At 41.9% G+C, this 144,179-nt stretch overlaps 2 protein-coding genes across 2 annotated transcripts in view; both read left to right on the top strand.

Moving 5' to 3' along the window:
* The window catches only part of LOC145402253 (uncharacterized), a 31,088-nt gene extending 19,367 nt beyond the window's left edge, over positions 1-11,721 (top strand). Inside the window, exons 9-16 of the mRNA XM_080274377.1 lie at positions 812-995; positions 1,871-2,012; positions 2,470-2,604; positions 4,914-5,004; positions 5,235-5,434; positions 8,152-8,327; positions 8,965-9,019; positions 11,368-11,721. Coding sequence (XP_080130503.1) covers positions 812-995; positions 1,871-2,012; positions 2,470-2,604; positions 4,914-5,004; positions 5,235-5,434; positions 8,152-8,327; positions 8,965-9,019; positions 11,368-11,721 — 1,337 coding nt within the window. The remainder of the gene's footprint in view (positions 1-811; positions 996-1,870; positions 2,013-2,469; positions 2,605-4,913; positions 5,005-5,234; positions 5,435-8,151; positions 8,328-8,964; positions 9,020-11,367) is intronic.
* A 17,350-nt stretch (positions 11,722-29,071) lies between these two features.
* On the top strand, positions 29,072-138,704 carry SMC2 (structural maintenance of chromosomes 2). Its single transcript, XM_080274174.1, has 23 exons — positions 29,072-29,261; positions 33,508-33,657; positions 36,070-36,231; positions 44,668-44,778; positions 46,321-46,458; positions 47,346-47,486; positions 56,986-57,135; positions 60,365-60,554; positions 73,345-73,520; positions 87,110-87,228; positions 90,393-90,531; positions 99,187-99,333; positions 99,680-99,884; positions 108,519-108,640; positions 113,804-113,942; positions 120,464-120,657; positions 123,401-123,544; positions 124,238-124,432; positions 129,352-129,552; positions 131,930-132,046; positions 134,034-134,132; positions 135,809-136,018; positions 138,514-138,704. The coding sequence occupies exons 1-23, from the start codon at positions 29,094-29,096 to the stop codon at positions 138,643-138,645; spliced, it is 3,549 nt and encodes a 1,182-aa protein (XP_080130300.1). The 5' UTR covers positions 29,072-29,093; the 3' UTR covers positions 138,646-138,704.
* The last annotated feature ends 5,475 nt before the right edge of the window (positions 138,705-144,179 follow it).

Raw genomic sequence — 144,179 nt, 5'->3', positions numbered from 1 at the left:
GCCTAAAGTTTCTCTCGCAATCTCAAATGCTCTAAATGTTGCAGTGATTGATTAATGGCGGAATGATCTCACGAAGAGGAAAGTATGTAAAGATGCATTTTATTCGTCACTGAGCTACGTGAAATTAGCCGCAAAAGCACAAAATTTATGCGAAGTTAGAATGAAAGTACTATAGTAACCCTTAGTCCACCCGGGATTTCCTCAAGTGTTTAAGTACTGAAAAGATTAATGAAACAATTGATCTGGTCGTTCTTTGCTGACGGATCTTTCATAGTAAAGTACGGATGGTGGTTTAGAATCGGTTTTTCCGGAAAGTCTTACCAAGAAGTTAGTTCTGAGAATAAATGGAAGGACGCCAATCTTGCCTGTTACTGCCTGTCGCATGGTGTGGATGTATAGCAAAGTTAAGTTTCAAGAAATTAATTATATTCCCTGTGTCTGTTCTGCAGTAGGTATGAGGCCGCACCACAGGGTTTCTGATACAAAGCCTGTTTTTGTATTTAGCACGCAGTTGGGGAAAACATTAGTGAGAGGTAGGATAGCTTCTGCGTGGCGCTTAGCCGCAATGCTCATATATTTTAAATTAGGTTTATGTGCCTGTGTCTGGCTGACTATATCAAAGAAGACAGGGCACCACTACTAGAGTGAGAGCTCACTTTCATAACTAAATCACCCTACTAGGTGACATAAACCCCAGTCGTCTATTTCATTTAAACCCACGTAGACCACATCAGGATGGACTGTATTAACCCACTTATCACCAAGCACCTAGTTGGTTGTAGGGTTACAACCCAATTTTCTCTAATTGCAGGTAAACGAATGGAATATTACAACGAGACCTTCTGGGCGGCGGGTCAACCAGACAAGAGAGGTGGCATTGACTCTTACAGCTGCGTGGCTTACGAGCGCACCGACCGCAACGCTTATGCCTGGCACCTCGTACCGTACAAGTACTGCTCGGGGGACTACAGTGTCAACGTCTGTGAACTACCAATGTCAGTACTTAAATCATACTCGTAGGTTTATCCCTCCAGCCTTGGGACATAGACTCGATTCTTAGTGCAGCCAGACTGTTTAACAGTTTAGTTCCAAGAGCCATACAGTAGTAATCCAGTCAGAAAAGAATGGTGAATGAAAATCTAGAAATAATAAGTCTCGAAGTGGAGACCCTAAAACTTGTATCTCGGAACAAAACTGATTTTCTTTTTCCCTGAAGTACGATCCTTCGGCACACAACTGCTCACAGATTCGCCAAACACTAATAAAAAGTGATTTTGAAATGCTAGGGATCTTTAAAGAGATATAATGATAGCGTGAGGAAGGCCTTAAAATTGTCTAAACTTGGATTAGAGCAGGGATGGTTGTCATATTTTTTTTTTTTTTTTAATAAACTACCTTCGATGTCTTCCATTCTGTATTTGGTTAATGGTAAGATGATGAAAAGTCTACTCCGTTCACCTAAGCACACTTGAAAATTGCTGTCGTCATCAGTGCTGAGTCGTAATATTTACACTAAAGGTGCTGGTTAGAGTAAGGGAAAATATGTAGAACTGTGTTGCAATTCAGCTGAGCCATAGGAACCTGTGGAAAAGGACAAATTTTATAAAGGAATTTAATCCCCGAGCTAGGCAACTATGGCCATATAGCCCCGCTAGGTTACAGGAGCGCGCTACAACTCCCGGCACGGGAGTCCCGGGCGAGGCTCGAACTCTCAATCCCCCAATCACGACTCCGACGCTCTACCACTGAGCCACCATGCCCCACCAAATTTTATAAAGCGAACATATTATTGGTATCAGGAACCGGAAAGTGGGGGGAGGTATTTTTAATGAATGGTACACAGATTAATATCATTAATCCGATGGTACAGCCGGTCTACAAACATCCTACCGACGGCAAAACGGGTGGAGTGTGGTCAGCGGCTGGAGAGAGGGGCGCTGGCCAGGAGCTACTACGGTCAAGGGCCAGACTTTGATGACGAGGAAGCGCAGTACGGAGAGTTCCCTTGGCATGTTAGTAATGCTTTGTTGCAGTTTTCCATTGCATTGGTGGGCTATAGTTGGATTTTTTTTTTTCTTCTTCCCACAGCGCCCATGTGCTTACTTTCACTCTTTCGTCGAACTTGATGCGTGTAGTCGTGATACTTAATACTGAACAGTAGGCCTACTAATTTTGTATGAAAGATTTCCAGATTTCTCAACCTTTGTTAGTTTTCAGTGAATGAACTCATTTAATTGGTGAAAAGTCAGATTAATAATTTTTCAAGTGATATCATAATTTAAACTTTAACATGAATAGTCTTTAGTGGCAGGGAAGATTAATGAAGATAAATATTTTAAATTTTGAGGGAATTTGATTAAGTTGAGTGGGCATGTCACGGCACTGGTAAATTTAAATATGATGTTCTTCAATGAGTAGCAATGAATGTAAAACAAGAGAGTATGAACTAATTGCCCCTAACTTGTGTAGGTGGCTGTGCTGAGGCCAAGCAACTACCTGGACGGTGTGGTCATGGTGTTTGCTTGCTCCGGTGCTCTCATCCATCGCCAGTACGTCCTCACTTCAGCTCACTGCGTCGTATACTCCGGCAATGCTGATTATGCGGTTAGTACTGAATTTTGCCTGTTTAGTCGGAATATCTGAATTTTGTGTACATTATGGAAGGGTGGAGGAAGCATTCGAAAATCTCTAGTAACTTCACGTGAATATGCATGCCTGTTTTATTAACACTCTCACTGACTGTTTAATCAGATACAACTCGGTGGTCAACGTTGCTGACTGAAGCTGCTTGTCCGTTGGCGGTAGTGTTCGAACTCTGATGCGGACAGCTGGCGTCACTGGACTCGTGTCTATCCATCCTCTGTGGGTTAATAGGTAAAATGAGTAGCTAGGGTAACGACTAGTAAAGGCAACTATGGTAACAAAGACGATGCAATGGCCTTGTATCCTAAGACAGCGAGTGGGAAAAAAAAAAAAAAAAACACACACACATGCTCAGATCAAAGATGAGCATCTCTGCTAAGAGCTTCATGACGTCTGCCTTCGCCTTTACTTTTATCTTTATCATAAATTATAAACTTCATGAAAAACTGTTTGGGGATACTATCTATCTATCTATCTATTGCCAGACGCCTCAATCCCGTTTGGGGTGGCCACAAACAAATCGCCTCCAAGTCGCCCTGTCCCCCGCCATTTCACTACCCTGCTCCCAACTCACACACCCCTCTCTCATATACCTCTCCACCCCATCCCTCCATCTCATCCTCGGTCTCCCCCTCCCTCTTCCACCCTCCACCTCACTCGCATACACTCTCTTCGTCAGTCTTTCACCCTCCATCCTCTCCACATGGCCAAACCACCTCAGTGTGTTCCTCACAACGCTTCCTATCACATCCACATCAACACCACAACGCTCCTTTATATCCTCATTCGTCAGCCTGTCTCTCCACGTGACTCCACAAGCTCCTCTTAAATAACTCATTTCCACTGCTCTCACTCTTGACTTGTGTCCTTCCAACAACGTCCAAGCTTCACTTCCGTACGTTAGAGTTGGTATCACAATACTGTCATGTAGTAACTTTTTTACTTCCATGCTCACTTCCCTGTTTCTTATCACTGCTTTCAAGGAACCAGCAACCTTTCTTCCCTGCTGTACCCTTTCAAGCACTTCACCCTCCAAACCTCCATCCTTACTCATCACACTACCCAAATACTTAAACGTACTCACATTTTCCAATTCCTCACCATCCAACCTCGCTATGCATTCACTGACTTCACCTCTCTCAAAGACCATCACTTTACTCTTCCCTACATTCACCTTTAGGTTCCGTTTCTTACACACTCTCTCAAACTCATCCACCAAGCCTTGCAGCTCCCCTTCATCTTCACTCAACAACACAGTATCATCTGCAAACAACAGTACAGGGAGTTTCCAAACACTATCCTCTCTCACCAGGGCCACTCCAACATCCACTACCCTACCTTGTACCTCTTTTATTACCCCATCCATGTACAGATTGAACAACCATGGAGACATGACACATCCCTGTTTCAAACCAACTTTCAAAGAGAAAAATTCACTTAGTTCACCATCCACACGCACTGCAGCCTTAGCACAGGAAAAACGCTAGCAGCAAGAAACATCGTGAAACTACAGTATCTATCTAGCTGAAGATAAGTTATTTTGGTGTCGATAGCTCATTCTCATGAGATACGAAAAGGGTTGGATGAAAAGAATGAATGGAATTGTGTAATATGGTACTACCACCGTCAATGAGCAGTGAAAATTTACTGGCAATTATATCCAGATAAAGATGAGCAAAGTTCTGCTTGACTGTATAGGCATCCAGCGTTGCATTCGATAAAAAAAAAAAAAAATCCTGTATCAGGAGTCTATATTAAATGAGGATCTCTGGTCTGCATAAGAGCAGTAACTAGCTATAGATGAATAGCTTTTTCAAGCAGAGGCTCTGTGTTAAGGCAAAAATTTCACAATTATTAATCGGTTCCTTTGCACAGTAAATCCCGGCCATTGTCCAACCTTCAGGGGGAGTGAAGAAGGTTCCAGAAAGTAAGGAAAAGAAAATAAGGCTGGGGCAGAACTAACCAGCAGCATGCTCAATGAAAAGTACCAAATTCATTAACCATTCAAGTTCACTAATTTTCATTCGGTATTTCACTATTAATGGAAGGACCCTTTTCCGAGTATGATGGCTGTGAGAGGTTTAGCAGGTGGCTTGCGATAGGTCTCTAAAGCTAAACAAATAATGTCAGGGACTAGAAAGTCTAACTTCAGACATTAATTTAACATTCAAAATGGCAGTCTAATCTTACTCGCCGCAGGACACTTCCCCCTCCCCCCCAAGGATTTAAGGTAACTTAATTTCAGGAATTACTAGTGAATATTGTTGCAGGTGTCGCTGGGTGAGTGGGATCTATCTGAAGACGCAGTTCATGTGCTGGATACAATGTTGGTCACAGTGGCTGACGTCATCATACACCCAGGTCTGTCTATGATATAATACTAGCCTTTTGCTTAGTTTAAGCCCCCGTAACTAGTTTACACTGTTGTACATTAGGTTTAGAGTAGAAACTGCTAAGGCATATAAACAGGAAATTGCTAAGGAATTTAACAGCAAAGAAAGAACGTGAAGGGCTGAAGTGAAATATCAGACGGAACTTTTTTAAAGTGGCTACATACTGTGAACTTTTATGGACTGTTTCTCATCATACAGGTTATAAAGCCACGGGATCGAACCTAGACGACGTGGCTCTGCTACAGTTAGAGGACTCTGTGGACGTGGACTCCTACCCCCACGTGGGCCTTGGCTGCCTCCCGTTCCATCGCCTGTTCTACCAGCAGTCCTACGCCTGGGAGTGCTTCACCGTGGGATGGCCAGACCTCAACAACTACAAACACAAATACAAGAAACAGGTGGGGGTTCGGGTAGACTTTAGGAAGTAGGAAGATCGTGCTTGTGATGGAATATGTAGCTGTACCAGTATGCAGGTTTAACACCTTAAGTACGTTAACTTTATCTCCAGCCTATTGTTCATTTGGGGTGACAAGCACTGCAAGGATGCTTATAAAATTAACTGTTACGTAGCCGGTGTAACATCTATATACGAGTACGAAAAAGTTGCCTAATCTATTTAAGCGCTTTCCTTGAGCCCCATTTCTTTTTAGGACTTATTTTATGGTTACTATATTTGAAACCCTCCCTACCCCCAGAATATCCCCCAGTATCCTTGCTTGTCGTATGAGGAGACTTAAAGGGTTGGTGGTTGGTTAGTGCCCCACTCCGTAAAAAGAACTAACTAAACAAGCGAACAAAGCTCCTCGGACCAGGACGGACCATACGTTGACGACACAAGGAACGGACAAAGGACATTCTAAGAATGGGAACGTGGAATGTGAGGGGAGTGAATGATGAAGTGAGAGAGTGTGTGTGTTCAAGTGCTTGAGGATGCAAGAGTGGATGTATGTGGATTGACTGAAACAAAATGGAAAGGTGAAAGGGTGAGAGAATGGGAGTATGGTTTAGGAATATGTGCGGGAGTTAATGAGAATGAGAGGGCAAGAGAGGAAGTATGTCTGATAAGCAAGAAGCGGAAGGAGAATATAAGAGAGTATGTAATAGTGGGTGCAAGGATTGTATGGGTGAGGATGAAAGTAGTTATACAAGCCTGGGCGATTGTACTGTATGTGTGTATGCGCCGACAGAGGACCGAGTGGCAAGGGTGAAAGGTGAGCTTTGGGCGAGCGTAGAAGCATGTATGGATGAGATTGAGATTGAGATTGAGAGAGATTGGAGACATGAATGGCAGAGGTGGGAATGTAAGAGTGGATGGAACGGTTGGTCAGTGGGGTGTCGCAGCTGAAGTAGATGGGAATGGTAGTGCTCTAGTGGACATCTGTGCTATTAAGAGGTTAGCAATAGCCAACACCTTCTTCCGGCATAAGATGATCCACAGGAATACATGGAGAGTCATAAGGAGGATGGATGGTGAACTTGTTGAACGAAAGGCAATAATAGATTACGTGTGTTCTTACCTAATTGTATCTTTACAGGAATGAGTCAAGCACGTACTGTCCCGTGTCTTAAACCATAGTTATCGTACATATCCTTAAATTTGTGAATTGTTTTGGCACACACTATTTCATTCGGTAGTGCATTCCACTGATCAATTGCTCTGTTTGGGAAACTGAATTTCCTTACGTCTTTATCACCTCTCTTCTTATGCAGTTTTTTGCAGTGTCCTCTTGCTGACGCATCCCCATATGTTAAGTAATCATTTGTCTATTTTCTCCTTCCCTGATATGCATTTTTATAGCATTATCATGTCACTTCTTTTCCTTCTCTCCTGTAGTGTTGGTAGATTCAGTTTTAGTCTTTCTTCGTAGCTTAGGTCCCTTAAGCTTGGTATCCATCTTGTAGCGGCCCTTTGAACTTTTTCAATCTTGTCTGTGTTTCTTGAGATGAGGACTCCAGACTACTGATGCATACTCCAGGGTTGGTCTGATGAATGATGTTATTATCCTTCTTAGCATGTCTTCATTTATGTATGTGAATGCTATTCTCATATTTGCAAGCAGCGTATACATGTTCCGTACCTTCTCACTGATGTGGTCAGCCGGAGATAGTCTGTTATTGATGATCACACCTAGGTCCTTCTCTCTTTCTGAGGTGTAGGGTTTTATTTCCTAACGTATAATCCCAATCAGGTCTTTTTCCACTTTTACCAAACTTGATTACATGACACTTGTCCACACTGAATTCCATTTGCCATGTATTACTCCATTCATGAAGTTTAATTCTTCTTGTAGCTCTTTACAAGAGTCTGTTAGTAATTCTTTGTATTTTTTTAATCATCTGCAAACATATTTAGATAGCTTTCATTTCCAGTGTTTCTGTTTATATCATTTATATACACTAAAAACATGATTGGTGCCAGCACTGAACCCTGTGGTACTCCATTAGTCACTTCTTTCCATGATGAGTAGTTTCCCCTTAGTACTGTTCTCATTTCACTTTTTATGAGAAAATCTTGCATCCAACAAAAGTTTGCCTCGAATTCCTCCTTGGTGGTACAGTCTTCATAAAAGTCTTTGGTGTGGTACTGTGTCAAATGCTTTCTTGAACTCTAAATAGATACTGTCCACCCATCCTTCTCTTTCCTGTATTGTGTCTGTTACTCTACAGTCATAGTAGCTCAACAGATTAGTAACACATGATTTTCCTTTTCTGAAACCAAACTGTCTGTCTGTTATATTGTGTTCTTCTAGATGATTTACCCAAGCTTTTCTTATAAGCTTTTCTAATACCTTGCTTACAACACTGGTCAGTGATACTGGTCGGTAGTTGAGAGGATTTTGTCTATTTCCTTTCTTGAATAAGGGGACTATATTTGCTTTTTTCCAAGTATCAGGTAGTTTACCTTGTCTCAAGGATTTCTTGAAAATTCAAGATAATGGTTTACTTAACTCCTTTGCACATTCATGTAGCACCCAACATGAAATTTATTATGTTTCTGTTTCTGGTCCTCTTCATAAAGGTTCATATTCCTGCTTACTCCAACAATTGAAGTAGCAATAACAATGAGTGATGTAGTTATGCCCTAAAGAAAATGTCTGTATCCCTGCCCCCACAGTCAGACGACAAGCAGGTCCTGCAGCGGATAGAGTCCGACTTCTTGGATCGGCGTCAGTGTCGGCGGTGGACGCGCAATTACCTGGAAGCGGCAGACTCATACCGGTCCGAGCGTCCAGGCTACGATAAGAAATACGGCATCCACCACCTCGCTTACGAACAGCACCTCTATTTCGAGTTAGTTTGGTTGTTTAGAATTTCCATTATGCTTCCACAAATAACTGTCAGGAGCACGGAGTACGCCCTTGAGGCACAGGTTCTGCTTGCCTCTCCCTACTTCTGGCCGGAGGGAAATCCTAACCAATGTTCACATCTTAGACCTGTTGCACAGTGTTCAGGTAGTAATTTGCAGCCGTTCCGTTACACTGCATGATGAACGGTTTGCGATGACAATGATACAGCACTTGTTCAGCAAACAGGTTTCGACAGGTCTTAGATCGATGTGAAACTGTTAGGAGACAGTTTGAATTGGGGTAAAGGGTGAATAGTGTACCTAACATGTTACTGTTTTAACCAGAACGTCAAAGTATTTTTCTGTAACTAAATTTGTTTGGCTTTCTCTTTACTTATCATTGCTGGAGAAAGTAACCGTAATTTGCTTGTAACTATAGATAGTATGATTAGCTAGATTAATTAAACCTAGATTGGTATTGCATAGCTCAGGATACTATGCATTTGATAAGCAGTAAGACGTTTCTGTAATCATAGACTAAAAGCTATCAAAATTTAAAAGCTATTAATATCGGGCATGAGAGGAAAAAACAAACTTTGTCCTTCTTCAAACAAGTAATTCTCATATATATATTTTTCCCAGGGATAATAAACCAGAGCTGCTGTGTACGGAGCCCTTCGAATCGAACGTCTGCCTGGTAAGTGAACAATTATTAATGCAGTTTTAGTCCTTCAGCCCGAGGACTTAATTTGTATTCCTGCTACCTCCAGACTTTTAATAAAATTATGTACTGGAAAGGTAGATCCATCACTAGCCTCGGTACCAAAAAGTAGGCCTGATGGGGTCCCTTCTGTTGTCCTCAAGAACTGTGCTTCTGTCCTTACACCCTGCCTGGGTAAGCTCTTTCGCCTTTGTCTATCAACTTGTACCTTTCCTTCTTGCTGGAAGTTTCTCATTCAGCCAGTCCCAAAGAAGGGTGACCGTTCCCAACCCTCTGACTAGCGTTCAATTGCCTTAACATCCTGGGACTCAAAAGTTTTCGAGTCGATTCTTAACAAAAAAAAATTTAAAGCATCTTTCCTATCACAACCTTCTTTCTGATCGTCAGTATGGGACGCTCCACTGGCGATCTTCTCGCCTACCTTTCAGACTCCTGGTCATGCTGCTTTCGGGACTTTGGCGAAAGCTTTGCTATCGCACTTGACATCTCAAAGGCTTTCGATCGAGTCTGGCATAAATCTTTAATTTCCAAACTGCCCTCTTACGGTTTCTATCCTTATATCTGTGCCTTCATCCCTAGCTTCCTTTCTGGCCGTTCCATGGCCGCTGTTGTAGACTGCCATCGTTCTTCTAGATCTATCAATAGGGGTGTTCCTCAGGGCTCTGTCTTATCACCAACTCTCTTCCTTTTATTCATCAATGATCTTCTAAGCTGTACATCTAACCCTATCCATTCGTACGCCGATGATTCCATCCTTCACCTTTCCATTCGGTTCCTGCAACGTCCATCCCAGCAGTCACTTCAACAAACAAGGGATGAGGCAATGGGACACCTAATGTCTGACTTGGTTCGTATCTCTGACTGGGGTAAAAATAACCTTGTTTTTAATGCATCAAAGAGTTTTTACACCTATCTACCCGTCAGAATCTTCCACAGGAGTACCCACTAATGTTATATCCAGCTCAACCCTGCATCATCCTTGAATATGCTTGGGGTTTCATTCACTCGGGATTAATCTTGGAAAGATCATATTACATCTCTTGTAAAATCAGCTTCCAAGAGATTAGGTGTGCTTAGCCGACTCTGTTCCTTCTTTACTCCTGCACAGTTGTTGACTTCATACACGGGTTTTATTCGCCCCAGGTTAGAGTACAACTCTCATGTGTGGGAAGGCTCCCCACATACAGCTCTTCTCAATAGGGTGGAGTCAAAGGCTTTTCGTCTTATTAACTCTCCTCCTGTTACTGGCTCCCTTCAACCTCTGTTCTTCGCAGCACTGTTGCTTCTTTATCTTTTCTATCGCTACTTCCATGGTCACTGCTCCTCTGAACTGTCTGCTTGCATCCCTCCACCTCTACGGCGGGCGCGTAGCACCCGTCTAGCAACAAACTCTCATCCCTTTTCTGTCCCAACTCTCTAATGTAAGAGAACCGTTACCCCCAGTCCTTCATTTATGCAACGGGTCAACTCTGGAACTGGCTTTGTCTGTATTTCCTACTTCCTATGATCTCCAGTCTTTCAAACTCAGTGTGTCCAGGCATCTCGAAATGAACAGATCTTGAGTCTGGCTCACTTTTGTATTTTTTTTTTTTTTTTGGAAGTGTTTGCGGGCTACTAGCCTTTGGTTCCTTCTTAATCGCATAAAAAAACATCCATACGGTACATTCGAAAAGTCTAAATGAATTGGGCCTATTACGAAAGTGACAATCTAAACATGAGTGAAGTGGGTAAGTGCCTGGTAACAGACAATAGTTAACCAGGACTTCTGGTGGGCAGGGGATGACTGTGGGTTTGTCGCCTATCAGTAACTAAAGACCCATGTTGTTTTTAAGGAATACCGGTACCTATTTGAGTGCAGACATTTATGCGCCGTACTTAAATTCTTCAGCCAAGAGGACATACTTTTTCTAGTGTTTCTTACTGTTCAGTTTATAATACTCTCAATATTAGTTTTCATTTTTATTCGTACGAGACAAGACTTAAATTGTCATAGGGTGGCAAGGAAACTAATAAAAGTCGAGGGCCTAAGTCTGTTGTCCCCAATGCACCCTACTTAACGTGGACTATGCTGACGTCCTTCTGTTCTTGCGGTTTTCGAGCTGTTTTAGTCTGCTTAGCACAAAATTCGAGCTGCAGGTGTTAGAGCCCTTACTAACCTCTTAAGACATGGTAAGTTAATTTGTTGCATGTATGAGCATTAAAGCAATAAAATGATTAAAGTAGCCGTACCTATACTGATTCAAATTATGTACATCCTGAATTCATACAGACTATTATTTTTGCACCCTATGTAGCAGAGTATTCTAGTCCTTAAATTCTCCCAGGATGACCCAACCCCACTTCTGGTGTGTCGTAAGGCAAGTTACTACACTGACGATCCCTTTGACCTGGGGAGCTATGGTCAGGGCTACGGTCGTGCCGCCTACGACTACAACAGCGACCACCAAACAGACAATCACATTTACTTCTCCAACTCAAAGATCCTCAACGCTTACGGGGAGGATAGATTCGACAGCGACCAATGGTATGTTATGGGTATTGGACACACGCTCAACTGCAAGCAACAGGGGCAAGGACGGCCGGGTGTCCAGGTGTTTACTCCCGTTCATGAGTACTTGTCTTTCATCCACTCCCACCTGGATTTACAGAACAGCGAGGACGACCACCCTTATTACTAACTCACCTACCCACAAAAAACTGTAAATACATTGAAAAAATAGGTCACATAATGCCTTTTCATCCATTCCCTGAAAGAACAGGTCAGTCTGGACTGTAAAATTCCTGCTGAAATTTGGATAGTGAGGTTTAAGGGTAAAATGGCCGTGTAATTTTGTTATTCCTGCTGCACAGTTGCCCACTGTTGCTTCTGACCTGTCAATATGGATGAAGTGAGGAAATTGTAAATAGTTTTAGAAAGGCTGTCTTGTATTTAATATATAAATAAATTAGATTAATATACTAAAATTGGTTTGAATATCCAGTTGAGACAATTAGTTCATCAAAACATTAGTACAAATGGGAATTAAATTTTGATAAAACGATCCTAAAGTCTAGGTGTTTAAATGTTACATGACAGGTATCATATTAACTTGAGTCTAGGCCATCTTAAAATAGAAATTGTCGGTGAACTTGATACACGCTGGGTTGTGGTAGACAAGGAGGAATGAAGAGTGGGCATCCGAAGGAAAGGTAGGTCATTGTGCCATCACAAGCAAAATTTCTCTAACCTGCCAGCATTGTCCATTCGGATATCTCTCCCCCCTTAGAAGTCAGAGTATATTTTTCATCCTCTTTAGTTTAATGTTGTTATCGCAAATATTCCATACATTTAAACATTCGCCACACCCGGCTGGAAACTGACCGCGAACTTACGGTGGAGGGCTCAAGTGCTGAGCCTGTGTCTTAAAAAGGGGACTAATCTGGTGGAGGGGAGGGGGAAATGAAAATAAAACTTAAATGCGGAACTGCATAGTTCTGACTTGATAGAAGATATGAATTTTAGAGGCACCATTTGGTAATGAGGGAACATAGGAAAACCAGTTATATAACTCTTAGACTGACGCTGGGTTATCTTACTGTGTGCCTACCCGCACTAAGTGATTTCGTGCTGGAGGTTCACTTTGCACTGTGCATCGTTAGATGTGATCGGTCTACATCCTACATAAGTAGGAAACAGCGATAAAAAATATCAGACATGCCATGCTTAAGAATTGTACGGCCTTATGTGAATGATAAATTTCTGTTAGATGACTTTCACCTGTTATTCGCCTAGGTTAGCCCTACAGCACAGAGGTCAGTGGTTGATGTGATTAGCCCTTTAATTTAGAAAAATAAAAAGTAAATGAAAAAGCCTAGAGAAAGCAAGAAAACTGGAAAATTCACTGGACTTAATCTATCTGCAATTGTGTGCATTATACCTAGAGAACGAATGAGATGCATTACTGGACTATGGAATCCCACCCCTTCAGTGTAACGAAGACTAAATTTTTTTTATACGATGTAAACTTTTATGATCAGGTCGGCTCATTGGCCCATTTCAACTAAAGCCATACTTTGGAAATGTATGGACCAAGGCCCTTTTCATCTTCGCAAAACAGTGTAGGATACTTTAATGCTAGGTGAAAAAGGCCCGACTTCTCGGTCCTAAAGCACCTAACGTGTAGCGGGGTCCTCTTTCGAGACCGGAATTTAGTGCAATGAAAGAGAGGCAGGACACAAAAACTTCAGGCAATAATCTTTACGCGTATATTACCACAGTCAGACACAGGACAAAAACAGCAGATATTACAACACAATAAGTGACACAGAAATAAAACCTTAACTAGGATATTAGTATCTCGCAGGATACTGACTTAACCAATACGGTTGCCAATACAGAAAGTCTAGTGAACAGGTGTACAGGGAACACGGGCGCGCGTGGGAGCGCGGGAAGAGGGAGTTCACACGGGGGGGGGGGAGAACTTGTGACGAGTCGGAACAGAGTTATGGTAATATTGAGAAAGGATAAGTATTATTAACTCGTTCTTAGTATCCCCTGATAGCAAAGAGGTTTTGACATTTGATTCTCTCTCTCAATTACGTTACGTTAGCTGTGGGGAGGAGATTTGTAGGAAGCGAAGGAGTAGAGGGACACTAGATATTCACTGTTTACGGTAATATAAAGGGGAGGATATTACTCTCACTTCTCTATTGTTTTCTATTAACAAGGGACATAGGTATATTTTCACTACAGAGAGTTTCTCAGGGGAAGTCTTACTGGTTTCTTATAAGGGCGTCACTTATGAGTCAGATTCCTCAGAACTCACTGTACTCGTTCTTACTCATTCGCCCGTGATTTCATTCACCTCGACATTTGACACACATTAAGTCACTATATCACTGTAACCTGTTTTCTAAGGCAACGTCACACTTAACATAATTTCCTTCACTAGTAATGGGGCAATACCACACTTGACATAATTCACTCGTGTCGTGGGGGCGGCGGGGGGACACGCCGGCGTCTATTCTGCCGGACTAGGGGCACCGCCAAGGAAGGGTGTGCCGAGAGGGCACGGGACGGCTCGCAGGGGCGTCTTCTCACGTCCAGGGCTGTACGTGGCACAAGGGCCCGTAGTCTCCGGGCTAGGGTTAGGGGTGTGGCCCTCAGGGCTGGGGCCAAACAGGTCCATAAGTCTCTGGCTCCGGCTTCGGCCGGAGGTGGAGGTCTTTCGCCGTCTCTTGGGCGTGGAGAGGTTGCGACCGGGGGTCCTGGGGAGGGCCCAGAGAGGCTGAGGGCTGCGGTCCCCAGAATCGAGGGGCACCGTCAGGTGGAGGCTGCGGCACCGTCCTGCACTAAGGCCCGACAGGTGAGTCTTCTCTAGGGCCAGGCGTAGAGACCGGAGGCCAGGGGAAGCCGTTAGGCCTCGCGGGGTCTCTCTGGTGCCAGGGAGCCGGGCGCCTGTCTCACACAGGGGCGATGTCGACACCACCACCTGGCCGTGGGGCTCGGCAATAGGCCGTGGCTGTGTGGGGGTCAGCGCACCTCTTGTCACCTCTCAAGCGACCATTGGCCTGTATCTTCTGCAGGAGGGGGGAGTGGCAGTAGGCCGTCTCAGGGGCAATGCCTTTGGAGCGGCAATCGGCCGTCTCCTTCGGCAGGAGGGAAGAGCGGCAATTGGGCGTCTCAGGGGCAGCACCTTCAGAGCGGCAATAGGCTGTCTCCTTCGGCAGGAGGGAGGAGCGGCAATCGGCCGTCTCCTTCGGCAGGAGGGAAGAGCGGTAACTGGTCGTCTCAGGGGCAGCACCTTCAGAGCGGCAATAGGCCGTCTCCTTTGGCAGGAGGGAGGAGCGGCAATCGGCCGTCTCGGGGGCAGCGCCTTCAGAGCGGCAATAGGCTGTCTCCTTCGGCAGGAGGGAGGAGCGGCAATCGGCCGTCTCGGGGGCAGCGCCTTCAGAGCGGCAATAGGCTGTCTCCTTCGGCAGGAGGGAGGAGCGGCAATCGGCCGTCTCGGGGGCAGCGCCTTCAGAGCGGCAATAGGCTGTCTCCTTCGGCAGGAGGGAGGAGCGGCAATCGGCCGTCTCGGGGGCAGCACCTCCAGAGCAGCAATAGGCCGTCTCCTTCGGCAGGAGGGAGGAGCGGAAATAGGCCGTCTCAGGGGCAGCACCTTCAGAGCGGCAATAGGCCATCTCCTTCGGCAGGAGGGGTGAACGGCAATAGGCCATCTCAGGGGCAGCGCTTCCAGAGTGGCAATAGGCCGTCTCCTTCGGCAGGAGGGAGGAGCGGCAATCGGCCGTCTCCTGGGGCAGAGATGAGCGGCAATAGGTCGTCTCGGAGGAAACACCTTCAGTGCGATGCTTGGCCGACTGACGAAGGCGGAAGCGGCAATTGGCCGTCTCCAAAGGGGCGCTGTCAGGAACTGAGATATCAGTTCCACCCCGTTCTGATCTGGCAGTCCCACTCCCCGAAGGTAGTGTCCTCCTCCTGCTATGGTGGCGGTGCGACGGTTGGGTGTTATAAGGGCGCACGGCCCGGGCTGGCTTATGCCGATGTCGTATTGGGTCCCCTAGTGTGGGTGTGGCTACTCCGTGGGGTCCAGGTAGGGGTGTCGGTGTGTTTCTGGGGGCACTGCGCTGTTCCTCTCTCACTGCGGTTCTGGGGGCACTACACTGTTTCTCTCTCACCGTGTTTCTGGGGGCACTACGCTGTTCTTCCCTCACCTCGTTTCCGGGGCACTGTCTTGCAAGCCACGCATTTCAGATACATAGTTTAATGCTATGAAAACACTATTTCCATCGTGGAGAGTAAGATTTGGAAAATATGCTGACAGTAAAGCCCCGTCCACACGAGCATACAGTGTCTGGCAGACTTTGTACGTCACCAAAGTCTGGGGACACGGTTGTAATGTTGTCCACACGGCGCTATCCAGCCAGTCATGGTCGCTGGAGCAGAGTGAGGGTTTGGCTGACTGCGTACTCATGTGTGGTAGCGGTACGATAACTCCAGCATGGTGCGTCGCAAGAAAGATAGGAAGGTATGTACTACAGCATACTGATATCCCTGTGCGTGAAAAAGATGAGAACAAAACCACATAGAACACCACAGTGCAAAGAGTGGGTAATGAAAAGGAAAGAGTTGGGAAGTCATGTGATTATACTGTGTGTACTGCAGGAGGGGAATAAGAAAGACTTCACCAATTACCTGAGAATGGACCCCAATACTTTCCATACTCTCCTTGCCAAAATAAACCCATACATCATCAAGCAGGACACCAATGTGAGAGCTAGCATACCTCCAGAAGGTCGGCTTAAGGCGACCCTGATATTTCTTTCCAGTGGATGCAGTATCAAACTGACCCTGTGTTACGAAGACGAGACTTGTGCATGCATACACGGAAATCAACCCAATCATGGATTAATGTTACAATGATATGATTTAACGCTGAGGCTAATATATGAACATACATCACCCTGCCCAACCCCTACTCCCTGCATCCCCTCCTCTCTCTCAAATTGTTTTATAATGTATTGTTTATGTATGTAGGTTTAGCAGTATCTATTAAAATTGCAGTCTTTTTTCATATATATACTCTATTTCCCTGTAATATATTTTCTAATTCATTAGCACTTGGCAGCACTCTTGTTTACAATCGTGTGTCTGGCAGCAGCGTCACTCCACTGGCCACAGACAGTCTTGTGTTTTCGCTGAGACCGGATTACGAACATTATTCTGGTCTGTCAGCAGACAAATGCGGTGAGTCTGTCATCGAACAAAATTCTCGCTTGTGTCTACAGGCACTGTATGTTCGTGTGGACGGGGCTTAAGAATGTAATAAGGTTGAAGTGATCTTTGTATGTACTTATAATTCAACTCGCTGAAAGGCTTCTGGCGTTAGGTGGAATTGAATACTAAGGTCCCCTCCACACGAGCGGGCAATGCCCGACGGGCACAGGCCGCCTTATATAAATATACCTAGATGCCGCCTCGCCCACACACACACCGCAACTCAGCCAGGAGACAGGGCGTGTGTGCTGGGCATTCCCCAGGCCCTGTCTTCCCCCTTACCTCTACTCAAGACAACCACCAGCAACCGGGCTACAGCAAGGCCCGGTCTCCTCGAATTGAGGAGAGAATCATCAACAACAACAAGCCTCGCCCATTCTTCAGTACAGCGCCGATGCGTCTGCACGGCCGCCATCTTCGAACGGTCCAGCGTGTAATGGTGGCGCTTATTTTAGAGTGAATTCAGACTATGAAAATTAATGTAACTTTGCCATTTGTTGTCCGATTTTAAACTTAGGCTTAAAGAAGAGAAAAATAAAGATTGTACATAATCGGATGTTCATCCATCCATCCATCATCCAATCCTACGTTGCCCCATGAGAAGCGTAGGAGCCCGGGGCTAGGCACTGGTCCTGACATTTAAGATGAGAGTGACCAGCCTCTTATCCCTGAGTAGCATTACGTGAGCAATAAGCCCCAATCACCCCTTGGATGTAAACCTTCACCGGCTCAATCCGATTGGAGCACAATAATTACCCACTAAAGCACCAGGCGCAATCGGATGTTCACAATAAAGAATATATTATAGCCGTATAGTTAGTGTTTAGAATACCAAATAGATCTAAGCCTCTGCAGGGATATTATTTGTCATAAAAGAATAACTGAAGAATTATGTTCTGCACTTGACCATGTGTATATTCTAAGTTTTCCTATCTTTAAAACTTAAAACCATTAGGACCTAGCTGGTTGCTGATAAAAACTACACACATGTTGAGCTAACCTTATATCGCTTAGGTAAACTTTCACAAGTATACAAGAACCTATTTGGCTTGTCATTCAGTGTAGAGTCACCCGTGCACAGAAAGAAGAGGAAGGAAAAATGGAAGGAGGGCTTACAAGTCAGGCTATAACAAATATACATTTTAAGTTGTTGCACTGTCACAATGCACAAGGGGAAAAAACAATTCCACATGAAGAGAAAATACAATACAAAAAGGGGAAAAAAAATACACATTTAATTACACATCAATAGAAAACAATGCATAAGGCAAAATAATTACACACAGGATTACACATCAATAGAAACTACAATGCATAAGGCAAAATAATTACACACAGAATTACACATGCATAGAAAATACAGTGCATAAGGCAAAAAAAATTACACAGAACTGCGCATGCATAGAATATATATACAATGCATAAGGCTAAATAAATTAAACAGAAATACACATGCATAGAAAATACAATGCTGTTTTCCAAAGTTTTATCAGCTCAGGATCTCTAGGAAACCTATTTAGATAAAAGGTAAGAAAAATTTGCATTATGTTTAACTGCATACATTTTCTGCAGTTGGTTTTTGTGGTAAAAGTATTACTCTGTTAGAATCTACTTCATGGGGGTAAATTTTTACAAATTGCCAATATACCCCCAGGGTTGTGCAGTATATTTTTCTGGACTTAATCTAACCTAACCTAACCTGCTGCAGCGGAATGCTTTCCTTAGAGTTAGGTATCACTCTGTGCGTTTGTGGTGGTAATATCCCTGAACCATTTATTGGCAACTTGTAAAATAATACCTTCATGGGGATAAATGAAACAGAATCATTGTGCTTGGCCTTGAATACATATTATAATATTAATACGGACACTGTGACAGCTGCACCACAATACATTTTGACAATATATCGGGGTCATTTCTTGGAATGGACAGCCTCCAAACTCTTGACTTTCAAGTGCTTATGCAGCTTTTTTCCCCCCAACCTTCCATGATACTTTATGCAGACGAAAATCAAGAAAGCAAATAATTTTGCATCAGGTTTAAGATTGTAAAGTAATAATTGCACCTGCCTCCGGCCCTAGTACAGCAGACACATGGATATCACTGACGTTGTCACCCAAGATGCATTGCAAGCTGACATAAAAAAAATGGGAGAAATGGAGTTCCCCGAGCTAAGCCCTGTATTGGACTATATAGCCCCGCTAGGGTTACAGGAGGGAGCTACCTCTCCCGGCACGGCAGCCCGGGCGAGGTTCGAACTTGTAATCCCCCGATCACAAGTCCAGCGCGCTACCACTGTGCTACCGCGCCTCCTAAGCTGCCATCAAACTATCACACAAAAACTAGACTTTAAATGAACTTACTTGTGGAAAGTTATTCCCTGTTGTCTTGTTTCTATATTTCGACGGTTTTTACACCCAAAATCAGCACAGTGTTGCGGCATTTCTAGGTAAACAGTGGTCAACTTTGTGTCTGGTACACAACATCGCCTGCCTCGACCGTTCTAAGATGGCGGCCGCGTAGACGTATCTAAAGTAGTGTCATGCGGCATCTAGGTATATTTATATCTATGGTAATATCAAAGTGGTGGAGTGAGTAAAAGTGACAGTGCAACCGTGAACGCGGCCACGCAGTGAGATAGGGGTCTATTATAGTGAATACGCTACCATCTGATAACACTTCCTAATGCTAAAACCGTACACAGACCCCAGTGCTAAAATAACATTTATCAGCAGTGAAACAGTACCAGCTTCTCCACGAATATACTGTATAAAACTTAGACTTTCTATAACTAATAATACAGAAACCTCTGCCCCAAGTGCTATTCATTTTGACCCGAGCAGTATCCTGCGTGATACTGATAACCCATATCTAGACGTAAGAGTTGTAATTGTCCAGTGTATCTGTATGCGTGACATCTACCCGTTCCACTGTTCATCTTAGTAATACACGTGTAAAGGCGCGATTCCACCGGGGCAACACAGGCAACATGTAGCATGCAACTTGCCTGGCTTTCAACATGTATGTTGAATGCGGCCTTCAACCATGATACATGTTGACTGCGACAAGTCAACATTGTTGTTTCATGTAGCATGCTACATGCTAATGTTTATGTTGAATGCCACAAAACCATTTCCACCGGTTCAACAAAAAACTGAGCCAGTTGTCAACACGATGTAGCAGACAGACCAAAGGTGGCTGTTGTGTATACATACGCAACGACTTATCTTGCTCTCGTGTTCCTGAACTTGATTCTTCTGAATTCTCCACACTCTGGCTTCGGCTTTCCTGTCATTCTCTGACTAAATATATCTGTGCTGTTTACTTATCCCCTAATTCTACTGACTATCAAAAATTCTTCGACTATCTTACTTCTACGATGGAACACATTCTGTCCATTTCTCCTTTCTCTGAAATCTCCATTCTTGGAGATTTCAATGTTCACCACCACCTTTGGCTCTCCTCTCCTTTCACGGATCCACCTGGTGAACAAGCCTACATCTTTTCTATCCTTAATGACCTAGAGCAGCTTGTACAGCACCCTACCCGTATCCCTGACCGCCTTGGAGAGAGCTTCAACATACTTGACCTCTTCCTCACAACTAATCCTTCTGCTTACTCTGTTAATCTTTTCTCTCCGTTGGGCTCCTCCGATCACAACCTTATTACCTTAACCTGTCGTATCACTCCGGTACGGCCTGTGGACCCGCCAGGGAAACGTCGTCTGTGGCATTTTGGAGCCGCGAACTGGGAGGCCCTCAGGCAGTACTTCTTTGATTTTCCCTGGAATGATTATTGCTTCCATGGCCGTGAGCCATCTGAGTGTGCCTTGCGCATTACGGAGGTTATTCACTCGGGCATGGAAGCATACATTCCCTTCTCATATCCTTTGACTAACGCAAGAAAGCCTTGGTTTAATCACGCTTGTTCTAATGCTGTCCGCAACTAGGAGAAGGCCTACAAAAGGTACCGGAGCCAACCCACCCCTGAATCACATCATCTTTACGTTTCTGCCCGGAATCGTGCTAAGTCTGTTCTTCGCTCTACTAAAAATAATTTCATCCATACTAAATGCTCTCAACTCTCCAACTCGAATTCTTCCCGCTCCTTCTGGCACCTTGCCAAAAATCTTTCTAACAACTTTACCTCATCATCCTTCCCTCCTCTTTTCTACTCTGATGGTTCTGTAGCTATTTCTTCTACTGATAAAGCAGATCTCTTCGCACAGACTTTCTCCTCCAATTCCACCTTAGACGATTCCGGTGCTGTTCCTCCATCACTTCTCCCCTCTGACTTCCTCATGGCTGACATTAAAATTTCTTCAGTTGATGTATTTTCTGCCATCACTGGCCTCAGTACTAACAAGGCATATGGGCCTGATGGGGTCCCTCCTGTTGTTCTCAAGAACTGTGCTTCTGTGCTTACACCCTGCCTAGGCAAACTCTTTCGCCTTTGTCTGTCAACTTGTACCTTTCCTTCTTGCTGGAAGTTTGCTCTCATTCAGCCAGTCCCAAAGAAGGGTGACCACTCCCAACCCTCCAACTATCGTCCAATTGCTTTAACGTCCTGTATTTCAAAAGTTTTCGAGTCAATTCTTAATAGAAAAATTTTAAGGCATCTTTCCTATCACAACCTTCTTTCCGATCGTCAGTATGGGTTCCGTCAGGGACGCTCCACTGGCGATCTTCTCACCTACCTTTCAGACTCCTGGTCATCCTCCTTTCGGGACTTTGGCGAAAGCTTTGCCATTGCACTTGACATCTCAAAGGCTTTCGATCGAGTCTGGCATAAATCTTTAATTTCCAAACTGCCCTCCTACGGTTTCTATCCTTCTATCTGTGCCTTCATCGCTAGCTTCCTTTCTGGTCGTTCTATAGCCGCTGTTGTAGACGGCCATCGTTCTTCTCCTAGATCTATCAACAGTGGTGTTCCTCAGGGCTCTGTCCTATCACCAACTCTCTTCCTTTTATTCATCAATGATCTTCTAAGCTGTACATCTAACCCTATCCACTCATACGCTGATGACTCCACCCTTCACCTTTCCATTCGGTTCCCGCAACGCCCATCTCAACAGTTACTTCAAGAAACAAGGGATGAGGCTATGGCACACCTAATGTCTGACTTGGCTCGTATCGCTGACTGGGGTAAAAATAATATGGTTGTCTTTAATGCATCTAAGACTCAGTTCTTACACCTATCAACCCGACAAAATCTTCCACAGGTATACCCATTAATGTTTAATAATATTCAGCTTAATCCTGCATCATCCTTGAACATGCTTGGGGTTTCATTTACTCAGGACTTATCTTGGAAAGACCATATTGCATCTCTTGTAAAATCTGCTTCCAAGAGATTGGGTGTGCTAAGCCGACTCCGCTCTTTCTTTACCCCTGCACAATTGTTGACTCTATACAGAGGTTTTATCCGCCCCTGTGTGGAGTACAACTCTCATGTGTGGGGAGGCTCCCCACATACAGCTCTTCTCAATAGGGTGGAGTCAAAGGCTTTTCGTCTCATTAACTCTCCTCCTCTTACTGACTGTCTTCAACCTCTGTCTCTTCGCCGCACTGTTGCATCTTTATCTCTTTTCTATCGCTACTTTAATGGTCACTGCTCCTCTGAACTGTCTGCTTGCATTCCTCCACCTCTACGACGGGCGCGTGGCACCCGTCTGGCAGCAAACTCTCATCCCTTTTCTGTCCAGCTCTCTAATGCAAGAGTTAACCGTTACTCCCAGTCTTTCATTTATGCAACAGGTCAGCTCTGGAACTGTCTCCCTCTATCTGTATTTCCTGCTGCCTATGATCTCCAGTCTTTCAAACGCAGTGTGTCCAGGCATCTCCAAATGATCGGATCTTGAATTTGGCTCTCTATTGTATTTTGTTTTTCTCTTGGAGGGAACTGTTACTGCGGGCCATGGCCTTTGGTTCCTTCTTCCTCGCATAAAAAAAAAAAAAAAACAGATATGTAGATAGACAGAGCTTAACAAAAAATCATGCAAGTAGATACCGTGTAAAACACACACACACACACACACACACACACACACACACTTTCGAATAACTTATAAAAAGGTTTGAATGTATAGAAAGACGAGTGCTGAGTGCCCGCCGTCAAGAAGGCACGAATGCAAAAATTTTCTGAAGTACCGTATCTTAGCTTAACAAGAGGCAGGATAGAGAGAATAATGTAACAGATGAAAGATTTTCTAGTGTTGGCACAGTATTAGGACTGGCGAAGAGAGAGAGAGAGAGAGAGAGAGAGAGTGGTGTGTGTGTTCTTGGCTAATCCCCGCAATGCATCTAGTTTAGCCTGTATTCCTGTATTGTTTCAAGCGTATATCCCATAGAACAACAAGCAACACTAGGCAACAGGCTAGATCTTGTCGCATGCGTCACGTTCTACGGGCAACTTGTTGCCGTCTGTTGCATGCCACCCAGTCATATGCAACATGTTGCCTTGTGTTGAACTGGTTGGAACACACTTGGCCTATGCGACAATGTAGCATGCCATATGTCGCCGAAATGTTGCCTCGGTGGATTTGCGCCTTAAGGTTGTTGCCTTGAGTTTTTGTGTCCTGCCTCTCGCCTAGTTGTTAAGCTCCGGTCTAGAGAGCCCAGCTACACACTAGGCGTTTAAGGAACGGGAAGCCGACCCTTAAAACACCTAGCATTACAATTACCACCCAGTATAGCAAATCGTTTTCTGGGTAACCGGAAACAAGAAATTAATTTGGCTGGCAGCAAGTGAATGATGCCTGCGTTCGGATTTGGGAGGGATGTGTGCATAAAAGGATTATAGTAATACAGATACAGGAGGGAAAATGATAGAGAATTTAAGAAAATTCATATAGATCTGACAAACTTTTCTTATGTTCCTGAGCAAAAGAAACCTCAACAGTTTAGATAAGTTACCCCTGTATAATTTTCCTTCTGTTTATTTACTTCTTCCAGGCATTCGGTGTCATATGAAAACCTAAAATCCGCGCAATACTTATAACAGATTATCACACCTTCTGAGACTTTTTCTTTCGCTAAAGTATAGTGATTTGTAAATTTTTAATTTTTCCTCCAACTGAACGATTACTGGGGAAAATTTGCCATTGAGTACTGCCTAAAAGTTTTTGAGTACATTTACAACAAGATTCGCGCGCTGTGTGTGCCGTTGTTGTTTGAAATGTAAAATCTGTGTATGATATTTTTTGTGGTCAGAGGTAAGAAATCATGATTATTACAAATAGAAATTACATAGTTTCCTATCCTATTCTTATCTGACGTTTAGTCACCGAAAACTTTGGGTATAACGTACAATGGTGCTGCATCCGGCAGTTGAATCTTTAACGTTAAAGGAAGGTCGTTAAAATGTCCTTTAGAATGTACTCTACATGTAAGAATTTTTTAGATTCGTGTTTGTTCGTCTTAAGAGTAGCGCTGACGTCCATGTTTTGATGAAATTGACGCATACCGAAGTGAATAATTCCAGCAGTACTTGAGTACTGACAATGGAAACCTGTAATCCCCAGTTTGTGCTTAGGACTATTATAGTCCCTATGAATGACAGAGAGGAGATATGAACTCTTCCATGGTGGAGTATGTTAATGTGTCATGCTGGAAAGCAAGGTTAAAGGGCTAAGTCCCGTCAGTGGTTGCATTGGATATTTGTCAGTGGCTAACATAGTAAGCTCTCATCTTTGCAAACACCTCTTCTTGTTTGACACTTCCATTGAAAATCAATTGAAAATCAGTAGTAATAGAGATATACTATTACTTAATATACTGCTCCTCCATCAGGTGCTGCCTTTATCAGTAGACGGCCAGAAGCTGCTCTGAACCATTTGTTGTCAGAATCAAGAGTTGCATCGTTTACTTAGCCAAACACTGGCCAAGTTTTTTTTTTATTAATGTGTCTGACTCTGGGCATAGGCTTCACAGCCTGCACTCAAGGCCCAGTAGTCCTCCTACATATATACACCTCTACTTGTCACCACTTCGGCGCTAACACCCACCGTCCATACTGAATACATGCTAGGGCTGTCTCATACAGGACTGGTGTATTGGTATTAGTGGGGGTATTTTTACAACATGTCGGCGGGTCTTCTGGTAGATCGGTAAAGTCTGATTTAATGAAATTCAAATCCACAAACTGTTCCCTTCCCCAGTTGGGATTTGAACCTGGGTCCGGTAGGACTGCAGGCCACCTCCCTACCAATTGAGCCACCGCCTTCCCCAGTTGCTGCCTGACAACTTAGTTTTGTCAGGGCCTCTGTGAAAGTAACATGTTTTCCCATTCTTTTTTTTTTTTTTTTTTTTTTTTAACAGGAATGTAAGGCCAGTAACTAAGATAATGTTGGGATTTGTTTTGGTTAGGACTGAATTACTTGGAGTTTATCTTACTTTATCATACCTTAGTAGAAGTCCCTCAGCATGGACACAGCTAACATGAGCATCTGCTCTCCCCAAGCAATTTCTCCCTTTATTGCGAACAGATGGCTGGAGAGGATTGGTAATGAACCTGGTGTACCCTGGTGTTGGAGGCTGGTCAGGAGCTGTAGCCAATCACTTATCTAAGTTACTTCATTCTTGAAGTTGTCTGGTGCTATGCCTATGAGGTTCCTTATCTGTTGAGGTACAGTACTGAGTTGAAAAAGAAATGTTCCTTAGTAAGTTAAGTGAAGCTGTGGTGGACTCTGGTCATCACCCTCTGGGACACACCTTCAGTTCCCTTCACATAGCACAGCCCACCCCATCAAGGATGATTATTAACTTGTGGGCCCATGTTCAGAACTGGAAGTTCAAGAATTTTCTAAATGTAGATGATGGTGTACCTCCCTTGTCATTTATGGAGAGAGTACAGCCCTAACTCTTGTAGCCTTTCTCAGTAGTTGAGATGTTGCAGTCCTTCTCTCTTGCTGGTTAGCGTCCTCTGGACTGTTTCCAGCTTGGTAATGTCTCCCACAGTATATGGAAACCACAGCTGGGAGCATTATTCTAATTTTGGAAGCACCAGAGATTTCCAGAGTCTGCATATGATTTTCGTCTGGTCTGGAATGTTCAGAGTAATCTAGCCTGTGAGATGTCGGGCATTTTTTGTGATTTCCGTGAAGTTGTTGCACACGTGCACCCCCAGGTTCTAAACTTGAACGTTGGCTGCTATATGTTGATGGTCACTTGTTATGGTGGTGAAATGTTCGTTCTGTAGAAGCCCATATCACATTAATTCTAACTTATCTCCATTGATTGAGATGTTATTTTCTGCCCATGCTATGACTACTTGGGTCTTCTTGTAGCCAAGTTACGTCCTCTTTTGCTATGGTGCACAAATTTGGTAACGGTACTGTGTGGCTTTTTTCACCAAGAACACAGCTGTGTGCAGATTTTATTCTACATCAAGGGGTAAATTCATTGTGCTTGCAGGATTGCTACTCTGAATTTCAGACTGTTTTGATGGTTATCTGTGATGATAGCACTATATATATATATATATATATATATATATATATATATATATATAAGCTAGGCAAATTTGAATCCTGAAGTGTTTTCTATGAGTGTAGGATTCAAATCCCTTCCTGTCCTTTTTGAGAATGCTTAAGATATGGCTTGCCATGACTGGAATTGTTAATAGAATATAAGTAGGCCAATGTGTTTGTTTTACAGTAATTAGTACAGTACGGTAGGTGTTAGTTACAGTAGGTGTTCTGGAAAGAGGTGAAGAGAGTAAGACAGGGTGGAAGTGAAGTTAGCAGGGGAGTGAAAGATAAAAATGGTAGATTACTAGTGGAGAAAGGAGAAAAAGTGAGCAGATGGAGAGAATACTTTAAGGAATTGTTGAACATAGAGGATGGAAGTGATGCGAGTATAAGTGGCTGGGGAATGGCTGGGAGAAGGAGGGAAGTGAGAAGACAGGAAGAAATCAGTGGGATAGAAGTTGTGGAAGCAATGAAGAAAGTTAAATTGGGGAAAGACCCAGGAATTGATGGAATGTGTGGTGAAATGTTGAAGCATGGGGGAGAGATAGTAGTAGAATGGATGTGGAAGATGTGCAGATTGGCCTGGGAGGAAGGTAGAGTTCCGGAGGATTGGAAGTCAGGTATAATTATTCCCTTGTACAAAGGAAAAGGGAAAAAAGAAGTGTGTGGTAATCATAGGGGCATTTGTCTTCTTAGTATAATAGGAAAAGTGTATGGTAGGATACTTATTGACAGAGTTAGGGAAAGAACAGAGGAATTAGTTGGAGAAGAGCAGGGAGGCTTCAGGAAGGGAAGAGGTTGTGTAGATCAGATATTCATTCTTAGATCTTTAGTGAAAAGTTTCTAGAGAAGGAAAAGAAGTTGTATGCGGCTTTCATGGATTTGGAGAAAGCATATGACAGGGTGGATAGACAAAGATTGTGGAAAGTATTAAGAATATATGGAGTAGATGGGAAGTTGTTGAATGCTGTGAAGAGTACCGTATGTATGATGGTGCTAAGGCTGCAGTGCATGTGGATGGTGAACTGAGTGAATTTTTCTCTTTGAATGTTGGGTTGAAACAGGGATGTGTCATGTCTTCATGGTTGTTCAATCTGTACATGGATGGGGTAATAAAAGAGGTACAAGGTAGGGTAGTGGATGTTGGAGTGGTCCTGGTAAGAGGGGGTAGTGTTTGGAAACTCCCTGTACCGTTGTTTGCAGATGATACTGTGTTGTTGAGTGAAGACGAAGGGGAGCTGCAAGGCTTGGTGAATGAGTTTGGGAGAGTGTGTAAGAAATGGAATCTGAAGGTGAATGTAGGGAAGAGTAAAGTGATGGTCCTTGAGAGAGGTGAAGTCAGTGAATGTACAGCGAGGTTGGATGGTGAGGAATTGGAAAATGTGAGTATGTTTAAGTACTTGGGTAGTGTGATGAGTAAGGATGGAGGTTTGGAGGGTGAAGTGCTTGAAAGGGTACAGCAGGGAAGAAAGGTTGCAGGTTCCTTGAAAGCAGTGATAAGAAACAGGGAAGTGAGCATGGAAGTGAAAAAGTTACTACATGACAGTATTGTGATACCAACTCTAACGCATGGAAGTGAAGCTTAGACGTTGATCGAAGGACACAAGTCAAGAGTGAGAGCAGTGGAAATGAGTTATTTAAGAGGAGCCTGTGGAGTTACATGGAGAGACAGGCTGACAAATGAGGATATAAATGAGCGTTGTGGTGTGGATGTGGATGTTATAGGAAGCGTTAGGAGGAATACACTGAGGTGGTTTGGCCATGTGGAGAGGATGGAGGGTGAAAGATTGATGAAGAGAGTGTATGTGAGTGAGGTGGAGGGGGGGAGAGGGAGGGGGAGGCTGAGGATGAGATGGAGGGATGGGGTGGAGAGGTATATGAGAGAGAGAGGAGAGGGGGGTGTGAGTTGGGAGTAGGGCAGTGAAATGGCGGGGGACAGGGCGACGTGAAGGCGATTTGTTTGTGGCCACCCCGAACAGGATTGAGGCATCTGGCAACAGAGATAATTACCGTAGGTGTTAGTTTTGTGTGGTTAGCGTTACTTGTGGCAGACTGTCTATTTACGTTGCTTTGTCACTGAATCTGTGTTACTTCATCCTAGTTATTTTTTCCTTAAGATGGAAAGGAAATATGTTGTACATAGAATAAGGTAAGGTAAGGTGGGGGTAGACACCATGAGGCACTTTGCTGCAGTGCTTATCTCTTAGGCTTTTTAGCATGTGGAAGGTTTTTCACCCATTATCCTGGGATACAAGGCCACTGCAGCATCCAGGTCACCTCAGCTACCTTTGTCAGGTATTACCCTAGATACACAGATTACCCATCGACCCATTAAGGGTGGATAGACACCTGAGTAGAATGACATCAGCTGATTGCACCAGGATTTGATTGCTGGTACTAACGGGCCGGCAGCTTTGCAATCAGTGATGCTGATCACTGAGCCAGTACATCTCAAGACCTGAGTAAAATTGATGCTCTGCCAGTTAAGACTTCTCCTTGTTATCGTTGAAGAAGCTGAAGTAAAACTTGCATAATATCTAATGAACTTGGGTCCTTTCCCTGATAATGGTGAAATGGCTAAACTTAGGTCCTATTGCTTTGTGTGTGTGTGTGTGTGTGTGTGTGTGTGTGTTTTTTCACCCCTTCAGACTTAGGCCTATATTCAGTGCTGTTTCCTCATCAATTTAGGTGAGAGGTGGCTTCACTCTTCAGGTACTATGAAGTGTAATTTTTATCAGTGGTACTCCATGCAGTATCCCGTTAAGTCAGTTCCTCATTCTCTTGCTTCTTCCATAAGGTTGAGTAGCAGACTATCATTCAAGATGTATGTAAAATCAATGGTGATTGATGGATTCAAGAGCTATGGGCAGCGAACGGAGATCAACGGTTTTGATCCACTCTTCAATGCCATCACAGGACTGAATGGCTCTGGGAAGTCCAATATTCTTGATGCCATTTGCTTCCTTCTAGGTATCTCAAACCTTAGCCAGGTAAGTATGTCACATGTTTTGGTATTTATTCCTTTCTTTTTCTTCATAATTATATACTGTTTGTGTGGTCATGTGTGTGTGTGTGTGTGTGAATATATATATATATACAGTATACTGTGTATATATACATATAAAAGAGAAGTGGAGGAGCAATTTGGTAAATACGTATTGGAGCAGATGGGGGATGTGGAAGGTGTCCGCAAGATATTCACAGAAGTCTGTGCAGCATGTGATGTGGTGTATATATATATATATATATATATATATATATATATATATATATATATATATATATATATATATATATATATATATATATATATATATATATATATATATATATATATATATATATATATATATATATATATATATATATATACTGTATATATACTGTATATATATATATATATATATATATGTACACAGTATATATACTGTATATATATACAGTAAACCCTTGACATAAGGAACCAACTGGGGGGAGGTTTGGGTTGCTATATCCGAAAGTTCGTTATATACGAGGGGTTGATGTTTCTGAGGGATTACCGAACTCAGTTTGCTATATGAGCGGAGTCATTCTGTTCTGCGTGCTCAGACATGACCTAAAGTAACTCTGTGAAGTTTTACATGGAGAATTCAGTGGTTTATGAAGTTGTACATGTAAATACAATACTGTATGAAGTTGTACATATAAATATAATACGTATAATAAGAATACAGTACAGGCATACCCTGGTTTAACGATCTAATTGGTTAGGTTAAACCCCATCATTAGGCAGTGTATCGTATACTGTATCGGGGTACTTTTAACATGTATTTCAATGTGGACCGTTTACCAGCCTTGGGTTTCCCCCCAAACCAAGTCCAAAACCCACCCAGATGAGACCAAAAACAGGTTTAATGGCAATCTAAATGGCCTAAGAGCTGTAAAGGAAGCTAACCTAAGCCTAACACCTGTAAATAACTCACTAAAACCAACAGATCAGATCTGAATATCATCAAATATAAGTCTGGAAAAAATCAAGCTTAGTAAACTGTACCCCAAAATGACAATGTACACCTCCACCTGTGGCTAAAACACATTAATCTAAGTCTAAAAACAGTTTATAAATCAACCTAAACACAATTTTTGTCTAAAATATCATTAAAATTGGCAAGAAAATTCAAAACCCATCGTTAAAGCGGGGTTTGGCCATCGTTAGGTGCGGTATGGTGCAATTTCCACCCCCATCATTAAGCCAGGGCATTGTATATCAAGGTATTACTGTACAATGTTGTACTGTTACAATACACTTACTGTGCCAGGAAGGGCTGCTGTTGAAGTACACTTACTGTGTCAGGAAGGGCTGCTGTTGAAGTACACTTACTGTGCCAGGAAGGGCTGCTGTTGAAGTACACTTACTGTGCCAGGAAGGGCTGCTGTTGAAGTACACTTACTGTGCCAGGAAGGGCTGCTGTTGTCACCATGGGCTGATTCCCGAACTTCCCCCTCATTTAGCGACCTTTGTTCACAAAATCCGGGGGAAGTTCAGTTGCAATTTGGCCATTCGTTATATATGAAATTCACAATACTGGAATTTGTTATATCGAGGGTTTACTGTATATTTATATATATACAGTATATGTATGTTACAGGGAATTTGTGTACCACAAAATCCCCAATGAATTCGTGAAGTGAGTTTACGTTAGGATGAGTTAATTAAAGTTAGCTTAATTTAGGCTGTGGTTAGGTTCAACTGGAATAATCTAGGTTAAGTTTAGGTTAGTTAAGTTAGGATATAAGTTATGTTAAGCATTCATCTAAATTAACCTAACCTAAACTTAACCTAGATTATCCCAGCCTAACCTAATCACAGCCTAAATTAACCTAACCTTAATTAACCCATCCTAATTTAAACTCATTTCATGAATTTGCTAGGGATTTCATGAAATCACTAGTTAAACAAACTCCATGTAACATGTATACAGTATATTAGTTGATTAAAAATTTGTAGGTGCAAGATAGTGACCTAACAATTTATTTTGACTTTGAACCTCAAAAAATGAAACTGATGTTGAAAACAATGATCTGAAATATACAGTATTGTACAGTAGTTTAGTATAACATTTAAGCGTTGTTAAATAAGATGTTGATAACTATCAGCTGAAATATACAGCACAGAGAAGTAGTTTATTTGATCATTTAAGCTTTATTAAATAAGCTATTTGAGAGCATATTGAGAGGAGTTGTGGAGTCAGTGATAATATTTCCCGACTCTGACTCTAGAAATTTTTCAAGTGTGACTCCGACTCTGACTTAAGTATATACTATACTAATAGTATGGCACATGGACATGATGCAGGTATATGAATAATATTCATGAATTTGGTAGATGCAGTTCTTAAATCTTACTTTAAATTCTCTACTTATAATGCTTGCCTAATAAATAAACTGTTATACATGGTTGTAAAATAAACTAAATAAATTATTGAAAAGATACAATTGATACCATTTCAGAACCAAAATGCTGAAAATCGGAGTTGTGGGAATTTTCCCTACTCCGACTCCAACCAAAATCAGACGACTCCAACTCAGAGTCTGACTCCACAACCCTGATGTTAAATTTTGTGGAGTGACAGACAAGTGAAGAAGTTAAGGGGCATTGCACTGTTGATGTAGATGTGTTAGAAGATGTTGGAAAAGTATCTTGAGATGGTTTGGCTGTGAGGGATTGACTTGGAGAGTGTTGTGAGTGAAGTGAAAGGGGAGGATGAGATAGAGGGATTGGGTGGAGAGTTATATGAGTGAAGGTGATGTGAGTTGGAGAGAGGGCAACCTGATGGTGGAGGACAGGATGATGTGGAGATGATTTATTTGTGGCCAACCCTTCCAGGAGTGAGGTACAGTCAAGTTGCCCATGGCACAGACTTCTATGGCACAGTTTTCTGACACGGCAAGGTGCCAGACTCCTCAAAAATGAACCACACATATAAACTAGCTATGGCACGGGAGCGGCAAGGTTTGAAACGCATGGGCAAATTCCCCTGGCGGCATGCTTCCCTGTTTGTAAACAAAGAAGATGGTGACCACTTGAGCTCCATACTACAAGTGCTCCAACTGTGGACTTTTTTCTTTCTTATGAGGAGGTTAAACTTCACCAAATTCATTGTGTTAAGTAATGAAACATTAAAGATTCTTTGGGTATTGTGACTAGTTTATAGATTTGTTCGTAAAACTGCTATGAACATGTTAGTGACAAAGCACCTATCTCTGAGCTAAGTCGAAATATAATGCCTCCCATCATCATCATCACGTATATAAGAATGATTATTAATGTGTTAAGTGTGAGTTTTGTTGACATTTGAGCATACAAACTTTATCAAACAAACTTCTTCAGTCAGTGTTTGACCAGGCAGCCTCCGCCATCTTTAATGTTTTGGTCAGTCATCTGATCTGTGTCTGCATGGCCGAGCTTGTTTCCACTCAATCTGCAGCGTGTGGTATTCCCCAAGTAGACACAAGGCTGATCACCCTCCCATTTTTTGTGCCTATTGTTATGTGTAATACATGCATTGAGTGATTGCCTGATTGTGTGCGTGTGTAAAGTGGGGAAAAGTGGGGCGAAAAGGGGGACTTTGGGCGAACATGCAGAACCAAATTCCATTTTTCCCATAGGTTTAGTCATTTGTATGGCATGGGCTCAGTCCAGAACCAATTAGCCGCGCCTTAGGCAACTTGACCATATTTGTGTCTGGTGCAAAACCCTTAAATTGTCTTACATCATACAGTGCATTTGTGACAAACAGTAAGCTCTTGTTTTTGCACATACTGTCCCCTGTCATTCTTAGGTTTTCTGTTCTGAATAATTTTATTTTCTGCAGACAATTCTACAATTGTGTTTCATTTTTCATGCATTCTGTGTATCTAGACCACTTGTGTACATTCCGTGCACTGCATATTAGCTTTTAACACTTTCTGGAATGCAGATGCTTTTAAGACATTCTGGAATGGATTTTTTTTTTTTTCCCCCAATAGTCAGAAAGTAACTTTACATTGATGGACACAGTGCATTTGTGTGGAAACTGCATCACTGATACAGCACAGAGAAGTAGTTTGGTTGAAGTTTTTAGTGTGTATTTTAGCCTCCCAATCCTGCTCAAAGGTGACTGCTAAACATTGATGGAAGTTTGGAGTTTTTTAAGTCTGTTGCTTCTTAAAATCATAATTTTTATTTATTTATTTATTTATTTATTTTCTTTTAAGGTTCGAGCAACCAACCTACAAGAATTGGTGTATAAAAATGGCCAAGCTGGTGTCACAAAAGCAACCGTCACCATAACATTTGACAACACTGACAAGAAGCAGAGTCCTATTGGCTATGACCATTATAATGAAATCACCATCACCAGACAGGTAGGTCTAGTACTAAAACATGTGATATCAACATACATTATTTTAATGTGTGGCTGTAGGGTCAGTAAGAAAATACAGTAGCTACTGTATTTCATTACACAGTGTTGTAATGTACAGTAACTGTTAGTCTATCTATCTATCTATCTATTGCCAGACGCCTCAGTCCCGTTTGGGGTGGCCACAAACAAATCGCCTGTTAGTATATATACATTATCTGTCTCCCATAGGTACAGTATTTTTACTGTTACTGTTATATTGATTTATGATTATATTGATTAAGTGTTCTGGTAGGTGGGGGTGATCACCATGCATTCACTTGATGTAGTGCTGTTCTCAGGTGGCTGCCCTTTCATTTCTTCCTTCTTTTCTTCCTTCCTCCCTTCCTTCCTCTTATGCCCTTCTTTCCATCTTTCTCTCCTCTTCCTTCAGTCTATGGGTGACTCAGCACTTGAGTGAGAAGCCAAATGGTTTCCTGTACATCAGGAAACCATTCACTATGCTGGGTGGTGACCAGATAACCAGTTAATGGCACTTGGTGGTTTAGTGGGTAATTAACCCGTTAACTGCGCATGGCGGTTTTTTTGGAGGTGTCCGTGGTGCGCAGACACAGGAGTAAAAATGAAATTTCCCAAAGGCCAAATTTTGTCTTAGGAATTGAGAGAACACATGCCAAAGTATATAGTAACGAAATATTAGCTCAATATTTACCTTTGTAAAGCCATGGATGAACATCAAAGTGTCTGATTCCCTATTGGAATGTATGGTTTTCATTTTCATTTTTGGTTTCGGTTTCGGTTTCTGTTTTGAAGGCTCAAACATGCTTGCATGGGTCGGCCTTGGTCACCATGGCACTATATTCGAAATTCACCTGCACAGCCAGGGCTGTATTGAGCAGTCGCACTCGGAACAACGCAGGCTGCATAGAGCAGTTAACGGATTAAGGTGCTCCAACCAGATTGAGCCTGTGTTGGTTTATATCTAAGGGATGGTTGGGGTTTAGTTGCCCACACGTTGCCATTCAGGGATGAGTGAGGCTGGTCACTCTCGCCTTAAGTGTCAGGACCAACTTGCCCAGCCCAATGTTTCTGTGCTCCTCGTGGGGCAGCACAGGATTAGATGATGTATGTAATGCTTTTTCACAAAAGTTGGAAAAATTTGGTTAATATTGGTCAGACACTGAAGAACTTCAGAGTTTTCAGCCAAGATCAGCCTGTGTAACTTGGTTTGGAAACTGTGCAGCTTGTTTTAGGGTCAAGGTCTGGCTGCCATGTAACAGAATTATGTTTCTTCTTACCGTGTAACTTGACGACCACTGCAGTTTACATTGATTTTGTCACTATTGACAGTCATTGCCAGCTTGTTATGCTCACTTGTATAAAAACAGTTGTATCCAGCACTGTACCCTTTTTGTGTCATCCATTATTGTGTGATGTACAATGTAGCCTCCAGAATACTGGAGTGGAACTTCAATGCAGGTTCAATAGCTACCTTCATTTAATCTCTCTTTGATCCTCAATAATTGTTCTTTAATTTAAGATGATAATTTGGAGGATCAGTGGCAGAATTTGGTATTAGAATGTCAGAATGTATTAGCTATTCTTAGCATGTATATATATATTTTTATCATCATCATCATCATCTTCATCATTATTCAGACCTTTCCCACCCTAGGACAGGGTGAGGAGTAGCAACGTCCAGACAGCCAAAGTTTGCCCAGTCCAGTGGGCCATGCTTCCATTCACTCATCATTCAAGCCCCCAGAATCCTAGCTCTGTCTGATACCGGTACACCAGAAACCTTCACCACATTGTGTAGCTTCGCATAAATGTATCCGATAGAGTCAGTCCGAATGCTCTCATGTTAAAAGGGGTGCCAAATCTCTGATCATGTACTTCTCACAACATTCATCCAGCCATCACGATCTCTTGTCAGTTCCCTAGCCTCACCGACTTCCATACCTCTCTTCCTTACACATTCATCCACCATATTCCTCCACCTTCTCCTTGGCGCACTGCGCCTCCTCCCTCCTGTAAATTCACTCAGCTATACCTTTTTCACCACTCTATTGTTATCCATTCTCTCCATATGATCATACCATCTCAGTACACAGTCTTCAATTCTGGTGTCCACAGACTTTCTCGCTCTGCATCTTTTACGATTTACTTTATTTTGTATCCTATCCACTCTCTGTACTCCATATACATTCCTTAGCAGTCCCATCTCCACTGCTGTCACTCATGATTTTTCATTTTCATGCCACTCCATAGTCTCACATCATTTTGTTAAAGTTGGCACTAACTCTCCTTCATATATGTCTTACATAATTCTAATATCGATTTTTGTGCATTTTTTTGCTGATATCTTCTTTTATGTATAAACTTAAGCTAATATTTTCCTTACTCTCCTCCTCAGGTTGTGATTGGAGGGCGTAATAAGTACATGATCAATGGAACAAATGTGCAGAATAACAGAGTCCAGGATTTGTTTCGATCTGTCCAGCTCAATGTCAACAACCCGCACTTTCTCATCATGCAGGGTCGTATCACGAAGGTCCTCAACATGAAACCTCCAGAGGTATGGTGCTTGTCTCCCATGATGTTTTGTTATCCAAGGGGTATATTCTTGCAGTCAAGGAAACTTCCATAACTTCTTTGCCCTAAGGACCTCTTTTTCATTTTGTTCAAGCTAATATCAGAATATTTAATTTAGCCTGGGAGAACCCCTGATAAGAAAAGGGTTGTTGAAGACTGTACTTAACCTCTTCAGTTCATAAGGTTTCTCTAAGCATAAATAAAGTCATGTGAAGACAAGAATATAAAGACATCATCATAGTTTAGAGGGTGAAGTGCTTGAAAGTGTACAACAGGGAAGCAAACATGGAAGTAAAAAAATCGCTGCATGACAGTATCGTGATACCAACTCTAACGTATGGAAGTGAAGCTTAGACCTTGTTGGAAGGACACAGTCAAGAGTGAAAGCAATGAAAATGAGTTAATTGAGAGGATCATGCGGTGTTATATGGAGAGACAGACTGACAAATGAGAAAGTGAAGGAGCGTTGTGGTGTGGATGTGATAGGAAGCATCAGGAGTAATACATTGGGGTGTTTTGGCTGTGTGGAGAGGATAGAGGATGAGAGACTACTGAGGAGAGTGTGTGCAAGTGAGGTGGAGGTGGGGAGAGGGAAGAGAAGGCTGAGGATGACATGGAGGGATGGAGTGGAGAGGTATATGAGAGAGGGAGGGTGTGAGCTGGGAGCAGGGCAGTGAAATGGTGTTGGACAGGGTGTCTTGGAGGCCATTTGTTTGTGGCCACCCCTTATGGGATTGGTTAATCTGTCAATAGATAGATAGTGAAGTTGAAAATACAAATGTATTTCTTCATATTCTTTAACCCCTTAACCGCGGGGCGTCACTTTCGTGACGCTTGGGAGCAAGGGATCATACCGCGGGGCGACACTTTTGTGATTCTGTGTTATTTTGAATTCGCCCGGGCTTTGAAGTGGTGGCTTGTATCATCTATCAGTACTGCCAATGTCCAACACTAGTCAGCACTCCTAATCTCATCTGTACTCCCATCCATTGTTGACAATTTAGCCATTTCTCCCCGTTCTTGACTCCCCTCCCTACCTCCCCTCCATTACCCTACCCTCTCGCCTGCCCGGCCGTGCTACGCTAAGTAAATCTTCCCTGGAATTTTTCACTGATTTCATCCATTGAAATAAGCCCTATGCCCTATTCTTATACCAAACAATATATACAAGAAAGAAATAAGGTAAGAGAGTGCCATACACCTAGAATTGGCTAATTATCACCTGACAACACCTCACGTGCACTCGTTCGCTAATTTTCGCTGTTTATTTCCACTTGAAATATGCTGTATAATCAATTTTCGTAATAAAAATATATATAAGAAAGGAAGGGAGAAGCCTAAGTGATAGTTACATTCACCTGGAACTACCTAATTATTGCAGGCCACCACACTGTATTCTATGCTAAGTAAATCTTCCCTGGAATTTTCCACTGATTTCATCCATTGAAATAAGCCCTATGCCCTATTCTTATACCGAATAATATATACAAAAAAGAAATAAGGTAAGAGATAGTGCCATACACCTGGAATTGGCTAATTATCACCTGACAACACCTCACGTGCACTCGTTCGCTAATTTTCGCTGTTTATTTCCCCTTGAAATGTGCCGTATAATCTATTCTCACACTAAAAATATATGTAAGGAGGGAAGGGAGAAGCATAAGTGATATTTACATTCACCTGGAACTGCTTAATTTATAATGTATTGTCTAGATTTCCTGCCAGTCATTTCACTTCCAGTTGACAGGGACACCATATCTGGCTCCATTTCACCCTGTAATTTGGTTACATGGCTGCCACTGAGCATAATAAATGGTCCATTAGGCTTGTCACTCAATGTAGAGCCACCTGAAATGGAAAGAAGAAGAATTAAAAGTGACAACCCACTGAGTGCCGGAGCTGTACATGTAATTCAGTGCCTACGTCTGAGGAGTACCAGAGCTGTACATGTACGGTCTGCATTTGCAACTGGCGTAAACATGCGAATGACATGTACGGTCTGCATTTGCAACCGGCGTAAACATGCGAATTTTCAAATTTGGTGGGAGATGACTGACATGGACACGGACACAACCTTCCCGCAACTGTAGACACTTCCTATATCATCTTTATACCCAGCAAGAGCGTCCTTGGCTCGAATAGCATAGTTACTGATGAAGAAAAGAATTTCTACCTCAACTTAACGGGTGTTGGGGGCAGCTGATAAAGTCTGTGGACGTTACTCTGAAGTTTTCAGCTGCCTGCTCAAGGACAGTCAACCTCAAAATCGGCCTAAATGGCTTCTGTGAGTACTTTTATGGTTGCTTTCCATGTTTTCTCATCATTTCTAACCTATCTAGATTAAAAAAAAAAAAAAGGTCGAAAATTGGCCGGCACCACGGCTCCATGAGTGTCCAAAGTCTGCTGGCACATGGCGGGTTAAAGGAAAGGGAGAAGTAAGAAGAGTGGAGGGTAGACAAAGATGGAATGAGAAAGGGAAAGGAAGAAGTGGGCAGCACTATATTGTGGATGATGGTTGTCACCACCTATCTTCTCCCATAGTAGTGAAGAGGTTAATAAAGACTTTATCTAACCCCTGTAGTTTGAGAAGTTTATGCTGTGCTAAATAAAATAATCAGACAAGAGTAAAATAAAAAGTATATTCTCAGGTTGAAGGGTTTAAGATGGTTCTCACATGGAGTGAGGAGCTTGGAGAGAGAGAGAGAGAGATATATACACAGTATATACACTATACTGTATACTTTTATATACTTGACAGTAATCCCCCGATTATCCAGACTCTCCTTATCTGGACGTTAGGCCTAGGTTCTCTTATTTCCATATTCAGATTCCTTTGTCCGTATTTAAACATGAAAGTTCCAACATCAGCGGCGGGGCGGCCTACAAATGTTAAAAATCGGTTGGGTGGCCGGCCAGCCTCTCTGGCCATGCACGAGTAGTAGACCGAGTCCACAAGCTGAGCATAAATGGTTGTCCAGTTCCCTGCTAAATAGTCAAAGTCCCTCGGCTGCCCCCATCAGTCGGAAAGTTCTGCCAACGTGTGCATAATACCTGCCTGTAGCCCACAAGTTGAGCAAAATGGCTGTCCAGCTCCCTACTGAATGGTCAGATTCCCCCTAGCGTCCATTTCCAATGGAAAGTTCCGCCAGCGCTAATTGTTATAGGCCTGTAACCTACATGCTGAGTAAAATAGCTGTCCGGCTCGTTACCAAATGGTCAAAGTCCCCTGGCCGCCCTCGCTTCTCACCCCCCTGGCCCTCCTGCATCCCCCTCCATGCTCAGTGCTGCCAGGTGTCTCTCTCTCTCTAGCACTCCATTCACCTACTCCTGTTTAGTGCACTGCCTCTCCCACCATCCTGCATTGCCACCAGTGAGTTTTTTAGTGTATGGCAATTTAATCAAAAACTATATTTTGGTCATATCGAAATTCTGAAAACACCATGGGAAAACTTATGATGCATCTAGACATATGCTTAGCTCTTGCACAGTGTGGGCAAAATTTTGCGCTAGGATGTTGGGAAGTTATTTGAAGCAATTTTTATTCCTGAACAGTTTTATTCTCACTGCATTTCTGTACTTTTATTCATCAGTGTTGTGTGTTTATATTAGCTGAAATTATCATCATCATCATCCGGACCTCCTTTCCCACCCCAGGGCAGGGTGAGGAGTAGCAATGTCCAGACAGCCCCAAATTGCCCAATCCAGTTGGCCACGCTTCCATTCACTCATCATTCAATCCCCCGGAATCCTGGCTCTATTGGATACGCCAAAATCATTCACCACGTTGTGTAGCTTCACATATTCGTATCTGACAGAGTCAATCTAGACGCTGCCACATTAAAAAGGGGTGCCAAAATCCCTGATCATGCACTACTCATGAAATTTATCCAGCCAGCTCAATCTCCTGTCAGTTCCCTAGCCTCACTGACTTCCACACCTCTCTTCCTCACACATTCATCCACCATATCTCTCCACCTTCTCCTTGGCCTACCTCGCCTCCTCCCTCCTTCGAATTCGCTCAGATATACCTTCTTCACCACTCTGTTGTTATCCATTCTCTCCACATGACCATACCATCTCAGTACACACTCTTCAATTCTGTAATACATTAATATAAACACCAGCAAAGATGATGGTATACAATTTATACCAATATAACCAGTTTCCTAGGGCAGATTTGGCTGTGGAAATGTTTTACCTTGTGCCGAGGAAGCAACCACAGCTGGGTTCTCCACACTCTTGGTGTCCCAGAAACTTACTGAAAACTTACGGTTCCCAATAGGGTTAAAAATTTTTTGCAACCGTTGTCATCATTGAGTTTTTTTTCATGGATTTTTGTTTTTTATGCTTTGTTTTCTTAGTGTCAAGCTTATTATATTGGCTATTCCCATGTGTGTTGTGATGTCTACTTATCAGAAAGACTGAAGAAGACTGCCACAGTTAGGAGGGATACTGTACATATAGGTAGGGTATTTGTGGATTTTTGTAGTTTATACATTGTTTTCTCAGTGTCTAGCATTACGTTGGATATTCCTATGTATGTTTTGTTGTTTAAATACAGCTGAAAGATTGGAGAACATTGCCAAAATTAGAAGGGGTTCTGTAAATTGTAGGTAGGGTTTGTGTGGATTTTTGTTGTTTATGCAGTGTTTTCTTAGTGTCTAGCATTACTTTGAATATTCCCATGTGTGTTTTGATCTCCAAATACAGCTGAAAGACCAGAGAACACCACCAAAATTAGGAGGGGTATTGTACGTATAGGTAGAGTATGGGTATAGAGGATTTTGCCCGTATCAAGACGTACCTTTGGCTGTGTTATGTCGGATAACACTGGTTTACAAAACAAACAAACAAACAAAAATCTGAGGCAAGCTTGTGAATAGGTGTTTTTTACTAATTTTGTTATGCTTAATTCAAATTTCTAAACAGTTTTGCTCTATTACCTCTAGTTTTTTATGCTTTCACATATCCCGTTTTTTTATTTTAATGCATATATTTGTAATGTAATGAGTTTATTTCATGTATTAAAATGGCACATTACAGAACGAAACAAAACAGACACAGAACACTGACGGGTATTGTACGTATAGGTAGAGTATGGGTATAGAGGTTTTTGCCCGTATCAAGACGTACCTTTGGCTGTGTTATGTCGGATAATACTGGTTTACAAAACAAACAAACAAACAAAAATCTGAGGCAAGCTTGTGAATAGGTGTTTTTTACTAATTTTGTTATGCTTAATTCAAATTTCTAAACAGTTTTGCTCTATTACCTCTAGTTTTTTATGCTTTCACATATCCCGTTTTTTTATTTTAATGCATATATTTGTAATGTAATGAGTTTATTTCATGTATTAAAATGGCACATTACAGAACGAAACAAAACAGACACAGAACACTGACTGAACTAAATATTACCAGTAGTTGGATATAAGCATATATACAGACGGTCAGAAGTGAGTTTTTTTGGACGATCTGGTGTACTTTGCCTCCGGGATGTCACGCAGGAGCATCCAGCAAAGTCCCCCATCATGCTGGGGTTCCACTTGCCTTGGTAGTTGCTCTCCATCTTAGTAAAATCTTGGTGGAACCTTTCCCCATGTTTGTCACTTACTGCTCCGAGGTTCTGGGGGAAGAAGTTGAGGTGGGAGTGGAGAAAGTGAATCTTGAGAGACATTCGGCACTCCATATCCTGATGAGCCTGCAACTACTTCTCGACACGATCTTGGTAATCTAGTGCCCGTGTGTTACCAAGGAAGCCATGGCAGACTGACTTAAATGCTTCTCATGCTCTCAGTTCCTTCAAGGTGAGCTTCTCTTCAAATACCTCATCCTTCAGCACCTCGGATCTGAGGTCCGATGAAGATGCCCTCCTTGAGCTTAGCAGAACTGAGAACTGGGAACAGAGTGCACAGGTGTTGGAAGGCAGCGCCATCCTTGTCCATGGCCTTCACGAATTTCTCCATAAGGCCAAGCTTGATATGAAGAGGGGGAAGAAGACCTTGTTCATGTTCACCAGAGGACTTTCTTGGACACTGTGTTTCCCAGGCACGATAGTGCTCATAGACCCCCAGTAAGCTACTGGCGTTCCCAGCCACACAATGCACATGTTTGACCTTATTGTGGCGCGCGTTTTAAACCAAGTTCCAAGAAAAAAAAGACGGTAAATGGATTTTTGGCGAATATTTTGGGTCATGGCCCATATGTATACATGTACGTACATGTGTACATGTATTTCTCAAAAATTAGATGTGATGAATGAAAACGGATTTCGAATCCGAAATCAGCACCCCAAAATTAGGTTAGAACACCTAATTTCATGCTTGCCTCAAATTTTTTGTAAACCAGTGTAATCGAGGGATTGTTGTATATATAATTTAATTGGAAACAAATAAAGGAAAAGGAAGCCCTCAGGCCTAATGTCCGATTGTTTGCCATAATTTTTTGTAAAGCAGGTACAGAGTGATGGGGTTGCAAAATCCATACACCAGTACAAGGAAGATTAGTTTTCAACTTCCCCCACTCCCTTTCCTTTCATTTTGCTCTTTATAACACACGAAATTTATGGGTACTGGTAGTATTCTGTCACCCGTATCCTCAGGGATAATTGTAGAGTTACATAGGATTAGATGATGGTTGGATGGATGGATGGATAATGTATTTTCAGCCATCCATCCATCCATCGTCTAATCCTACATTGCCCCATGAGAAGCGTAGGAGCCCGGGGCTAGGCAGTTGGTCTCAACATTTAGGATGAGAGTGACCAGCCTCACTCATCCCTGAGTGGCATTACATGAGCAGTCAACCCCAACCATCCCTTGGATATATACCTTCACCGGCTCAATCCGACTGGAGTGCAATAAATACCCACTAAACCACCAGGTGCCAAAATTTGGCTATATGGTTACCACCCAGCATAGTAAATGGTTTCCTGGTGTACAGGAAACCATTTGGCTTGTCTCTCAGTGTAGAGTCACCTACAGACAGAAGGAAAAGGAAAGAATGAAGGAAAGAAAGACAGAAGAGGGAGTGTAAAGTCACCCGTAGGCAGAAGGACAAGGAAAGAATGAAGGAAAGAAAGACAGAAGAGGATGGAAGGAAAGAAGGATGGAAGAGAGGAAAGGGCAGATACACGAGAGCAGCATTACATTGAGTGAGTGGATGGTGAGCGCCCCCACCTACCACATAAAGTCTTACTAAAAACCTTTCAGTTTTGACATATTGTAAAACACAAATAGGAATATCCAGTGTAATGCTAGACATGTAAGAAAACAATGCATAAACAACAAGAATCCACAAATACCCTACCTATATGTACAGAACTGACAAAAGATCGAGCTGGCTGGATGAATGCTGTGAGGAAAAGTGCATGATCAGGGATTTGGCACCCCTTTTTAACGCAGCAGCGTCCGGTTTGACTATTGGATGCATTTATGTGAGGCTAGGTGGGGGCGCTCACCATCTACTCACTCGATGTAGTGCTGCTATCGGGTGTCTGCCCTTTCCTCTCCATCCTTCTTTCCTTCCATCCTCTTCTATTTTTTCCTTCATTCTTTCCTTGTCCTTCTGCCTATGGGTGACTTTACACTCCCTCTTCTGTCTTTCTTTCCTTCATTCTTTCCTTTTCCTTCTGCCTGTGGGTGACTACACTGAGTGACAAGCCAAATGGTTTCCTGTACACCAGGAAACCATTTATTATACAGTACTGGGTGGTAACCATATAGCCAAATTTTGGCACCTGGTGGTTTAGTGGGTAATTATTGCACTCCAGTCGGATTGAGCTGGTGAATGTTTATATCCAAGGGGTGGTTGAGGTTGATTGCTCATGTAATGCCACTCAGGGATGAGTGAGGCTGGTCACTCTCATCTTAAATGTCGAGACCAACTGCCTAGCTCCGGGCTTCCACGCTCCTCATGGGGCAATGTACAGTAGGATTGGATGATGGATGGATACAGAACATGGTGAATGTTTTTGGTGTATCTGATAGAGCCAGGATTCCGGGGGCTTGAATGATGAGTGAATGGAAGCGTGATCCATTGGATTGGGCAAATTTGGACTGTCTGGACATTGCTACTACTCATCCTGCCCTGGGGTGGGAAGGGAGGTCCGGATGATGATCTATATATCTATCTATTGCCAGACGCCTCAATCCCGTTCGGGATGGCCACAAACAAATCGCCACCACGTCGCCCTGTCCCCCGCCATTTCACTGCCCTGCTCCCAACTCACATACCTCTCCACCCCATCCCTCCATCTCATCCTCGGATAATGATGATGATGATGTAAAATCGGGTGAATCTGTAATGATACTTTAAATCCATGGGCACATTTCTCATTTTTGTTTTAATTGTGAATAGATGGCCAGGACAAACAGCATAGATCATTACAGCAGTTTTGATAAAGCCTTCATTATTTTCAGATTCTGGCAATGATTGAGGAGGCTGCTGGGACCCGCATGTACGAGTCCAAGAAGCAGCAGGCTCAGAAGACAATAGAAAAAAAAGATGCCAAACTGAAAGAGATCAATGATGTAAGTTGGTGAACAAAAATTGTATCTTGCTATATAGTATTGATTTCAATGTTTTCCATACTGTACTCTTATTATGGCCTCACAGAATTCTGGTATGAATGGTAGGTGGGGGCGTTCATCATCCACTCACTCGATGTAGTGCTGCTCTAAGGTGCCTGCCCTTTCCTCTCTTCCTCCCTTCTTTCCTTACTTCCTCTTCTGTCTGTCTTTCTTTTATTCTTTCCTCGTCCCTCTGTCTGACGCAACTCTACACTCAGTGACAAGCCAGATGGTTTCCTGCACATCAGGAAACCATTTACTGCGCTGGGTGGTAACCATATAACCAAATTTTGGTGCCTGGTGGTTTAGTGGGTAATTAAGGCGCTCCAGTCGGATTGAGCCGGTGCAGGTTTATATCATAGGGGTGGTTGGGGTTTACTGCTCATGTAATGCCAATCATGGATGAGTGAGGCTGGTCACTCTCATCTTAAATGTCAGGACCAGCTTGCCTAGCCCCAGGCTTCTACGTTGCTCATGAGGCAATGCTGAATTAGGTGATGAATGAATGAATACATTGTTCAGCCCATTGCTACTATCCATCCATCATCCAATCCTACATTGCCCCATGAGGAGCGTAGGAGCCCGGGGCTAGGCAGTTGGTCTCAACATTTAAGATGAGAGTGACCAGCCTCACTCATCCCTGAGTGGCATTACATGAGCAATCAACCCCAACCATCCCTTGGATATATACCTTCACCGGCTCAATCCGACTGGAGTGCAATAAATACCCACTAAACCACCAGGTGCCAAAATTTGGCTATATGGTTACCTCCCAGCATAGTAGATGGTTTCCTGGTGTACAGGAAACCATTTGGCTTGTCACTCAGTGTAGAGTCACCCACAGGCAGAAGGAAAAGGAAAGAATGAAGGAAATAAAGACAGAAGAGGGAGTGTAAAGTCACCCGCAGGCAGAAGAAAGAGGAAAGAAAGAAGGAAAGAAAGACAGAAGAGGATGGAAGGAAAGAAGAATGGAAGAGAGGAAAAGGAAGACACCCGAGAGCAACACAACATCGAGTGAGTGGATGGTGAGTGCCCCCACCTACCATTGCTGCTCCAGAATTAAATTATACCTTTGAGTTTATTATTCTTTTCATTATTTCATTTAGACATAAGCCTGGTGATGATGATTAGAAGATTATGTCTACTGTATGTGATTTAAAGTAGTGTAAGTTACAGTACCTTGTTTGAAATGTAGATTCTGAGCCAGGAACATTCAAGGACATGACTGACCTGCACCGCTAGCGGCTTTACATTATCAAATTACCTCCAGCCCCATTTTGGGAAATGAAATTAGCATATGACATTCGCCTGACTAGGATTGATAATCCACCAGACTGGCAGACCTTTTCTGAACCCTTCCACTACAGTGACATTTTATCTTGTGTCCTCCAGCCAAGGGATTATTTTTACTAACTCTTGGGAACAGTTTGCAAAAATAATATCTGTGAAAAGGATATATCCAATGTCAGGGTGTTAATTGCTTCTGTGGCATCATGTATACAGATCCTGGAGGAAGAGATAACCCCAACCCTGAGCCGACTGAAGGAGGAGCGCACCACATACCTGGAGTTCCAGAAGGTTCAGAGGGAGCTGGAGCACCTGACCAAGCTCTACATTGCTTACAAGTTCCTCTCAGCTCAGGCAAGTCATAGCTTATTAATTTTATATTTTTCTGGATTGCCACTCCTTCCTGCATTTAGTTAAATAATCCCTTTAAATTACTATTCATTGTTCTCATTAGGACATGACCCTGTGAATTATAGGTAACCAGCCAATTCTGTTGGGCATTCCTGAGATCATTTGTTGAAGTTATGGTGAAGGATCATCTGTGTTGTGAAAGATTGGTGCCTGAGTTGTATGGAGTGCTGCATTACAGTGAAAACAGTGGATTATTTTTTAGCTGTGTTTATGTTGTACTAGGGAAGGTTGATTGCTAAACAGGAAGGACAGTCTGAGAGGTGAATATCTGGTGGTGGTTCATGAAGATTGCTGTTTGGTTGGATGTGGTGGCTGTGTGCCTTTGAGGTGCAGCCATGATTGCTGGGGCTTAGCCTAAATGTTGTGTAAATGAGTGTCTGTCCCATTTCACAAGGGGGAGGCGGTGGCTCAGTCGGTAGAGATGTGGCCTGCAGTCCTAATGGACCCGGGTTCAAATCCCACTGGGGCAGGGAACGATTTAAGGATTTGAATTTCGTAAAAATCAGACTTTACTGATCTACCAGAAGACCCGCCGACATGTCGTAAAAGTACCCCCGCTAGTACCAATACACCAGTCCTGTATGAGACAGCCCTAGCATGTATTCAATATGGATGGTGGGTGTTAGCGCCGAAGTGGTGACATGTAGAGGTGTGTGGTACGTAGGAGGACTACTGAGCCTTGAAAGCAGGCTGTGAAGCCTATGCCCAGAGTCGGGGGAGGGGGGGGATAGTTCACCCTCTTTCATACTTTTTCATTTTTTCTAGATCCTGCTCCACACCATCCATAAGTTGAAAAATTATAATGAAGATTACAACCACCTCATTTGCAGGAAAACAGTGAGAAAGCCCGAGAGGAACATCAGGGGGTGAAGGCTCAGATCAATGAGCTGCAACAACAGATCGCTAATGGGACCAGAGAAATAAAGGAACTTGACAACCAGATCGTACAGCTCCAGCAGATTAGAGATAATGTGCGTACCAAGTCATTATAAGTCACCTTTTTGGATATTCATTTTTGTTATGTCCATAGCTGATTACAGAAAGATTGCCCATTAAATTTACATTTTTACGTGCAAACTGTTTTGTCAGTTCCCCCAGTTTATTTCACCAGTTGTATGGAAAATGTAACATTTAGGACCACATCCCTCTACTAGTATTACATTTTATTTAATCATCATTATTCTAAACCTGTTTCCCACCAGTAAATGACAAATTAAGCTTAAATCCCCTGAGTCTCATATTTACTAAGTGGAAACAAAGAATTTAGCTTTAGCTAACCGTAGTATAATGTATAAATCTCTTTAGCTTTTAGAATCTTGCATATCTCTTTATACCACGAAAGGTCATTGAGTGGTAAGATATTAGGTGTTTATCCCCTTCCGTATGATGATTAATTATTTTATATTTTTTTGGTACCTTCTGCTGATATATTCAGCATGAGTATCAAACCAAAGGACTTACAACCTTCAGTTGAGAGTTATTTTCTTTGATGAATAAAATTGTCTGGAGGTATGAAGAATAAACAAAAAAATATGTCATTGTATTAAATGAGTCATTCTAATAATAGACAGATGATTTCCAGTTTTACTTGTTCAGTGTGACACATTTGTATTTTATTCATACTTCTGGATGAATTTATGTAAGTTTAGAGATTACTTGAGCTGAAGGGATTATATCCTGCCTTACAATGGCCAAACTCCAGAGTAATTTTTTTTTTTTTTTTTTTTTTTTAACCAATTTTGTGCTTAGGTTGATTTATAAGCTGTTTTTAGACTTATTGTGTTTTAGTCATAGGTGGGGTGAAGATTGTCATTTTGGGGTACAGTTTACTAAGTTTGATTTTTTCCAGACTTACTGTATATTTGACAATTTTCAGATTTTATTTTTGGGTCTGGGTGAGTTATAAAGTGCTTTTAGGCTTAGTTTAGCTTGTTTTAAAGCTATTTTTGGGTTTAGGTGAGCTAGAAACTTGATTTTTTGGACTTATTTGGGTGGATTTGGGACTTGGTTGGGGGGGAACCCAAGGCTCAGGAACGCATCCTTATACTTTACATGTTAAATCTACCCTGATACTTGATACTCTGCCTTATGACAGGTTTTTTGCTTAACCAATTGCATTGTTAAATTGAGGTATACCTGTACCTTTAATCTCTCCAGTGCATGAGGCATTTCCCAAGCTGAATAAAATCATCATTGAATTGAAGGAGTTGACAGAAGAGAATGCCAGAAAATCAGTTCAAAGCCATCCGTAATCCCAGTATTGGTTGCTGATCTGCTAGAATTTTATTTTGGAGAGGTGGCTGTAGTGTTAAGAAGTGAGGTGTTGTGTTTTTGTATATGACAATATGTATGATAATATTGCACTCTGATTATTGTTCCATGGCACCAGTGTTTGGCATTAGATCAGCCCATTTAATGTGATTTTTTTTTTTTCTCTCCAGACAGTTGTATTCTAGATCGGAGGGTTCTCTAATTTTGAAGGGCTCAGTAAATGCTCTGTTAAATCCCTTCTGTTTGAATAATAGAATCTTCTGGAGATAACAGGGATTGAATTAATGTATTGTTGGATTGAAAGGGTTTACTCTTGATGTAGTGATGTCTTGTTTTCCCTTTAGTTGTGGTTGTTGCTGATGGATATTTTATTTAACACCTTAAAGTTCTATTTTGTTGAGAAAAATTATAGCTGTTTAAAGGCTTCAAAAACTGAAACCCTTGCACTGCTGTTGGTACATCTAGGATTTTATATGGTTGAACAAGATAATTTATGTTCACTCTTGAAAATCTTAATCCACTGTGTGCCACAGCCATAATATTATGGTCTGCCATGTGTGTGCAGAAACTGCCACAGCCATAATAATATGGCCTGCAATTGAAAAAAATCGCCAAAATGTGAAAATTCAAATTTGGCAGGAGATTTTTGATAGGCATAGTCCCACACCTCTGTAGGACTGTTATCAACTCTGTGACTCACCCATGCCTCCCCCAGGCTGTGTGGATAGCCGCATCCTCAGTCTTACTTTGAATGTGTCTTATGTCTTGTACCTTATATGTTCAAGAAAAGACACACATAGCAAGTACAGTGTGCTAGAAAAATTCAAAATGTATGTGCATTGTACAGAAAAAGATGCAAATGTAAAATATACATGTGTGTGCAAATATATTTTTACATGTGTAAAATACTAACTCCAAAATAACGAACATTACCTAACAAATGCCACTCACTCCCATGTTGTAATGTGCCCCTGCACATCGTTATGCATGGATACAGTTCCCACATCATCTACGTACAGTCTTTCCTCATACTTCGACAGAAGTACGTTCCACCAAAACCGCACGAAGTGTGAAACGTCGAAGTATGAAGTTAATTCATCCATTATCCAATCCTACATTGCCCCATGAGGAGCGTAGGAGCCCGGGGCTAGGCAGTTGGTCCCGACATTTAAGATGAGAGTTAATTATGTAAAAAATTAAAAGTGTTGTGGAGGGACAGCTAGGTTATCATCTGTGTACAGTCTTTCCTCATGCTTCGACGGAGGTGTGTTCCGCCAAAACTGCATGAAGTGTGAAACGTTAAAATATGAAGTTAATTGTTTATATGAAAAATTAAAAGTGTTCCAGAGGGACAGCTAGTTAGCTACCTAACCTTTCTTAAAAAAAATCCTCAGACACAAGAAATACCTAACAAAATGAACTGAAGAATATTTTTAGGTTACATTACATTGTAATTAGGGTCAAACTGGATGATAATAACCGGTAAAAATTAAAAATGTACGTACAAGTACACAATTTATTGAAAAATTGACAAAAAAAGAAAAATGCAAGGGTTAGGTGAGGATGTTCTTGTAGGACATGTGAAGTTCTGTACAGAGTGGATGGGGGATTGTAACTAGGTGTGTGTGTGTGTGTGTGTGTGTGTGTGTGTGTGAAGGGCATGTGAATTTCTGTACAGGGTGGATGGGGCTAGTGACTAGGTGACATGGGCCTTTCTGGGGAAGACCTGTTACCATCACCTGGGCTGGATCCTTCGAAGCTGAACTCTGGTTCCAGTTCATCTGCCTCTTCTCTGTCCATTTCTCCATCCTCCTCATCCCTAGTACCAGACACATCCAAGTTTCTAATAATATCTGCTACATTTGTTCTTTCCCTTTTTTTTTTTTTTTTTTTTTTTTAAATGCAAGGAAGAAGGAACCAAAGGCATGAGCCCGCAGTAACAGTTCCCTCCAAGAGAAAAACAAAATACAATAGAGAGCCAAATTCAAGATCCGATCATTTTGAGATGCCTGGACACACTACGTTTGAAAGACTGGAGATCATAGGCAGAAGGAAATACAGACAGAGGGAGACAGTTCCAGAGCTGACCTGTTGCATAAATGAAAGACTGGGAGTAACGGTTAACTCTTGCATTAGAGAGTTGGACAGAAAAGGGATGAGAGTTTGCTGCCAGACGGGTGCTACGCGCCCGTCGTAGAGGTGGAGGAATGCAAGCAGACAGTTCAGAGGAGCAGTGACCATTAAAGTAGCGATAGAAAAGAGATAAAGATGCAACAGTGCAGCGAAGAGACAAAGGTTGAAGGGAGTCAGTAAGAGGAGGAGAGTTAATGAGACGAAAAGCCTTTGACTCCACCCTATTGAGAAGAGCTGTATGTGGGGAGCCTCCCCACACATGAGAGTTGTACTCCACACAGGGGCGGATAAAACTCCTGTATAGAGTCAACAATTGTGCAGGGGTAAAGAAAGAGCGGAGTCGGCTTAGCACACCCAATCTCTTGGAAGCAAATTTTACAAGAGCCAGCAGATCCTGGAGCCAGCAGATCCAGTGTCTGGCCCTTGGCCTTTGATTGATACTGCTACTGTGAGTGAGGCAATAGGCAGGATGAGGGTGGGGAAGGCAGCAGGTGTGTCTGGGTTGACTGCCGAAATGTTGAAGGCCTCAGGCGATATAGGGGTGAGTTTAGTCACTGACCTGATAAATAGGATTATTTATGAGTGTGTTGTCCCAGATGATTGGCTGAAGAGTGTAATTGTAAATGTGTATAAAGGGAAGGGTGATGCCCTGGAAAGAGGGAATTATAGAGGTATAAAGCTTTTAGATCAGATAATGAAGGTAATGGAGAGAGTTTTAGAAGGTATGATTAGAGAAAGAGTGAATATTGATGAGATGCAGTTTGGGTTTATGCCAGGTAGGGGGACCACTGATGCCATATTCATTGTTCGACAGCTTCAGGAAAAATATATTGGTAAGAGAAGGGATCTTTATTTTGTTTTTGTTGATTTGGAAAAGGCCTTTGACAGAGTCCCTAGAGAGGTGGTGAAGTGGGCAATGAGAAAGCTTGGCTTGGAGGAGTGGCTGGTTAGGGTGGTTATGGCCATGTATGTGGGTGCTCACACCCAGGTGAGAGTGAATGGAGATTTGAGTGATGAGTTTTCCGTGAATGTTGGTGTGCATCAGGGGTCAGTCTTGAGTCCCATGTTGTTTATCATGGTACTTGAAGCCCTTTCACGTGACTTTAGAAACGGAATACAGTGGGAGTTGTTGTATGCTGATGATTTGGTGTTGATTGCAGAGAATGAAAGGGAGGCGGAGGAAAGGTTTAGGAGTGGAGAGATGGTATGGGGCAAAAGGGTTTAAGGGTAAATGCAGATAAAACAAAAGTGATGATATCTAGGGTTGGTGGCGGTACTGTCAAAGACGAGGGAGAGTGGCCATGTGCAGTTTGCCACAAGGGCGTGGGAAGTAATTCCATCTTGTGCGGTGTGTGTGATAAATGGGTGCATAAGAGATGTAGTGGTATCAGAGGTAGACTGCGAGATAATGCTGATTTTATGTGTACGGCGTGCCGGGGTGAGCAGGTGGAGATCGTCAGACGTGAAAGAATTGAACTTGCTGGTGAATCTCTTGAGTGTGTGGAAGAGTTTTGTAATTTAGGAGACATGTTGTGTGCTGGAGGTGGGGCTGGAGCTAGCTCTGTGGCTAGGGTGAGAAGTGGTTGGAAGAATTTCAGGGAGCTCTTGCCTCTCCTGACATTGAGGGGGCTCTCCCTACGTGCTAAGGGGTCTTTGTATGCAGCGTGTGTTAGGAGTGTAATGCTGTATGGCAGTGAGACCTGGGCAGTGAAGGAGGAAGACATTCGCCGGCACAAACGTACAGAAATGACAATGATTAGGTGGATGTGCAGTGCGTCCCTGCGTCCAAGGCCTGGAGGGGCTGGGTTTACAATGGAAGAGTTGAGAGGTAGGATGGGACTGGAGTGTATTGGTGTTGTGATGAGGAGAGGTAGATTGAGGTGGTTTGGACATGTGGAGAGGATGGGGGATGATAGTTGGGTGAGGAAGGTGAGAAGTGTTAATATTGGGGGTGGGGTTATGAGGGGTAGACCGAGAAAGACATGGGACGAGGTCATTAAGTGTGACCTTAGGGTTAAGGGACTGAACAGGGAGGCTGCAATGGATCGTGCAGCATGGAGAGCCGCCATTAGGTGACCAAGGCCGACACATGCAAGCATGTTGGAGCCTTTAAAAACGAACGAACGAACGATGTAATATGATCTTTCCAAGATAAGTCCCGAGTAAATGAAACCCCAAGCATGTTCAAGGATGATGCAGGATTAATCTGAATATTATTAAACATTAGTAGGTATACCTGTGGAAGATTTTGTCGGGTTGATAGGTGTAAGAACTGAGTCTTAGATGCATTAAAGACAACCATATTATTTTTACCCCAGTCAGAGATATGAGCCAAGTCAGACATTAGGTGTGCCATAGCCTCATCCCTTGTTTCTTGAAGTAACTGTTGAGATGGGCGTTGCGGGAACCGAATGGAAAGGTGAAGGGTGGAGTCATCAGCGTATGAGTGGATAGGGTTAGATGTACAGCTTAGAAGATCATTGATGAATAAAAGGAAGAGAGTTGGTGATAGGACAGAGCCCTGAGGAACACCACTGTTAATAGATCTAGGAGAAGAACGATGGCCGTCTACGACAGCAGCTATAGAACGACCAGAAAGGAAGCTAGCGATGAAGGCACAGATAGAAGGATAGAAACCGTAGGAGGGCAGTTCGGAAATTAAAGATTTATGCCAGACTCGATCGAAAGCCTTTGAGATGTCAAGTGCAATGGCAAAGCTTTCGCCAAAGTCCCGAAAGGAGGATGACCAGGAGTCTGAAAGGTAGGTGAGAAGATCGCCAGTGGAGCGTCCCTGACGGAACCCATACTGACGATCGGAAAGAAGGTTGTGATAGGAAAGATGCCTTAAAATTTTTCTATTAAGAATTGACTCGAAAACTTTTGAAATACAGGACGTTAAAGCAATTGGACGATAGTTGGAGGGTTGGGAGTGGTCACCCTTCTTTGGGACTGGCTGAATGAGAGCAAACTTCCAGCAAGAAGGAAAGGTACAAGTTGACAGACAAAGGCGAAATAGTTTGCCTAGGCAGGGTGTAAGCACAGAAGCACAGTTTTTGAGAACAACAGGAGGGACCCCATCAGGCCCATATGCCTTGTTAGTACTGAGGCCAGTAATGGCAGAAAATACATCAACTGAAGAAATTTTAATGTCAGCCATGAGGAAGTCAGAGGGGGGAAGTGATGGAGGAACAGCACCGGAATCGTCTAAGGTGGAATTGGAGGAGAAAGTCTGTGCGAAGAGATCTGCTTTATCAGTAGAAGAAATAGCTACAGAACCATCAGAGTAGAAAAGAGGAGGGAAGGATGATGAGGTAAAGTTGTTAGAAAGATTTTTGGCAAGGTGCCAGAAGGAGCGGGAAGAATTTGAGTTGGAGAGTTGAGAGCATTTAGTATGGATGAAATTATTTTTAGTAGAGCGAAGAACAGACTTAGCACGATTCCGGGCAGAAACGTAAAGATTATGTGATTCAGGGGTGGGTTGGCTTCGGTACCTTTTGTAGGCCTTCTCCTTGTTGCGGACAGCATTAGAACAAGCGTGATTAAACCAAGGCTTTCTTGCGTTAGTCAAAGGATATGAGAAAGGAATGTATGCTTCCATGCCCGAGAGAATAACCTCCGTAATGCGCAAGGCACACTCAGATGGCTCACGGCCATGGAAGCAATAATCATTCCAGGGAAAATCAAAGAAGTACTGCCTGAGGGCCTCCCAGTCCGCGGCTCCAAAATGCCAGAGACGACGTTTCCCTGGAGGGTCCGCAGGCCGTACTGGAGCGATAGGAAATGTCTTGTTATTTTTGTTTGATTATACTCCCTAATCCTGTTATTGTACACTTCCAACAGTTTAGACTTTGTAGCATTTAAGCTGGACAGGATTTCAGGTACCTTCGGCACGGTCCTGGTGTATGCCCCGATGGTGGTTACCAGCTCTTGTTACGGTGGACAGGCAGTGGGATAATTTCTGCATGTTCATCTTCCCCCTCCTTGGCAACTCTGGGGTTTCAGTCTCTTCCTCACTATTCATCTTTTCCTGGGATGCATCCCCCATTTATATGTATATTTCAATGGGGAAAATCGTTCCGATATACGAAATTTCGAATTACGAAAGTTTTTTTTTTGGTCCCTATCCCTTTCGTATATCAAGGACTCACTGTAGAAGGAAATTATTATAATTGACGCAAGAATTGAGTACAGAAAATGAAAGAGCTCTCCTTTTCCCACGCACTTATGGGGCATAGTGGCACTGTGGAACGGGCGGAAAACGCTGTGGGGAGCCACATGAACAGGATGATGACTCATCCTTATGATGGTGAGTAAGGAAAGTCAAAGAATGAGTGGAAAATTCCCGAAGGCCGGGCAGTGTTAAAATCACCATGCTGGTCAGTGTTGCTGACGCTAGCCAGCGAGTCCAAGGTCACTGGCAGTGGTGCGCATACGGATAAGCCCGCCAAAACATGGAAAACCAGTCATCTTTAACCTATCCTTACTCATCAACGGGACCACCTGGAGATGTGGGGATACTTTCATTTGAAAGAGGAAGAGTTGGTGAGTCTTTCGTTTCTTTATTTTTTCTCTAGCTATTATAGTTTGGCAGACATTAGGGTTTGATGTAGGGTATTTTTTCCAAAATCACAGAAATTCCCCTTAGGAGGAGTGGGCGACATCAGAAAACCCCTGGGGGGTGGGGATTAATATATTCTGTTCTTAAGTCAGTTGAACCCCAGTCATGTAACCACTCTAGCTACATCTTCCTCTTTTCCTCCACTGCTCGTTTAACCTCTTCATCCCACCATGCCGTACCTTTCTTCTTTGTTGTTACTCTTGCCCCACGACGCACCACTTTAGCATTCCTAACTAAGCAGTCCCTATATGCATTCCACAGGCGGTCCAGATCTATTTCATTCCAGTTCACTGATTCTAACTCCTCCCCTACTTTGGTCCTGTATTCATGTACCATTTCTTTGGTATTCAGCTTCTTGACTTTCAGTCTTTCTCCATGACTGCCTCTCTCCTGGTCCACCTCACTCCTCTCAGCTTGATCTTGCATACCTCAATCATATGATCTGACAGACCTCCACATTGTCCTCTCACAGCCCTTGTATCAGCAACCATTCCCAGCCTTGAGCTCTCTGCTAGCACATAATCAATCAGGCTTCTTTCAACACGATCCCCGTTCCCTCTATACCACGTATATTTATGTGCATCTTTATGTTTGAAATACGAGTTACAAATGCACAACCTCATTTCCTGACTCATATCCTTTAGTCGCTTCCCATTATCACTTTCTCCTGGCACTCCATTACAACCCATTATGTCATCCTCAGGACCAGTGCCTACTCTCCCATTCGTATCACCCTTTATGATCACGTTATAGCTCCTGGGCATTTCTCCCACTGCTTCATCCAGCTTATCCCCAAACCTGTCATTCTCACTCTCACTCCTGTCATTACACAGTGCGTACGCTACAATCACAGCCAATTTCACCTTCTTGAACTTGACATACATACATCTTGAGCTGACACATTTATAATCTCTCATTCCACTCTGCCACACCTCATTCATCAACAAAGCAACTCCTTCCTTGCATCTTCTTCGCCCATTCATGCCTTACCTCACACACTTTGCACCCTCCCACTGCTCCGCTTCACACCCTTTCATCTTTGTTTCACACTGTGTTATCATGGCATATCTCACACCCTTGAATACATTCACCACTTCCACCCTCTTGTGCTCCTCATTCACACCTCTAACATTCCACATGGCCATGTGAGTCTGTCCCAAAATGGTCAATAATTGGCTGGCACCACGACTCTGTGAGGTGTCCCAAGTTGTCCGGCACATGGCGGGTTTAATAGTCAAAGGGTCAGCATTCTTGCTACCACCAGGTGATTACTTTCAGTTTCATGTAACTTTTCTCATTGAATCAGTCAGAAACAGCCTTCATTAATTCTTTCATTATTGTGTCTTGTTTTATTAATTTCTTGTTATCTCCTAACTGTGAAGTATTTTGTTCATCTCAGGAGAGATTTCTCATATTGACTGATTAAAACTTGATTTTGTTTTGAACAGGAAACTGGTGGGCGCTTGCAAGAGTTGGAGAAGGCCTTGAAGGAGAAAGAAAAGGCTGAAGTAAAGCTCACTGCATCCCTCAAGAACTTAAAAGAAACCTTGAAAGCAGAGGAAAAGAAGAAGAAACAACTAGAGAAATCCTTAGCTGATGTGAGTACTGTATTTGTGTAAACAATTTAATGACCTTGATCCTGGGAGGTACCATAATGAGTGCAATGTGGCAACAAGCTTTGTAACTAGCCACAGAGTCATCAGTTTTAGATAAGAAACAGCCATAATTAAACAAAGTCTAGGTTGGGACTATCACATTGTTATACATCCCATGACACATTTGATATTCCTTTTTTCTTGGCAACTGTTAGAAAGAACTTAGCTGGTTATAACTATTGGTTTAGCTTCCAGTCCAAAGAAACATCATTTGTACCAATGCCAACCTCAGTATGGGATTATTTGGCATTGATACAAATGGTATTATTTGGCTTGTGTAGCGTGGCATCACTTGAATTTATTTTATATTATTTTTTGTGGCTTTGATGACATACAAAGCTTGATGTACATTCAACAAAAATTGTACTGTATGTTGCCCCAGGAGTCAGATGGATATGGAATTGAATTGATTTCTCAGATGCATATGCATTTTGTAAACTGTTAGCTCAGATTATATAATATCCTGTACCATGCTATTTTAAGGATTAAAAACAGACCAAGGGTAATTTTCATATCCAAATAAGAAAGTGTCCTATACATCATAATGCTTCAACTGTTTCAGAATGTCAAATGCTGCAAGTGGCATAGTACTCTATATATTGAGTGTACCTCTTATGAGGTGTAGAGTTTATAAATTCCTGTTGATGTTGTACTACTAATATCATCATCCAGACCTCCATTTATACCCTAGAGTGGGATGAGGTAGGTTCCAGAGGTTCAGAAAAAAGCTAATACATGTACCTTAACCCCTACATGCCGGGGGGTTTCTGATGTTGCATGCTCCTCCCTACGGGGGATGTCCATGATGGAAAAAAATACCCTTACTTTAAACCCTAATATCTGCCAGACTATAACAGCTAGAGAAAAAATTGAAGAGATATAAGAATCATTAACTCTTCCTCTTTCAAATGAAAGTATCCTCACGTCTCCAGGTGGTCCCATCGATGAGTAAGGATAAGTTAAACTCAAAGGGTGATGGGAAGATGCTTGAGGTTATACACATCAACCGGCGTTGCTCCGTGCCCCAAATCGTGACTGCAATACACGTCAGCCAGCGGTTAGGGGTTAAAATATTATGTGAAGACTGAAAACTGTCATCTTAATAGTTCATCAACTTCAGTTGTATCCTTGTGTCCGTTGTTACAGTGGTATGGATGATAGACACATCATCATTAATTATAAGCATCATTGTCATCAATCATGATCATAATAATCATCAGTTGTGATCATGATCATCATCATCATCAGTCATCATCATCATCAATCATCATCATCATCATCATCATCATCATCATCATCATCATCATCACCATCATCATCCAGGCCTCTTTTCTCACTCAAAGGTAGGGTAAGGAAGGGTTCGGTTATACCTATAAAGTAGTGTCAGGATATTGGGGATTTGAATGGTGCATAAGTGTATGGCCCATTTCCTTGGCACGGTGTTAGTTAGACCTCCCTGTATCATGTTTTTTCTTGTTTTCTGGACTCTTAGGCACTTAACAACTTTTGTTGTTAAATTTGTGAAGAACTGAATATTCCGAAGTGAGTGATGTAGAACCACATTCTCTTGGTCTTTGGAGGTTTTCTGCCTCTTAACCATTTGTTTTGCATAATACTCATTAACATTGTCCAGTAATATGTTTTTGATATTGATGGCTTCCTTGAAAACCAGTACAATAATATACTCTTGACTATCAGTGTCCCATGTGCAGAAATAAAATGGTATGGAGGAAGTGTTAGGGTGTTTTCGAAGGTGATGAGAGTGCCCATCATCCACTCAATGTAAAGATGCCATTATGATCCCTACACTGAGTGACATGCCAAATGGTTTCCTGTACCCAGGAAACCATTTACTATGCTGGGTGGTGACCATATAACCAGGGTTTTTGGCAGGAGTTATATGAGAGGAACATGTGGGGTTACGTAGAGAGACAAACTGACAAAAGAGGAAGTGAAGGAGCGTAGTGGTGTGGATGTGGATTTAAAAGAAAGCTTAAGGAGAAACATATTGAGGTGGTTTGACCATGTGGAGAGGATGGAGAATGAGAGACTAATGAGGAGAGTTTATGTGGGTGAGATAGAGGGGAGGGAGGGAGGGGGGAGGCCGAGGATGAGATGGAGGGATGGAGTGGAGAGGTATGTGAGAGAAGAGGGTGTGAGCTCAGAGCAGGGCAGGAAAATGGTGGGAGACAGGATGACAGGGAGGCAATTTGTTTGTGGCCACCCCTTGTGGGATTGAGATGTCTGGCAATAGATAGATAGATAGATCATCATCATCATTGTCATTATCATCACCATCATGAGCCTACTTGACATGGTAAATTGAAGTGAGTAGTCTCAAGAAATAGAAATGCAATGCATAAAAAGTAGGAAAGCGTGTATTGTTGGGACTGTACATGTGGGGATCAGCTGGAAGATCATAGATGGATCCAATAGTGTTGCCTATGGTGCCTGGGCAACACCCCTGGTTTATCACTACTTAACCCTGAGATTGCGAGTCACGGCTCAGGCTGGGAAGTGCCGCATTGTGTACCACAGCTCAGGCTGTGCTAACTTTCCAGTGGCCATGCACTCACTATACCCCTACGTAAACTTACACATGGCACTATGCGAAGAGAGAGAGAGGGAGATTTTTTTTTTTTTTTTCCTCCCCCCCCCCACCAGATGATGCGCTGGATGTTTATATTCATGTTTATAATAAACAAAAACCATTTTTTTTTATTTTTTTATTATTACTCCACCCCTATGCAAACTTACGCATGGCACTGCGCAAAGGCAAAGAGTTTTTTTTTTTTTTTTTTTTTTTTTTTTTTTTTTTTATGTTGCCTTGGATGTTTATCTTCAAGTTCATATTAAACAAAAACTATTTTATTTTTATTTATTTATTTATTTTTTGTTTCATTTTTTGTGCTCCACAGGGTGGGATAAAAAAAGTTAATTGTGCAGTCCACGAGTTAACATAATATGGGCTTCATATATTACTGACTAATGTTAATTCTCCTTGACAGATATGTTACAAACCATACTTCATTGACAATTGTTATTAAGCTGGCAAAGAGAAAGAGGTTATCAAACCTTCTTTACCCCTGAATGTGATAGGAGTAACTCCCAGAAAATATTTCTGGGTCCATCCCAAAAGATTGTGGTAGCAGATAATTCATATCATTTTCAGGACATTAAAACTGTGGAGAACAAGAAGAAGGAGGGAGAGAAGCTTCAAGGGATGTTTGATACCATGCGCGCCCAGGACCAGGCAGATGCAGATGCTTTGGCAGCTGCAGAGAAAAGACTGCAAGCTATCAGCTCAGGAATGTACTCCACCGGGGATGGGGAGGAGGCCACACTTCAGGAGCAGTTAATAAGTAAGTATAATATTGCACTTTCCCCTGTTTCAGTATATGAGGCCTTTATTTACATGAATAAAATCATGTCATAGGAGCATTGTTGAAACAAAAACAAAATGAAAGTAAAGCATTTGGGAGCCGAATGCTAATGGCCTGCTAGAATATGCTGTTGGCCAAGTCCAAGATTTTGGCCATATCTTTAAACCCTGAAGGTGTGGTGTTGATAGCTCAAGCCATTAATGAGATACAATTTTTTTTTTTTTTAATGAATGGAGGAAGGAAAAACAAAAGGAAAAAAAAAAAAATTCCATGTGCCTAAAGGCATCTTCCATTCATAAAATATTTATAACAACTGGATTTAAATTGAAGTGGATTAAATGTTTGTGGGAAGCAACTCCCAGGAAGTAAATCCAGAGAGTAGTAGTTCTGGGGATAAATGAATTTTGATAAGCAGAGGTTCTGCATTGTGGGGGAGAGAGTGTGGGTTCACGGGCGCTCCCAGCTGCCCGATTATTTCGGGAGAAAATGTGAAGGGGAGGCGCAATTGAAGCCAGTTCATCAGAGCACTTACGGTAAAAATATCGATAAAATAATGCTAAAGAAGCAACATCTCTATGTACTGATAATGGAGGAAGGTCCTGCGTAATGGCAGGATTATTGTGTAATCTGATGGCTTTATTTTGAATTTTGTCCAACTGCCTCAATGCAACCGCTCCACATCCACTCCACAGTGGTGAAAAGTATTCGATATGAGAACACACTTGACTTTTGTATATTGTGGCCATCTGCTCGTCTGTGAAGAACTCACGAAATCTGTACATAAGTCCCAACTTTTTAGAAGCATTTTTAACAAGGGATTTAACATAAGCTGTCTAGCTTAGGTTGGGATTTAGAGTAACACCTAGGATATCAATTGTAATGGATATGGGAATACTGACATCATTTAAAATTATGTGAAAGTCTGAAGGATTATTTCTGTTGGAGAAATCAATGTATTTAGTTTTCTGAGCATTAAATGAGACCAGATTTGTTTGTCCCCAATAATTAGTTTTTGAAAGGTCCTGGTTCAGAGAAATTTCTGTGTTTATTTGGGAATTTATAATATCAAATTGCATAAAGGAGGTACTAAGTGTGAAAGAACCATGAATGGTCGAGTCATCAGCATAAGAATGTATTAGGTTGTGAGTGACAGATTTGAGGTCATTTATATGAATGAGAAAGAGGGTTGGCACCAAAACTGATCCCTGAGGTACGCCAGCATTTATGGAACGAAACTGAGGATAAATTCCATCTATCATGACCCGTATTTTTGTATTATGTAGGTAAGAAGAAATTAGAGGAACCAGTGATGCAAGGCCTTAGTGTGACATCTTAGACAATAAGGCCCGGTGCCATACTGTGTCAAATGCTTTTGAAATACCTAGTGCTATTGTGTGTGTTTCACTGTGTTGGTTTTTTGTTTTGTTAATCTGATGGGTAAGGAGGCAAAGAATATGTACAGTTGAACGTTCTTGTCTAAATCCATACTGCCGATCATTGATTAATGTATTGATTTCTAGATGCCTGACTATATGTTTGTTAATTAGTGTCTCAAAAACTTTACCGAGAACGGAAGTTATTGCAATTGGTCTATAGTTTGATGGATCAGAAGTTGCCCCCTTTTTAGGAACAGGACGGATATTTGCTTCTTTCCAAGAGGCTGGAAAACTCGAGGTATGGATGCATAAGCGGAAAAATTTTGCCAATACGGGAGCCAACACTGAGGAGCAATATTTAAGTACAGTAAGCTCGCCCTGAACACGTTCTCGCCAAATGTGCTCGCAATTATACGCAGTAAGTGCTGGGATACGTATAATACAATGTAAGATTGAAGAACCATTATGAAAACTATAAATTTACGCAAGAGAGGCCTTTGAAAGGCCAAACCCTCAAACATCAGCACAGTGCGCATGGTTTGTTTTGATGACGTGATCACGTGATTCGCTGTACTGCTTTTCCACAGTACTGTATTTGTAAGTTAAATACTGTACTCTATTTACATTACTGTTGTGCTGGTAATATGCAAGTTAAAGTACAGTGGAGTCTCTTTTATCCGAAATTCTTTTAACCGTAATATGCCATTAACTGTAAGTTTTACTAAAATGTTCTCATTTCAATTAACTGCAAAAATCTTAAATCTGTCCGAAAATTCAAACACGGCGGGGTTGATTTGCGCCACTAGCGTTAGTTTACGGTTGCCCTGCTAGTCACGAGAGTGAGCGTTGGTTGCGCCAGCCGCCATCCACCACCTCGGAAGATTTGGATGATGTGGGAGATGATGTGGAAATGATTGAATAAGGAAACAAAATATGAAAAAAACAATTAGGTTTAAGACTTTATTCGTTCGAATTGCTTACAATGAATTACGTAATTGTTTTGGTGAAGGTTGAGGTTTATTTGAGTGAAGATTTGTTTAAGTTGACAGTTTCTATTACAGTTACAAAAGTGCAGTTACATACATAGTTACTACAGTGTATTAAGTGTTTTGGTGATGGTTGAGTGGCTTTTGGGGTGCTGGTGGTGGTGGTGGGCTAGACGTCGCCAGAAATGGGTGATGGGCGAATACAATACTGTTCCCTTGTATCCTACATATTGTTACAGTATCTTTTATCCAAAAAATTGATTAAATGAAACTTTGAAAATCCAATGATTTCCTGGTAAGAGACTCCTCTATACTATTCAATAACATTAAAGCAAGAAATAAAGTCTTACAACAAGTTTAGCTGATAGGCGTCAGAATATTGCCTCTTTTATTTGTTCATTAAAGATTTGCTGTACTGCTTTTCCACAGTACTGTATTTGTAAGTTAAGTATTTACTGTTCTGGTACATACTTGTAAGTTAAAGCACTTAAAGCATTAAATAAAGCCTTGTAACCAGTTAATCTGATTTATATGATAACTCATGATCGGCGGGTTCCAAGACAGTTTGGCGTCAAATCAATTCTCCATCAGACAATTCCCCGTCAAAACATGGACGATTCCCCGTCAGGACAATTCGCGCCCTGGACGATTCCCTGTCATTCTATAAATGTACTTATTATTGATTAATCAATACTTTAATAACTATATTTCAGGGAGATCCATCAAAGTCTTATGTTCAATAGCGTAGGCGTTGGATAATATTTATTAGGTGCACCTTCAGTCCATAATTAACTTTTTTTTTTCCTCGCTGTAGTCACCTTTTAATTATATTCGAGCATCACTCATAGCTGTCTTCATTAATGACGGCAAATTGTCTCGTTATTGTTGTGACGGCGAATTGTCCCAAAACTGATCAGCGTCGGAATGTTGCCTTGTGTTTACGTATTTGTATGTTGAAATTTTGCTGTGCAGTACAGTACTGTATTTGTAAGTTATAACATTAAATAAACTTTTGACCACTTAAAGAGCTTCATATTGATAACCAATGGCAGATAACAGCAAAACACCACATTTAGGGGGTCTATGGAGCAAAATAAAGAGTACAGTACAGTAGTTAAAACTTACGCGGTTTCGCACCGAACGCGCCACAGTTGGAACGAAACCCACGCGTTCGGGGCGAGCTTGCTGTACTATTGAAGGAATTTCATCTGGACCAGTAGCTTTGTCTGCTGAGAGATTCTGTAATACAGCTTGTACGTATCTGGTGTGAATCATGAAAGGAGGTATTTGAGGGGAATCAAAATCAAGTACAGGATTATTGTGATTTTCTGTATTTAGAGCTGAGTTTATTGAAAAAATGTCAACAAGAAGGTTGGCTTTTCCACATGGTTCACTCACTAGATTTCCACTGGGGGACTGTAACGGTGGAATGGAAGAGGTGGTAGTGAAGTTAGTTTTGAATGTATTAAGGGTTGACCAGAATATATTGTTATCATTTGGGTTGTTTAGTAGTTTGTTAGCTTGTCATATAGAAAGTTTGATTTAGAAAGATTGATAATTGTTTTGGCATGGTTTCTGATATTTCTATAATAGTTAAAGGCTTCTTTGGTTTTGATCCTTGTATAAGTGTTATAGACTATTGTTTTATGTTCTGTTAGTCTGGCACAATTGTGGTCAAACCATTTAGGAGAATTACGTCTTTTTTTTGTAACTATGATGAGGAATGAATGTTTCCTTGCCGACTTTCATGAAATCCTGTATGTGGCCCAATGTGGAATTTGCATCTTGGGAGAAAAAGGAGATCCAAGGAACATCCATGAAAAAATTTTGGAGTCCCTTCCAGTCTGCCTTGTCGTAGTGCTATTTAGTCATCATGACAGGTTCGGAGCAGGAGGGTTTGGCAGGTGTTAAGCTGGTGGCTTGAATCAGACAATGATCGGAGGATCCGAGGGGGGACTTCACTTTGACATTGTAATTATCTGAATTGGTTGTTAGAAACAAGTCCAATAGGTGGGGATTTTGATCGGGGTTGTCTGGTTCACGGGTGGGTTTACTGACTAACTGGGTGAGATTAATGGGTCTGCAAATAGCTCACATTCAAGACCAGAGTCATCAGTTCTGGCTAAATAAGTGAGCCACTCAACATTATGGACTTAAAATCACCAGAACAGTAATTTCTGGTGCAGTATTAATGTTGAGTACACTTAGTTGTGAAGACAGAGAGCCAAATAAACTTGGGTCTGGAGGGGCATTAAGGGAACGATAAACACAACAAAATTACTTAATTTTACCAGAAGAATTTAATTTGGAATAGTTTAAATGAGGACAAGTAATTTTAGTAATCTCCTCCAGGGCAATTTCTGATTTAGCAAGGCAGCATATGCCTCCTTTGGGTCTGAAATTCTGAATCAAAATATAAACAGGAAAATTAAATCCAGCTAAATCAGGGGTGGAGCTTACTTGTGTCTCTGTCAAAAATAGCAGATCTGGGGATTCAAACTGGAGGAAATTTTGAACAGAGTTGATGCTGGAGTGAAGTCCCCTAATATTGCAAAAGAAAATTTTACTACACTGATGGGCAGATTTAGGGCGCTGCAACACTGGAGGTGGCACAGTCGCTTGATGACGACCGGGAGGGCCCTGTGCAGACAACCCAGCCCTGCTGGTGGTGGTCACCCAAGAAACCACCACACAAATTCCCAGTATAGCAGCAACCATGCTTCTTTTTATGGGGGGGAGAGCAGGGATGTGTTGTGGAATGTGTATGATATGTAATGACAAGATCGGTGTTTTATGGGGAGAGGATAGCTGGTTTAAGGCAATGTGATATAATGTGGATGTGTGTGTTGTGTAAAGAGGGCAGCCTGATGCCCTTTGATGTTTGAGGCAGAAAGATGTGTAACCAGCTTGGCCCAGGAGAAAAAACGGAATCCAGGCTATTCCCTGAGTCTCCCGTTACCTTGGTGGTAGGACTTCCCTGGGTGGGGCTGCCTGCCCCTACTACTCCTGATAAAAACTAGTTGACTTTTGACAGCCATTTTGGTAACCTTGACCCTGACCCCAAGTGCCCATTTTCAAACTCAGCCAAGATTTTGACTGTATCTTGTTACTCTGAAGGTTTCATGTTGATAGCTCAAGCTGTTCATGAGATATAATGGGAACACACACACACACACACACACACACAGACAAAGACATTATTGCTCTGCCTTCTAACCCGTGAACTGTGCATGGCGGTTTTTTAGAGGTGTCCGTGGTGTGCAGACATAGGGGTAAAAATGAAATTTCTCAAAGGCCAAATTTTGTCTTAGGAATTGAGAGAACATGTGCCATAGTATATAGTAGTGAAATATTAGCTCAATATTTACCTTGGTAAAGCCATGGATGAACATTGAAGTGTCTAATTCCCTATTGGAATGTATGGTTTTTGTTTTCTTTTTCGGTTTCGGTTTCAGTTTCTGTTTTGAAGGCTCAAACATGCTTGCTTGGGTCGGCCTTGGTCACCATGGCACTATATTCGAAATTTACCTGCGCAGCCAGGGCTGCATTTAGCAGTCGCACTCAGAACAACCCAGGCTTTATAGAGCAGTTAACAGGCTAAAGGCGGGCAATAAATATTATTGTATTGAAGGGCTTAAGAAAACATCCTTCCCTCACATAAGAGATCCTCCCTGAGGTAGATAAAATAGGTTTTTAGGGCTCAAAAGCAATGATTGAACAATTGTGTAATACAGTATGAATACTGTTATCTCCCTAATTTCACTTGTTTTCAACTTCAGATGTTTCAAGTAAGTCCTAGTGCTTTTTCTAATTTGGTCATTGTACATCAGCACTAACATGCTTCATAGAAGTGGACAGATGGAGGTGAGTGGCATGTAATGAAGTTATATAATAAATTAATCAGATTGTTGTTGCAAGTATTTAGTGTTACTGTATTTGAAAGTGGATGGATAAGGTAAATGAATGTTCAAGAAAACAAGGTATGGAAGTTGTCAAGGCTTGGAAACAGACTGGGGATCAAGCTTGTTGGATGAAGTGTATATAGAGGAGTACATGACAAAGGTTTGGCACAATGTTTTAACTTGATAGCCAACATTTTGATTATGTGGTGACTGGTGGATAATGTCAAGCACATCTGTGAAGAAAAATTCCCGCAAAGTACGCAAAGATGGTTAGGCATGTGAGGCCGAGCCAGGATTTCAGAGACTTGGGTAGTGTGTGAATGGGTGTCTGCTCCTTGCCACTTGGCGTACTGCTGATAGTTCTCCATGTTTCATGCTTTCTGTTTCTTTGTTTATCTTTACCCCATCCATAGGTGAGAGAAAGAAGTTGCAATGATGATGATGGGAACATATAGTCTTCTACAAACTGAAGTTATTAAACCTCTTTTGATGATTCCCATTTTAATACATGTCTCACTGCAGCACGAGATAATATGAGCTGGAATCAAGAATACTGTAATGAAGCTGGTCACCAAACTCTCTCTCTCTCTCTCTCTCTCTCTCTCTAGTCTTTCATCTTAACTTTGTCTAGATTTTCATCCTTTTGCAGCTTATTTCACATAGCTCAGTGGCACAAGTACCTGTACATTGTACGGTGTGGTTTGTGGAGTGAGGAGGAGATGGAGGGGTGTGCAAGGGACAGCATGGTGGAATGATGAGGTGAAACGAGCTGTGGAACAAAAGAAGAAGGCATGTAGTGACTGGCTAACGAGAATAGGTAGGGGAGAAGATAAGAGAAAGAAGAGAGGGGTATATGTGAGCAGGAAAAGGGAGGTGAAGAGATTGGTAAAGGAAAGTAAGAAGAGAGTGGATGAAGAGTTTGGGAGGAATCTGAGTGTGAAATGGAGTTAGAGTAAGAAATTGTTTTGGAAGGAGGTAAAGAAAGTAAGATAGTGTGAAAGGTGAAATAGTAGGGGAGTGAAAGCTGGGAATAATGGATCGTTGGTGGAGAAGAGAGAGAAAATGAGGAGATAGATGGAGCACTTTGAGGATTTGTTGAATGTAGAGAGTAAGAGCAGTGCAAGTATAAGTGGTTGAGGAATGGCTGGGAGAAGAAGAGATGAGAGGAGAGAGGAAGAGATCTCTAGGGCAGAAGTAGTTGAAGCAATGAAGAAGATCAAGATGGGAAAGGACATGCTGAAGTATGGGGGTGAGATTGTTGTGGAGTGGATATGGAAGTTGTAGAGTGGCTTGGTAAGAGGGAAGGGCTCCAGGGGACTGGGAATCAGGTATAATTGTTCCTTTATGTGGTAGGTGGGGGTGCTTACCATCCACTTACTCGATGTAGTGCTGCTCTCAGGTGTCTGCCCTTTCCTCTCCATCCTTCTTTCCTTCCATTCTCTTCTGTCTTTCTTTCCTTCATTCTTTCCACTTCCTTCAGCCTGTGGGTGACTCTACACAGAGTGACAAGCCAAATGGTTTCCTGTGCACCAGGAAACCATTTACTATGCTGGGTGGTAACCATATAACCAAATTTTGGCGCCTGGTGGTTTAGTGGGTAATTATTGCGCTCCAGTCGGATTGAGCCGGTGAAGGTTTATATCCAAGGGGTGGTTGGGGTTGATTGCTCATGTAATGCCACTCAGGGATGAGTGAGGCTGGTCACTCTCATCTAACATGTCAGGACCAACTGCTTAGCCCCGGGCTCCTACGCTCCTCATGGGGCAATGTAGGATTGGATGATGGATGGATGGATATACGAAGGAAAAGGAGAAAGTGAAGTATGTGGTAACCATAGGGGTATTTGCCTTCTTATTATGGTTCATGAGCAGTTAGCTATAATTTATGAGTCATGTGTACTCTCAGCTTGAATATTGCTCACCCTTGTGGAGTGGATGTGGAGAGGTTACATTAAAACAACTAGACAAAATTCAGAACAAAGCAGCTGGAATTATTAATAACTCTGCTATTATAAATAAACTACCTCCCTTACAGGTAAGAAGGAATGTTGCCTTCCTTGCATTATTTTACAGGTATTTTTATGGCAAATGCTCTGACGAAGTTGCATCCATTGTACCACCTCTCCATGCCTTCCCTTGTGCTACACAGGCATCTGGCAGCGCTCATGGTTGGAACATCACTTAGCCATATTGCAGAACTTCTGCCTATCAGAATTCTTTCATTCCCTGACCTACATCTCTCTGGAACTTGCTTCCCCAGAGTTGTTTCCCTCCAAACTTCAACCTACAGCAGTTCAAGTCCAACTGTTACAGACATTTTATGAATGAAGGACACCAGTAATCTGGTGTATGGATTATTTTTTTTTACCATTTGTTTTTCCTTCCTCTGTTCTGTTATTAAAAAAAATATATTTATATATGTATGGTAGAGTACATACTGATAGGGTTAGGCATATAACAGAGGAGCTAGTTGGAGAAGAACAAGGGGGATTTAGGAAGGGAAAAAGGTGTGTAGATCAGATATTTATTATAAGATGTTTATTGGAGAAGTATCTAGAGAAGGGAGAGAAAGTGTATGTTGCCTTCATGGACTTGGAGAAAGCATATGACAGAGCAGATAGGCAAGGTATGTAGAAGGTATTAAGAATATATAGAGTGTATGGGAAATTGTTGAGTGCTGTGAAGAGTATGTACGAGGGAGCTAGGGCTATGGTGTGAGTGGATGATGAGCTTAGTGAGTTCTCTGATCTAAATGTGAGACTGAAACAGGGATGTGTGATGGCTCCATGGCTGTGTAGTATATTCATGGATGGGTTTGTAAAGGAGGTGCAAGGTAGGGCAGTGGATATGGGAGTGGCCCTGATGAATGAGGGTGAAGTGTGGAAGATTCAAGTGTTGCTGTTTGCCGATGATATGGTATTGTTGAGTGATGATGAATGGGAGTTGCAAGGTTTGGTGAATGAAGTTGAGACAGTGTGTAGGAGGAGGAATCTGAAAATTAATGTAAACAAGAGTAAGGTTATGGTGTTTGAGAGGGATGAAGTCAAAGAATGCACAGTGAGGTTGGATGGTGAGGATATGGAGAATGTGAGTGCCCGTAAGTACTTTGGTAGTGTGATGAGTAAGGATGGAAGTTTTGTGGATGAAGTGCGTGAAAGGGTACAGCAGGGAAGGAAGATTGTTGGTTCTCTGAAAGCGGTGATGAGAAATAGGGAGGTAAGTTTGGAAGTTAATAGGTCACTGCATGATAGTATTGTGATCCCAACCCTGATGTATGGAAGCGAGGTGTGGACCTTGCTAGAAGGGAACAAGTCAAGAGTAAGAGCAGTGGAAATGAGTTACCTGAGAGGAGCATGTGGAGTGACATGGAGGGACAGGTTGACAAATGAAGAAGTGAAAGAACGTTGTGGAGTGGATGTGGATGTAATTGAGAAAATTAGGAGAAATACACTGATTTGGTTTGGACATGTGGAGAGAATGGAGAATGAGAGACCAACTATGAGGGTGTATGTGGGTGAGGTGGAGGGAGGGAGGGGGAGGGGGAGACCAAGGATGAGGTGGAAGGATGGAGTTGAGAGGTATATGAGGGAGGAGGGAGGGAGTTGGGGGGAGGGCAGTCAAATGATGGGTGACAGAGCGACTTGGAGGCGTTTTGTCTGTGGCCACCCTATGCGGGATTAGGGCATCGGGCTATAGATAGATAGACGTTGTTTTGAGTGTCCAAGCATTAAAAAAATCATTATCATCTTATCCACTGTTGTCCCTTGAGGAACATAGGAGCCTGGGGCTAGGCAAGTTGGTCCTGACATTTAAGATGAGTAGTGCTGGGCAGGTGCGCAAACACTTGCGCAAAGCGCAATTGCGCACTGTTGTGCTCCGGGGAATATCGTTTGCGCATTGCACACTGCACGAGACCATGCGCAATATTGCGCTTGCACTTGAACAACTAAATTTGCGCTTGCGCATCTGTCTCTTGGATTGCGCACTGCGCAGTCGGGACACGTGGTCTTGGGAGCTTCCTGTATGTCTGGACAAGGGATGGGGGGGAGGCTCGAGCGGGTTGCCAGGGTTCTGGGGGAGGCGGGAGGGATGGAGGGTAGTAGCATTTCTTAAAATGCTTCAGCAGAGAGAATGTGTTCTAATATTTTTTTACATTATTATTATTAGTAAATAATAAATTAGAATACATTATTTACTAAGAGTAGCATATGCAATTCCTAACAAAAATCTTTAAAACCTATTATTTAAATCAAATATCCACAGCCTAATAATTTATTAGGCTGTGGATATTTGATTTAAATAATATGTTTTAATGATTTTTGTAAGGAATTACACATGCTATTGTATATCTGTATTGAATTATTAAATAAAACGTCTTGCGAAAATGCAGATAAAAGTAAAACTGGCAACATCACAGCCTTTGTTTCATGTCCCTCCGCTCTGCTCTTAGCCCGCTCACTCCTCTGTTTGAACGTCACGAGTGAAAGAGTTACTACATGACGATATTGTGATACCAGCTCTAATGTATGGAAGTGAAGCTTTGACCTTGTTGGAGGGACAGAAGTCAAGAGTGAGGGCTGTGGAAATAAGTTATTTGAGAGGAGCATGCGGAGTCTGAGTTACATGGAGAGACATACTGACAAATAAGGAAGTGAAGGAGCGTTGTGGTGTGGATGTGGATGTGACAGGAAGCGTTAGGAGAAACACACTGAGGTGGTTTGGTAACATGGAGAGTGAGAGACTAACGAGGAGAGTGTATGTGAGTGAGGTGGAGGCCATGGATGAAATGGAGGGATGGAGTGGAGAAGTATTTGAGAGAGGAGGGTGTGAGCTGGGAGCAGGGCAGTGACATGGAGGTGATTTGTTGCTTGTTTGTGGCCAGTGGCCATCCCTTACGGGATTAAGGCGTCTGGCAAAAGAGAGAGAGAATAATAATAAATAAAAGTAAGTACGCTAATTTATATAAATATCTCAATATTTAACAGTAATTCCCACAAAAATATGCAAATGGTTTGCACTAGCGCTTAGCAACATTGTACAAGCTAAATATTAGATTGCGCACTTGCACAAATTACAAATAATAGAAAATAATAATGATAAATAAAAGCAAGAATGCTATTTTATTTCAGTATCTCAATATTTTACAGTAATTCCTACAAATATATGCAAATGGTTTGCGCTTGTGCTTTACGACATTGCGCAAGCTAAATATTTGTTAGATTGCACACTTGCGCTTGCGCAGGGTTCTTCTTCATTTGCGCTGCCCACCACTGAAGATGAGAGTGACCAGCCTCAGTCATCCCTGAGTGGGATTACATGAGATAAACCCCAACCCCCTCTTGGATATGAACCGACATAGGGTCAGTCGGAGCGCCTTAAATACCCACTAAACCAGCAGGCGCCATAGTTTTGTTACAGTATATGGTTACCACCCAGTGTAGCAAATGGTTTCCAAAATACTGATATATATTTGATTACAGAAAAAGTATCTTGCAGTCTTACTCTGTAGCCAGACAACTAATCCCAGAGTTCATCCAGGGTGATCATAACAAAAATGACCCCAGTCCTTTTGTCTGCTGCTGTCTTCTTCACTCTGTCTCAATTCTCTATTTTCCTCTCCCCAGTCTTTCAAAAGTTTTGCTTTTTTACACTCTTTGGTAGCTTTTCACACTTCAGTCTGTTATATGTTTTGACCATCTAGGCAGAGTTCTTGTGCTAACTTTATGTTGGCCTAAAATTGCCACTGCTCCATCTTGAATGCTGAGTAGTAAAAATGGTTTAAAATTAGAACATGGCTCTAGTCATTGGATTGACTCTAAAGTGATACGTAGTTATGAACCGCATTTAGATCGAAGGTGTACCCATAAGGTGGACTTAGGATCCAAGAAACTTGAATGGTGAATGAATGAGGGTGTCCTGTGTACCATAATTGAGCAAACTTTGGTTGGTTCTCAGTCTGTCAAGCTTTTTCTTACTCTTTGGACCGTACCTCATGCCCATCCTTGGTGGGAAAAGGGAGCTGGATGATGATGATGATGATGGTTTTAGTTATGAAGAAGTGCTATGGAGAGATGTAGAGGTGTAATGTCTTTCTCCCATTGAGCTACAGGGAATTAGCTGCAAAAGAACAATAATCTGGTCTAATTCAAAGAGAAAAGAATATAGTATACCTGTTATGGTACTCTGTAACATTTTGCTTACACTTGAGTATATCTTGGTACTCAGTGTCCTAGCCTTAAGCTTCTGTGCTCTAGGTGGGACAATAAAGAATTGGATGATAGAGTGGTAGATAACATGAATATCATCATGGTTATCATCATTGTTCAAACTTAGTTCTGCTTATTCTCATCGGGTGGGTAGGATTTAAAAATTATACCCAGTCTTATATGTCAGGACCAAATTGCCTAGCCCCGGGCTTCTTTTCCTAATGGGGCAACTTAGAATTTGATGATGGATGGATGGATGGAAGTATCTCCAAGGAACTAAGCCATTAAAAATCATTTCAGATACAAAAGCTAGCATTACAGAGGCCAAGACTGCGACAAAGCAGGCCGAAATGAAACTGAAGCATAGCAAGGCAGAGCTGAAGAAGAAGGAGCAGGAAATGAAACAGACTGCTGCCCAGTACACAAAGGACAAAAGTCTTCTGGATAAAATGGAGAAGGATGTAAACAAACTCAAGGTGAGAAGTCTAGTAATCTTTATAAATACCGTCAGACGGGGCTATTTGGACTCTCGGGGCTATTTAGGACAGCTGGCCGGTGGTCGCATATGGTTTTTTCTTTATGAAAACTATTTACTCGACTTACCTTTTTTTTTTTTTTTTTTTTTTTTTTTTTTGAGAGAGTAGAGAGAGATGCTGTATGCTTTGCACTTTAACCCCCTCGTGCACCATAAGTTTTCTGTAAGTGTGTGGGATATGATCAGAGAAGATGCCACGAGAGCAGGCTGGACTCACGCACAAAGGAAAACATTTTCACGTATTTTATTTGCCCCAGAAATTGGTTATAGTGGTATAAATTGTATACCGTCATCTTCCCAGATGTTTATACTATATGACAAGCTAATAAAAACACACAAAATTGATGAGTAAAAATACTGTGAAAGTACTGAAATGAAGTGAGAATTCTGTTGTTCAGCAGGGAAAATAAATGCCCTACACTGTAGCACAAAATTTTGCCTGCATAATGCAAGAGCTAAGCATATGTCTAGATGCAGAATTTTACGAGCTTTCATGTGGTGTTGTCGGAATTCTGATATGACCAATAGTTTTTGACTAAATCGACAAACGTCGTGCAGCCCCCCCCTCCTCCCCCAAGCTGAAAACCGAGAGAGTGCCAACTATTTGAGAATGTTGGCCTGGAAATAGACACCCTCCCCTATGATGCACCAAATATTGATGCATTTCATGCTAAAACATAATTTTTGGTGAATATTTTTGTCCGGAATTGTCTAATCTGCATCCTTTCAGACCACAACTGACAAGTGTCATAGTGCTTCATCGGTTTCTCTTCAGATTAACACCGTTTTGACCATTTTGAGTCATTTTTTGCGAAAGGGTTAATTCTGTGGAGTTGCTATTTTCCTACTCTTTGTTTTAGTCCCTTTTTCATATGTTATCACTGTGTTCATATGGCATTGTTTTTCCTGGAGAATTGGTGAGAAAACATTAAGGTGCATATACCAGACACCTGACAACAGCCCCCCCCCCCTCCCCCCCCCTTTTTTTTTTTTTTTTTTTTTTTTTTTTTTTTTTACTATTAAGGTTTGTGTACCCATTATTTTATTAAATTTGATCAATAATTACTTTCCGGGGGAAAAAAAAAAAAAACGCATAAAAGTCCAGGGCTGTGTCGGACAGTGACACAATTGCTGAAGCATTTTCAGTTTATTCAACCTTGCACCTCCTTGGAACTTGCAAGGACCTTTTTTTCTCATTTATCTGTCTACAGATGGTAAGAAATTACAAGAAGAGAGCCATGGAGATGGCTTCCAGGTTTAAGAATTACTCTCAAGAGAACCTTAATGCAGCTGTTCAAGCTGTTCTGGATGGATGGATGACTTCGCAAAGCTGCCATTGAGTTTAATGTGCCCCGTCACAATTGTAAACCGAAAGCAGGCGACAACTGAAGGGTTGCACATTCGTCAACCAGGACATCCCACCTCACTAACAAGGGAAGAAGAAGATGCAATTGCCCAAATTGTAGTGACTCATGGGAACTATGGCCTGGCATTTGACTCCAAGGACCTAAGGAATTTCATCAAAGTACATCCAGACAGAACAGCCAGGATGGTCGTGCCTTTTGACAACAACCTACCAGAGGGGGCCTGGGTTGCTGGGTTTTATAAGAGAAATTGCCATATTGTTACCAGAAGACACTGTCAGAATATCAGTTGAAAACATGCCGCTGTCACCAGAGCAAATTCAAGATTACTTCTCCCACCTGGAAGACTCCTTGACTGGCTTTCTTCCATCGAACATACAGTAAATTACGATGAGACAAACCTACAGGATGATCACAAATAAAAAATGCTGTTCTTCAGTAGGGGAATGAAGTATGTGGTGAGGGTTATGAACAGAAGCAAAACTAATATCTCCATCATGTTCGCCAGCACTGCGGCCAGGCAAATGTTTGCTCCTTACGTTGTCTACGAGGTTGAGCCTCTCATGGATACATGGACTACAGGAAGTCCAAGCAACTGTCGCTATAACTGCACAACCAGTGGCTGATTTGACAGTCACATTTTCTCAGAATGGGTCAAGATGTGCGCATTGCGTTACATCAGGACGTTACACCAAATAAAACAGATGTTTTACTGGGGATAGTCTGCCCTCACACATATCATTTGAGGTCCTGTCTCTGTGAATAACATAATGTAAAGTTAGTGTTTCTCCCACCAAATTCAACCCTTTTACTACAACCATTAGATGTGGCTGTCTGTCCACCAATGAAGAGAATATGGAGAAGAGTGCTGGAGGAATGGAGAAAAGGAAGCGGAATGCATGTAGGGGTAATGCCGAACTGGTTCTTCCCACAACTGCTTTCAAAATTCCTGGAAGAGATTTGCTGCAAGTGGCCACTGTTAATCAAGGCAGGATTTCAGGCTTGTGGTATTTACCCATTCAAGCCATCTCATGTACTGAATAAGTAAGGGAACGACCAAAAACACACACCAAGGAAACATGTGAGCAAAAACCCAATGCATATGCTCAGTGAATGGTGTGAAAGCACAAAAGCCTACAACAAAAAGAGGAAAAATGTTAAATGTTCCTGCTGGTCAAACAGTAACAATTGAGCCCAGCACCTTTGGTACTGCAGCTCCAAGACGTACTGGTACGCAATGTGAAAGGTCATCATCATCGTATGGTTCCAAAGAGGGTAAAGGGCTCATCGGCGCTTCCTGGAGCAATTTCCTCTCCCTGAGGCACAAGACGGCCCAGATGCTGTCCCACTGGAAAAACACTCTCAAGACAGATGTGCAGCAGGCAAATATATTACAGTAATCCCTCCACTATCCAATGTAATAGAGCCAAAGGCATGTCCGAAAAGTGGGTCCATCCGGAGTGTGGGCCCCTGCCTCCTGGACTGGTACTTATGGACCCTAACCCAGCCTAGCTCAGAAAACCACCTACAAACTCTCTACCGGACATGCATAGCACCTATTTAAGGGTCAGAAAGTATGAAATAAATGAAAAGGAACCAGAGAATGAGGAATTAGAAGTGAGTGTGGAAAATATTTAGCAGTATCCAGGTTACTTACAATACGTCCGTGGCCGTTCGTTACGAAGGCTAACCTGCCTCCTCCAAGGCTCTGGCAGTGGTGAAAATGCTCTTGAAGCACGTACAGTAATCCAGTGTTGTGCTGCACTTAATCCTTTCCACTATGAGTTATACAGTAATTGTTTAACACTGCACATACTGTTCTTAATTGCACCACGCCAGTTTCAGCTGCCAGGTTCAACCGCCAGTTTACACTCTGTACTTAATCTTTGCACTCTGAATTCTAATTTCATGACACTGCAAAACACTGTAAATTCCCATGTGGTCTAGTGGCAAGGTATTGCAGTTTATTCACTGTTTATTTACAAAAACAAGCACGTGCTGTATCCATTGAATGAGCGCCTAGTCAGGATGGTAGTTAGGTGGTAACTGGTGAGGGATGGGGGAAGCAAGCAGCAAGCGTAAACACAGCTGTTCGGCGCTGCGCGTCATTTTCAGAGTATAGTTTTTTTTTTTGGGGGGGGGGGGGGGGCCAAAGGCCCGGGCCCAAAATGTCCGGTAAGGAGGGAGTCCGGATAGTACAGGGATTACTGTATTGCCTCTTTTTGTGATAAACAATAAGCTGCGTTGCTACCTGGGACAACCAGTCAGACAAGTTGAAAGAGAAGCTGACCCCACATGGACTGGTACCTGCTTCAGAAAGACAGAAGTGCCATCAGGGTACATGCACCAACCTTTAATTGCGTTAATAAAACGTAACATGGCTGATGTTAGTGAAACATCAGAGGACCAGATTGTCAAAAAAGTTCCTCAAGTAATTGCCTAGAAAACTACAATTCTACTCAAAAGTCAAGATTTCTTTGAACTGAAAATTGAGTAGAGTCATCTGAAGCTATAGGGTAATCATTAAGTGTAATTTTTGTAATTCTGTAACTAAATTTGCTTTGTTAACCCCTTAAACGCGGATCGTCGCATTTGCGACGGTCGGCCCAAAGGACATAACGGCGGATCGTCGCGTTTGCGATTTGAGTAAATTTTGAATAACCGCGGGCAAGCAGGCTCCAGCTGGTATTGTCTATCAGTACCACCACCCTCTAGCTACAACTAGCATACTTTACCTTTGTACTACTGACCTCAGTTGTTGCCAAATATCGCGTTCCCCCCCCCCCCAACCACCACCACCACGGCCCGGCCAGCCTGGCTTTGATACATGGCAGCGCTCTGAGCGCTCAGAACTGTAAATCTGCGTTCTCCTCTCACAAGCAGTTTATGCTGCTAGGAAACGCTTGTTTCCCCAGTTGTAACACTAGCTTTTTTTCTCACAGTTTGCCCCTGTTTAGCGTCAGTTTACTGCAGGCTTTCAAAGTGAGATTATGGCGAGTTCTAGCTCTTCCCAGTCAGTGCAAGCGGCCGACAGGAACGAGAATAAAGTGGCGGACGTAAGGCAGAATAAAAAGCGCGCCGTGGTGATCTTTTGGGAAGTAATATGATTGAAAATAATGTAGTATACATGTTTTTAGCTGTGAAAATGGAAATGTTTGTTGAGTGACGGGAAGACCGCCACCACAGTGCATGTCGGCCGTACGCTCCGTTGATTTTAGCCTTATTTTCAGTGCTTATTGTACAAATACGGATTCCTAACTACCTTTACGTTGTAGTATAAAGTTTACTGTGACAGAATGAGGCTGTGGTAGAGGGGAAACCGGGTTGCTGGAGGTGTGAAAGTGAAGATTTGGTTACCCAACTTTGCAAGTCTCCACAAGTCCTTGGGTAGTCCACGAAGGCTCAACACCTGTCTCTGGAGAAAGCTGAATGTAAGTACTATCTGCCATACCAAGTATAATGTTCTAGGGTTAATCTCTGATTTTTGGCGAATATTTTCCTACAGGTACTCAGACCGCGATACAACCCCGCCACTCGGGGGGGAACGACTGTACACAGCCGCGTTTAAGGGGTTAATAAAACAAAACAAAAAAAGCTAAAAAACAGTATATTTTATAGAATATTTTTTTGTTACAAAATTAATTTATAAAAATTTACAAAAATTCCTTTTTTTTTTTTTTTTTTTTTTTTTTTTTTTTTTTTTCCAGTTGATTTAAATATTTTATAACATTAGTGTTTGTACAAATAGTTATTATCTTACTAAAGGGCATTTTAAATGAAAATTTAAGGTAGTCCCTGAGCCAAGGTTTTCAGAATGTTACATTAAAATTTTGCCCAAATTTTATTCTTTATCATAGAACATTGTTTTTGCACCATTTTATTCTTAAACCATTGTTCTAGATCCATGGAATATATGAGGATCCTGTGTTAAACACAATGTGTTCTCTGTAGCAAAAGTTTTTTAAAAAGACCGAAAATGTCTGAAATAGCCCTGCCTGACAGTATACTATGTATACAGTGTATATATATATATGTATACAGTATATATATATATATATATATATATATATATATATTTCATCATCATCATCCGGACCTCCCTTTCCACCCTAGGGCTGGGTGAGGAGTAGCAATGTCCAGACAGCCCAGATTTGCCCAGTCCAATGGGCCATGCTTCCAAACACTAATCATTCAAGCCCCTGGACTTCTGGCTCTGTCGGATATGCCAAAAACATTCACCATGTTCTGTAGCTTCATATAAACTTATCCGAGTCAGTCCAACATTGTCACATTACAAAAGGGGTGCCAAATCCCTGATCATGTGCTTCTTCTCACAATATTCATCCAGTCAGCTTGATCTCGTCAGTCCCTTCGCCTCACCGATTTCCATACCTCTCTTCCTCACACAGTCGTTCACCCTATCCCTCCACCTTCTCCATGGCCTACCTTTCCTCTTCCCTGCTTCAGATTTGCCTAGATATACTTTTTTCACAACTCAATTTTTATCTATTATGTCCTTATGATTATACCATCTCAGTACGCTCTCTTCAATTCTGATGTCCACAGATTTCCTTACTCTGCATCTTTCATGAATCACATTATTTTGTATCCTATCCACTCTCTGTATTTCACATACATTACTCAGCAGTCTCATCTCCACTGCTTTCATTTCTGACTGTTAATTTTCTACACCATAGTCTCACACCTGTATGATAAAGTTGGCACTAACACTCCTTCATGGATGCCTTTGCGCAGCTGTATCACTCGAGCCTCTGTTTCTTATCAAAGTCTTCATAGCACCAGCTACTTTTATTCTTTGTGTCACTCTACTTTCCACTTCTTTAGAACATTTTCCTCTCTTTTCTATCACTGTACCCAGGTATTTGAACTCTCTCACCAACTACAGTCTCTCTCCATTCACTGTAACATCACACTGAGAGTCACCTCTTTTGATTACCATCACTTTACTCTTATTTACTCTCAAGGCACGACGCTCAGAGACATCAGCAAAACTCTGCACTACACTACGAAGTTATTGTCTGGAATTTGGAAGTAGGACTGCATCATAGCATACAACAAATTTGAGATATTTTGTCTATCACCATTCATCACACGGAAAACAGCTAACTAAAAAGACGAACAAGAAGCTTCGGACAAGGACTGACCAAACGATGACAACCAAGGACCGGACAAAGGACATGGTACGGATCGCAATATGGAATGTAAGGGGTGCGAATGATGAGGTGAAAGAGAGAGAGAGAGATTGTCCAGGTACTTGAGAGTGCGAAAGTGGATGTATGTGGAGTAAATGAAACTAAATGGAGAGGAGAGAGTGTGAGAGAATGGGAGTATGGATGAGGTATATGTGCAGAAGTAGGTGAGAATAAGAGGGCAAAAGAAGGAGTGTGTATTGTTGTGAGTAAAAGATGGAAGAAGAACATAAGAGAGTATGGATCAGGTGGCTCAAGGATTGTGTAGGTAAGATTGAAAACTGGAATACAAATGTGGGCGATTGCATGCATATATGCGCCAACGCAAGATTGTGCAAGCAGAGTGAAAGAAGAGTTCTGGACAAATGTGGAATTGTGCATGGAAAAGTTTAAAAGGAATGAGAGAGTGTTTTTGATTGGTGATATGAATGGTAAAGTAGGGAATGTGAAGGTGGATGGAATAGTTGGTGAGTGGGGTGTGCCTGCTGAGATAGATGAGAATGACAACACTTTAGTGGACATTTGTGCCGGGAGGGGGTTGGTGATAGCCAGTACCCTCTTCAGGCACAAAATGAGCCACAGGTATACATGGCAAGTGATGAGAAGGGTGGGTGGTGAACTGAATGAAAGTCAGTGATTGATTATGTGTGTGTGGATGAAAGGATGCGAAGATGTGTAATGAATGCATGAGCTTATAAAGGTTGGGGGAGTGGACTTTCTGACCACTACTTGGTGGTGACCAGAATCAAGATCCAAGTAAGTTGGAGAAATAGAAGGGAAGGACAGGAGGAAGGAGTAGTTGCAAGGAGAATGGAAAGGTTACAAGAGGATGAGAAAAAGGCAGAATATAAGAGAGAAGTGAAGGAACGATTGGGTAAATGTGAATTGGAGCTGATGGGGGAATTGGAAGGTGTGTGCAAGATATTCACAGAAGAAATATGTGCAGCATGTGATGTGGTGTGTGGGGTGAAGAGAAGATGGAAGGGGGTGCAAGGAACAGCACGGTGAAATGAAGAGGTGAGACAGGCTGTGGCACAAAAGAAGAAAGCATACAATGAATGGATGAGAAATTGGGGCGTGGAAGAAGTTGAGAGGTGGAAGAAAGAGTTATATGTAGAAAGGAAGAGAGATGAAAAGATTAGTAAGAAGAGAGTGGATAAGGAATTTGGAAGGAATCTGTGTGTAAAGTGGAGGGACTGTAAGAAAATGTTCTGGAAAGAGGTGAAGAGAGTAAGACAGGGTGGCAGAGAAGTTAGTAGGGGAGTGAAAGATAGAAATGGTGGATTGCTAGTGGAGAAGGGAGAAAAAGTGAGCAGATGGAGAGAACACTTTAAGGAATTGTTGAACATAGAGACTGGAAGCAATGCGAGTATAAGTGGCTGGAGAATGGCTAGGAGAAGGAGGGAGGTGAGAAGACAGGAAAAAATCAGTAGGATAGAAGTCGTGGAAGCAATGAAGAAAGTCAAATTGGGGAAAGCCCCAGGAATTGATGGAGTGTGTGATGAAATGCTGAAGCAAAGGGGAGAGATAGTAGTAGAATGGATGTGGAGGATGTGCAGATTGGCCTGGGAGGAAGGTAGAGTCCCGGAGGATTGGAAGTCAGGTATAATTATTCCCTTGTACAAAGGAAAAGGGGAAAAGGAAGTGTCTTCTTAGTATAATAGGAAAAGTGTTTGGTAGGATACTTATTGACTGAGTTAGGGAAATAACAGAGGAATTAGTTGGAGAAGAACAGGGAGGCATTAGGAAGGGAAGAGGTTGTGTAGATCAGATATTCCTTCTTAGATCTTTAGTGGAAAAGTTTCTAGAGAAGAGAAAGAAGTTGTATGCAGCCTTCATGGATTTGGAGAAAGCATATGACAGGGTGGATAGACACGGATTGTGAAAAGTATTAAGAATGTATGGAGTAGATGGGAAGTTGTTGAATGCTGTGAAGAATATGTATGATGGTGCTAAGGCTGCAGTGCGTGTGGTTGATGAACTGAGTGAATTTTTCTCTCTGAAGGTTGAGTTGAAAGAGGGATGTGTCATGTCTCCATGGTTGTTCAATCTGTACATGGATGGGGTAATAAAAGAGATGCAAGGTAGGGCAGTGGATGTCGGAATGGCCCTAGTGAGAGAGGGTAGTGTTTGGAAACTCTGTGTACTGTTGTTTGCAGATGATACCGTGTTGTTTAGTGAAGACGAAGGGGAGTTGCCAGGCTTGGTGGATGAGTTTGGGAGAGTGTGTAAGAAACGAAATCTAAAGGTGAATGTAGGGAAGAGTAAGGTGATGGTCTTTAAGAGAGGTGAAGTCAGTGAATGTACAGTACAGTGAGGTTGGATGGTGAGGAAATGGATAATGTGAGTACATTTAAGTACTTGGGTAGTGTGATGAGTAAGGATGGAAGTTTGGAGGGTGAAGTGCTTCAAAGGGTACAACAAGGAAGAAAGGTTGCTGGTTCCTTGAAAGCAGTGATAAGAAACAGGGAAGCGAGCATGGAAGTGAAAAAATTACTACATGACAGTATTGTGATACCAACTCTAACATATGGAAGTGAAGCTTGGACGTTGTTGGAAGGACACAAGTCAAGAATGAGAGCAGTGGAAATGAGTTATTTAAGAGGAGCCTGTGGAGTCACACGGAGAGACAGGCTGACAAATGAGGATATAAAGGAACATTGTGGTGTGGATGTGGATGTGATAGGAAGCGTTATGAGGAACACACTGAGGTGGTTTGGCCAAGTGGAGAGGATGGAGGGTGAGAGACTACGAGGAGAGTGTATGTGAGTGAGGTGGAGGGGTGGAGAGGAAGGAGGAGGCTGAGGATGAGATGGAGGGATGGGGTGGAGAGGTATATGAAAGAGGGGGGTGTGAGTTGGGAGCAAGGGAGTGAAATGGCGGGGCATAGGGCGACGTGGAGGCGATTTGTTTGAGGCCACCCTGTACGGGATTAAGGCATCTGGCAATAAATAGATAGATAAACTAAGAAGACATGTGCCACTATGATTACCACGCACTTCTTTTTCCCCTCCCCCTTTGTACAGGGGAATAATTGTCCCTGACTTCCAATCCTCCGGGACTCTACCTTCCTTGAGAGTAAATGTAGAAAAAAATAAAATGATGGTTATAGAGAGAGGTGACTCGCAGTGTGATGCTGCATTGAAGAGAGAGAGACGAATTGGCAAGAGAGTTAAAATACCTGGATACAATGATAGAATAGAGAGGAAAATGTGCAGAAGTGAAAGTATAGTGATACAAGGAAGGGAAGTAGCTGGTACAATGAAGGCATTGGTAAGAACCAGAGGCATGAGTGTCACAGCTGTATGAGGCTTACATGAAGGAGTGTTAGTAACAACTTTTACATAGGGATATGAGGCTATGGTGTGGCATGAAAATGAAAAGTCCAGAGTGAGAACAGAGGAGATGGGACTGCTGAGCAATGTATAGGGAGTACAGAGAATTGATAGTATACTTAATAATTTGATTCGTGAAAGATGTGGAGTGAGGAAGCTTTTGGACACCAGAATCAAAGAGAGTGTACTGAGATGGTATGGTCATGTGGAGAGAATGGATAACAATAGAGTGGTGAGAAGGGTATATCTGAGTGAATTTGAAGGAGAGAGGAGACGAGGTAGGCCAAGGAGAATGTGGAGGTATATGGTGGATGAGTGCGTGAGAAAGAAAGGTGTGAAAGTCAGTGAGGTTAGGAAATTGACAAGAGATCGAGCTGGCCGGATAAATATTGTGAGGAGAAGCACATGATCAGGGATTTGGCACCCCTTTTTAACAGGACTGCTTCCGTATTGACTCTATCGGATACGTTTTTGTGAAGCTACAGTACGTGGTGAATGTTTTTGGCATATCATATAAAGCCAGGATTCCGGGGGTTTGCATGGTGAGTGAATGAAAGTGTGGCCCAATGGATTGGGCAAATTTGGGCTGTCTGGACATTGCTACTCCTCACCCTGCCCTGTGGTGGGAAAGACGGTCCAGATGATGGTGACGATGATATCTTTTATTGGCAGTCTTTTTCTTGAGATCCAGCAGTTCGTCCACATACAGTGTATGGCACCACACAATCCATATGACTCTGCTGGCATGCAAATGCTGTGTTATCTATAGTGAATCATGCTAGGAATATGACATTCAGGACAGATGTGATGGTATGAGTAGAGATATTTTTGTTAACCCATGGATTGCGAGCCACAGCTCAGGCTGGGTAGCGTCGCGTTGCGAGCCACAGCTCAGGCTGTACTGGCTGTGCATCACCGTAAACAGCTTGACCCCCCCTCACAAACTTACTCATGGCACTATGCAAAGATGGAGAGAGAGAGAGAGAGAGATTTTTTTCTTTTCATCAATGCCCAGGATGTTTATCTCCAAATTTATAATAAACAAAAACAAGATTTTTTTTTTTTTTTTTTTTTCTCTTTCTCTCTCCCACCACTCCCCTACGTAAACCTATGCATGGCCCTACGCAAAGATGAAGAGAGAGAGAAGGATATATATATATATTTTTTTTTTCCACCAGATGATGCCCTGGATATATATCTTCAAGTTTATAATAAACAAAAAGAATTTTTTTTTTTTTTTCCCTTCATTTTTTGCACACCACGGGGTGGGATAAAAAAAGGTATTTGCGCAATCCATGGGTTAACTGTCAGTTGATGTCATGCAGGATCAGTTAAGAATGTTTTTATGAATTTATACACTTGCTTAACCCCTGACCCACTCAGAAATTCATCTTAAGATCCTATTTAATTCAGGAGTCCCTTCCTTTAGCACTTGACCACCACTTTTTAAAATTTGTCAGTAGTGAGCAACCAAGATGGTTGATACTCACAAGCTTGACTATATGCCCCCCTCCCCTCCCCCCCCTTTTTTTTTCTAATGTACTTCATATACACTTACCTGAGAATCATTCTATCAATTTCCAGGTTAATAAGGGGGGGGGGGTAACCCTTGCAATGTGCTCCTCTGCACTTAAAGTATCCTTGTGAAATTCACTAGACATAGGTTCCTCAAACGTTTCAAATATTACCCAAATCTCACATATACATCAGGGCCCTGAATTTATCCTACAGTTTACAGATACCCATTTAGAAGCCATGTACAGTACACTATAGTCCCTGTATTGTATGGTACTACAGTATAGGGTACAGTAACTTCATTTCTTTCTCTTTCCTAAGCCACCATAAACAGGTGCTAGAATGGTAGTGATGCATACAAAATGAATAGTGCAGTAACAAAAACACTGTCTTGAAAAATGAAAATAATTGCAGTATTGCTAATAGTAAAAATGCATAAAAATAAACATGGATAGTAGTTATATATTCAACATTCCAGTGCTGTTGCCTCATTTCATTACTCTCCCACCTCTTATTTGACAGCTCTTCTCAAGCTGGTAATGTTCTTGATGATAAATTTATGATGATGAGTCAGGCAACCTTTTCAAGTCTGGAAGAGGTAGACCAAAATAGACCTGGGATGAGGTCATAGAGTGTGGCCGTAGGGACAAGGGACTGAATAAGGTGGTTGCCAGAGATTGAGCAACATGGAGAGCCACTATTAGGTGACCAAGGCCAATGCATGCATGTTGGACCCTTTATAAACTAAATGAAACTATTTATTTTTCTTTTAGGAGCAATATTATACCTTTTTTTTTAGTGGTAGGTGGGGGTGCTCACCATCCACTCATGCAATGTTTTGCTGCTTTGGATGTCTGCCATTTCCTCTCTTCCTTCCTTCCTCTTCAGTCTTTCCTTCATTCTTTCCACTTCCTTCTGCCTGTGGGTGACTTTACACTCCCTCTGTCTTTCTTTCCTTCATTCTTTCCTCTTCCTTCTGCCTATGGGTGACTCTACTCTGAGTGACAAGCCAAATGGTTTCCTGTACACCAGGAAACCATTAACTATGCTGGGTGGTAATCATATAATCAAATTATGGTGCCTGGTGGTTTAGTGGGTAATTAACCCATCACGTCTGGGGGTTGTTTTCACCACCCAAACCACCAGCAGGTGTTTTTCTTAAAAATCACCGTTATTAAAACCATAATTTCCCAGCTAAACCTATAATATAAAATTATAGTATAATATGCTCTTATAATATGATGCAATACTCATAATAATAATACAATAACAATAATACTACAAAACACTAGATCACGTATACATGTCACCCAGATGTTCCCAGGTCGTCATGTATACATGCCACCTAGATGGGAAGGGTTAAGGTGCTCCAATCGGATTGAGCTGGTGCAGGTTTATTTCCAAGCTGTGTTTGGAGTTTATTGCTCACATAATGCCACTCATGGATATGTGAGGCTGGTCATTCTTATCTTAAATGCCAGGACCAACTTGCCTAGCTCCAGGCCCTTACACTTCCCATGGGGTAACATAGGATTGGATGGTGGATGGATGGACTATACCTTTTTTTTCCACTGGACTTTTTATGCCAATGAGCTATAGGAAATAGCTGCAATAGATTAAAATCTGGGCCAAATTAAGATGAAAGAACTATAGCCTTGGCTGAGGTGGGTAAGGAATGTTTTGAACCATACTGGGTAAAAAAATTTACAGTAAATTTCACATTTCAATTCACTTGTGCTTTCACAATGGTGGCATGATGCAGTAACAGATTGAATTAGTTCCAAAACTCATCTGTCACCAAGTTGTTCTGATTAGGTTAGGTAGGTTAGATTAGGTTAGGTAATTGGGGTGAAAATGACAGAGGACTGATTGACCTTAGGATCAGATCATCCTGAAAACCATGGTGTGGACAGAGTCTAATGCATAGTGTGGCACAAGTATGTCAGTAGCAAAAACTCATGGTGCAAATTCTCCCACATTTGAATTAAAGTCACTGATGAAAGCAGAAGCTATGATCCTTTTAATGGTCAAAACCAAAAATTGTAAGTGTACAGTATATATATTGAACTTAATCCCCTGTCAGTGCCTTACCACCTGTATTTTCAGGCACAACTGGAAGCTCAAGACTATGATGATAGTAAAGTTGAGGGATTGGAAGGCGAACGACAGAACCTGAACAAACAGATCTACAACCTGCGTGAAAAAGTGGAAGGTCTGGAGTCCAGGTGAGTTGTTGATAGAGTGGGGTCTCTCAGCATGGGAGAATATGGTTGGCAAAATGTGCCGTGTATTGGAAATTTTGCATATTAGAAACCATTGAATAATTGGAAGTAAGTGTACAGTATATGGTTGACACCTCAACCTATCTTCATCATTTACAGTACTTCCCCATTATTAACTATCATTTTAAGTAAGTCTTTTGCTCAAAGAAAGGTAATAGAACTGTAAATGTACGGTGGGGTCGTGATGTAACAGGGGAGTAAGAGTGGGTCTTGTACAGTGCTAAAAACACCACGGTATGTGAGTGCGACATGGGCAGACAGACTGAGAATCCTGAGACTTGACTTAGACGATGTGAGGGAGGGAAAGGGCAGGAAACTGATCAGCCATCTGGTGGTGGCTTCGGATACTACCATTTTGAACGGGAACATCATTTTTCCTTTGCCTTCAGATGACGGATTCGCTTGTTAGAATCACATTTCACATATTAATTTTTTTTTTTTTTTTTTTTTTTTTTTTTTTTTTTTTGAGTCAAGTTCGCATATTAGGTGCTTTGCATATTGAGATCCTGTATATTGGGAGACCCCACTGTATGAATTTACTCATATGATATGGTTTAAGTACTTGTATCATTTTGTTTGTTTGTAGGGGAAAATGCTGTGAGAATGTTTACTACTGTAGCTGCAGTTTGGTTGTTTTAGTGCTTGACATCGTTTCCATGATGAGTTGTAGTCTCACACTATTTTTACATATTACATACAAAAGTGTTTAAACATAATTAAAGAGTGTGTAATATAGTGTGATGATAATCAACCAAACACCATCTTACTGTAAAGTGTGGCATGGGAATGTATGAGCGACCAGACTTGCAAAGCCCAGCATTTTCTATCATAAACAACGAGGGTAAGGGAAGGCGATAGAGAAATATGAATTGTATATATGTTAAGTCTTGGGGGAACACATGTACCATATTGGTATAATTTAATGTAATCATTATATAAATTGATGATCAGCTGTGGGGTTCCAATAAGCTGATATATTAGTGACCAGTGGTGGAATTCCTACAAGCCGATACATGGTGATAGGTGATGGTAACCGTCATCCACTCGCATGATGTAGTACTGCCTACTTCTTCCTTCACCTGTATCATTCTTTCTGTGTCTGCCCTCCTTTCTTCCTGTTTTTCTCATCTTTCTTGTCACTTTTTATTATTATTCTTTGTTTTTCAGGTGGGTTTACATTGAGTGGTAAGTCTAATGGTTTCCTGTAGGCCTGGAAACCATTTACATTGCTGGGTGGTAACCATATAACCAAACCATGCATGTTTCTTACTTGTCAACAAGTTGGCTGGTGGGGAGAGTTAGTGCCCTTCCCCTTAAAACAGCTAACTCAAAGACAAACGCCCACGCCTTACGGGATTATGGCATCTGTCTGTAGATAGCCTAGATAGATAGTTGCAGTTTATGATTTGAGTCAAAGAATATTTATACTTAGGCTTGTCATTCTCACTGAAATTATAAATTCTCAGAATTAGAAATTTGGGGACCAAAGTTTTGAAGATTTGAATGATGGGGGAATGGGTGTATGGCCAATTTCACTGAACACTGTCGATAGTTGTACTAAGCTTTTTCCTTTTCCTCATGTCCAGAACCTACCTGCCCCACTTAGTAGTAAAAAATAAGGCTAGTATGTTGCAGATGGTGATCTTTCATGTTTTTTCATATTTTCATAGCCTTTAGTCCAAACTTAAGGGACCCATCAGACTAATGAAAAAAGAGTTGGGCAGAGTTCCAGGACATCATTATTGTTTGTCTGTGGGAAAGGAGCCATTGAGGGAGTATAACTGGTCCCCATTCAAGTGAAAGCATGTAGGGTAGCATGCTGTACTTCTGTGTCAACAATACTGGAACAGAAAAAAGGTCAGCAGACGAAGGAGACTGGTAATTTAGATCATGATGGCTGGTGAAACAAGCTGAAACTCTCTTATGACCAGCTTTCCAACCACCTCTTGTACTGACCAGTGTGGCAGACCAAATGCTGACACGGATGTCCACAAGACAAATAAAATTACTAGGTAGCACTTTACAAAATGTCCAACTTTAGTTGGTGTACGCACTGCAAGGTGGGGCTGTGGGGCTCATCATAGGGTAAATGGGCCCATTTAAAAAAAAAAAAAAACTACAAATATGACATCTGAAATAGAAGTATTGCTGCAGTTACTGTCATACAGAAATTATTATTTCGTTGATAGTGAACAAGTGAAAGTCTAATTAAGAAGTTCGAACTTGTTAAAATCCTTCGTTCAGAGGGAGTGACCTACAGAATAATCTGAAATTTTGTATAGGAATTACAGTTATGCTAAAGTTGCTCCTACCAAACTTGTAAATCTTTTTACTAAGCAGGTGTTCAAGAAGAACCCTAGGGGCAGTTGGGCCCACCATATCTGGGCTAAATGGACCCTCATGGATTTCTTCATTATTTTTTGTCACAGACCTATAAAAGATACAGTATTTTCATTCAGTTATATTTATTTATTTATAATGCAAAGCTTCTGTGCAGCCCCACCTTTGTATGAAATGCACAGTTTCCCAATAGGTACTGTGTCAGCCTCATAAGGTGGTAAAAAAAAAGGTCCCATAGCCCCATGATGCAGTACTGAAACAGGATTTTTTTTTTCTGTTTGTTTATTGAATATGGTTATATAGCACAAGGGGAAAATAATGTTTTAGGTTTATCATAACTATTTTGGTGACATGGACCTACTTACCAGTTTTTGTAAGTCAGCTGGGCCAGTGTCTTTAAAAGTGCTTTAAATTGTTGTAAAAGACATTGTTTTCTTTATCATGCATACCCCTAGTACAGTCCTACATTTTGAGGGCATAATATGAAATACTTTCCTGTAGGTGTTTCTATAAACCTCAAAATATTAAAACAGGGGACCCCATACCTCCATGTTTTGGTAGTTAAGAAAAAGTTAAGGTAACAGTTACTTGTTACCCCACTGCAATTCAAGTTTACTGACAAATTACAGAAGTCCCCTCTCTATCCCCCCCCCCCCCCATGATGTACCTGATTATGTGTTTGGGCACTGTAGTTGTTCAGTTTATATCGTAGATTTACAACGGTGATGATGTACCTGTGTACATAAATTAATGTAGTAAGTGTACAGGTACCCTCAGCTGTGCTTTAACTACAAGGATCCTGAGAGGAACTTTGATCGGTCCTCAGTGAAGGGCCTGGTGTGCAAACTGTTGAAGCTACGTGATGCTTCCACTGCCACAGCCCTTGAGGTGACTGCTGGAGGCAAGGTCTGTAATACTAATATTCTGTACAGATTTCTTAGCTTTCTTTATTGTAATGCCTTCCAGTGCTAAATTCATATATTTTGTGCATGGTTGTCATAACTTTAGTGCATTTTATCACTGTTTGCTTGCATAGCTGGTCTTTAGTCTCATTCATAATCTGCTTCTGTTGCTTGCCATGTTTCTTTCATAAAGCTGTATGATAACGTTCTTGATTACCACATTAGTCCATACAGTTAAATCACTGCAAGGCACTTATTTTCATAGCTATGAGTATTGTCATAATTCTTGTAAGCGTAAAGGGAAAACTTGTTTTGAGACGTGGTTAATATTACAGGAAGAACTGGCAGTTTTGAGGGGGGGGGGGAGAAAAAGACTAGATTACTATTATTAGTCCACAGGTGACTCTACACTGAGTGACAAGCCAAATGGTTTCCTTACACCAGGAAACCATTTACTGCACTGGGTAGTAACCATATACCATCCATCCATCCATCATCCAATCGTACATTGTCCCATGAGGAGCGTAGGAGCCCGGGGCTAGGCAGTTGATCCCGACATTTAAGATGAGAGTGACCAGCCTCACTCATCCCTGAGTGGCATTGCATGAGCAGTCAGCCCCTACCACCCCTTGGATATAAACCACTGGTTCAATCCGATTGGAGCGTAATGATTACCCACTAAACCACCAGGTGCTAAAATTTGGTTATATGGTTACCACCCAGCGTATTAAGTGGTTTCCTGGTGTACAGGAAACAGTTTGGCTTGTCACTCAGTGTACAGTAGAGTCACCCACAGGCATATACCACTAACTTAATTATGGCACCTGATGGTTTAGTGGGTAATTAAGGCGCTCCAGTCGGATTGAGCCTGTGCAGATGTATATCCGAGCAGTAGTTGGGGTTTATTGCTCACATAATGCCACTCAGGGATGAGTGAGGCTAGTCACTCTCATCTTATATGATGATTATGGAATACAAGAGGTGAATATGCCAAAATCAAGTTTTGAGATATGAGTGTTTAAAGTTTGGCAACCTTTAAGAACATGCAGCAACCACAGTTTTAAACCTGTCTTCATGAAACTTTGCAGGTTACTATGTACATGTGTTTAGATTATGCCTGTAAGGTCTCACTAATGTGTCATTAATTTTGAGTCCGTGCAGCCCTGATAAAGTGTGCATACCTGAAAACATATCATTCCTGTGCAAAAGAAAGTCACCAAAAAGACATCAGAAAAGACAGATACTGTAATAGCAATGAAAATACATGGCATAAAAATTATTACATACCTTTCCAGCACACTTCTTGGCTTATGTGGTGAGATGGGGGGGTTACTGTCTTAATAATATAATTGAGGAGGTCGTCATCCGCATCGACTTCCCCCTTCTGCTGATTCCCTCAAAAATAGCTTCGATTTTATCATTTCCTACTTTGTTAGAGCAGAAACACTTATACTTTTCACCAAGTTTCCTGGTGGGAACAACAAGCTTCTTTCACTGGGACACATAGTCCTTACCACAGTTACACCTCCTCTTTACAACATTCATAATCCACTGTTCCACGTTACGTGCACGCATGCAGCTATGCCCAGAAGGTCCAGAGACATTTTTACGATCATCACCACACATTTCTGCACAGTTTTGCTTACAAAATACTGCACAAATCAAAATTAAATAACATCATAATGGCAGAGTTTCAATGAGAAGTAAAGCAGGTATGTGACTGAGTCCGGTAGAGGGAGAGCAGAACTGGCGCTGATTGGCCTGTGAGGTGGGTGGGGATGACACACAGCTCACTGATTGGATACTGCACCCGGGCACAGAGAGTAGATTTGCCTGTTGTAAATTCTTGCTCAGACACAAACATCCCCTGATATTCAGTAAAAAAAAATAGCCTCAGAATAATGAGAATATCTAGCGGAGAAAGGGTGAATCTACATTTCCTACTTCACTGCCTGGGTAGAGGGGAGACTAAAGTTTATGAATTCATCCTAAAACAAAAATGGGAAACCTGGCATTTTCACCTCATGTACTCCAAACCCCTCATATGTCAGGACCAACTTGCCTAGCCCCGGGCTCCTACACTTCTCATGGGGCTGCATAGGACTGGATGATGATGGTGACAATGATTGTTTATTATAATTTTAATCATCATCATCATCATCATCCGGACCTTCTTTCCCACCTTAGGGCGGGATGAGGAGTAGCAACGTCCAGACAGCCCAGATTCGCCCAGTCCAATGGGCCACACTTCCATTCACTTACCATTCAAGTCCCTGGAATCCTGCCTCTATCTGATTCGCCCAAAACTTTCACCACGTACTGTAGCTTCGCATAAATGTATCTGATAGAGTTAGTCCGGATGTTGTCATGTTAAAAAGGGGTGCCAAATCCCTCATCATGCGCTTCTCCTCACAATATTCATCCGGCCAGCTAGATCTCTTCTTAGGCCGCTTTCACACGAGGCCACCAGTGGCAGCAGTTAGTTGCCTCCCTTAGTTTTCAATGGAGCCTTTCATACGAGGCCACTGCGGTTGCCCAGGGGTGGCTCGCTCGCGCAACTAGTGTCCGCCGCTGGCGGTTGCTGCCACTCACAGTAAAGCATTTTTTCAAATCAGAGCTTTCATACGGCTACACTAGCTGCTGGCCCCTTCACACTGGGCCACCAGTTGCGGCCACCGATGGCCTTGTGTGAAAGAGCCTTAGTCCCCTAACCTCACCGACTTTGAAGCCTCTCTTCCTCAAACACTCATCCACCATATCCCTCCACCTTCTTGGCCTACCTCACCTCCTCCCTCCTTCAGATTTACTCAGATATACCCTTTTCACCACTCAATTGTTATCCATTCTTTCCACATGACCATACCATCTCAGTACACTCTCTTTGATTCTGGTCTCCAAAGGCTTCCTCACTCCACATCTTTCACAAATCACATCATTTCATATCCTACCCACTTGCTGTACTCCATATACATTCCTCAGCAGTCGCATCTCCACTGCTCTTACTCTTGACTTTTCATTTTCATGCCACACCATAGTCTCATATCCATATGTTAAAGTTGGCACTAACACTTTTTCATGTAAGCCTCGTGTTGCTGCAACACTCAAGCCTCTGTTTGTTATTAAGACCTTCATTGCAACAGCTACTTTCCTTCCTTGTGTCACTCTGCTTTTCACATCTTTTGCACATTTTCCTCTCTTTTCTGTCACCGTATCCAGGTATTTTAACTCACTAATATCAGTCTCTCTCCATTCACTGTAACATCACGCTGGGAGTCACCGTCTTTGTCAGTTACCATTACTTTGCTCTTTTCTACATTTACTCTCAGGGCACAATGTTCACAAACATCAGCAAAACTATGCACTAGTCTATCAAGTTCTTGTCTGGTATTTGCAAGTAGTACTGAATCATCAGCATTCAACAAATTTGAGATATTCCATCCATCACCATTCATTACCAACGCCATCCCTCTCGCCATTACTCGTGTTTTTTACTTCTCTCATCAGCCCATCCATATATATATTGAACAACCTTGTCATGAACCATTCACTAAGATGCCCATTTACCCTTACACATGCTTCACCATTATCATAAAAACTCTTGATGGGACTTAGCACCTTACCATCTACACCATACCTGTGCAAAACCTTCCACAATCCTTCTCTGTCTACTTTGTCATATTCTTTTTCCGGATCCATGAATGCCATAAACACCTTATAGTCCTTTTCACAAGCCTTGTCCACTATCTGTCTAACTGCAAATATTTGATATACACATCCTCTTCCACTCCTAAAGCCACCCTGTTCATCACTCACTAGGGCTTCTGGTATCTGTCTTACTTTCTATTTAATAATTCTTCCATATACATTCCCTACCACACTCAGTAAATTTATGCCACAATAATTCTTGCACCCAATTCTCTCACCTTTATTTTTTGTACAGGGGTACAATCACAGCCTTTTTCCACACTGCTGGCACAGTTTCACTTATCCCTGCCTTCTTACATATCTCCAACAAGCACTTCATTCCGCTTTCTCCATTACACTTAATGATACCTTCATACACTTCATCAACCCTAGCTGCTTTCCCATTTTTCAGGCATTGCACAGCACTCTTCACCTGTGCGAGTGTCACGTTTCCAGGCACTGCATTCCTTCTAAGCACACCGCCAAAATCAGTCATGTTTATGGCAGGTGTGCTCTCTCTATTCCCATTCATCATTCTTTCAAAATATTCTTTCCATCTGGTCCTTACTTCATCATCATGAGTTAATAATCTACCACCTACATCCTTCACACCTTCACATTTCTTTCCACTGTCATTTCTACATTTTTGCACCATGTTCAAGAATATCTTCCTATTTTCAGAGTAGTTTGCATTCATTTTTATTCCTAGATCATCATTTACCTCCTTCATTTTCCTCTTCACCTGTGTCATTATGTGCTTGTTGCTCTCATTATGTTCAGTTCTTTCATTTGAACCCTTGTCCTGTAACCACTCTAGCCATTTCTTCCTCTTTTCCTCCACTGCTTTCTTAACCCGTGGCATCCCGTCGACATGAATTAACGTCCACACGTTTTGTCACTGCCAATCCCGTCGACATACATAAACGCGAATCAATTGCATGGTTCCTAATTTGCACAATTTTCAATTTTCGCGAGTGATTTTTGGTACGTATACATGTGACACCTTCCTCTACAAGATGCCACGCAGGGACAATGCCTTACCCAGCATGACCTCCTCCTCCCGCTTGCATGCCATTGTCTCAGCAATTCACCTGTTATCAGTGACCTGGCCAGTAAAGACATGTCATGCCACGGTACGAAATTCAGGGCCAGAGTGATTCCCCAATCAATGACAATGTGGAGGACAAACTTTACATAGCATTAGAGGAAGAAACAGTCAGAAATGATGATCATGTAATGTGGCAAAAAAAGGTCAGGTATGGTGATGAGTTAGTGAGTGAAACAATGCTTATAATGCCTATATTACTGCTTGAAAACCAATATACTCCCATACTACATATAAATTAGTACCAAGTTAATAAATAAATACCGTTTATGAGTGGTGTGAAATAGTTATCCTCCCATAGAACTTATTTTCTATGGTGCCAGCCTGTTAGAAAACCCAGTCAGGTAAGGAGGTACTCCTACCTGTATCGAGTATTTTAAACCTCAGGTGAGCGATTTCTCTATGAATTTTCGATGTTTCTCACCAAAAGCGGAGGTTTGAGCCAAAAAATAAAAAATTCCAAAAATGGTCGGGACTGGGGGGAGTCAGTGGTGGAAAAGTGGTCGGGATGGGGCGGGTTAACCCTCTTCATCCCACCATGCCGTACCTTTCTTCTTTTGTTGTTATTCTTGCCACACCACACAACGCTTTAGCATTCCTAACTAAGCTGTCCCTATATGCATTCCACAGTCTGTCCATATCCATTTCATTCCAATTCACTGATTCTAACTCCTCCTCTACTTTGGTCCTGTATTCATCTGTCATTTCTTTGATCCTCAGCTTCTTGACTTTTAGCCGTTCTCCTTGACTGCTCCTCTCTCTCTTGGTACACCTCACCCCTCTCGAGAGCTTGATCTTGCATATCACAATCATATGATCTGACAAACCTCCACATCGTCCTCTCTCAGCCCTCTTATCAGCAACCATTCCCATCATTGACCTCTCTGTGAGCATGTAATCAATCAGGCTCTATTCAACACGATCCCCGTTCCGTCTGTACCATGTCTATTTATTTGCATCTTTGTGTTTGAAATACAAGTTACAAATGCACAACCTCCTCGTTATTATTATTGTTAGGTGGCAGGTGGGGGTTCTCACCATCTACTCAATGTAGTGCTGCTTTGGGTGTCTCCCCTTTCTTTCATCCTTCCTCTTCTATCTTTTTTACCTTCATTCTTTCCGCTTCCTTCTGCCATTGGGTGACTCTACACTGATATTCAAGTCAGATGGTTTCCTGTACACCAGGAGACCATTTACTGTGCTGGGTGGTAACCAGGTAACCAAATTATGATGCCTGGTGGTTTGATGGGTAATTATGGAGCTCCAATTAGATTGAGCCTGTGCAGGTTGTATTCAAGGGGTGGTTAGAGTTTATTGCTCGTGTAATACCTCTCAGGGATGTGTGAGGCTGGTCATTTTCATCTTAAATGCCAGAACCAACTTGCCTAGCCCAGGGCTCCTATGCCTATGGGGCAACATAGGATTGGATGATGATGATGATGATTGTTATTATTATTATTATTATTATTATTATTATCCATCCATCATCCAATCCTACGTTGCCCCATGAGGAGCGTAGGAGCCCGGGGCTAGGCAAGTTGGTCCTGACATTTAAGATGATATTGACCGGCCACACTCATCCCTGAGTGGCAGTACGTGAGCAATAAACCCCAACCACCCCTTGGATATAAACCTTCACCAGCTCAATCCGACTGGAGCTCTGTAATTACCCACTAAACCACCAGGCGCCAAAATTTGGTTATATGATTACCACCCAGCATAGTAAATGGTTTCCTGTTGTACAGGAAACCGTTTGGCATGTCACTCAGTGTAGAGTCACCTACAGGCAGAAGGACGAGGAAAGAATGAAGGAAAGAAAGACAGAAGAGGGAGTGTAAAGTCACCTGTAGACAGAAGGATAAGGAAAGAATGAAGGAGAGAAAGAAAGAAGAAGATGGAAGGAAAGAAGGATGGAGGAGAGGAAAGGGCAGACACCCGAGAGCAGCACTACGTCAAGTGAGTGGATATTATTATTATTATTATTGTTAATTTATTATTATTAATTTCATTATATTTTATAGTTATTGGTAGGTGGGTGACCCATCATCCACTCAGTGTAGTGCTGCTTTATGGTCTGTACACAGTGATAAGCCAAATGGTTTTGTGTAACCCAGGGAACCATTTACTACACTAGGTAATAAACATGTAATCAATTTATGGTTCCTGGTGGTTTAGTGGGTAGTTAAGGTGCTCCAGTCAGATTGACCTGGTTCAGGTTTATATCCAAGGGGAGGTTGAGGTTTATTGCTCACGTAATGCCACTCAGGGATGTGTGAGGCTGGGCACTCTCATTTTAAATGCCAGGACCAACTTACCTAGCTCCGGGCTTCTACACTTCTCATTGGACAACATAGGTTTTAGATGATGGATGGATGGATGGAGTATTATTACTAATAATATTACTCACCGTATCATTTAGCCACCTTTCATGGTCATTGTCTCACAGTGTGTGACTTCTTGTGCATGCCAGAAGTAACTGTTGACAGTCACTTTCACTTGCAAGATGCCCTCTTGATTTTTTGTTGTTGCGTGTACCTTACATCAGTGCATCACACAATTTTTACTCCATTACATTCTCAATTCCCCATCTATCCTTTGATACAAGGAGTGTACTGTGGTGTAGAATGTCATTTACATAGTGGAGCTTCTCTCTCTCTCTCTCTCCTGTGTTTTGTCTTATAGGAGATTCATATGGCAGCCTTAGATACTGCATGTCTAGTGCAATCTGTATGCATATCAATCTATATTAGATCTCGTGCAGCATTGAAACTTCTCAGAGGGAGAGCGATAGGCAAAATTAACCTTTCCCCATTTTGGGGAAATATGAATTGCAAGGGATGGTTACAAAGAATGATGCATGTGAAAATGGAAACAGGCTTTGTTTATGCGTGTCAGTTTGTATTGGCTATTGGTAGAGCTGACTGTCCAGTCATATGCAGGTATATGAAAGGACTGCTACTAACATACACTTTAAGTATCTGCCACTGAAATCTAGACTCAGGCCACATGTATCAAGAGATGATTATGCTACTATCAATCCAATGCAGTTGTCAGTTGCTTTACTTGGTAGCAGAAGTTGAACTTAGATCCCCAAAAATAGTCATGCACCGTATGACCAGGAATCTAAAAAACATGCAAGATTATGTCAATGATGTGCCCATGGTGAGGAGTGGTTTAAACAAAGATCTGTACATCTCTTCCTCTACTTAGCAATGATCTTTTCTCCCACAGCACACCACCCTCCATTACAAAGAGTACATTCTGCATCTTTTGCCTCTTTCCATTTTGTCTGCTTCCTTCTCTTGTTAATCCACTCTCATACATTCAGTCCCTCATTCTGTATTCCTTCTCTCTTCTCAGCCCACTTCAGAATGTTTCTTATTCAATTTTTGAGTAATGATGATGATATATGTTGTTCCCTACTAGTCAGTTTTCATATGACATTCCTTAGTTGGATGCTTTTTCATTGTACAGATAATCGTCTTTTAAATATATTTTACTTAGCTTTTTCATTATAAACTAATAGATTGTAGTGGATAGGAAACCACTCAAAGCTGAGTAATATGATTTGATAGTACAGTCAGAAAAAAATACAGTAGTTAAGACTCTTGTCTTGGAAAGGCTCTTACTGATGAATTAGCATCAGTTTTTCCTTAAAAGTTACCTATTCATCACAGTATTACTTTGATGTCATAAGTCACTGCTTTATTTTGTGCCATGAACCCCTCAGCCTAGTCCCAAAGCATATGTCACAAATTTGTTTAGTTAAAATAGCATTTTCACACATCCAGGGCATTAAGAAAAGGCAGCAAGTAGATGCCATATTTTTGTTTTTCAGTCTGAAGTTGTTTACTGTCCTGGTCCCCATAGCTTTACAGTGTGATTGTGGACACTGAGGTGACGGGCAAGAAGATACTACAGAGGGGACAGCTGCAGACTCGTGTCACCATAATTCCTCTGAACAAGATATCAGGTAGATCTATTGATGCCCGCACTGTGCAGCAAGCTGAGAACCTGGTGAGTTAATGTGTGTATTTTTGTGTTGCTAGATTCATAATTGTAAGCACCACTAGATTGTATGTGTTGCAACTTTTCTGCCATGTTTTGCCATATCCTTACCCAGAGAGCCTTCAGGAGGTTACTAATGATTACTAAAGTAATATGGCTAATTTGGGGAACTGGCAAATCAACTTCATAAGTAGCAGTGAAGCTTAAATAGCATTTTGTATATATATATATATATATATATATATATATATATATATATATATATATATATAAAAGTTTACTATGGACTTAATAGGAAAGAAGAATGTCTAAAAGGAGATTTATTATAGGAACTTATAGTTTAATTACTTGGCAGGTTGGGAAGGAAAATGTCCAGACAGCCCTTTCCCTTGTATGCTACAAGTCTGAACTACACAAGGCAATGGAGTGGGTGTTTGGAACGTCGTTTGTCTGCCGTGACATGGAGACAGCCAAGGCTGTTGCCTTTGGCAAAAACATCATGACAAAGTCAATCACACTTGATGGGGATGTCTTTGACCCAGCTGGCACGCTGACTGGAGGTGTGTACAGTAATTCGTCAGTAATTCACTCCAGTATTATCGCATCAGTAGTGTAGGGACCCAGAACTAGGCTACTTAGGCCAGATATTTAAGGCAACAGGGACTAATTACCTCTTCCTGAGCACCCTGACATGAGCAATAAACCCCAGTCACCCTTCAGAATTAGACCTTCATGTGCCACATCCAGCTAGAGTGCCTGACTGTTTACACCACAGACCTCTAGTTTTTCATATCCTCTAGATGCCAGACCTGAACATATGTTTTTCAGAATAGGCAGTTATTGTTTTCAGTAAGGGATGTGTTCCAGTATATCACTACTTTTTCCATACAATTTATACCATAAACTGGGGATGACTGTGATCAGTTTTGTAGGCAGCAGTGAAAATTTAATAGGCAGTTTTACTGCACATTTACCCATTCAGTCTGGTGTTCGGTTGTTACCTCCAGACAATTTTATTTAAGTTTTGACAGAGAGTAGTAAAATGGTACATGAAGGTTATAGCTAACTCCTCCAGTTTGAAAAGCCCTTCCAAAACTTTAAGGTCATTTGGACAGTGAAAACAAAACCCCAAAATATCATTGAATTTACAGGGTTAATATTAAGCAAAGAGAACGTCATAAAAAGGGACGTATAATGACGGCTTATTGTAATCCATTTTCTAGCCTCCAGATTCAGCATAATCCTAAACTTGTCTTTTACTAGTATAGGTAATCCCTTAATTCACGCGAGGGTTACGTTCCCAGACCGTTCACGTATGTGGTAAATTCGTGTATACGTTCTGCCCATGTGTGCACGTAATTACGCATGTGTATTAAGTGTATTACATCTGAATTATACTGTTTATGCACTACATACACCTAATAAACTAGCATAAAGTATGAAAAACAACAAAAATGTAAGAAATTTACCACTGAAAGCTGAGAAGCACAGGCGCAGGTGGAGACACTATCAGTCTGGTGCACTAGCCCTCACTGCCTCCCGTATGCTACATTCTCTGCCTTCTTTATTGTACGAACAGTTGACTCATTCACTCCAAACATACTTTTCCAAGACAGTTCACAGGCGTAGGTGGAGTCACTTTAGCACAGTCTGATGCACTAGCCCTCACTGCCTCCCGTATGCTATGTTCTGCCTTCTTTATTGTACGAAGAGTTGACTCATTCACCCCAAACATACAATTCCGAGACAATTCACCGTCAAAACATGGACGATTCTCCATCAGGACAATTTGCACCCTGGACGATTCCCCGTCATTCTATAAACATACCCCTCCCTGTAAAACAATTAACTCTAAGCCATTGGCCACCCCGTCTGGGATACATGGCGTCTGGCAATGAATGAATGAATAACTAATTTTCAGGGGGATTTTATAACTCGTATAAGTAAAAAACTAGTGTACTCTACTTGCTAAATAAACTGGTATGTAAATAAATGATGGAGAATCGTCCTGGCGGTGAATTGTCACTGACATTCCTACCCTAAGTTTTGCCCAACACTTTAACTTTCTGTCAGCAACATCACTTTATGAGTCCATTTTGGTGTGTTACCACATGCATCACTAGCACTACGCTTAGGCCCCATGTTGGCAAACAAGGCAAGCATTCACTGGAAGGCAGAAAAATAAGCCACAAATAACGACTCGAGTGATGCATGGTTCGACTGTCGAATTCAAACTGACTGTGTGGTGCGTGGTAGACCGACCTTCCACACACACACACACACACACATATGTATGCTCACTGGCAGCAGGTAGGCATGTTTATATTTTATTTATTTCTCTTATACTAAAACTCTATTTTTAAATACTATAATTTTGTTGTAATTATTGTATGAAAATTCGTGGATAACCGAAATCGCGTGAAAAAAGTTCGCTTGAATTAAGGGATTACCTGTATATGGTAATGGGAAAGATCCATAAACAGGCAAAGGAGAATACAGAAGTAAAAAAATTTCAAGTGTGTTCCCAGTGAAGTGGGTCAATCACTCATTCGCTCATCATTCAGATCTGAAATTACAGTAAAACCTCAATATAATGGACTTCAATAGACCGGAATTTGCTTTTATCAGACTTTAGGAGCTACTGGACTAAATTCCTATATATCGGAAAAAGTCCGACAAAGCCAGAAGCAGTCCAGACTGCCTGACCACTTCAGCTGTGTTCACGACAATAAGGTAAATAAAAGACATGTTTATCAGTGTACAGTACAGTATTATTATATATATTATACCATTTGATTAATGTAGTGAAGTTATAACACAGTACAGTACCACAGTGGTAGCCAAAACAATTTAATACCGTTCATGCGATCTGGACTAATGTCTGATATATCGGAAAAAGTCCGGATTAGTAGGGGGAGTTCAGATGTCGCTTTTATTGGAATTTCGCATTTTTCGGAATGGTTTGGGCCCCAATTAGTCTGTTATAGTGAGGTGTTACTCTATTCTGTCAAACATCAAATGGAGGTGCTACCATTATCAAGTGATGCATGGTGACACACTTGGTCGCGTGCCCAGGTTAGAGTTTACTGTGGCCTACATGCTACACGTTGAATCCAAGAGTTCAAGGGGTGGCCAGATTTTTTTTTTATCATTTTGAAACTACCTGGGCCATAGGTTGGTCTCCCTCCCTTAAATATTGTATTTTAACGATTCCCTATACTTTCCGGATGCCCACTTTCTGGACTCCCCACCTACAGGACATTGTGAGCCTGGACCTTCAAAAAAAAAAAAAAAAAAAAAAAAAAAAAAAAAAAAAAAAAAAACCCACCCAAATCCGAATTTTTTCCCACCCGTAATTTGAAATTGCCGCAAGGCGCCAAACAGCTGTTTACACCATGGCCCCTTCACCCCTTCCTTCCTCCCCCTTCCCCCCTTCCCAGTCACGGTTGCCATTTGGTATTTTTCATTACCAAATGTAGGCCAATTTGGTACTGAAAAGTTCATTTTTTCGTGAATCAGCATGATCCATTACCAAACAGATTTTTCACAAGTATAAAGATATAGAGAATGGAGATGTTGGACTGTCTGCTTTCTTTGATTAATCTGCCAGCATACATAGCACAAAAATAAACATGCTGCTGATTATAAGGAGAGTGATTATATCCATTGTACATATAATTAGTGAAGAATAAATGTGTCCTTTAAGAATTTGATAATGAAAAGTTAAATTTGGTAATGAAAGTTGAGGAGTTTGGTAATATGGCCGAGTTCTGATCTGGCAACCCTGTCCCCAGTTACTGCCTAACCTTCGTTCAGGGAAGACGTCCATTGTAATGGATGCTGCACGTGCTTGTTTTTTTATGAATAAACAGTGAATAAACTGCAATACCTCACCACTAGACCACATGGGAATTTACAGTGTTGTGCAGTGTTAAGAAATTAGAATATAGAGTGCAAAGGTTTAAGTGTGGAGTGCAGAGTGGCGGTTGAAACTGGTGTGGTTGTTATTATGAATGTGCAGTATTAAACAATTATAACTCACAATGCAAAGAATTAAGTGTAGCACAACACTGGATTACTGTATGTGCTTCAAGGGCGTTTTCACCACTACCACAGCCTTAGAGAGTTCAAGGAGGCGGCCACAGACGTGCCGTAAGTACAGTACCCTGTACACTGCTAGGCCTAAGTATTTTCCATACTTCTAATTCCTCATTCTCTGGTTTCTTTTCATTTATTTCATGCTTTTCATTATTGGTGTGAATAGGGTCTTTAATAGGTTTAAATAAGTGCTATGCATGTCCGATAGGGAGTTATTTAGGTAGCTTTCAAAGTTAGGCTGGGTTAGGGTCATAAGTACCAGTCCAGCAGTCAGAGGCCCACTTTCTGGATGGGACCACTTCCCAGACATGCCTTTAGCTCTATTACATCGGATAGTGGAGGGATTACTGTATGTATATATATATATATATATATATATATATATATATATTTATATACAGGCAGTCCTCAACTTACAAAAATTATTGGTTCATAAAGGTCTTTCGTAAGTTTTTTTTTTTTTTTTTCGTAAGTCCATCTCTCACTCATGTACACTCTCTCTCTCTCTCTCTCTCTCTCTCTTGTTGATAAGCATATTTAATTCTGCTCATTCTGTTTTATCTTTCTTTGTTTTTACTTTTATTTCCTTTTTTCTTTTCATGAGCTTGGGTGTCTTTTCTAAATACTTGTTGGTTTTTGGTTGTACAGTAGAAGCTCGAACATTTTTTTTTCCTAGTACAGTAATCCCTCCAATATCCGACGTAATAGAGCCATAGGCAGGTCCGGATAGTGGTCCTGTCCGGATATTGGGCCCCAGCTTATGAACTTGTACTTATGGACCCTAACTCTGAAAAACACCTACAGTATACAACTCCCTCTGGACATGCATTGCACCTATTTAAGACACAAATCACACCAATAAGGGACATAAAAGACTGAAATAAATGCAAAAGAACCATAAAATGAGGTTTTAGAGGTGAGTTTATACAATATTAAACATTCTGGGTACTTACAAGTCCCTTGCTCCTGGACTGGTTTGAACCGCCAGTTTGCAGTCCACAGTTAATCCTCTGCACTCTAAATTCTAATTTCTCAACACTGTAAATTCCTGTGTGTTCTAGTGGCAAGGTATTGCAGTTTATTCATTGTTTATTCACAAAAAACAAGCACCTGTGGCTTGCACTGTTATGAGTATCTGCTCTCCATCGGAGTTAAGCTGTGCCTGTTGATGTTGGTGGGGTAACAGAGTTGCCAGATCGCAACAGCCACATTACCAATCTCCTCAACTTTCATTGTCAAATATAACTTTTCATTACCAAATTCGTAAAGCTAGCATATATTCTTCACTAATTATATATACAAGTGGAAATACATGTAATCACTCTCCTTATAACTAACACCATGTTGATTATTTTCACACTATGTAGGGTAGCAGATTAATCAGAGAGAGCAAACAATCCACCATCTCCATCCTGTGTATCCTCCTACATGTGAAAAATCCATTTGGTAATGCATTATTCTAATGCATTACCAAACGAATTTTTCATTACCAAATTGGCCCACACTTGGTAATGAAAAATACCAAATGGCAACCTGACAGGGGAGGGGGGAGGGGGAGGAAGGAAGGGGTGAAGGGACCATGGTGTAACAGCTGTTCGGCGCAAGGCGGGAATTTCAAATTATGGGAGGGAAAAAAGTCAGATTTTTTTCGAATTTTTTGCGGTTTTTGGCCCATTTTGGGAATATTGGATCTCAGGAGGATTATGTCCGGTTAGTGGGGATGTTCGGATATTGGGCGTTCGGATATTAGAGGGATTACTGTATTTATTTGCCCTGTTTAAAGGAAAATTTTCATATTACACTAGCATACAGTAATCCCTTAAAGTCCCAGATGCCCAACTCCCGGACATTTTGGGCTCGCGTCAGGGGGGAAAAAAAAAAAAAAATCATCATCATCATCATCATCATCATCATCATCATCATCATCATCATCATCATCATCCAGACCTCCTTTCCTACCCTAGGGCAGGGTGAAGAGTAGCAATGTCCAGACAGCCCAAAATTGCCCAATCCAATGGGCCATGCTTCCATTCACTCATCATTCAAGCCCCTGGAATTCTGGCTCTATTGGATATACCAGAAACATTCACCAAGTTCTATAGCTTCACATAAACGTATCTGACTGAGTCAATCCGGACGCTGCCACGTTAAAAAGGGGTGCCAAATCCCTGATCATGCACTTCTCACAACATTCATTCGGCCAGCTTGATCTCGTCAGTTCCCTAGCCTTACCAAATTCCGTACCTCTCTTCCTCACACATTCATCCACCATATCTCTCCACCTTCTTCTTGGCCTACCTCGCCTCCTCCCTCCTTCAGATTTGCTCAAATATACCTTTTTCACCACTCTGTTGTTGCCCATTCTCTTCACATGACCATACCATCTCAGTACACTCTCTTCAATTCTGGTTTCCACTGACTTCCTCACTCCACATCTTTCATGAATTACATTATTTCATATCCTATCCACCCTTTGTACTCCACATACATTCCTTAGCAGTCCCATCTCCAATGCTGTTACTCTTGACTTTTCATTTTTATGCCACACCATAGTCTCACATCCATATGTTGAAGGTGGCACTAACACTCCCTCATGTAAGCCTTGTGCAGCTGCAGCACTCAAGCCTCTGTTTCTTATCAAGGCCTTCATTGCACCAGCTACTTTTCTTCCTTGTGTCACTATACTGTACTTTTAACTTCTTTTGCACATTTTCCTCTCTTTTCTATCACTACCCAGGTACAGTATTTGAACTCTCTCACCAATTCCAGTCTCTCTCCAATCACTGTAACATCACGCTGGGAGTCATCTTCTCTCTCAGTAACCAGTAAAGCGAGTGTGTCCGAGAGCCAGTACCGGAAACACCCCCCTCACCAACACACATGATCATTTAAGTGAGTGGGGATGTTAAATATGGGTTCAGACTGCTGTGTGTGGCATTGTTTGCTAGGTTTGGATGCGCATTGTGCGGAACTCAGCGTGACAGTTGCCTTCCTGGATTTAGTGGAAAGTGTCTCCAACTACTGCCATGAGTGAGCGAATGGAAGCGTGGCTCATTGGATTGGGCAGATTTGGGCTGTCTGGACATTGCTACTCCTCATCCTGCCCTAGGAAGGGAAAGGAGGTCCAGATAATGATGGTGATCTCCAATTATTGGAAGTTTTTTTTATATTGAGCCTTAGTTATGGAACTCAGTTTAGTGGAAAATTTGAGATAACGGAATGGGGGTTGGCTGAATTAATCCATTAAATCAGGCTCCTGCTGTACAGTATTTGCTTTCCCTACCACCTCTGCTGATTCTCTTTGCACTTTTGTTAGTCTGTCATTCAGCTCATCAGAGTCACATTCAGCATTACTTTAGAGCCTGAAATCTGTTCGATATTTCAGACTGAAAGGCTGCTTTGTTTTTGCTTACTTCTTTTTGGCTTATGTTTTTATTTTTAATCATCTTTCTTTCACTTCTGAAGTCGAATCTGGCTGTGCAACCCAGCATACTATGGTCACTTCATATATTTACTTTGTTGATAACCGTGACGTTTATGATCATGTCATTCTTATCTGCTGTAATGAAGTCAGCCTCATTCTTTGTTTCTCCTGTTGGACTTTTCCAGGTCCATTGTCTCCCTGTTCTTTTGTGAAAGAATGTGTTTATTATTCTCATATAATACATTTCAGCAAAATTTACCGTCATTTCTCCTCTTTCATTCCTTTCTCTCATTCCAAATTTTCCCATACATGCTTCTGCATTTTTCAATTTTTCAGCTTTTGCATAGAAGTCTCCCATGAGTATGGAATATCTGGTCTTTTCTTCCATAACCTGGGAGAAGTCATCATAGAATGTTTCTATATATCTCAGCTTTGAGAAGTTGGTGCATATACTTATGTTCTTTTGGGGGTGTATTTTTTTGCATAGTCTAATTACAATCCCTGCTACTCTGGTGGTAGGTGGGGGCACTCACCATCCACTCACTCGATGTAGTGCTGCTCTTGGTTGACCGCCCTGTCCTCGCTTCCTTCCTCCTTTTCTTTCGTCCTCTTCTGTCTTTCTTTCCTCCTCTTCCTTATGCATTACACTCCCGCTTTTGTCTTTTTTTTTTTCCTTTATTCTTTCCTCTTCCTTCTGCCTGTGGGTGATTCTACACTAAGTGACCAGCCAAATGGTTTCCTGTGCACCAGGAAACCATTTACTCTGCTGGGTGGTAACCATATAACCAGATTATGGCACCTGGTGGTTTAGTGGGTCTTTCTTTCCTACATTCATTCCTCTTCCTTATGCCTACAGATGACTCTACACTCCTTCTTCTGTCTTTTTTTTCTTCATTCTTTCCTCTTCCTTCTGCCTATGGGTGACTTTATACTGAGTGACAAGCCAAATGATTTCCTGTGGAAACCATTTACTATGCTGGGTGGTAACCACGTAACCAGATTATGGTGCCTGGTGGCTTAGTGAGTAATTAAGGTGCTCCGATCGGATTGAGCCTGTGCAGGTTTATATCCAAGGGGTGATTGGGGTTTACTGCTCACGCATTGCTGCTCAGGGATGAGTGAGGCTGGTCACTCTCATCTTAAATGTCAGGACCAACTTGCGTAGCCCAGGGCTGCTACGCTCCTCATGGGGTAACACAGGATTAGATGATGATGATGATGTGATAGATAATGTGTATGTATATAGATAGATAGATAGATAGATGGATAGATACAAATAGATAGATAAATAGATGGATGGATAGATAAGTAGACAGATATCCATTGTGAAGTGTATATCCATGTGTGCTTTATCCATCAGTTTTAGTACTTCCTCAGTTATTTTGTGTACCCAGGTTCTACATCTTGCATTGTCACACTGTCACTTCCATGCCTTCAAATATTTATGAACCCTTGGATCAGTAAACTTTCAAACATTTACATCTTTCTTAAATCTCAATTTTTCTTAACCTGTCCAGTCTTTGCAGTCCACATAAACTCTTAATAATCCAATCTTCACTTCTGTGACTCGTGACCTTTTGTAAGCTTGTCATACCAATGCTTCATTTGCAAGTATAATTGCTTTCTGGAAGTAAACTGAAATTTTTTTAAAACTTATATGGATTCCATACAGGAGCAAGACGACAGGGGGGAAGCATCCTGGCTCAACTGGATTCTGTGAGAGAGTTCCAGGATGAGTATAATGCCAAGATGGTCAGGCTGCAGGAGGTGGAAAACAAACTGCAGCATTTTAAGGTGAGTAATTGCTTCCCTACAAAGAAAAGAAAGTAGGTAGAAAGAAAGAGGAGGAAAAAAAAGAAAGAAAGTACTGTATTTGCAGATGGGTAGATATGAGGTTGAGCCAGAATTCTGTGGATTTTAATGGTGTCCAAATGAGTGTTGGACCATTTCAGTGGGTTTGCAATCGATAGTTTTCCATCTTTCATGTTGCTTGCTGTTTATATATCAGTATATATATATATATACAGTATACTGTATATATATATATATATATATATATATATATATATATATATATATATACTGTATATTTATATATATGTATTCATATATACAGTAAAAGTCCTTTAATCCAGAATGTAGTAGCCCACGGACCTTCTGGATTATCAGATTTTCTGGACTGTCAGACAGGTACCTGATAATGTTCAAAACATCCATCCATCCATCATCCAATCCTACATTGCCCCATGAGGAACTTAGGAGCCCGGGGCTAGGCAGTTGGTCCCGACATTTAAGATGAGAGTGACCAGCCTCACTCATCCCTGAGTGGCATAACATGAGCAGCCATCCCTTGGATATAAACCTTCACCAGCTCAATCCGATTAGAGCGCAATAATTACCCACTAAACCACCAGGTGCCAAAATTTGGTTATATGGTTACCACCCAGCGTAGTAAATGGTTTCCTGGTGTACAGGAAACCATTTGGCTGCTCACTCAGTGTAGAGTCACCCACAGGCAGAAGGAAGAGGAAAGAATGAAGGAGAGAAAGACAGAAGAGGGAGTGTAAAGTTACCCGTAGGTAGGAGGACAAGGAAAGAATGAAGGAAAGAAAGACAGAAGAGGATGGATGGAAAAAAGGATGGAGGAGAGGAAAGGGCAGGCACCTGACAGCAGCACTACATTGATTGAGTGGATGGTGAGTGCCCCCACCTACCACATAAATGTTCAAAACCCACCCAAAAAAATAACATCCGGGACCTCATGAATGGTGTGGGTGCAGAATTGGATAGTTCGGCGCACCAGTTTTGGCTATTTTTCGATATTTTTAGATTTTTTCTTAATTTTTCTCAATTTTTTACCCCCCAAAGCTGAAAATTCTGAACTGTTGGGTTTTCTGAACCATTGGATGCCGGATTATCAAAAGTTCACTGTGTGTATATATATATATATATATATATATATATATATATATATACATACAGTACCCTTGCGTCCAGCACGCGTTTGTCTAGTAAGATTCACGTCCAGCATGGAGAGCAAAAAATTAGTACGATTTAGTACAGTTTAATTACTGTAACACGGGTGTGTTAGCATAACACAAACGGAGCTCTGAGAAGTGGGCGAAATCCACAGAGTTCGCCTCTTAACATGATCACCCCTAGTCCAACACGGTCAGCGAACCAGCAGCACCCAAGTAATACAACTGTAACCCACAAACAGTGTCAAAACATCCATACGCATCTCCACCAAATGTCCAAAGTCGCGCAGTCACCAGGCTAAGTCTTTCCCAACTGCCACCATGCATCGAACACGGACCACAAGCCTGAGTACATGTTCGGCAACAGCGTCCAAGGTCGCCCGGTCACCAAGAGTTTTGTTTCCAAATGGCCACCATGCATGTAAAAGAGCACAAGCCACAAGCATATGTATGGTAAAAGCGCCTGTCTGCCTCGTGACAGAAGGATAAAAAATCCTGCCCAAAGTCTTGCTTCTTCCCCCCTCCCATCCCTCCTCCATACCCTCCCGGCTCCCCCCTAACTCCCTCAGTCCCTCCTATCCTTCATGTTGATAACACTGACTTGTGAGTTTTTTAATTTTTTTTTTTACAATTTATTTGAATACTATTGGTCATATCAAAATTCTGAAGTGACCACAAGAAATCTCATGAAATTCTGCATCCAGACGTGCATAAATTTTGGAAGGTGCCGGCAAAATTTTGCAACTAGGATGGTGGGAAGTTACATGAAGGTAAGTTTTACCCTTATATGCTATTTATTCTCATTTCATTTCTGTACTTTTATTCATCAGTTTTCTGTGTTTATAGCTTATCTTATGGTATACATGCCAGCGAAGTTGATGGTATACCATCAATTTATATCAATTTAACCAATTTCCGGTGGCATATTTTGCTGTGGAATTTTTTTGTGGCCCGGGAGCAATTATCACTGGTGTCAGGTAACAGATTTTCCAACCATCCTGAGGTTTTTTGTGGATGTTTGTTGCTTATGCATTGTTTCCTTGGTGTTTCACATTAATATGGATAATCCTATGTGTGTTTTGATGTCTGAATATGGCAGATTGACCTAAAAACATTGCCAAATTAGGAAGGGGTGCTGTACATACAGTAGTGTATAGGCTTTTTTTTTTTTTTTTTTTTTTTTTTTTTTTGATGTCTAAGTATGGCAGATTGACCTGAGAACAGTGCCAAAATATGGAGGGGTACATACAGTAGTGTATAGGTAATGTGTTTTTTGGTTTTGCATGTTTTTCATGGTGTTTAGCATTACTTTGGATATTCCTATGTGTGTTTTGATTTCTAAATATGCCTGAATTACTGGAAAACACTGCCAAAGTAAGCAGAGGTACTGTACAAATAGGTATAGGTTGGAGGTTGGGTATAGGTAGGGTCTGGGTATAGTAGGGGGTTAGTGTTCATTATCCGGACATGCCTTTTGCTCTATTACATCAGGTACTGTAATTGAGGGATTATATATACAGTGTATACATATCTCTTGAGGGGGTGGATATGTATAATGAAATCCAGCTGCAAAAGTAATCCATCAGTATACAGAAAATGAAGCAAGCATTATGACAGCAATAAGCAGGCTCTAGTGCCATTTTCAAAACTATTATTATGTTAGTTCATTGATTTGGGGGAAATTGAATGTTGGAGGGGGGAAGTACGGTAAGAGATGGCTGGGGTGGGGAGAGAAGAGTGACTAGGACAGACTTCATTGTTGATGGGTGATGGGACAGAACTGAACAAGTACACCCTGTTAAAAAGGGTGGCAACGAGAAAGAGCCTTGCAGAAAGTTGATCAGGGTTATAGAGAGGGTAAGTGGGTGGAAAGGGTTTGGTGGACCAGGCCAGGATGGTACTGGGCAGTATATCCGATAAAGTGGAGCATTGACAGTTTGGTGATATTTGTGGGATGAACGTTTAACTCACAGTTTTCTTCAACAAAGAGGAGAATGCAAAACAGCGAGAAAGTATAAGCACTGTTGCTTCTTAGACATCATCATACAGTGCATCTAAAAACAAGTAAGGAATTATTGTTGTTGATCTCTACCTAATGTGTTCTTGTGGAGTATGATATGTATAAAATGAAGAGTTCCCAGCAGTACACAGTATGCCTTGACAGCATGCCATTTTTACCTAAACACCACACTTCAAAAACTTATACACAGACACAACCCTCACAGGCATTGAATCGTCCAGCCAAACATTATCTATCATGATCTCCCACCTGATTTTCATCCCGCAGAAATTGACCTGCCCAGAAAGACATACGTTCATCAAGCCAGACTTCAATATGGCCATTACCCTTGTCTGCCTCAGTGCCATCACAAAATACAACTCACTGTCAATCCACTTTGCTTTCACCATGATGCAGCTGCTCACATCATGGCATGGTGGTAGGTGGTGGCAACCATCATCCACTTTCATGATGTAGTGCTGCCTACTTCTTCCTTCCCTTTTTTCATGCAGTATCTGTGTTTACCGTCCTCTCTGTCCACTTCTGCCTTTCCTTCCAGTCATTCTTTATAATTTCCCAGTTGAAGTGGGACTTATCTTGGAAAGATCATATTACATCTCTTGCAAAATCTGCTTCCAAGAGATTAGGTGTGCTAAACCGACTCTATTCCTTCTTTACCCCTGCACAGTTGTTGACTCTATACACGGGTTTTATCCGCCCCTGTGTAGAGTACAACTCTTATGTGAGAGGAGGTTCCCCACATACAGCTCTTCTCAATAGGGTGGAGTCAAAGGCTTTTCATCTCATTAACTCTCCTCCTCTTACTGGGTCCCTTCAGCTTCTGTCTCTTTGCCGCACTGTTGCATCTTTATCTCTTTTCTGTCACTACTTTAATGGTCACTGCTTCTCTGAACTGTCTGCTTGCATTCCTCCACCTCTACAACGTGTGCGTAGCACCCGTCAATCAGCAAACTCTCATCTCTTTTTTTTTTTGTCCAACTCACTAATGGAAGAGTTAACCGTTACTCCCAGTCCTTCATTTATTCAACAGGTCAGCTCTGGAACTGTCTCCCTCTGTCTGTATTTCCTGCTAGCTATGATCTCCAGTCTTTCAAACAGTGTGTCCAGGCATCTCGAAATGATTGGATCTTGAATTTTACTTTCTCTTGTATTTTGTTTTTCTCTTGGAAGGAGCAGTTATTGCAGGCTCATGGCCTTTGGTTCCTTCTTCCTAGCATTAAAAAAAAATAAAATAAAAAAATAACTGAGTGATAAGGTTAATGGTTTCCTGTAGCTTGTGAAACCATTACGAGTACAAAGCTGGGTGATACCTGGTAACCATATAACTACATCATGGAATGAAGTGGTATTTCCTTTGGTGCCCCAGTTAACTGATTGGAGAGAAGCAAATGAAATGTTGCATTGATCCAGGAACCAAACCTCCACACTTTTCCCACAAGGGACTGTCAGTTCACTGCACGGGATGGCCCCACAGGGGTGGTTGCATGGGTGTGGTTGATGAATCTCCTTGGTCTGACAGACTGGGCTTGTTCAACAGCATTAACAGCAATCACACCATAACACACTCACCATTTGGATCTCATTGTTGTATCACAGACAGTCCTTTAGCTTATACTCAGCAAAAGATCTCTTTGAACATTTGACTAAAGTGGCCAGTTTCCTGTAGTTCACTGGTTCACATCCAGATGAGTCTGGGACAACAACACGAAGATAACCATATTAAAACCAGGTTATCCTCGTTCCTGTGATGACCTACTTTTCATTCTATCCTTGTTGCCACCAGATGATTTTATTTAAATTAAGAGAGCATTCTTATAGAGAAAAGGAGTTAAAGAATGCAATATTAAATGCTTCCATTTTGAAAAGTCTCTTCAGAGCCAAAGAGAATCATCTGGAGATAACAGTAATAAAATTTTAAGATGTATTATCAGCTTGAAAGGGTTCATCATTGCATTACAGAGGAACTTTGACAGATACAACAGTATAAAGCAAGAGTACATGCTGAAGAGTCATGAGTTGCAGTTGTGCCAGCAGCGCCTTCAGTCAAGCACCCACTACCAGCAGCAGGAGGAGGTCAACGCTCTCACCAACACCATCAGTCAGTATTTTTTCTTGTCCATGTTCACTGAGTAGCTCTTCTTGTATTTATATATCCTCTCTCTATAACTTGTCTTTTGTTGATCCGTCTTCTTTCACTAGCTTCTCTTATGTTGGTCCATCTTCATTCAGTAACTCTTTGTGTGTTGGCCCATATTTTCTTAGTAACTCTTCTTGTGTTGGCCATCTTCACTTGGGAACTCTTCTTTCATTAGTCCATCTTCACTCAGTAACTCTTCTTATATCTTTCATCAACCCATCTACACCCAGGAACTCTTCATGTATTGGTCCTTCTTCACATAGAAACTCAACTCTTCATTTATTAGTCTATCTTCACTCAGTAACTCTTCTTTTATCTTTTATTGACCCATCTTCACTCAGTAACTCTTCTTATATCTTTTATTGACCCATCTTCACTCAGGAACTCTTCATGTAATGGTCCATCTTCACTTGGAAGCTCATCATGTGTTGTCCCATCTTCACTCTGTAACTCCTGTCATATTTACCCATAAGGATTAGTACAGTCAGGCACTTAAGAGTAGGTATTGTTACAATCAGGAATGTAAGTTCACTGACTGTTCCAGTACAATACATCTGATTCTCACTACCCTTTGGTGGCGAGCCTTCCAAGGCTGAGAGAGGTTTATCATGTTCTCTGTCCATAGATGACTTTTATATGATGGTTCCAGGAGAAAAGAGGCCAACATGCTGTAAGTGTGAAGTAGACACAGTTGATCATTAATGGAACATATGACCCTTACTGTACATCTGAAGAAATTGTTCAGATCTTATACATTAGTATGTTAGATTTATTTTGGACATAAAGTGGGGTTGGTGGAGGATTAGTGCCCCTCCCTGTAAAACAATTAACTCTAAGCCGTTGGCCACCCCGTTTGGGATACATGGCGTCTGGCAATGAATGAATGAATGTTATGGCCAGCTTATGGGAGATGTTTGGATACTGTATTGTGTCTGACAGTAGGTAGATACTGTATGACAGTTATTACCCGTGGATTGCGAGCCACAGCTCAGGCTGTGCTGGCTGTGCATCACCGTTAACAACTAGAACCCCAAGCAAACTTACTCATGGTGCTACGCAAAGATGGAGGGAGAGAGAGAGAGTTTTTTATTTTACCAGATGATGCCCTAGATGTGTATCTTCAAGTTTATAATAAACAAAAACTTTTTTTTTTTCCCCCTCCTCTACTCCCCTACGTAAACTTATGCTTGGCCCTACGCAAAGACCTTTTTTTTTTTTTTTTTTTTTTTTTTTTTTTTTTTTAAGCCAGATGTTGCCCTGGATGTTTATCTTCAAGTTTATAAAAAAAAAAAGGTACAGTAATTGTGCAATCCATGGGCTAATGCAAGAAGCTGTAATGTGTTATTAGTTGCTTCCTCTTGTAGTGTCATTATTTATGATACTATACATTGACCACAGGGGGAACTATCATAATATTGATGTTTGGCAGCAAACTTGGTAAACAGCCATACAATCATCACTGTTAGGTAGGGCCTTCAGTTACTTGCAAGGAATCAAAGTATAAGGGCACATCCACACGTGTGCTGGAACAAATGTTGGCAACATGTATGCAACACAATAACAAACATGCTGCAAACATGTTGGGAACAGCAGCGTCCAGATCATGTTGGCAACATCATGATGAAGTCTCACCTGCCTGGTATGGACATTTATATCCCATCGCCTCTGCTGCCAGTGTTCAAAGCTGTACTGAAACATGTTTGCATACATCTGTCCAAATACTGCTGCATACATGTACCCAAACATGTTGCCAACCATGTTGTCAACATTTGTTCGAGGGTACGTGTGGACGCGCCCTAAGCTGTGACTTTCACACTGCCACAAGCCTTTTTACTACTGTATACTGTACACATCTCATATATTTTCTTCCTGCTCTCAGCAGGTAGTCCCAAGGTTCAAGGGAAATAAAGTAGCACCCTCATGTCCTCTATATGCCATGAAGGCAACTAAAAAAAAAAATTAGGGGTTGGTAGGGCTGGAATCTTAATATCATTTACCTGATAGATTACAGAACACTTAGTTTGCTTGGGTCTGATGGAGCTAGGCACTCTTGTGTGAGTGTTGAATGTCAGAAGTGTGAATGAAGAATACAGCACATTCTCGTTTTATGATGAGGATGCATTTGAAAAGTCATCACATAATGATATATCGTATTCGCTGGATTATCACATTGCCATATTGCAGATCTTCTGCTTATCAAAATTCTCTTATTGCCTGTACTGCATCTCTTCAGATTTCGCTTCCCCAGAATAGTTCTCCAGAAACTTCAACGTACAGCAGTTCCAGTCCAACTGTTATAGATTTTTTATGAATGGAGGACACCAGTGATCTCATGTATGGATTATTTTGTTATTTAATTTGTTTTTCCCTCCTCTGTTCATCATTGTAGAAAAAACAAAACAAAAATCAGTTATAACATGGGTTCAGTGGAAATGCATTTTTGGCCAATGGTCACCCACCCAGCAGATTCTAAACACAAGTTTCCACCTCACCTCAGCTGGTAATTATTTCACTTCACTGGACATCACTTGCTGCTTAAACTCCAACACACAAAATGTATGTTCCATCACTGACACTAACACACCGAAAAGTGATGAGTGAAAAGGCTATCTTGGAACAAAGAAATGGCTGTTGACTTGCATAAGGGCAATCATGTAAGTGATATGGCAATTGTATACTGTACTGACCAATGATGCTCTGTACGGAATCATAATCATTGTATAAGTGAAAGTTCTGTTGTATATCGAAAAAGTCCTAACTCTCTGGTCATCATATAGGCGATTCATTGCATACCAGTTCATTGTATAACAAAGGTCTGCAGTATAAGATAATAGAGGTATTAGCTCTTTGAGACTAATTACATTTTTTTTTATTTATTTGATTTATTTTTTTAAAGAGAGATTTTATTTCAGCTTAGGAAAAGCCTCTGATTTTGAAGGGGTTAATGAAGGATATATCAGATCCCTCCTGTTAGAAAAGTCCAAAGCTGATTAAAATCATCTAGAGATAGCACGAATGAAATTTTAAAAATGGATCATCAGATTGAAGAGGTTTAAAAAGAAGGAAAGGCTGTGTGTGAAATGAACATGAAAAGAAACGAAGTGGATGAATAAGATGTGATATATATAAGAACAGGTGTGAGTGCTCATAAATGGCATAAAGAAGTACAGCGAGCTCTCACATAACGCACAAATATTGTCCCCGGAAGGTCCGGCTTTATGAGATTATCGTGTTATAGGGCCATATGTTTACATGTTAAAGGGTTTCATGGTACCCAAGCCAGCCCCAGGTCCACCTTTGGGGGCAGTTTTTGGGGATTTTTTCCAGGACATTTACCTACCTAATAATGACTTCAGTACATTCAAACACTGGAGGATTCATCACCTTGAATTGAAGAGGTTGTGGGCTTCCTGGGGTGAGGGGGAGTGGGATTCTGAGGCAGGGCAGGACTCCTATTGGTCCCCGGGTGGCAAAAAAAAAACAGAGAGAACACAGCACATGTGGAGCCAGAGCACGGGGAGAAGGTGGGCTTAACTGGGGCAGAAATGCTCAGTGGACTGTGACGACACCCTGCGCAGGCACATGACAGCCATATGTCATTGGCTGATGCAGCCCGTGCTATGATAGCTATCGTTGTCCACATTATGTCAGTTCCCATTGCTAATTTGTGTGTGTGTGTGTGCGGGCGCGCGTGCTCGACTGTGGGCATAGGCTACACAGCCTGCTAGCATGGACCAGTAGTCCTCCTACATATCATACACCTCTACATGTCACCAATTTTTTCACGTAATGACTTGTTTAAACCATAGTTTGTGGCCTCAGGCCACATAATCCCTATTGTCGCTGTGTAGTATGGTTTTTGAAAAAATGGGCAGATGTTTTAACCTGCGTTATATGTCATTTTCACCTTTTGACCATTTCTTGGCCTCAAAAATTGCCTTTCGTGTTATGAGAGGTTCGTGTACTCAGATCGCACATTAAGTGGGAGCTGACTGTATTTGGTTTGTTGGTAAGTACTTACGATGGAGGGGAATGAATGATTATGTTTGTATGAACTGAAGATGATTGTATGTCAAGAGTTTTAAGTGCTGTATTGAAAGTGGCACTGGTAATTGTATATGTTCAGTCTAGGACAAAAGTTTGCCTAATATTTTGCCTTTCCTTCATCTTGTGACCAGTATGCCTCTTCAGTTTTATCTTGGTATTGAGTAGAATGATCTCTCCTCTTTGTGTTGCCTGTGGAAAAAAAAAAAAAAAAAAAAAAAAAAGGCAAATGGTTAGGCCTGTGAGGTAGACCCGAGATTCATGAGGCTTCCATGATAAGTGAATGAGTGTCAGGCCCTTTTCACTGAGCATGCTGTTGATTATTCTTCATCATGTTATGCTTTCTTGTTCCTTGCTTTCTTGACCCTGTCTCACCTCACCTTTTGGTATGAAGAAGCCATGGTGATGATGATGATAACACAGATTTAAAAACATGGTTTTTGGATGGAAACCAGTTATTTTTAGGGCTTCAGTGTTAAATTAAGTGGTAAATGGTTCAGTTCACTGAGCACATTTTTGGGAGTTTTACTAGTATGCTTCTCTGTGTTTGACTGTGGAATATACCCATGCCATTATTTGACTGAAATAATAATATGCTGCTGCTGCAAGGATATTGTTGTCCTACTGCCTACAGTTTATGGTGCAAACAGCTTTGTAGCTCAGGTAACACAAAGTGGAATTAAATTTAACTTCCATTTCCTCAGAGTCATGTCATAAAGCAATTTATAAAGAATATTGTGCTAGATTTTACTCATTGTAGGCACAAAAATGAAGGTTTAGATCTATCTGTCTATCTATTGCCAGACGCCTCAATCCCGTTCGGGGTGGCCACAAACAAATTGCCTCTACGTTGCCCTGTCCCCTGCCATTTCACTGCCCTGCTTCCAACTCACACACCCCTCTCTCATATACCTCTCCACCCTATCCCTCCATCTCATCCTCGGCCTCCCCCTCCCTCTCCCCCCTCCACCTCACTCACATACACTCTCTTCGTCAGTCTTTCACCCTCCATCCTCTCCACATGGCCAAACCACTTCAGTGTATTCCTCCTAACACTTCCTATCACATCCTCACCACAACACTCCTTTATATCCTCATTTGTCAGCCTGTCTCTCCATGTGACTCCATTGGCTCCTCTTAAATAACTCATTTCCACTGCTGTCACTCTTGACTTGTCCTTCCAGCAACGTCCAAGCTTCACTTCCATATGTTAGAGTTAGTATCACAATACTGTCATGTAGTAACTTTTTCACTTCCATGCTCACTTCCCTGTTTCTTATCACTGCTTTCAAGGAACCAGCAACCTTTCTTCCCTGCTGTACCCTTTCAAGCACTTCACCCTCCAAACCTCCATCCTTACTCATCACACTGCCCAAGTACTTAAACGTACTCACATTTTCCAATTCCTCACCATCCAGTTTTGCTGTACATTCATTGACTTCACCTCTCTCAAAGACCATCACTTTACTCCTCCCTACATTCACCTTTAGAGTCCATTTCTTACACACTCTCCCAAACTCATCCACCAAGCCTTGCAGCTCCCCTTCGTCTTTACTCAACAACACAGTATCATCTGCAAACAACAGTGCAGGGAGTTTCCAAACACAACCCTCTCTCACCAGGGCCACTCCAGCATCCACCACCCTACCATGTACCTCTTTTATTACCCCATCCATGTACAGATTGAACAACCATGGAGACATGACACATCCCTGTTTCAACCCAGCCTTCAAAGAGAAAAATTCACTCAGTTCACCATCCACACGCACTGCAGCCTTAGCACCATCATACATACTCTTCACAGCATTCAACAACTTTCCATCTACTCCATATATTCTTAATACTTTCCACAATCCTTGTCTATCGACCCTGTCATGTGCTTTCTCCAAATCCATGAAAGCCGCATACAACTTCTTTCCCTTCTCTAGAAACTTTTCCACTAAAGATCTAAGAATGAATATCTGATCTACACAACCTCTTCCCTTCCTAAAGACTCCCTATTCTTCTCCAACTAATTCCACTGTTCTTTCTCTAACTCTGTCAATAAGTATCCTACCATACACTTTTGCTATTATACTAAGAAGACAAATGCCCCTATGATTACCACACACTTCTTTTTCCCCTTTTCCTTTGTACAAGGGAATAATTATACCCGACTTCCAATCCTCCGGGACTCTACCTTCCTCCCAGGCCAATGTGCACATCTTCCACATCCATTCAACTACTCTCTCTCCCCCATGCTTCAGCATTTCACCATACACTCCATCAATTCCTAGGGCTTCCCCCAATATAATTTCCTTTATTGCTTCCACAACTTCTGTCCTACTGTTTCTTCCTGTCTTCTCACCTCCCTTCTACTCCCTGCCATTCCCCAGCCACTTTTACTCACATTACTTGCATCCTCTATGATGATCATAATTCATTTACTTATTTGGCAGAGGAGTGCACAGAGACTTTAGAGCGATGCAAGCAGGTGGAGGTGGAGGGGGTAGCTAAGGTGAAGGAAATAGAAAACAAGATCAAGAACTCCAAAGAGCTCAAAGAGAAGGAACTGAAAGCTGCCAATGCAGAACTGGAGCGCTGCAAGAAGGTGGCTACTGACACAAGGAGCAAGTGGAATCTCAAGAAGCAGGTAAAGATTCTGTCATCTCTGTTTCTTCTTAATTCCCATTTTTATCGTATTTGTTTTGAACTTGGAGTGCATATTAAACTACAGAAGCAGAAAAAAGTTGTTATTATCAATCATATAAGAAAGTAGAGGTGACTGAAATTAGTGTAGAAATGTTCAGGGAATAAGTGCTGATTCTTGTGGCAAACTGTTGGAACCTTTGTAAACAATATGATTAGATAACAGAAAATGATGCAGATATCAAAATGTTTTGTGAAAGATGAGCAGGATGGTTTCTGGGATGGTGAAGGATGTGTGAATCAATACCGTATAAGCATTAAAGTAGTAAAATAGTGAGAGGAGAAAACATGTCAGGAGGAGTGCAAGATATTATACCCTTTTTGACTAAAACCTGGCCATGAATTGCCATCTCTCCATCGCGAATGCAGAGTTATAATAATAAATTAATGTTAGTAAATTGTGCTAGTCAGTAACAAGTGTAATGGAAAGGATGTAGAGCCACAGCATTTTATTTTTCTGCCATTGAATTGTGTGAAAGAAGATAAAAAGGGACAAAAATCTGGCCCAACCTTGTGTAAAAGATATATAGTCAGTTATGGAGGTAGATAATGTGTATAACCAGTTGAACAGGGATACATCAGGGGAGGTGTTATGCAAAGTATATATGATGGATGCATACATTTTGTAAAGAAGTGTCCACGCTTTTTTTTTTTTTTTTTTTTTTTTTTAAGGGGCTGCTCCCAAGTTGTGTGGTCCTTGTTGCATTTTACTTCTTCTCTAAAACTCTGTCCACACTAGGGGTCATGCTTTGCACTCTATTGTGCTTCATGTTGACCAGCTCGTGTTGCTGAGGCCAGTGATGTTCATAGTAGTATGATGGCCAGTGTGTGCCAGTTAATGTTGAGCTGAAAGAGGAGGAGGATGGATACCAACACTGCAGCAGTTCAAGAGACTGTAATGTGGAGCATTGTGGCATTGTGTTGTGCCAAATAGAAAAAGAAGAGGAAAAGGAAGATGTGGTGCAAGCAGTGGCTGTCTCAACGTAATTTCAGAGGGAAGCCAGACGGCTACTGCAGGCATCGTGACACACGCCTTCACCATGAAATGCCTCTCGGCCAGATTTGCCAGGAGTGCATGGCACAGACCCTCTGTCGCATGAAAACCAGAGTTGGGCAACATGATGCACAACAGAGCGCTCATCATAAGGGCGTAACCCTGAAGTCATTCTTAGGATTTACTCCCGTGTTTTCCTTGGTCAGCCCATATAAAGTATACTGTAAAACCTCGATATAACGAACTTCAGTAGACCGGAATTCGCTTTTATCTGACTAGAGGAGCAACCAGACTAAATTCCTATATATCAGAAAAAGTCCAATAAAGCCAGAAGCAGTCCGGACTGCCTGACCACTTCAGGTATATTCACCACAATAAGGTCAGTAAAAGACATGTTTATCAGTGTACAGTACAGTATTATTATATATATTATACCATTTGATTAATGTAGTGAAGTTATAACACAGTATAGTACCACAATGGTAGTCAAAACAGTTTAAAAACCATTCATGCGATCCAGACTAATGTCTGATATATTGGAAAAAGTCCGGATTAGCAGAGGGAAGTCCGAATGTCTCTTTTATCGAAATTTCACATTTTTCGGAATGGTTTGGGCCCTAATTAGTCCGTTATAGTGAGGTTTTACTGTATATCTTTCTCCTGCATTCAGTCTCGTGTAGTGCTCTTCCCAGCTGATCTCACACAGTTTCTCTGCATGTCCAAACTATCTCGTCACACCCACGTTTATCACCACGCAATTATTCTGACTGCCCAAGGATCCTCTAAATTCTGCACATGATGTTCTGTCCCTTATTGTTACTTTGCATATCCATCTCACCATTCACATATCATTGTGCTCAAATGTACATACATCTTCCCATTCTGTTGGCAATTTTGCAAGCACTCTGCTTTATACTTCACACACTTGAAGCATAAAATTTCTGTCACACTTAAGGGAAGTCCATTCAGTGAGTAGGAACAGTTGCTCTGAACATCTTCCAGCCACCCTTCTGTGTATCTTGCCATTTGCTGAGCTCTCATGATTACCACCTCAGAGATTTAATGAGGTGGTATGAGCATATTTCAAGAATGCACAAAAGTGGGGATCAAAGAAAGCCTTTGAAAATGAGAGTTAGGGTATTGTTGAAAAGGAATACCATGACCATGTGTGTATGGAAGAAGAGACTGGAGCACTATATTGGTAAGAGAGTAGGAAGAGGGCAAGGAATGACTGAAAAAGTAAGAGGAACATGTGAAGATAGGTAGCCTAAAGGAAGTTCTTTCATAGGCATCTGCTGTTGGGGGGAATTCCCAGGATGGACAAGGTACTGGAGATGATGAATGACTACAGTGGGATAGCCTTGAACCCCTAAACCTGAAGGGGGATTCCCCCCCCCCACCCAGATCTTCTGTGTCCCAAGTGAAGATGGTACTCATATCTTTCAAATAACAGTCAGTTTCTCTGCTGTTTGACCACCACTGGTTCCTGTACACTGAAGAAAGAAACAATATGGAATTAGTTATTTCATTTAACTCAGTTTTCACTAGGCCTGAATATTAGCTAGGGAGAAAAAGTTTATTGTTCAGTGTACTGTAATATGAGGTTGCTGATTATGAACAAGGATCATCATAATCGGAAATTAAAGCTGTAAACAAAAGAAAACTTACAGTATTTTTCTGCTTTCCTTACCAGGAAGAGGAGAGCCTGAAGCTGGAGATCAGTGAGCTGGAACAGAGCATTGAGACGACGAAGGCTCAGATCAGCACGTGTGGGGAAGTATTGCAACAGTACCAGGAGCAGGTCAAGGCACTTGAGAAGGATGTCACACATGCCAAGGTCAGCTTATGGCGAGGAGTTAGTATCATTATTATCCTTTTTCAGTATTCCATGACAGTAGAGTGGGATGGAATCTAGAAACAGTATTAGGCATGAGCAAGGCAGACAGTGTCAGTAAAACTGGATTATCAACATACAACTGTGCCAGTAGTGCACATTTGTAACCCCTAAACTACCACTGTACTGTATACATATTAAGGCTACCAAGGCGGCATAACTCAACTCTGTGTTGTGTCTTATTTTATTTGGTACTAAAGGAGCCACTGTTGCCAGATGTTATCTCTCATTTTGACATATTGACACATCCCTGTGAAGGTCATATGAAGAGTTTCTGGAACAACACCAGACATACCCAGATCAGAACCTAGATATTGCGGAATTTAGTAATGAATTTTAGACACATGGTCCTTCAAAGTTCCTCCATGGGATACCACATAATATTTTTATTACAGTGCTCTTTGGAGGGACTGCAATCCATTGTCAAACCTCTGTTTTCCAGGTTTCTCAGTTATTTCTTGTTGATGTTACTTCACAGATAGCATCATCTATGTCAAGGTGGTTCCCAGGTGGGAGGATGGTGTCACAGATGATAATAACCTTTAGTTTATATGGAGGGTTTCCAGTCGAGAGTAGTTTCATAGATGATGATGATGACGATGAGCGGTGTTAATGACGACTGTATCACTCATATAGGAGGAAGTATCAGGTGCCCAGTCAGCAGTGAAGGAACAGAAAGAGATGCTGAATGCACAGAACAGAGAGATCAACACAATGGCAGCCCGCAAGGAGGAAATCAACAAAAATAGTGATGAGGCTCAGCTGGAGATTAAACAGCTGGATCACAAGTTATCAAAGCTTAAGGCAGAAGCCAAGGACTCTGAGAACAAGGTGAGTAGGTTGCGGAACAGAGGATTGGCAGCTAACTGAGCGAGAGAGAAAGCTTTTGTTTTATTTGTCAGTGCAGCTGAGGTCATGTTCCACCTGTCAATGCAACTCAGACTCCTTAATATCTTTGTTATTTATTCATAGTGGTAGGTGGGGACACTCACCATCCACTCAATGTAGTGCTGCTCTCGGGTGTCTGCCCTTTCCTCTCTTCCTTCCTTCCACTTCTGTCTTTCTTTCCTTCACTTTTTTTCCTGTCCCCTCTGTCTGCTGGTTACTCTACATTGAGTGACGAACCAAATCATTTCCTGTGCACCAGGAAATGATTTACCTTGTGAAGCGCATAACCAAAGATTTGGCACCCCTTTTTAACGTGACAGCGTTTGGATCAGCTCTGTCAGATAGGTATATGTGAAGCTACAGAATGTGGTGAAATTTTTTTTGGCCTGTCTGATGGAGCCAGGATTTATAGGGCTTGGATGATTTTTTAATGGAAGCATGGCCCGTTGAATTGGGTAAACTTTGGCTGTCTGAATGTTGCCACTACTCACCCTGCCCTAGGGTGGGAAAGGAGGTCTGGATGATGATGATGATGGTAACCATATAACCAAATTATGGCGCCTGATGGATTAGTGGGTAATTGAGGTGCTCCAGTCAGATTGAGCTGGTGCAGGTTTATATCCAAGGGGTGGTTGTGGTTTATTGCTCATGTAATGCTACTCAGGGATGAGTGAGGCAGGTCACTCTCATCTTAAATGTCAGGACCAACTTGCTTAGTCCCAGGCTTCTATGCTCCTCATGGGGCAGCGTAGGATTGGATGATCGATGGATGGATGAATGTATTCATCTATGCTTTATCACAGTGTTGGATGTTTACTGCATTTGTTTCTAATAAATTAGCATATACTTATGTCTCATAGTTGCCATGGGAGAGGACTTTGAATTATTGCTGTTTGGCCCGTCCTCCTGTGCTGACCCTTTAAGATGTTCAGTGCGATTCTTCAACTTGACTTATTTCTACAACATCCATGGCCATTTTTTAATACTGTTTTAGATGAACAGCACTTTGCTTGTATAGCACAGTCTCATTATACTATAGTTTTCTATGTGATCATTTGCTTATATACCATATACAGTAAGGCACCAGGTTTTGTGCCTAACAGGGACCATGAAAAGTGCTGCCAAAGTTGGGGCATTGGTCTTATGGGAAATAAGCTAATAGGGACTGAGCCTGTAAGAAAATTCACCCCTAGTGTATTTCCTAATTGAAATACTTCCTACATTTACCTGAAATGTCACTGTTAACACATTGTCATAAAGAAGCATTAAATTAATGACTGTGGCAGGTAGTATTAAAGAATCTCTTCCCACAAGCAGCCTCTTCTTCACTCCAGCCATAGTTTTAGAGTGAAGAAGTTCATATTACAGCACGTGGAGGGGTCTGCCTCAGGTTAAAAATACTGAAACATGAAGCAGATCCATCACCTGTCTTCACAAATATTTTCGTACCATATTTTATACTGATAGGTGTTCATGTAACTAGTTATTAACTTAACATTCACGAAATGCATTTGCAGTTTATTAAAATGTTTTATCATTTTTTTATGTGTGTGTGTGATAGATAAAGGTAATGGGAAAAGCACGCAACAATGTAGGCAGAGAAGGATTGTGGAAGGTTTTGTGCACGTATGGTGTAGATGGTAAGTTGCTAGGTGCCATCAAGAGTTTTTATGATGGTAGTGAGGCATGGGGCAATGTAGGATTGGATGATGGATGGATGGATGAATGTGAGGCATGTGTAAGGGTAAATGGACATCTAAGTGAATGGTTCGTGATCATTGTGGATGTGTGACAAGGTTGTGTGATGTCCCCATGGTTGTTCTGTATATATATATGGATGGGGTGATGAGAGAAGTAAAAACAAGAGTAATGGAGAGAGGGATTGCATTGGTAATTAATGGTGATGGATGGAATATCTCAAATTTATTGTATGTCGGTGATGCAGTGCTACTTATAAATACCAGACAAGAGCTTGGTAGACTAGTGGATAGTTTTGCTGATGTCTATGAGCATCATGCTTTGAGTGTAAATGTACAAAAGAGTAAAGTGATGGTAATTGAGAGAGAAAGTGATGCCCAGTGTGATGTCACAGTGAATGGAGAGAGACTGGAAATGGCGAGAGTTCAAATACCTGGGTACAGTGATAGAAAGAGAGGAAAATGTGCAAAAGAAGTGGAAAGGACAGTAACACAAGGAAGGAAAGTTTCTTGTGCTATGAAGGCCATGATAAGAAATAGAAGCTTGAGTGTTGCAGCTATGCGAGGCTTACGAAAAGAGTGTTAGTGCCAACTTAAACATGTGAGTGTGAGACTGGTGTGGCATGAAAATGAAAAGTCAAGAGTGATAGCAATGGAGACGGGACTGCTGAGGAATGTATGTGAAGTACAGTGAGTGGATAGGATGTGAAATTATGTAATTCGTGAAAGATGCAGAGTGAGAAAGTCGGTGGACACCAGAATTGAAGAGAGTGTACTGAGATGGTATGGTCATGTGGAGAGAATGGATAACAACAGAGTGGTGAAAAAGGTATATTTGAGCAAATTTGAAGGAGGGAGGAGGCAAGGTAGGCCAAGGAGAAGGTGGAGGGATATGGTGGATGAATGTGTGAGGAAGAAAGGTGTGGTAGTCGGTGAGGCTAGGGGACTGACAAGAGATTGAGCTGGCTGGATGAATGTTGTGAGGAGAAGTGCATGATGAGGAATTTGGTGCTTCTTTCTAACGTGACAGAGTTCTGATTGACTCTATCGGATACATTTATGTGAAGGTTTTTTGATATACTGTATCAGATTGAGCCAGGATTCTGTGGGCTTGGATGATGAGTGAATGGAAGAGTGGCCCACTGGATTGGGCAAACTTGGGCTGTCATGATGTTGCTACTCCTCACCCTGCCCTAGGTTGGGAAAGGATGTCCGGATAATGATGAAAATAGTTCTCACTTACACTATCACTACAACACCAGCATTCATTATACAGTCAAAGCACATCCCAGTCATAAAACAAGAGCTTACTATATTAGGAAGGCTTGCGGTTTGGCCTTTTTTTTTGGGGGGGGGGGGAATTAAAGCGCTCCAACTGGATTGAGCCTGCGTTGGTTAATATCCAAGGGGTGGTTGGGGTTTATTGCTCATGGAATGTCACTCAGGGATGAGTGAGGCTGGTCACTCTTATTTTAAATATCAGGACCAACTTGCCTAGCCCAGGCCGGCTTCCTACATTTCTCATGGGGCAACACAGGTTTAGATGATGGATGGATGGATGGATAATATATGTAATGCTACTGTGCTTTTTCCATGCATGGATAAGCTAATCTTTAAGTAACTTTCATGGTTCTGCTTGTGTTGCAAAGTTTGTAATCATTCAGCCAGATCCAAAGAATGGAGACTTGCCCAGCTGCCAAAATATTGCCCAGTTGGGAACAAATTGAATTGAAAAATTGCTGGAGTCTGTATGAAAAGGGTTTGGTCAGAAAGGCTGCAAGTGTGAGTAATGATGCAAACATGTCATCTAAGGAGAAGAGAACAGCATGTTGATAGGAGTAGACAGAGCAGTAGAAGAGAAAATGGTGGAGTTTAAAAGCAAGAAGGACAATTTATTCCATTTAATTGTGAAAAAAAAAATGTGTAATGAAATCTGTAAAAAGAGAATTAAGTACTGTAAGTGAAGAATTTGGAGACAAAAATATGGTAATCTGTAAACTGCAAACTGGAATCCTTTGAAAAGAGGTGCAATAGTGTAGGAATGCATATGGAAAAAAATGGTAAAACATAAGGATGTACTTTTGTGTTTGATTAAGGTAAAACATAAGGATGTACTTTTGTGTTTGATTAAGGTAAAACATAAGGATGTACTTTTGTGTTTGATTAAGGTGCAACTGTATGGTTGAACATGTTGTGATGATTTTTGAAGACTGTTGTGTGCTTAGCTAGATGTTTATGTATATTTGTAATGTAGGAAAGTCGAGTGGTTTGAGTCCCCCGGAGGGTGGATCTGTAAGAGGTGTGTGAAGGCTTTTTTATCATGTAATGCCAACCAGGGAAGTAGGCTAATCTCTGTATCAGTCTGTATTAAGTTCACTGCATGATTTGATCTCTCTACATAGATTGAGAGATAGCCAGAATTTAATTGTTGGCAAAGTACAAGTGCAGAAGAGGTATCTGTAAGAAGAATGATGCATGTGAAAGTTAGTGTCCTGTAATTGTAATGGCTATGTTTGTGTATGCCATCTGTGGAACCAGTAGGGTGTGAACATTTGCAAGCATATGACAGGGGATACTACCAGCATCCACTTAAATAATCAGCCATAGTCTGGGTTTGAAACCTGGACTCAGGACAGATGCATCGTGTGACAAGTGCAATAACCAGTCGAGACACTGCGGCTCCTCAGTACCAAACTAGGATAGCCTTGCCTCGGGGCTCTGCACCTCAAAGGAGATAAAATGGAATTCACTCTTACTGTTCTTACACTGGATATCTAAGAAGGATGCTTTGAAAAGATAGAGAATGAGAAGCATCAGTTGTCACTGAAATATATTTATAAATTATTAAAGGCTAGACTTGTGAGGGGAAGGCAGAATTCCAGAGGCTCTAATAATGTGTACATATTTTTCTGCTCTCTTTCACTGGGTATGCTGATGATGTTTCTCTCACTATCATACTTTCTGCTTCCCTGTTTCTAGATTCTACCCCTTTTTCTGAATCACTCCAGTTGTACATTTCTGCGTTGTGATTATGGATTCCTGTTTGATTCACATAGCTTAATATCCTTTGGGTAGCTGCAGTGTGTATTCATGCATTATGCTTAGTGTATAGCAGATATTTTAGGAAGATGCATAAAATCTAAAATGCAATCTTTTTTTCCAAAGGTTGCCCAGATGCTTAGTGAGCATGAGTGGATCTCTGAGGATCGCAAATTCTTTGGTCAGCCCAACACTGGTTATGATTTTTCTGCCAATGACCCAGTGGAAGCTGGCCGGAAAGTTACCCAACTTGAAGAGCGGAGATCAAAGCTTTCAAAGAACGTCAACATGCGTGCCATGAACATGTTGGGGAAAGCCGAGGAACAGGTTTGTTGGTAGCTTGTAGAATACAAGAACAACACTGGCATGTTAGCAGTAAATTTGTGCCGGGAGAGTTGTGAAACAGATTGATTAGCACCTTTTTGAATGTTGTGCAGCAGTAACACCCCTTCATGTTAGTACGGTAACACGTGCAGATGTTACTGGTAGCTTGTGCATCAGAGTTTCCTTTACAAGGACATCATGGTGAGTAGGGAAATTCACTCCCAAGCGTATTTTAAGTGCCTGGCTGGTGTTAACCAGTATGATAAGATTTGTTTTTCAACTGGAACAGTTACAAGATAAAGGAGACTAATTCACATGAAATAGATATACACTCAACCCTCGGCTATCATGGTTTCTGCTATAGCGCATCTCGCTATCACGCCTGTATAAAAAACTACCCAGATACCTTTATCATGCACTAAATGCCTGCTGTCGTGCACCGCAAATGTTCGAAAATTTAAAAAAGGCCAGGCTCTAGTGCTCCGCCCAGCCAACAAAAGCTTCACTCCGTGATTGGTCGTGTGATGTCAGCGCCAGCCGAGTGCTGATTTGGCTGCCCGACCGAGTCTCCTGCCCGCCAAACCATTCAAGTGCGCGTCCTCAGACCGTGAACAGTGATAGTGGAAACAGTAACCTTTTTTTATGATATGACCATGGCCAACGTACCCCCTCCCTGTCCCCCTACCATCACCCAACATAATGCTGTGGCACCTGGCAGGGAAATAAAGAAGAGGAAGAACCTAAGTTATGCAGATAAACAGGAAATGTGAAACTTATAGAGAATGGTGAGACCAAGTGAAGTGTGGGGAAGAAACATAACATCAATGAATCAACTGTGAGGGGTATTTATAAGAATCGTGATCACATCATAAAACATGCTCATTTTTAGACTATTATATATTAATATGTGGTACAAAAAAGGTATCTTAGGGGTGAATATTGAGGTCATGGCACCAATTAGAATTATTACCATAAGTTCTTCAATTCGGCTATCACGGTTTCGGTTATAGCGCAGTCATAGCGGGACCAACTAGGAGTGATAGCCGAGGGTTGAGTGTACTGTTTTGCTTTGCAGGCACTAGATCCTGTGAGGCATTAAGTAAAGGGTTTTATTTGGAAGTCTCCCATTGTATTGTTGATCTCTTCCAGTGACTGTTCACCTTAGGAAAGACTTCTTGAACTGGAGGAGTTAGAGAGAGCTTTCCTTAACCCCTCTGATAGTTAAATAGAGTTATCTGAAGTAGCAAGAGTAAACTAACATCACAGCACTGAAATGGTCAAGAGGGAGGTAGAGTGTCTTCAATCATGTAATGATATTGGGTATAAAGTTATCACCTAACTTTTATGCTGTTTGCAGTTTTATTGTAAAGTTTGCTTTTGCATGGGGGGTGCTCACCATTCACTCGCTCAGTGTAGTGCTACTTGTGGGTGCCTGCCCTTTCCCCTCTTCCTTCCTTCCTTCCTTTTTTGTCATTCTTTCCTTCATTCTTTCCTCTTCCTTTTGTCTACAGGTGACTCTACGCTGAGTAGCAAGCATTGGTTTCCTGTAACCCAGGAAACCTTTTACTATGCTGGGTGGTAACCATATAAACATATGGTGTTTGGTGGTTTTGTGGGTACTTAAGGCATTCCGTTGGATTGAGCCTGTGCAGGTTTATGTCTAAAGGGTGGTTGGGGTTTATTGCTCACGTGATGACACTCAGGGATAGATGAGGCTGGTCACTCTCATCTTAAATGTCAGGACCAACTTTCCTAGCCACTGGCTGCTACACTCCTCATGGGGCAACACAGGATTAGATGATAATGATGATGATGTGTTGAATTTAACCTGTTCAGTCACTGGATATAGAGTATTTTGTATTTTTTGTATTTTATCCTTGCTGTCTTCAGACATTTATGTTGTATGTATTAGAGGCTGTTCAGATTGAGGTAAGCAGGGATTAGATATGCTTTTCATCAGTCCCTTCTGTAAGAGAGGCTTTTCCTACTTTGAGTAAATTATTTTCAAGATAGAAAGTATGTAATAATAATACATCACCAGATTTGGGCTTTTAAAGCAGCAGGTATCTTAGAATTACAGAACCTTTTTGGTTTAGTGGGTAATTGAGGCACTCCAGTCAGATTAAACATGTGTTGGTTTATATCCAAGGGATGGTTGGGGCTTATTGCTCATGTAATGCCACTCAGGGATGAATGAGGCTGGTCACTCGTCTTAGATGTCAGGACCAACTTGCTTAGCTCCAGGCTCCTATGCTCCTCATGGGGCAACATAGGATTGGATGATGGATAGATGGACTTCGGTTTTCTAATACTGTACAGTACTGTAATGTCAATAGAGGCTTTTATTTATAGTTTTAAGTCATTAATTTTTATTCCACAGTACAATGACTTGATGAGGAAGAAACGCATTGTTGAAAATGACAAGGCCAAAATTGAAAAGGTGATCCATGAACTTGATGAGAAGAAGAAAGAGGCTTTAAGGCATGCTTGGGAACAGGTGAGTCTCTCTCTCTCTCTCTCTCTTCTCATATATGGTACTGTATACTGGTATGTATGTGAATATGCATGTATGTACATATATATTGTATATGCATTTATGTTTATGTATACTATATACATATGTATAAATGTATATGTATATCTGTCTCTAATTATTGCCAGATGCCTTAATTCTGTAAGGGGCGGCCACAAACAGATCGCCTCCATGTCGCCTGTCCCACACTATTTCACTACCCTGCTTGCAACCCACACACACCCCTCTCTTATATACCACTCCACTCCATCCATCCTTCTCATCCTTGGCCTCCCCTTCCACCTTTCTCACATATACACTTCTCGTCAGTCTCTCGCTCTCCATCCTCTCCGTTTGGCCAAACCACCTCATTGCGTTTCTCCTAGCGATTCCTATCACATCCACATCCACACAACAACTCTCCTTCACTTCCTCATTTGTCAGTCTGTCTCTCCATGTGACTCCACATGCTCCTCTCAAATAAATAATTTCCACTGCTCACACTTTTGACTTGCGTCCCTCCAACAAGGTCCAGGCTTCGCTTCCATACGTTAGAGTTGGTATCACAGTACTGTTATGCAGTAACTTTTTCACCGTTGTTCACTTCCTTGTTTATCACTTCTTTTCAAAGAACCAGCAACCTTTCTTCCTTGTTTTACTCTTTCAAACACATCACTCTCTAAACATCCATCTTTGCTCATCACACTACCCAAGTACATAAACACACTCACATTTTCCATTTCCTCCTCATACAACCTCACTGTACATACAGTGACTTCATTTCTCTCGAAGACCATAACTTTACTCTTCCCTACATTCACCTTTAGGTTCTGATCCTTAAACACTCTCCCAAACCCTCTCACCAAGCCTTGCGGCTCCCCTTCGTCTTCATTTAACAACACAGTATCATTTGCAAACAACAGTACAGGGAGTGTCCACACACTGCCCTCTCTCATTAGGGCTGCTCCAACATCCACTGCCATACCTTGTATCTCTTTTATAACCCCATCCATATACAGATTGAACAACCATGGAGACATGGCACATCCCTGCTTCAGTCCAACCTTCAAGTAGAAAAATCCATTCAGTTCACTGACCACACGCACTGCAGCCTTGGCACCCTCATACATACTCTTCACAGCATTCAACAACTTCCCATTTACTCCATATATTCTTAATACTTTCCACAATCCTTGGCTGTCCACCCTGTCATATGCTTTCTCCAAATCCATGAAGGTTGCATACAACCTGTAATTGAAAGAAAAGCAATAAGAAGTGATAGGAAACATGGGAGAAATAGGAAGAGAGGAGGGCACACACACACACACACACACACACACACACACACACACACACACACACACACACACACACACACACACACACACACACACACACACACACACACACACACACACACACACACACACACACACACACACACACACACACACACACACACACACACACACACACACACACACACACACACACACACACACACACACACACACACACACACACACACACACACACACACACACACACACACACACACACACACACACACACACACACACACACACACACACACACACACACACACACACACACACACACACACACACACACACACACACACACACACACACACACACACACACACACACACACACACACACACACACACACACACACACACACACACACACACACACACACACACACACACACACACACACACACACACACACACACACACACACACACACACACACACACACACACACACACACACACACACACACACACACACACACACACACACACACACACACACACACACACACACACACAAATGATAAGGGCTAAGGAAGAAGTAGGCAGCACTACATCAAGTGAGTGGATGATGGTCACCACCACCTAAGCATACACGTTATCAGTTTAATTACCTTGATGGCTTGTATTCCAGGTGAACCGAGACTTTGGCTCCATCTTTGGAATGCTTTTGCCAGGGACCCAGGCCAAATTGCTGCCCCCAGAAGGGCAGGATGTTCTTGATGGATTGGAGGTAAGTCATTCACCCCTTTTTATAGTTTTAGCTTTCAGAAATGACAGTTTTGATACTTATGTCTTCATTTGTAGTTTTCTATCTATGTATCTATCTGTCTATATCTATGTATCTGTCTGTCTATAGCCAGATGCCATTGTCCCATAAGGGGTGGCCATTTGTTTTTGACATAATTGTTTTATGGGGAGGGGCACTAACACTCCACCAACCCATTCATTGACACGTAAGGAACACGTACGAGTTGGTAATATGGTCACCAACCAGCATTGTAAATGGTTTTCTGGCTTACAGGAAACCATTAGGCTTGTCACTCAATGTAATGCCACCTGAAAAGAAAAGAACAGCAATAAAAAATGACAGGAAAGATGAAATAGGAAGAGAGAAAGGCAGACAGAAGAATAATGATAAACGTGAAGGAAGTAGTAGGCAGCACTACATCAGGTGAGTGGATGATGGCCACCACCACCTACCTTTTATTTGCTGACTCCACTTGTATTGTATTCCTGGCATTACCAAATGATCTTACTTTGCTTTGGAGAGACCTCACTTGCAGAAGGGGTTCTTAGTATGATTACATGTGAATACTTAGGAAACAGATGCTTTGGTCAGTAGTGGGTGAGGGGAATGTGGGAGATGGCCTGTGAAAATGTAATGGTTGTATGGAGGGAAGAGGTATGAATAGGTTGCTGAAAAAGCATTAGTGAATTTAAGGGTGAGAGGAGGCATGGAAGGCTGAGGAACTTGCTTATTGTGGGAGTATGAATGTGGGAGAATTGAGATATGGTAGTTGAGGAAGCAAAAACGTAACAGAAGTTAGTAGTGGATAGATGAGGTAAATATGGAGATGCCCATGAAAAGATTGATACCCCGTATATAAACTAAGTTGATGATGGAACGATCTCTACCCAAAGTGTTGTGGGTAAGACTTAATCAAATGTGATATGTGAAGATGCAGACTGTGAGTGAAGACGTAAATGATGAATGATTAGTACAATAGTACGTAGGTCATGGGTATTAGCAACAAAGTTGTGACATGTGGAGGTGTAGGAGGACTACTGGACCTTGGGATAGGCCACTTCCCCTGAGAAATTGGCCCTGAAGCCTTTGCCCAGAGTCGGACACACACACACACACACAAAAAAAAAAAAAAAAAAAAAAAATGATATATTTGACTGTAGATGCTAGTTATTTCTGGATTTTATTATTTCTTTTCATGATTATGAATCAGTTGTGTGAAGGTGTTGGGAACCACCATAGAATTTTATAGGCAAGGGAAGCTGTGGTTGGGAAAGGGAATTTCATACATTGCTGTTGTGAAAAGGGTGTTGCCAATAATAAAATATTGTCAAAGTGGGAAAAACAGCAACATCTAATCCTTTATTTGTTTTCTCAGTGCTTAGGGATCTGAGGATACATTGCTTCAGTCCAGTGTAGCATTAACCATTTCACTCTAATAATGTGTTATATAATGTTTTTTATCTTTACTGCCACGAGATTTTATTCAGCTTTGGAGAGTTTTCTCAAACTGGTAGAGCTAGATGTGACCTTTATTAACCCCTTCCTACTAGAGGTCTGTCCAAAACTGAATAAAAGCATCTGATAATTGTGAGAATACAATTTGAAAATGTCATTGAATGGAAGGGCTTTGTTTATGAATGGTCTTGTGTACCCTTCAGGTCAAAGTTGCATTTGGTGATGTTTGGAAGGAGAGTCTAACAGAGCTGAGTGGAGGGCAGCGCTCCCTGGTGGCCCTCTCACTCATCCTGGCACTCCTGCTCTTCAAACCAGCACCTATATACATTTTGGATGAGGTTGATGCTGCCCTTGACCTCTCACACACACAAAACATTGGCAACATGCTAAGGACACACTTCAAGCACTCACAGGTAAAGTAATTGCCGCAGAAAAAGTGCCATTTTAAACTGGCAATCTAATTTCTCAGTATTCATTTATTCCATTTTTAGGTCATCCAGTTGTTAAAGTGGTTTTTTTATGAAGTGGACACTGTTATGTAATGAGTTTGATGCCAGTCGTTACTGACAGAAGTTAGAAAATTTGAAAGTAATGTCACTTTGCTCATTTCTCTTCTGTATGCTCCCACTGACAAACTGTGAAAGCCAGTTGTGAATGAAATATTCCTAGTGTGTACCACTATAAAAATGAGAGGTAAAAGTGTCCAGCTTGTGAAGTTTGAAAGCAGTGTGTGAAGAATGAAGTAAAGGTGGTGGTGGACAGTGAGGATATTAAGGAATCTTGGAGAGAGCACTGTAACAAGTTGCTGAATGAGGAGTTTCACTGGAGTAAGGAAGGTTTGGAGTCAGTGGATCCAGTGTTTTTTCCTTGATTGATATTGAAACCATTAGCAAGGCAATCGGCAGGATGCAGTTGGGGAAGGCGGCAGATGTGCTTGGGTTGGCTACTGACATGTTGAAGGCCTCAGGATATACAGGAGTGGGTTTACGTACTGATTTGATAAATTTAATTATATATGATTGTGTTATCCCCGATGACTGGTTCTAGAGCGTGATTGTAAGTGTGTATAAGGGGCAGGGTGGTGCCCAGGAAAGAGGAAATTATAGAGGCATAAAACAGTTGGACCAGATAATGAAGGTAATGGAGATAGTCCGGAAGATATGGGAAGGGAAAGAGTGAATATTGATAAGATGCAGTTTGGGTTTATGCCAGGCAGAGGGACTACTGTTACAATATTCATTGTCTGACAGGCTGGTCACTCTCGTCATAAATGTCAGGACCAACTTGCTTAGCCCCGGGCTCCCACGCTTCTCATGGGGCAGCACTGAATGAAAGAAGAGAGTTGTACTTTGGCTTTGTTGATTTGGAGACGGCCTTTGACAGAGTTCCTAGGGAGGTAGTAAGTGGGCTATGAGAAAGCTTGGGATGGAGTGGCTTGTTGGAGTGGTTATGGCATTGCATGAGGGTGCTCGCATCCTGAGTAGAGGTTTGTTTGATGAGTTTTTTTTGTGAATGTTGGTATGCGTAAGGATTAGTTTCAAACCTTTTATTGTTTATCATGGTGCTTGAAGCTCTCCCATTTGACTTCATGGACTCTTATGGGAGGTGCTGTGGGGTGGGGTGGCTTGGTGGTAGAGTGCCTGACTTGAGACCAAAGGGTCGAGAGTTTGCACCCTGCCTGGGTAGTTGCCCTGCTTGGAGAGGTAGCACTTTCCCATCACCTAGCGAGGCTATATGATCTATCAAGGTCTAGCTCGGGGAGTTCATTTCCCCATACCCCCCCCCCCCACACACACACACACACACACACACACACACACACACACACAAAATGGGAGGTGCTGTGTGCTGATGACTTTGTGTTGATTGCTGGGAATGAGATGGTAGTGGAGGAAAATGTAGAAGTAGAGAGATGGAATGGGGTACAAGGGTGTGAGAGTAAATGCAGGTAAAAGAAAAGTGATGATACCAAGGAATGGTCGTGGTGCTGTCAGAGCCGCTAGAGTTTGGCCATGTGCAGTTTACCACATGGGTGTGGGAAGTAACTTCATTTTATACGGTGTTTGTGATATAAGAGATTTAGTGGTATTAGAGATATGCTGTGAAATAATGCTGATTTTGTATATGCAGTATGCAGGGGAGAGCATGCAGAGACAGAGAGATGGGGAAGGATTGACCTTGGTGGGAGTCTCATGAATGTGTGGAGGAGTTTTGTCATATTGGGGAAATTATATGTGCCGGAAGTGGGGCTGGTGCTAGCTCTGTGGGTAGGGTAAGAGTGGTTGGAAGAAGTTCAAGGAATGCCTTTACCTCTGTGCTAAGGAGTCCTTGATTGTAGTTTGTTAGGGTTTTAATGCTGTACAGTAGTGAGACCTGAGCAGTAATGGAAGAGGATATTTGTAGGCACAGACATAAGGGATGATATTGATTACATGGTTGTGTAGTGCGTCCATGAATGACAGGACCGGCAGGTGGGTTAGGATTGCGATTGAAGAGATGACAGGAAGTATAGGATTTGAATGTATTAGTGTTGTGATGAGAAGGATTAGATTGAGGTGGTTTGGAAATGTTAAGAGGATGGAGGATGATAGCTGGGTGTAGAGGGTAAGAGGAGTGAATGTTGAGGGTAGGGTTGTAAGAAGCCAACCCCGCCCCTCCTCTCCCTTCCCTAAAAGTGGGGGGGGAGTTATAGTGTGACCTCAGGGGTGAGGGTCTGAATAGAGAGGGAGCTAGAGATTGAGCAATGTGGAGAGCCACCATTAGGTAACAAAGGCCGACACATGGGATCGTGCATTCTGCAAACATTTTGATAGATGGTTTAATCAGTAATCTGCATTTATGATTTCAGTATACAATATCTTTTCTTACACTAATAACATACAACTCTTCCTCCCTCCCTCCCCCCCAGTTCATCGTGGTGTCCCTCAAGGATGGCATGTTTAACAACGCTAATGTTCTCTTCAAGACCAAGTTCATAGATGGGATGTCAACGGTCTCTCGTCATACCCAGCTTGTTCCACATGCATCTAAGAAGAGATGAACACAGAAAGAAGTGACATGAACATGAGGGTAACAGCCAGTAGTGCAGTGTTGCACACCTTCACACATGCATTCATATAGCTGTATTCCAGAAATAATATGAGTTAGCTTTACCAGTGTTAACCAGACAAACTTTAGGATCTTCATAGCCTAACTGACATAGGCATTACTGTATGTAATGATTTTTTTTTTTTTTTTTTTAAACTAAATAATCATAGTAAAATGAGGAAAGAGAAAAACCCAGGGTTTTGAGTATTGGAAAGGTGAAGAAAGGAAAAAATGGATGAAGCAAGATAAGAAGAATTACAGAGAAGAAAGGAAAATTAAATGTTTGGTTTTGGGAGGAGAATCAACTTGCCAATATTAAACTAATCTTAACTACAGTATTAGGAATTACTGGTAATTACAGGTCACATACTCTGATTCACTATAATGTTATTTTCATTGTTTCAAAACTTGCTACATTTTTTCAAGTAATAGCAAGAAATAGTTGAGAATGATTATACATTTTTTTAAGTAATAGCAAGAAATAGTTGAGATTGATAATGCAGGTAGATTATTCAGTAATTTGTGTTTATAGAAGGCTGGAAAGGTAGAAGTAGTGCCAGAATGATTCTGTCTGTTTATCATGTTAATGCCTTGCATCTTCATGGGAACTTTTCCACAGGGAGTGGACATGACTGATATCTCCATGCTCCTTTATTTCTTCGCATCTGTTTTGCTGTCTGACCTATTCTTTTAGTGTCAACTCTTACATATTGATTGTTCAGCTCATTCTTCCATGTAGCAGGAGGTCATTTTGTAACATCATCAGATCCCCCTTCCCCCACTCCTTGCTTTTCTGTCTTCTTTCATATCCTGCACATGTTCACACCACTTCAATGTACCTGACAGTATATTGTGAAAGTGTACCACCTAGCCTGGCTTATTTCTGTTTACTAAAGACATAGTGCTTACATGTGTTCATACCGTTATACAAATTTATGTACATTAAAGCTTAATATAGATCCATTGTTTGAGATCTACATAATTATAGCATACTTAGGTAGCACAGCTACAAATATAAAAGTGATAATCACAGAGTAAAACAGTGAAAAGTTTTATAATATCTTCTTTTTAAAGTAAGGTAGTACAAGTGTTTTCATAAAGTATTTCAATAAAATGTTGGCTCTTTAATATGCACTACCGTACCTACTGTATTTTGGATATTGCTAGCACATACTATTTTGTATAAAACATCTTTAAGTAAAACTGGAATTACGTCAGTCATTTAAGTAACATCAATGGTCCTTTTTTTATCCATTTTATTTTTATTTTTATTTTTCTGCCCTAGGGTGGGAAAGGAGGTCTGGATGATGATGTCGATGATTTTACTTTATTTTTTAGGTGATCAAGGCAGATGCATGGGAGCATGCAGTCTTTATAAACGATACAAATGTGTTAACAATTAATTTGCGTGTCATCATCATCATCATCATCCGGACCTCCTTTCCCACCCTAAGGCAGGGTGAGGAGTAGCAATGTTCAGACAGCCCAGATTTGCCCAATCCAATGGGCCACGCTTGCATTCACTCATCATTCAAGCCACCGGAAGCCTGACTCTATCAGATACACCAAAAACATTCACCACGTTCTGTAGCTTCACATTAACGTATCCGATTGAGTCAATCCGGACGCTGCCACATTAAAAGGGGTGTCAAATCCCTGATCATGCACTTCTTCTCATGACATTCATCCATCCAGCTCGATCTCTTGTCAGTTCCCTAGCCTCACCGACTTCCAAACCTCTCTTCCTCACACACTCATCCACCATATCTCTCCACCTTCTTGGCCTACCTCGCCTCCTCCTTCCCTCAGATTTATGTGTAATGTTTTTTTTATTTTTATGTCGTATGGTTAGGTTTATGAGAGGTCAAAATAAGAGTTGTGCAAAATGGTGGTGGGTGATGATAAATGATGAAGAGTAGAGAACAGGTATTTCACATCTGATCTATGCAAATGATAATGTGTTGCTTATGGCAAACTGCATCTTTGCCGTCTGGTTCAGAGTTTTGAGAGAGTTTTGGCTTGAAGGTAAATGTCAATTAAAGTGACTCTTAGTTGGGAGAGATGACTCCTGGTTTGATGTGTTGATGAATTAATAGTGATGAATTGGCAGAAAAGTTTACATACCTCAGTACACTAAGTAAGTGAGGTATATGTGTAAGGGAAATGAAGTCGATATGTTTGATGATGATGATGGTGATGATATGACGACTGTGATATGAAACAGTATTGAGTATGAAGACTTCAAGAGGATTACAAGGTGTGTACAATGGTTGAATGTCAGGCCAAATAGCTGTGCTCACTCATCTTTAACGCATGTTCATTCTTTAATGTAACGGGTACAAAAGATTTTTTTTTTTTTTTCCCCAAACACCAGACACCTCAAGCTTTTATTATCTTGCAGTGGTGACTAGTTGAATTATAGTGGCCTTTGGCTATTTTCCAACAAAATGTAGCCATTCTGGAGACCAGGGGGTTTTGGAAACTTAACAGAGGCAGAACATGCCAACCTTACTGTTCATAATACTTGCCAAGCCGTGACAGACTGGAATGTCGGAGGTGCTGCTGTGTACAGGTCCGCCCCACTTACGAATGGGTTACATTCCAAGAAGATGCTCGTGAGTCAATTTTTCATAAGTCGAAAATGCATTTAATACACCTAACATCCGAATATCATAGACTAGTCAAGCCTTGTAGACATGCTTAGAATACTTACATAAGCCTACAAAATCATTAACAGAAAGCCTGTTTTATAATAAAGTGTTCAATATCTCATGTAATTTCGTGTGATTTATTGAGTATTTTACTGAAAGTACAAATTTGGAAGTGCAAAAATTTGTAAGTCAACCGTTCGTAAGTGGGGGAGGACCTGTATAATGCAGTTGAAGAAAAGGGGTGGGGGGGGGGAGTATGTACACTATATGATGTACCCTGCTGTTTAATATTAGTGCTCACATGAACATGTGGGCATAAGATTGGTGTAACATGTGTTAGTCAACAGAGAAGTCAACAAGCAACTATAGGAATGTGTGTGGATTTTGTAGAGTGGGTAGGGCAATGTGTCCTGTGGCTTATCTGGAAGTGAATTGGATGGACTACAGGCTGAAGTTTCCTTTCTCCCACAGTCCACTATCCTTCTCACATGGGACATGAAGGAAGTTGAAGGATGTTTGCATTACTAGGCAGTGGAGCCACTAAGTTATATTGGTGCCACCCCAACACCCTCTCCCTCGTCCCACTCTCCCCCGCTATGTTTTCTACCTTACCCCCCTGTTCCTACTCTTCCCACTCCTCTGCATACCATTTTCCCCACTACCATCGCCTCCTCCCTTACTATACCTCCCCAGCACGAGGCCTGGCTCCACCTTAACAGGCCCACTGGGACCTCTATCTTATTCTCCCCAAACCTGCCTACTGGAACCATCTCCTCCTGTCTACTGTCTCCCTCCTTCCTCCCCCCAACCTCAAGGGAGTACGCATTGCCAACATTTCCACCACCCCTCTCACCCTCCCTATAGGATTAGTAGTCAGAGAAATGGAAGAAGCCGAACCATGCACACACACCCTCCTCCCCTGCCACCCTTTCCCCTCTACCTGAACACTTAACACCACACCAAACCGACAGCCTCCGACGCCTCCTCCTGGACTTTCAAGACCTGTTCTCGTCAGGACCTGCGGATATTGACCACACCACGTACCTGACACACGAAATCCACACCACAGGCCCATCGATTCGCCAACTGTCTTGGAGGAAAAACCTTAATCAGCAGGCTGAGGAAGACTGGCAGGTCCAGGAAATGCTCGATTCTGGTGTTATATCCCCATCCACCAGCCCCTGGCCTTCTCCAATCATGTTAGTTAGACAGAAAGATGGCACCATGCGCTTCTGTGTGGATTACAGACGACATAACGATGTGACCACAAAGGATGCCACTCCCCTACCCAGGATAGGTGACGCCCTCGACTCCTTGTACGGAGCATCCTGGTTCTCTACCTTGGATCTCCAAGCGGGATACTGGCGGGTCCCTGTGCACCCGGGGGACAGAAGGAAAACAGCTTTCTCAAACAGCAACAGAAAACATTATGAATTCAACGTCCTCACCTTTGGACTCTGCAACGCCCCCGCTACATTCTCCTGGCTGATGGAATCAATTCTCAGTGGCCTCACCGGGGAAATCTGGCTGGCATACCTAGTTGACGTTATCATCTTCAGCCAAACCTGGGCCAGCCACCTCCAGGGTCTTAAACAAGTCCTCATCCACATCCGACAGGCAGGGCTCAAGCTCAAGCCATCGAAATGCGTCCTGGCTGAATGGTCCGTCTCCTTCCTAGGACACGTCGTCTCCAAGGAAGGCATAGCACCTGATCCTGACGAACTGCATGCTATCGCAGACCACCCTCTACCACGAGATGTCCATGAAGTCCGTGCCTTTATCGGGCTCATGTCCTACAACTGATGCATCGTAAGAGTGTTTTTTGCCAACACCGCGAAACCCCTCCACGATGTGACAAAAAAGAGCAAACTTTTCACCTGGACAGACACTTGCATCAACGTTTTTCACACCTTCAAGACCAAGCTCATCACCGCCCCGATCGTTCCATTCTCTGACTACAGCTTGCCTTTTCGTCTGTATACTGACGACATATCCCTAGCAGCAATCAGCGCTGTCCTTGCACAGGTCCAGGAAGGACAAGAACATATCACTGCTGGCATCAGTCGTACTCTCAGTCAGGCAGAAGAGATCTATGCCACCACCAAACAAGAATGCCTAGGCATTGTCTGGGCCTTGGACCACTTTCGAGCCTATCTGTCGGGCACCCATGTCACCATAATAACAGACCACCAGTCCCTGCAATGACTATGCCAGTCTCAGACCCACAATGCCCAGTTAGTTAGGTGGAGAGAAACTCTCAAGGAATTCAACTTTGATATAGCATACCAGCCCAGCAAATTACATACAAAGTCCAGCGCCTTATCCCGGCTGCCATTAACACCATCAGTACCACCACCAGCCTCCTACAACAATGGTAAAACAAAGATCACCCTGACTGGATACCACCCCAAGTATTCTCTAAGCTCCACCTACACGGCGACCACCTGTTCACCCATGCCAGGCATATAGCGTTCAACCCAGACACCGCCCTTGACACGATGATCCACTTACACTCGGACAACGGCATACATCTAAGCACCAAGAAACTCCTGCAAGTATTTAACAACATGTATTGGACACCCGGCCCTCCAACATGGCCAAACAAGTCATTCAGGCCTGCCGGGCTTGTACACTAGGAAAAGATGGCACAGGGATGTCAGCGCCCCTACATCACCAGTTGCTGTTGGACTCCCAGAGGAAGAGATGCCGCAGGTAGCCCCTGACAATCTCTCAACGAAGGTGAGGCCGCAGCCCCCAATCACCCAGGGATGCCCCAAGGACTCCCAGCCAAGACCTTCCCAGACCAGCCGACGAGCCGTCCTCTACCAAGGGTAGG

This window comes from Coenobita brevimanus, chromosome 57, assembly GCF_032717465.1.
Source record: "Coenobita brevimanus isolate Jiangsu-jjx chromosome 57, ASM3271746v2, whole genome shotgun sequence".
In the NCBI taxonomy this organism is placed as follows: Eukaryota; Metazoa; Arthropoda; class Malacostraca; order Decapoda; family Coenobitidae; genus Coenobita; species Coenobita brevimanus.
This window is presented reverse-complemented; position numbering and strand designations above follow the sequence as displayed.

Coding starts and splice junctions, on each gene's coding strand:
- SMC2 (XM_080274174.1), top strand. CDS start 29,094: ATGTATGTAAAATCAATGGTGATTGATGGATTCAAGAGCTATGGGCAG. Junction 44,779..46,320: donor AACTGAAAGAGATCAATGAT/GTAAGTTGGTGA, acceptor TCATGTATACAG/ATCCTGGAGGAAGAGATAAC. Junction 120,658..123,400: donor AGTGGAATCTCAAGAAGCAG/GTAAAGATTCTG, acceptor TTTCCTTACCAG/GAAGAGGAGAGCCTGAAGCT.